The sequence below is a fragment of the Primulina tabacum genome, chromosome 2 (genome assembly GCF_025594145.1).
Source record: "Primulina tabacum isolate GXHZ01 chromosome 2, ASM2559414v2, whole genome shotgun sequence".
NCBI lineage: Eukaryota > Viridiplantae > Streptophyta > Magnoliopsida > Lamiales > Gesneriaceae > Primulina > Primulina tabacum.
Window position 1 is genome coordinate 1625285 of NC_134551.1, and position 117664 is coordinate 1742948.

The following is a 117664-nucleotide window of genomic DNA, read 5'->3' on the forward strand; positions in this document are numbered from 1 at the left end:
TCAAGCTACTATGAATTACAAATTAACAAAAGTAAAAAACTTTTTTCGACCTTCCATTAAGAAGCCTGTAATAAACAAGAAGAAAACATGAATTGGAATGTGAAAAGTGCACCAACTTCTAACAAAGAGGTCAAATTAAGTACCCACAACATTACAAAAATAAGAATTTCTAGTTACCAAACAAGTCACTTACATGGGATCCATCGATTCAATTAATGGATCCCAATAGCAGTAAGTACATACAAGAAATGACAATAATAACCCAACAAAAATTTAAATTTAATTACTCTGATTAGTTCATAATATATAGCTATGCCAAAAATAGAGTTTTTTTTAGAATGTATAAAACTGTGTTTTAAAAAGTTATTCGATATGCGACCGAGGATCGGAGATCGGAGACCATATTAGGGAAAATATTTTTATTAAATAATTATTTTTAATTGTTTAATGTGTGGTGTATTTTAAATGAGATTTTCAAAAATGAAGTGTTTTTATACGCTTCGTATTTTAAACCAATAATCGATTATTAATAAAAATAGGGACTTTTTTGATAACTCGGATAATATTTTCACAAAACTTTCTAAACAAAATATTTTAAATATTAACTAATGGGCTTATTGGACCTATTATACTAGGTTAATGGGCCTAAGATACCATGTATTTTATATCACATAATCAAGGCTTCCAAGTCTTTTATTTCCTTCAACCTCACGCCTCATCGCCTAGAAAACTAAGATTCTCACATCAGCACACACCACACGAAAATTTTGAGAGGAATTCACTCAAGTTTGAAGAAAAATTCAGCAAGCTTGCACAAAGGGGCTGCCATGGTAGGGTTACTTGAAGGGATGTTTTACAACCCGTTAAAGGTCCATAGATGCATAAATAAGGGCTGCACATATAAGGTTGATGGCTTGAACGAAAATTTGGTAATTGGTGAGTTAGGGTTCGGCTAGGGTGCGGTTTGCTTCCTAAGTGCTTGCGACTGCTAGCTACGGTTAGGGCACATCCATGGATCTTAAGAGGGCTGAGCCATGGTCCTAGATAGGTTGCACGATAGTTGGTTCAAGGGAGAAGGGCAAGTCGCGCACGCGTCTTGTCACGGCTTGAGGGTTGCGGCTTCTAGGATGGTTAGGTTCTATCCATTAGGATCCCTAAGGGTCGTTCGTGGCCCCAATGGGGTTGGTTAGGGTCTAGACGGGTTGGCTAAGGGCTAGGGTCGAAGGTTGCATGGCAATATAAACTAGGGTTTTCGAAAAAAAAAAGGATAATATTCAGTATGTGTCTTAGGCTGGTTCGAGGGTCTTAATTAGCTTGATTTGGATTGTATATGGCATAGTTAGGAGTTAATGAGCTTTAATTCAAGTTTGCTTAAGTTTCGAGTCAATACGAGTCAAAATCAGGATGTACACCTAAGTTTAAATACGATTTGGGAAATTAGTCGATGAGTTTAAGTTTACGTCTAAGAAATATTTATGGGTATATTTTAAGGTGTTATGTTAAGTTTAAAATGATTTGTATCATCCCTGAATGCTGTAATAAATGTTAAAATGTTTGTTTTAAATGTTTATGAAATTTTATGATGAAACATTAATCCTAAAAGACATGTTGCATGCTTGATTTAAAAGAAAAATATTTTATATGTGCATGAATTTTTATAATGATGGAAATATGAAAAGTTGAAGGAGGTGAATTGATTGTGACTAATACGATGATACGATGATATTTAAGGCCAATGCTCTGTTGATGGGTGAGAGTGTCGCTGATGTCCCCGCCGCTCGGTACTTTGGTAATACGTAGATAGATCTATCGACCTACAGCTAATACAAAAGTCACAATTGAAGTGTGAATTCAATAAAAGAGAACTGTATACATATATGATGAAAAAGAAAAGGTATATGAGGAAAAAAGACAAAGTATATGATGAAAAGAAAATATAAGTTTATGCATATTGGTGAAAAATTATTTTATTAAATTTATTTTCAATGTTGCTTGTGAATATATATGTATTAATTGCTATCATGATTAAGGTTTGTTGAGTCAATAGACTCGCTGGGTGCGATCGATGCATGTGAGCATGATATCGATGAATGACTTGATGGTTAAACTATGTGGACTGAAAGTGCACACAAACACGAGGAACGTTGCTAGTTTTCCACAAAATTAAGTTTATGATTTATGATTACTCAAAGATTTTATAACGTATATGCTTTTGAGAGATTTTTGAGATTATGTTAGAGTTAAGTTTATTTTTTAAATAATTTTAGCTTAGGATTGGTTGACGTTTACGATTTTATGTTTTAAATACGTTTTTTTGGATTTTCAAATAATATGATTGATTGGTTTATTTTAAATGGTGCAAAAGGATTTTTAAAAATATAGCTATGCATGGTTATTTTCGGCCGAGAGTAGCATAGAAGGAAAAGAAAAAAAATAGTACATTTTAAATAAAAACGAGTAATGAACGTTTCATTACCCTTAAGTTAGACATTATTTGAAAAAAAAAACAAACGAAATAATTCCAAGATTTTGCTCTCTATTCCTTTCATGAACGGATTTTATTATTTAGAAGGAAAAATTGACGTTTGATTTATCGTATTATCGACTTGTTTAAGTACTTGATTGATTTAAACATTATTTTCAGGAAATGGTATAATTTAAAGGTGAAAGAGTTATTTATATTTAACTTTGTTCGGCAGTATTGCATCGAGTATTTGCTTAGTCAATTTGATGCCAACGGTTATTCTTCCAATTTATTTGTTTATTTATATATTTATTTTCATTTGTTTGCTTATTTGTTTGGTATTTCATTGTTTGTATTCAATTTGATTGCAACCTTTTGATCTCACCTTGAAAGTGACACAAATCAAAAAAATTTAATCTATAAATTAATTAATTATCATAATAATGAGAAATTAATTAAAATTCAATTTCAGCTCATTTATATTTCTTTCCTCTCATTTTTTTTATATATTAATAAAAATATCAAAATCCGTCTTGTGCTTTGATCTAAATTGGATTTTAGTTCTTTAATTTGTCAAAATTCGATCTTAAAATAGTAATTTGGTTCTTTTGCACTGATACTCATATTTTTCATCGCAACATTGATTTGTCATTAGATATCACTAACATAACTCTTAAATAAGGATAGACATTGTTGATATATTCATTATCATGTCAGCACTCCAATAAAAAAAAATGTCTAGATAAAAAAAATTACCAAGTTATTTGGACCAAGGCTTGTTTTTTATTAATTGGAGGGTCCGCATAACACGAAAAAATGTTGTTTCCTTGTATAATAATTTGTACCAGTTATCCACGTAATTGACAGTGATTACTGATTAATATATAGAAAACTAAAATTTAAATGTTAAAATCATTAATAGAGCAAACTACAAAGACTTGGGTATTCTAATTAATCACCGGCCTTTTTGTAACATGGGTCTTGCATGTTACGTAATAATACAAAAATATTAAATTAAAATATTTAAAAATTTATTGATTAATGGTTTTTTTTTTTTCAATCTTAGAGTGTTTATTGGATTCAAATACTTCGGGCTAACTAAATTCGTAGGAAAAAACTTGTGTGACACGGTCTCACAGGTCGCATTTTGTGAGACGGATCTCTTATTTGGTTTATCCATGAAAAATATTATTTTTTATGCTAAGAGTATTACTTTTTATTGTAAATATCGATAGGGTTGACCCGTCTCACTGAAAAAATATTTGTGAGACCGTCTTAAAAGAGAGCTACTCAAATTCGTAATGTAAAATTCTGAACATAATTAATACTCTTTGATTTTGCAAGTGTTAAGTTTCATATTTATAAATTATCATGAGAATAAAATTTTGTGGGATGAAATTGTAAGATTAATTTCTTATGTTGTACTTGAATGTGAGGATTTCGAATTTTAAAAAAAGATTTGATAGAATGATATCAAATTACTTCATTTGTAGGAATTTGAAGTCTATTACGTTAATTAACATAATATTGAAAACAAATGAATTCGAATCTATAAATTTAAGAGTGTAAAAAAAAAAAAATGGGATGGATAGTCATCCAAATGCACCATTGGCAAACACTTTCCGTTGCATGAGTCAATCATTTACGAATTTAGGAACTCATTTTAAATTATATTTTCATTATTATTTCGTTTGAATGATAAACATAAATGAGATATTTAAAAAAAATAATATAGTTGGGAGTTTCTTCACTAAAACAAAATTAATATAACTTGAGTCATTTAGGGCAAATAATTGTCAACTTTTTTAAATAATAGATTTTTGTAAAGGATATATTTTTACTTATTTTTGTAAACCGTAGGGTTATTTTCAAAGAAATTTAAATAAGCAGACTTAATTTTGTTGTGTAGATGCTGACTTAAGTATAAAACCAGTAGATATAAATAAGCAGAAAACCAGAAGCACTTGTACCGCGCTAAAACCAGTAGCAGCACTTATCAAGTACTGCTTAATCTACTTAACAAGTGACTTCTTAGCTAAAACCAGAACTAGAAGGAATACATAACTCGAAATTAACACTAGCAGAATTTTGTGTATCTCAAATTTTTAAATATTACCGTTGATCTATTAACGTGATACTAGCATTTATTGCTTCATTAAATGCTATTAAATGCTGTACGGGAACATTTAAGACGGCTTACCATTTTTGGTATGAACTGAGACTGATTGCTTTAATGTATTCTGTAGGGTTCATTTTCAGCAATAAAACTGAACCACTGAAAAGTCAAAAGAGCCGTTCAGATTTTAGAACGTTGGATGAAGCCTATAGATGAAGACGAAGGACTTTTCAAGAAAAGAAGTGAACGAATCTCAATCAGAAAAATATCATTCGAGCATCGCTAGAACTTTCAGCTATCTCAAAAGCTCAACACTGAAAGAGCAGCACACGCTTCATTGCATACATTTGATCGGTTGAGATCATATTGTGCTAGTTATTTTCATTATCTCTTCTTAAGCTACTCACTTCATTATCTCATTAATAGAAGAATCTGTAACTGGAAAAGAGTTCTTTCCAGAACTTAAAGATCATTCAAGTAGTTGAGTTGTAAAACTAAGAGTTTCAGTAGGCGAAGGGTAAGTCCTGTTGAAGTGGGTGTGTACAACTGCTCTACTGTATTCACCAAAGTCTTTTAATGATACCTTTTGGAAAAAGAAGAAGGGGAGACGTAGAAGATTCATCTTCGAACTTCCAGAAACAAACAATGTGTCATCTACTGTTTTTCTGTTTCATTATTTTTCACCCACTAACCAACAGATCGTTTCCGCACATTATCTTGTGATCTGCTGGTCTTTAAACTTGAACAAAAATCTGCTAGTATCTTTAACAGGATTCTAGCATATCATTCTCGAAAATCGATTAAGTTTGCCGTTGAGTTTATTCAACCCCCCTTCTAAACTCAACCCGATCCTCAACAAGTGGAACAAGACTCTTGAGATATATCTAGATGAACGGGCATTCATCATGAATATTCAGCTGCCAGGACGCCCCAACAAAATGGGGTAGCTGAGAGGAAAAATAGAACACTTAAAGAAGCTGCTAGAACAATGCTAGCAGATGCAGACATCTCTCAGCGCTTCTGGGCAGAAGCTATTAATACTGCTTGCTACACACAAAACAGAACAATGATCAACAAGAGGAATAATCAGACTCCTTACGAAATATGGACAGGGAGTAAACCGAATGTATCTTATTTTTACGTTTTTGGTTGTAGATGCTTTGTGCATAATAATGGTAAAAATCATTTAGCTGCATTCGATTAAAAATCTGACGCGTGATTATTTCTTGGATATTCAGCAGTTAGTAAGGCATTTAGAATTTTCAATAATAAAACACTCAATGTTGAAGAATCTATTGATGTTGTCTTTGATGAAGACAGCAGTGCTCACGAGATTACTAACATATCTAATCTCAGTAACAGGTTAGACAGGGTTCATCTGGAACTAGATAGTGAAGATGATGCAGAAGCAAGCATCAATGATGTTCAAAATCCAGAACCAGACACTCATATTCCAGAACCAGCAGCTGACATTCCAGAATCAGCAGCTGATATTCCAAAACAATCTACTGCTTTATATAAAGATAATCTAAATCCTTTTGTCTGGAGAAAATCTCATCCTCCATCTTTAGTGATTGGAAATCCAGCAGCTCCGCTAAGGACCAGAAGACAGATGATGAATGAATACATGCATGCTGCTTTTATTTCTCAACATGAACCAAAGAAGATTGAAGAAGCTCTTCAGGATCCCAATTGGATAGAAGCTATGCAAGAAGAGCTGAATCAATTTGAGAGGAATAAAGTTTGGTTTCTAGTACCTAGACCATCTCACCAAGCTGTCATTGGAACCCAGTGGGTATTCATAAACAAACTAAATGAAATTTCAAACTGTATCAGATGGATGTGAAGAGTGCGTTCCTCAATGGTCTACTACAAGAGGAAGTCTATGTTGAACAGCCTCCAAGTTTTTCTGATCACCTATTACCGAATCATGTTTTTAAATTACACAAAGCATTGTATGGTCTGAAACAAGCACCTAGGGCTTGGTACGACACACTTTGACAATTCCTTATTAACCATGATTTCACCGTTGGTACCGTGGACAAGACTTTGTTTACCCTAGTAAAAAATAAACACATATTATTAGTTCAAGTTATGTTGATGATATTATATTTGGGTCAACTAACCCCAAATTATGTGCAAAGTTTGCTAAGTTAATGCAGGAACAGTTCGAGATGAGCATGATGGGAGAATTAACATTTTTCTTAGGACTTCAAATCAAACAACTTGATACTGGAATCTTCATCAATCAAGCTAAGTATACAAAGGAACTTCTGAAAAAGTTTGGGATGGAAGCATGCTCTGCTGCTTCCACTCCTATGAGCTCGTCTACCAAACTTGATAAAGATGAAGGGGGAACTTCAGTAGAGGCAACTCAGTATCGTGGTCTTATTGGCTCATTGTTATATCTTACTGCCAGTAGACCCAATATTATGTTTGTTGTTTGCATATGTACTAGATTTCAATCTAATCCTAAACAATCACATTTCATTGCTGGTAAAAGAATTTTAAAATATCTGAAAGGTACTCAAAATGTAGGCCTCTGGTATCCCAAGGACTCATCGTTTAATCTTATTGGATACTCAGATGCTGATTATGCAGGATGTAAACTGGATAGGAAAAGCACAAGTGGTTTTTGTCAATTTCTTGGTGACAGGTTGATCTCCTGGTTTAGCAAAAAGCAGACTTCTATATCCACGTCTACTGCAGAAGCAGAGTATCTTGCTGCTGGAAGCTGTTGTTCTCAAATGCTTTGGATACAACAACAACTTAAAGACTATGGAGTTCAAGCCTCTGAATCACCTATACTTTGTGACAATACCAGTACAATTGATATATCGCATAATCCAGTACTCCATTCCAGAACGAAGCACATTGATATCAGACATCATTTCATTAGAGATCATGTACAAAAGAAGGATATTCGTCTGGAATACATTCCTACTGATCAGCAAGCATCAGACATATTTACCAAACCACTTCCTGAGAATAAGTTTTCGTATTTTCATAATGTTCTCGGATTAATTGATTTATCATAACTACTGTTTATTATCTTCTGTTTTCACGTGTCTTCTGTTTCTTTATTCTAATCCAGTAGAAATATTCAGAAATAAGAACAGCACAAGTGGTATGGAAAAACGAAAGCTTTTATTCATATAATCAGATGCATTACATTACAAGGGGTACAATTGAAAATATCAGCAGAATGATTACACAGATTATCCTACTAAGCTTTTAAGTATCATCTATCCACCAGCACTCTCTTATTGCATTAGAATGCTTATGGAAGGGAATGATGTTGCAGCCTAATCCTAATAAGAGCAAACAATCTTTTTGATTGTTCAAATTACAACTCCAGGAGTTTGATCCAAGGATCATTATATAAAGAACGATATCTTCAAACATCTTCTTAGAAAACGCAGCAAGTTGTCTTCTGAACATTCTTGCTTCGGCTTCTGGATCAGACTTTGCTTCTTCATTCACATTAGTTTTCATTTGATCTTATGTACGATTAACTTTGTTTAACTTGTGCAGGTATTTATAGTGGTATTCAAGGGAGATAAAGATCCTTGCGACTGTTCATTATCAACGGTTCAGATTGAAAGTTTGCCAAGAGTCGTTTGGTGTTTAATATCCTTTATTACTGCATTAATTGAGGGGGAACATTGTTATGGAATTTATATTAGAAACTAATTTGTCTTTTAGATAAAACAGTGTATCTACCAGAAGTTGTCGAAGTGCTGCATTTGTTTCAGCACTTTACCTTCTTCCAGTAGATATTATCATAAAACGACAAATCAGCTTATGTTCTTTCCGCAACCGCCTCGGACAGCCCGCCAATTTTTTTGTTACTAAATCTTTTTAAAATTTGAAATGAGTAGAGTAACTGACATTCCTATTTTCTCTCTCTACCAACCATAAACTTATCGACACGTGTCCCTATGTTTACTGACGGCTGTACATTTCATTCTTTTTAACCGTTCATTTTTCTCTTTCATTGCACTTTACGAATTCAGATCATTACTTTGCATCTACTGCTTTCTTGCATCTACTGTTAATCTACCTCAAATCTTTTTCAACTCAGAAATGGCCGCAACTTATACTTTGAATGCTTATCAGGTGAACTTTGCATCTGTTCTCACTATTAAGGATGAGAACCTCGTTAAGATGTTCAAATCCTTGGAAAAATCTGGACTTCGCAAATTCTTGGAATCGCCTGCTATTATCTACAAGTCCGCTCTTCTGGATTTCTACGCCGAAGCAGAAGTTGTCGAGGGAAAGATTAATTACACACAGGGAGATGCATCAATCTCCATTGATGCTGCATTTCTCGGTTCCACCTTCTTTCTACCGATTTCTGGACCTTATGAGCTTTCGGATATCACAAAGGAAGAGATGTCTACTGCTTTGACAAACTTTTCAGCCACTGGAGAAGAGCTTTCACCTTCCTGCTTCAAGAAGCTATTGAAAATTGAGTACCAGGTACTCGCTGATATCGTGGCAAAAGCCTTGTTGGTCAAGGCTGGAACTTTCGACAAACTGACCAAAGAGAAGGTTCAAGTGATGGTGGCCATCACTTCAGAAAAAAAAATGGATTGGGGTCGCTTTCTGTTTCGAATTATGAAAGATATGATTCTAAGGAAAGGTACTGGATTTGCTGTGCAAATCAGTAAAATGTTGAAAGATGCTGGTTTTCCCAGAAAAACAGAAGAGGATGGCTCTTCGGTCACCATGACTGATGCTGATAGTGTGCTTGGGCCAAAGCCAACAGTTGGTGAGTTTGTGGCTATAAAGAAGGAAATTGGGGAATCTCAGGCTGAGGGGCATAAGAAAATCAAAAGAAAAAGAGTTGTGGTTGTGTCTGATTCTGACAAAACGGAATCAGAAGAATCAGCAGCACCCACTCAACAAGCTTCACTACCTCCCACCCCATCCAAGAAGAAGCCTCGCACCACCATCTGCATCAAGAAAACAGCAGCTCTTGCTGAATTAGAGACTGTTCCTCTTCGACAAGTTTTTCCACAAGCAGTCCCATCCACCAAAGCAAAAGCCATTGAATCAGGACCTTCAACTGCTCAACTTTTCAGACCAACTTCTAGTGTGGTCATTAGAGAATCTGCTACTGGTTCTTCTGCTTTCAAACCAGTAGTCCCTGCTACTTCTGGAAAAGGGAAAGGCAAGATTACCGAGTTGTCTCAGTCACCGGTGGCCACATCAACCATTCAAACAGCAATCGATCTTCATCTGGAAGAAATTGATAATTCAACCAGAAAGGACATGAAATTTTTTGATGATTGGCTCAAGGTAAGAGTCTACCATCCAATCATCTTTTTGAACACTCCCGGTGTTTTTGCTCAAACTGTGGAAAATAAGAAAAAGGTTTTTGTTGCTGCCAAGACAAAAAATATGATAGAAGCCATCAATCGCCGAAACTACATTCTGGATCAAGTCAAACAGCAGAATATGGACACTGTTCTGAAAAGTTGAAGTCGAATTTTGACTCTACTGGTCCTACTGCATTTCATGATCAGAATGTCATTCAACTTTTGTCGGAGCAGCCGACAATTTTGTCTGAGCAAATTGTTACCAAGGAGAAGGCTTTTTCTCAGCCTTCAAAATTTAGTGTCAATACCGTCCCCGCAATTTTGAAGACTCGGTCAGTTGAGGAACCGGCCAAAGCTTCTTCTGAAGTCAATGTCTCTAGTACTCATGCACCTCAAGTAGCTCCTACTCAATCATCCTCACTTATTTCTGTTCATGATCTGGCATCGGTTGATTAAGTGATCGAATCGATTGTGCAGACTCAAGCAGCACAGGATGACTCACTGCCAGTTATTACTATTTCTGCTGATCCTCCTCCAGTCCAATCCATTCCAGAATCTGCTACTGTCACTGCTACTACTTCTTCATCTCTTCAAGAGCTTAAACATTTTTCAGAAGCTCATCAAGCTGAAATGGCAACTATGTTGCCTACTTCACCTTCTGCTGTTGAGCCGAGAGCTATTACTAAACCTGCTGCTGATTTGCAAAAACCAGAAACAAGGCCAACAGATCCAACTACTGCTTCAGAAGGTCCCTCTGCCGAACCAGAACCAGCATTTATCACTCAAGCAGAAGTTGCACCGTCTACTGCTCTTATTATTTCTTCTCAGCATTCTCCTGAGCGCATTGCTAGAATGGAAGATATCAAGCAACGTGCTCTTGTTGAATCTCCTTCACCTTCTGAGACCTCTGCTCTTGAACATGCCATGAAAACTCTTCAAAGAGGACTTCATAATCTATCTGAGATTGTCAAACAGCTCTCTTATGAACACAGTGAGCATAGCGGTCACGTCAAATCTAGTCAAGAACGTATATCAAAAGAAGTCGCAAAAACCAGTGACTCTTTGACGAGATTTTCTATCGAATTCAGTTTGTTCAAGAAGAATATTTTCCACAATCAAGGTCTCATTTTGATTGGTCAAAGTGATCTCATCAAGACCGTTTCTGATAATCACTCCTCAATTTCAGCAGTTTCTACCAAAGTCGAAGCCTTGGATTCGAAGCTGGAACTCCTTAATACCAAGATTGAATCTCAATTTCAATCTCTTACAAATATGTCAGACAGAGTTTCGAGCCAAGCACCATACTTGGAAATGCTGACTGCAGGAATCCAAACCCTCACAGGCCGAGTTGATGATATAATCACTCAATTTAAGGATAGTGATGCCAAAAAGGGGGAAGACAATAGATTTGGAGATAGAACTGGAGCAAGTAGCAGCAGACCTCATTCTTCTGGAAGGGATCAAGATCCAGATGAAGCTATTTTCAGAGATATTGGAACAAATTAGTTTTATTTTCTTGTCTTGATTTTCTGGATACTAATTGCTTTTATCTACTTCTCAATCTGTTCTACTAACGTTTTAAGGAACATCTAGGTTTTGGCATCACCACAAAGGGGGAAATTGTTAGACTTAATTTTGTTGTGGAGATGCTAGTACAAAACCAGTAGATGCTGGCTTAAGTATAAAACCAGTAGATATAAATAAGCAGAAAACCAGAAGCACTTGTACCGCGCTAAAACCAGTAGCAGCACTTATCAAGTACTGCTTAATCTACTTAACAAGTGACTTCTTAGCTAAAACCAGAACTAGAAGGAATACATAACTCGAAATTAACACTAGCAGAATTTTGTGTATCTCAAATCTTTAAATATTACAGTTGATCTATTAACGTGATACTAGCATTTATTGCTTCATTAAATGCCATTAAATGCTGTACGGGAACATTTAAGACGGCTTACCATTTTTGGTATGAACTGAGACTGATTGCTTTAATGTATTCTGCAGGGTCCATTTCCAGCAATAAAACTGAACCACTGAAAAGTCAAAAGAGTCGTTCAGATTTTAGAACTTTGGATGAAGCCTATATATGGAGACGAATGACTTTTCAAGAAAAGAAGTGAACGAATCTCAATCAGAAAAATATCATTCGAGCATCGCTAGAACTTTCAGCTATCTCAAAAGCTCAACACTGAAAGAGCAGCACACGCTTCATTGCATACATCTGATCACTTGAGATCATATTGTGCTAGCTATTTTCATTATCTCTTATTAAGCTACTCACTTCATTATCTCATTAATAGAAGAATCTGTAACTGGAAAAGAGTTCTTTCCAGAACTTAAGATCATTCAAGTAGTTGAGTTGTAAAACTAAGAGTTTCAGTAGGCGAAGGGTAAGTCATGTTGAAGTGGGTGTGTACAACTGTTGTACTGTATTCACCAAAGTCTTTTAGTGATACCTTCTGGAAACAGAAGAAGGGGAGACGTAGAGGATTCATATTCGAACTTTCAGAAACAAACCCTGTGTCATCTACTGTTTTTTTGTTTCATTATTTTTCACTCACTAACCAACAGATCGTTTCCGCACATTATCTTGTGATCTGCTGGTCTTTAAACTTGAACAAAAATCTGCTAGTATCTTTAACAGAATTCTAGCACATCATTCTCGAAAATCGATTAAGTTTGCCGTTGAGTTTATTCAACCCCCCTTCTAAACTCAACCCGATCCTCAACATAACATGTGCTTGATATGCATAACTTGTAAGGGTAAATGATATGATGCATGCATCGGTGACATTCGATATGTGCTTGATGTGCATAATTCTTACGAAAAAATGTTATTTTGCACCGGATGATGATCTCCACCCAATATATCTACTACCACATAACTGAGGCACAGCTACACAAAACTTGGGGCCGCCGCCACAAGATTTGTTGATTGAAGTATATGTGTGATATACAACAGCTACAGCAAGGGTAACAGAAAAAGGTTGCATTCGTTGAACGTCGTGCCTTTCTTGTAGAGAAGACCCGTGATTACCGATTAGGCCATATCCAACAATCAACTCTATTTCAGCACAGGTTTTACATCAAAATTGCGCAATTTATGTGCCAAAACGTGTTGAGACGCTTCTTACTCGATTGAATTATCATAATACAACAAAAGTACAAGTATCAAGGTAGACAACAGTTTCTCCTCATCTAGAGCATGCAAAATAGCACCATTATACTTGAAACTATTGGTGCTTACAATGAAGAAAACAGTGTTGAATGATTCCTTGTTTAAATCTTGTACGATTTTCTTCGAATAGGTCATATTCTGCAATAACAGGATTCAAACACAAGTGACACAGCAACTCTAGAAGCTATCATAAAAACTGAACTTGGTTACTTGCATTTGCCGTTCCGTTGGTGCCTGACAAAAATTGGATTCTCGACTAGATCTTTAGCAGAAGGTCGTCGTGTTGGATCAGGGTCCATCATGACCTGGACAAATCAGGAAATGACAAAATATTAGTGGTTTATTGGCATGGATGGGTAAATTAATGCCCCAACATAACTAATTTGCTCGTACCTGAGATCAGTTCTACTCAGTTCAAGATTAAGATAACGTAAAGCAATAGAATAAACACAAAACTAATTCAAAACATTAGAGCTCCCAAAAGAAAATTTCATCCAATAACATATAAATGTTCAGCAACTTTTCAATATGGCAACGGTCACAGAGAAAAAAAAAGGAAGAAAAAGCAAAAAAATGATAGTAACATCAGTTCAAGCATTTCCATCATCATCATGCAGGAAGTTAAAGCACCTTGAGTAGATTCTGAAATTGCATGGAATGTCCAGGAAGAAGAGGCAATTTTCCTTCTCTAAGATTTTGAAACTGAGGCCCTGATTCAAGCAAAGCTGACCCTCTGACGAGCTCATAGATTGAAACTCCTAAGGAAAAGATATCAACTTTGTCCAGATGATCGTAATCCTCATTCAGGATTTCTTGGGGCATATAGCGTGCATCACCTTCTTCAACTGGTAGGCTTCTATCGAGAAGAGTAGCACAGCCAAAATCACCAAGTTTACAAACTCCGTTTTTAACATATATGTTATCTGGCTTTACATCTAAATGAGCAATTCCTCTCTCATGTATGTGCATCAATGCCTTGGCAATCTGTTAAAAAACAAGTAATTTTGAATTCAGAAGTATCCTGAGAACAGATGTAATAATGCAACTCAAATGAAATAGGATGACCGTGACTTCTTTACAGCTTTTCTTATAGAAACTCTAAGGATATCATTTAAGCAACAAAGCATCATTTAGAAACTCTAAGCATGTCATCTGAGTCAGTACCAATCATCTCAAGATCAAACAACCCAGCAAACAAGTAACATAATTACTTCTTTTTCTCAACATCAACCAGACATAATTCACAACCAACATCTACTTTGCAAATGATGTCGAATCATCTTAAACTTAATGGGTAAATACTATATAATTAAGACTTGGATAAAATATAACTAAGATATTATGCAATAATAACTACTTTGCAAAGTATCAACCAAACACAATTCACAACCAACGTCTACCTTGCAAAGGATGCCGAAATCTTAAACTTAATGGGTCAATACTATATAATTAAGACCTAGATAAAATATAAATAATATTTTATGCAATAAGTTAATGATTAAATATAGTTTGGAATGACTGACACTCTAAATCATTCACCTGATGCATTGCTTCTAAAACTTCACCCTCAGTGTATAATTTAGATGGCTTAATCATTGAAAGGCTGTGTTCACATAGCTCCAGTTGGATATAAAGTCGCTCATTTTCAAACCAAGAAGAATAGTATCCTACTATGTTTTCATGAAACCCTGAGAAAATAAACAGAAAAATGATAGTCTTGAGAATATCAACCTTGAAGTGACAAAATAATAAAGAATGTATTTGTATGCAACAAACCTAAGGCGGCCAAAGATTGAACCTCCATTAAAGCCTTGCGCCTGATAAAATGAATCATAATCAGCAACAAAAGAAAGTATTGTCACAAACAGCTGGGAAACAATAAAATACCTCTCCGTGTCCTGATGCAACTGCCTCATGCTCTGTTTCATAGCATACATGCAGCCATCAATTCTCTTCAAGACTTTGAAAACATGGTTGAAATTTCCATTACCAATTTTCTGGAAAAGAGACAAACAGCTATGAAATTAGACCTGCACATCAAAATATAGCAAAGCTGTCTTTTTTTTTCTTTTTTGAAGGACAGCAAAGCTGTCTTGATTCTCCAAGATACCTCAATTTCATGGAAATCTGTCATGTAACGGGAAAGCCCATCACCGCCAATTCCAGCAGGGTAAAAACCTGCAGACACCAAACGGGCATGGTAATGAGGATATAATGCTGAGGAACATATTAATGAAGATACATAGATGAGGTGAAAGGACTAACATAACCAATATTTAGAATCAAATGATCATTTTCCACAAAAAAAAAAAACAATCTAAGCATTTTTTGAGTAAAGCAAACCTGCACATTTAGATCTTTGATTGGCAAAGGGATCAGAATTTGATTCTGATCCATCCTTTAGGTATGGGTTTCTTAGACACGGAGGAGGCATGACCCTGCACCTTAATGCTACAGCAGACTTAGAAACAAAGCCGTGATTCTTTTGCAATTTAACTGGTATTTCTGTATTTATCTCATCTGTTTCTTCACTGTGGTCAATATGATCTTCCCACTCTTGATGGATAGCAACTGTTGATATAGGGGATGACGTGGATTTAACATCTGGATGACAAACAAAAATAGAATCAGACAAGTGGAGAAGCAAAGTTACTGAAATGTGAGAATCACCCAGCGAAATGGACAAAGTAGAAAAGATTTTAGCATCTGAGTGAAAAAATAAGCATACTTACCATATGAAAATGGGTTATTGTTAGGCAAACAATTGCCATGTATAAATGTGACAAAAATTGTGCAAGGTACAGACTTTAATTTACACGTGACTATTTATAGGTTTAAGGACCAGGAACTACTAAAATTTAACTAGGCAATGCTCCAGGACAAATATGTGACAATTGCATGGAAAACACAATTATAGCTGTTGGATTTGTTCAATACAAGAGTCCATTTAACAAGTAATTTCTGAAACCAGTACAACATATCTATCTTGTTTTCAACTGCTAAGACATCTCTTGATGTTTGGTTTTCCGTTTTCCACAATGTGAACAAACAGAGTGCTTGTCGCTTGCTCTAGTCACCAGGATACTGTCCACATTCAATGACAAAGCTAACATTCCAATTATCTAGTAACTCTTTCTGGAGTTTAATTGCAGCAGAGTGACATATAATACTAATAGTTGAGGAAGCTGCTGACACATAAAGTTGAGCTTTATGGAAAAAATCATGGAAGAATGAACTAACTTGAAGATACATTAGCTTTGTGCTTATTTTATGATGATAGCAAAACAGACAGTGTCGTTAATATGAAGCATAAAAGGCTCAAGGACCTCTTGGAGAGCTATAATTTTCAGCAAGCCATAATCGTGGATCATGATGCAGGATATGCCGCTTTTCATACCTAGTTTTTGCCTTTTGCGTTTCAAGGTTTTAATTTTCTCCGGTGACTTGGGACATGGGATGTTTTCCTGCGAAAAAATTTCAAGTAACTCAGCCTCAAAACTTTCGTGAAAACACAAACATTAACTCAAACAGCTCCTACTAACATTCTTCGCAATTACCTTATTCCAGTCTAAATTGTTTGGCATTGCAGGCATTTCGGGAGTGATATAGTCGGGTGTACTGCAATAAATAAAATAAATAAATAATCGACAACCCTCGTATGACTGATTCTAACATCGGAAAAATGTTTTATCCTTTTCGTTGCAATATTCGTGCTTTGTAAGACTTTGCATACGCATTACAAAGCCTGAAATTTAAAAAGTAGGTAAACGACAGAAATCACAAATCAAGAAAACGCAGCTAAAACCGTGGTCCAAAACAAGTGTATACTTAGTTACCAGAAGAAATCTTGACTGAGGATGAATCCTTTTTCATCCGCGCATTCTTCAAAATCCATCAGCAAAGCCTCAGCCGATGGATTCGATTCCGCATCTAGAAGCTTCTGGAATCGCGAAGAATTGTCCGATTCAACAGGTAAACCGAGTGAACATCGCTCCATAGGCACCGTCAGATGTTCCGTCAGTGACCCTTTCACGATCACGCCAGAGTGCTTTATCTGTCTCTTGAATTCGCTATTGGTATTTCCCCTCAGGGTTTTTCTCTTCATTAATCGAAATCCCCAATTTTTTCCCTCTGGCTTTGTTACCAAGCTCAGAAGCTAGTGGGGTTTTCTGGGAAATCGAGCACGTGTTTAAAAATTTATTAGAATTCAATTTTTGGCGCGGATTATTGGGGGATAGATTAAAAAAATTAGACGGTGGGCCGAGATTGGGCTTAAGCCCATACCATGTTATTCTGGCCTGTCCAATCTTGGCTATCTTGGCCCATGCCTAAATTAAATTTGTTCACTGTTCACTGTTTGCTTGTCATATTTCATTACATCTCTGTCGTAGATGTACTGAGTTCGAAAATGGTAACTGAGAAAATTAGGTTCAAATTATATATCCTAAGAATATAATGATTAGAGAACAATGATTAGGTACCGGGATGTTCGAACTTTATTCAAATTTACGACGGTTAGTGACTTGATGATAATATATGATATTGGTATAATATGAGATATTTTATGAAATAAGGATGATCGATACTCATGATCAATGTGTTAAGTAAATGCTACGATATTTTACAATGTTGTAATTTTTTAAATTTTGTGATAGTTGCAATCCTTGTAATCAACGAGAATCGAACTCGTGACCTTAGTTCTGATATTAATTATAAGATCGAATGATTGTCGCTTTACGAAGAGCTATAGCTGATGGTAATGATGTAACTCAAACGTTTAAACTATATAGCAGCTCAAGCATTATAGTTCGACCAATCTTTACACCTAAACACAAAAACATGCATGTGGCGCCAAATTACAAATTAATTAAACCAGTAAAAGATGTTACATAAATATTAAATTTGATGTTATGAAATATTGGTTTCGTCTACATGAATTGGTTAGTGGAGAATGACAATAATAATCAGTATAAATAGTTTGTTTGGTTTAACGCAGATATATTTACTCAAGTTACGTGGGCTCGTCTTTGGTCCTTACATTTGTTCTGTTTGCGTTGAATTGTTTATTTGATCGAATAATTTCCCAACCAAGAATCATCTAATCGATTGATTTTATGTTTGAATTGTAATATAAATTTACCAAATCCTCTCATCCAAACGAACGGTTATTTATCTATTAATTCCATCGGTGCAGAATCTAGATATATTAATGAGAAAATTACAATATAACTCGATCGTATAATTAAATTGATTTATATTCGAATAAAGGAAATATCATAATTGTAAAAATTAATAAAAATGTCTTACTATAATTTGAAATGATATAATGTAACCGTAAAAATTTTATTGAAGGGTTATACTACAATTTGAAATGATAAAATGACTGGAAAAAAAAAAAAAAAACTAAAGACATTAAACTTGTCTCTAATATCCAGATTTTAATAAGAGTACGTGCATGCATGCATGCGTACACACATACGTATATAGTTTAAAAGTTCCTACTTTTAATTTCATAGCATCACTAGGGTGGACATTCAATACGGTTATTTAAGACCCGGCTAATTCATCGGATCGATTTGTTTTTTATTTTTATTTTTAAAAAAGTTCAGTTAATATTTGTCCCCGAAATTATATATATCGAGCTGATTTTACCCTCAGTTATTTATAAATGAAAAAAAAAACCCTCAATCATTTTTATTTTTCTCGTCTATTTTTCGCTTTGTATTGAATCAAATACTTATTATTTTACTAAAAATTATAATAACTCGTCATTTTATATAACCACTTGTTCTATTTATAAAAACGATATAAATTATATATATAATTATCGTATATCGGTGGTGTTTTTACTAAAACTTCCCAATTTTCTTGTCTAATGATGCTTGTTGTCTTCATTATCGTAGAGATCTCTCACAATTTAGAGTCATTTCGAGTGTAGAACTTTAAGTTTAGGGTCCATCCATATTTAAAATAAAACGAATATTTTTGAAATAAACAAATAATATTTTCTTATTAATCTGATCAAATTAATGTTTAAAATAAAAACTGATTTACATAAAAAATAAATTATTTTCATTAATTTGGTCGAATTGAAGATTTATCACATGAAATTTATCGCAAGAGACTTATTGTGCAATTTAGTGGACATGGGAATAAATATCGGTGGGTGAATTAACTCAGAGTGCTTGGAGCTTGTGGATTGTTGGATGCTAGGGTTGGGGGACCTGTGGGTGATGATTAATGAGAAGAAATAATTGAGGATGGTTGAAATTTTTTTAAAAAAAAAAAGCAAAAAAAAAAAAATTTGGATTAAATTAAGAAAAGTGGGAGAAGAAAGAAAAAGTAGAAATGGATGAAAAATAAAAAGAAACAAAATCTCTAACACAAAATCACTCGATTCATTAGGATGATTTAGTAATAAATGTATTTGAAATCTTTAACTTTTATTTTTAGTTATTGTTAATTAATTGAGTATATCTCTTGTGAGACGGTCTCACGAATCTTTATCTGTGAGACGAGTCAATCTACCGATATTCACAATAAAAAGTAATACTCTTAGCATAAAAAGTAATATTTTTCATGGATGACCCAAAAAATGATATGTCTCACAAAATATGACCAGTGAGACCGTCTCACACAAGTTTTTATCTAATTCATGATATTAGATTTAAAATATTTACATTTTAATTCCAATTATCAAATCATTTCTTAAATCAAATGTTAATAGCAAAATTGGTCCTGTATAACCTAACTTTGTTTTAATCTAATTATTCAAATTAGATTTTTGCATAATTTGCTTTTTTTATTTCTTCAAAGAAAATATTTAAGGTGTGACCATAAATATAGCTAAATAGTTGTTGGATGTTGGGAAAAAATTGACTAAACCCACCCTATATGTTATTATTTCAAATCAAAAATTTTCTTGCAATCCGACTCAACTTACCATTAGATTGAGTGAGATTAGGAGTTGTGAAATATTTCCAGTCGAATCCAAACCGCACATTTTATGTATATATATCATTAATTCAAATCAATATTTTTTTTTCCAATCCGATTGAAGGTTTGGTCGACCTTCGCAGCAAGGGCACTGCTCTGAACTAGTCAATGAATGACACATTACAAATATTTTTTTGTTAGTTAGGTTGGTTAAAACTTTAAAAAAAAATTGACACATGTCAAAATGTAAATGGGATCAGAGACAATGTCCACAAAAATAGTATGGAATAAACCCCGATTGAACTCATTATCAGATTGTTTGAGATTACGGATTGTGAAATATTTTCAGTGGAATCCAAACTGCATATTTTATGTATACATTATTAAATTCAAATCAATATTTTTCTTCTAATCCAACTCAACTCATCGTTAGATTATGTGAGATTACGAGTTGCCAAATATTTTCAATCGAATCCAAACTGCATATTTTATGGTGCTTAAATTTATCAAATTAGCTTTCACTTTTCAGTCTCGAAATCAGCGGTGTAAACACAATCAACGTGCGTACGTGACACTCGCAATTGATCAAAATAAATGCCTCACACATCACCACATCTCAAACCAAACCAACCTAAACCGCTGATAATTTTCTCAAAGCTTTGTCTCAGTTACGAACATAGCAATGGCGATCAAGCTCTACGGACACCATCTTTCTCCAGCCGCACAAAGAGTCCGAGTCTGCCTGGAAGAGAAAGAGCTCGAGTACGAATTTGAGTTTGTGGATTTATCTTCAGGCCAGCAGAAGAAGGAGCCTTTCATATCACTCAATGTAGGGAGTTAGTGCTCAATTCTTCTGTTTGATTTCATTTTTTGTTTGTGGATTCCGAGTTTCTTGACGAGTTTTTGTGGGTTCTTCTTGATTCAGCCATTTGGGGTTGTGCCAGTCCTTCAAGATGGAGATCTGACTCTATTTGGTATGTTTCCCTTCTTTATACCTTAAAGCTTTCTCGTTTTGAATCTAGTATTTTCTTTTAATCTTGGATTTATCGTGGAAATTGTTTTATCGTATCTCTGTGTTTCGATTCACTCGTGTTTAAAAAAGGTGGAAGATAACAATTTCTGTCTCCGACTCTTGTTTAAAATGGATTTTAGTTATCTAATTGGTTAAAATATTAAATATGCAATACCGATCTTAGCTTCTTTTCTGCCTCCAGCCCAGTCCTTTTTCATCGAAGTGACATCATATCTAAGCTAATATCCAATTCCATGTTAATGGTCCGGCAAAAAAACCAAGGACAAAGTGTAATACATGATTTTGACTAATTAGACATCAAAATCCAAATATGAAATAACGTGATCAATTTTACTATTTTCGGGGGAAAAAGTTTGTTTAATTTGTGTTTAGGAGCAATGGGCTTCAGGTCATAATCCATTCTTAGTTTCTGTTTTGATCCTTTTTTTTCCCTTTTGAACATGAAATATATTAGAATCGAGGGCAGTGACTCATTACATAGCGCACAACTATGCTGATAAGGGAACTCCGCTTGTACCCAAAGATCCCAAGAAAATGGCTATGGTCTCAGTATGGGTCGAAGTTGAATCCCAGTCATTCGACGCCGCCGCATCAAAAATATCATTTGAACTCGTGGTAAAACCCATGCTAGGCATGACTATTGACGAAAGTGTTGTGGTAGCTAACGAAGGAAAGCTAGCCTCTATTCTGGATATTTACGAGTCACGTTTGGCTGCATCAAAATACATTGGAGGAGATGCTTATAGCTTGGCAGATCTGCACCATCTCCCAATTATCAACAACTTGTTCCGCACCAAGATTAAGGCCCTGTTCGAGGCGAGGCCGCATGTGAGTGCTTGGTGTGCAGATATCTTGGGCCGGGCAGCGTGGCAGAAGGTCGTAGCAACAATGAAGCAATGATCGACGATCTTCGGTGTGGTGACGAGCTGGCTGTGTTTATGTTCGTCCCCTTGTTTTCTAATGTTTTCCGTCTTTTAACGTTTGTTAATGGACGAATAAATAAGATAAGTTAGGCTTGTTTAATGTTGTGTTCTCTTCGTTTGCTTTTCTGAATAAAGAGTGGTTTCTGCTGTTGGAATATTTGTTCTTGTTTGACCATTTGGCAGATTTGGTGTGTACATTTTCCTCTGCATCAACATTTCTTTATCGAGATTAATGATGGATTTTCCAAATGAACAGACTGATCTTCGGCAAAGAGTTGTTTTAAAATTCGACAATCGTTTTCTCACAGGAGAAAATTATCATTATTGATAAACAAAATCTCATGACATCGTAAATAAAAAAAATCTGAGCCAGTTTATTTATCAAATAGCAACTTTTGGTTACGGAGATAGTGCTTTCTTTCTGTGTTTTTTTTTTTTTAATTTTTAGAGAAGATGGTGCTTTGTTTTATTATTATTATTATTTAAAAAGGTAGAGGGCCTAATACTTGGCATGTAAAGGGAGAAAACCAAGTATTTTCATGATCCTCTTCGCATTTTATAACGAGATGGAAATGGTTCAAGTTACATTAACACGTCTTCATAATTTTATCTTCTCAATTCTTTTTTTCCCATTAACTTCTCACTTTCTCACTATGCTACGTCCCATCTACCCATCTCACATTTCCTTTTCAATAAAAAAATTTATATATAGTTATTTAGATTAAATATATAGTTATTCATTTCAATATATACACACCATACGTTGAGGCTCATATTACAAAAATAATATGTACATTCATTTCACCCCCGGATATAGACATATTCAATAGGGAAAGTTAACGTTGTTCTTCTTAGAGCCATGTTTAAGGACGAGATTAAGTTTTTATGTTGATGTCAGCGTTGATAATTTCATCTCATATTTTTACAGGCAGTGAAACGAAGTTACAAAGATGATATTGAAATATAAATTTTTTATTTCATTTAGTTAACTCTTTATTTTAAAATAGAATAATTAAAACAAAACTTAAAAGTACACATAATTAAAGAAAATACAATTACATATAATTAATTAAAATTTAGAACATAATTTAAAATTACACAAAATACACATATTTAAAAATTATTCATTATTTAAAAGGGGACGAATTCCACTATACATATCTATGTAAACCAAATATGTTCGATAAGTCATATTGAAACTTGTGGTAATTAAAAAAATACACATAATTTAAAAAAAAAAACTACATGTAATTATAATTAGGATATTTGTTATAATTTTTCTGATTTATTATTATTTTTCGGATTTTTAAATATATTTTTAATAATAGTGGACCAGGAAGCACACGCTTCACCGCTCGTCTTCTTTGTTTCCAGGCACCCCTAATTATTAACACGTCAGATAATTATTTACTCTGTAAAGTATTAATTGTATGCACACGGGTTTTTGTTAAATAAATTATATAAAATTTTATTTTATCAAAATGTTAAAAAACCAAAAACATTAAAAATTTGTCATGAAGCGGGATTTTTGTGGAGGCGGATATATAAAGTATTTTCAAGTATAAAAATATTTGACGAAAGTGTTTCAATAAAACAATTAAAAATGGTGCAAGTCATGGCCTAAAATCGTTCAATGGTGCAAGATTTCTTCACTTTTAAGGAGTTGGAAGACAAACACCATACCATTAATTTATGGATAATCTCCTTTAAACGATACTAATCTTTTCTCTTTCTCAAACTTTAAAGTAAAATCATACACTTTATGCAAGACTAGCTTATTCTTCGATAACCTGCATTAAAATCAGAAAAATAGTTATATTAGAAAAGAAATTCCTCCCACCCATTGTATAAAAAAAAGTCCAAAGAAAGACTAAAGAAGAATATTGTGTGGGTGGCGATCTCTGTCAACTAAAAGTAGTCACTGTACAAATTTTGATTATTTTTTCTTTATCAAAAAGTAAAAAAGATAGCTCAGTGATATATTATTATCCCAGACTGGAAGTCATTGTAAATGCAGTAGTACTGCCAGTGACTAAAGTAAGAAAATAACTTCTTTTTTAAAAAAAAATTCATTTGAAGTGCGAGAACACCAAAATATGAAAATTCTGATGACATGTAATACCCATACAGAATGGCCTGTTGCTTGAGATGGGGCAAATCAGTCTTTTTTGTTGTTTGCTGCTGCTTTATATATATCTTCCTATGAGGTGGTGAGTATCAGCGAGTACTTTAAATTTATCACTAGCAAAACATTACACAAGAGACTTAGAGAGCCCTTAACTTGTTTTCTTCTTCCACTCAAGTACTCTCCTTTAAACACGCAAGAGAATGGAGAAGTCGTCTGCTGGTGGCGATGAAAAGTCCTCCGAAAACCTGATCAAGTACAAGGTAGTCGTTGGATGCTTATGTACAAATGTTTGTATCTGTATAATTCATTGTGCTTATTTTCAATTATTTATACTTAATAATTATATGCAGACATGGGGTTTAAGAGTGTCTATCCACTGTGAAGGCTGCAAGAAGAAAGTAAAGAAAGTCCTTCAAAATATTGAAGGTTAATGTGTGACGCAATATTGTGTTTCTTTATATATGTGTGGTTGATTTCAAATGCTTTAATTTATGTTTAGATTTAGCTATATTAAGTTTTTTGATTATTTCCTTCTTTTCATCAGGTGTGTATAAGATTGAGATTGACTGCAAGCAACAAAGAGTTTTAGTAACAGGGAATGTGGATTCTGAAGCATTGATCAAGAAACTTGTCAAGTCGGGGAAACATGCCGAGATTTGGCCGGGAGCCCCCGATAAAGAAGGGAAGAAGACCGGAAAGTCGAAGAAAAGTAAGAGCAAATTAAAGGACTCAAAAGATTGCAAAGATGGTGAAAGTGGCAATGATCAGAAAAAACCAGCCAAGAAAGATGAAATTAGTTATAATAAAGATAATGAAGAGGACGATGACGCCTCTGCCGATGATTGTGCACTAGTGGCATCGGCAATCGAGGAAAATGGCGGCCGCAGACTGAAGGAGTCAGTTTCGGCTGGTGGCGGAGGAACAAAGAAGACAAAGAAAGGGAAAAAGGGGAAAAACAGACCAACAAACGGAGGGGATGACAATGGTGGCGGTGTTGCAGCCGCACCTGCCCCTCCGCCTACAGTAATTCCCGAGGCGGCCATTGCCCGAATGAATCCGAGCCCTTCATGTCAGCAAATCTTCTCATTTCCACAATATCACTATGCTGCTCCAGAATATGGAATGAATTACAGTACTGCACCGCCTGGTGTCACTACGTACAATTCATATTATGCCATGCCTTTCCCCATGCAGTCTTATGTGTACTCGAACCCGTGCTACTATGTGTCGCCTCCACCGGCCTAGTCCAATGTTTGATGTTAATATTAATGGTCAAGATGATCATTACAATGACTATGGCGACGAGGAATTTGCATGCTCAATAATGTGACTCAATCTTGTGGGAATCGAAATCCCAATATGTGCCATGCATTATGATGTTAGTATGTAATTTAACGTAAAGTTAGAGTGTCTGAACTACTTTAATTGTGTAATAGAATAGAAAGATAAAGAAGATCCTTGCGAGTAACTGTATTTTATTCAATAACATGCATTACTTGATATCAGGTTAATGTAAATATTTGCTGCTTGTCATGTTCTTAATCCGGTTGGACCCCCCATTTTAATTAGGCTTTGCCATCAATATAATATACGTGTATAATTAGGTAAGTATATGAACAAGCTGCAAACCTAACACATAAAAAACAAAGTGATGTGGTGCAAAAGTCTCTTTGTATACCCTCTCTTTTTTCTTTTTCTTTCTCTATCCATGTGTGTAAAAGAAAGTTTTGTTAATGAAAGTGAATCACCTGACAAACCATATGATGAAAGAATGGGTGGTTTTCCTTTTAGAAAAGAGAAGTATTTTACTTGTTTGGTAAAATACTTCATTTTTTTGGTAAAATACTTCATTTTAATGGCTTTAGTGACGTTAATGGTAAAAGAATGTGGTGGTAGACATATACTTTATGTTGAATTAAAGTTTGTGTGGCCAATTTAAAGTAAATAAATTTGGTGCAATTCTTGAATGGGTATTTGCTTACATGTAAGTGTTGTTATTGTTGACATATGGAGGATCTTTCTTTGATAAGGTAGGAGGTTGCATTTCTTATTATGGTGATGCTAACTTATTATAACCCAACTTTTGTCGCTTTTTTGTAGAGATTCAACACATTGCTAATGGCCACTATGATTTTCAACATTTTTATTTCGAAAAATTCGATTATATTGCACAGAATCAATACAATCAGAAACACATTGGAATCGAATTCGATAATAATCATCTGCATCATCCGGAAAGTCTTTTACTCGAATTAAGTTTGGGTTGTTTGTATGAATCTATGCTGTTAAATCTTAGGAGTCAATGGAGTTGGTTGTGTTATTTTTCTTTTGAGAGCAAATTATTCTCTACACAATAGGCAAGATAAGGAAAAAGATAAATATAAAGGAGGAAAAAAGACAATCGGATGGGCTCTCTTTGGGAAAAAAATAATTCCTCACCATTCCTTTATATTATATTATGAAACTCCAATTTGTCCTTCCATTCTTTTCGGATACTTTTAACAAAGTTACCCTCTTGCTTTTCTTTCTTTCTTTTTTTTAAATATCGGGAAAGGTGACAATTATTTGATACATATGAAATGAGAAATGGAGCTTGAAAAAATTTCACAAAGTTCAAGTTATTTACTTTGTGAATGATAAATCAAACTCAAATTCGAGCTGAAATCATTTTATATTCTTGAAAGAGATACACAGTGAAAATATATATATATATATATATAAAAATCTTTTGGATTGCAGGACAATACATGCATCATGGTTAAAATTAACTGGTTCTCAACTAACAGGCTGCATAACAAGAGGTTCATAAAAGATTCAACTTATGAAATTTGTCATGGATGGTATATCGGTATGAAAAGACGGATAAGATGGTTATGTTGTAACGAGATTTGTTGTTTTCGAATATTTAATTAGGAAGCTACATATATATTCTTTTGTCAATTGCATAATTTTCATATATAGGGTGGTGATTTCCACTCAAATTCATTGTTCTCCTAAAATGCTCTTTTCTGAGGCATCTATTAAGAACACTTTTGTCCACAATCTATGCGACTCTCAAAGAGAATTAACCACAATATCTTAACACTACACTTGATAAATCTGTGGACACAGCAAAAATTCCAGTGCATAAAAGGAAACATTTATTAAATTATAAGTCATTTAATTAAGAATTTAAGATGTATATATGATTGTATAGAAAATATTTAATATACCTGAGTTTCATGTTATAACTGAGATTTACCTTCATAATTAATATTCTATATTTGCCTTTTGTTGATAGTTGAATTTTAAATGGCATTATATATAATGCCATTTAAAATTATTCCACCAATCCATTCTCTCACAAATTGCAAAGAATATGCCTAAACTTGGCCAACAACTCTCTCCATATTCACCACTCCACTAACTGAGCAATGCTCCTTTTTGTTTATCATACTGCTATAAATTTGCCTCTAAGGCTACGTTATTTGAAGCTACAATCGATACATTTTACTTGTACCAAAGAAGTCTCGAACATGAAGTCTCCATGGAACTCCTGGGTTCATTCGCAGCAAAAACCGGAGCACGAAATGGGTAAAAAAAAGTCATTGCAAAAATGCGAGAACGTCTCAGATGTATATGGTACTAACTATATTGAAAAAAGAAGAAAAATATATCATGTAGAAGATCCCATGAGAATTATAATGTTCTTGAGTTCTTTGAACCACACTTGAAATTCTTGTATCTACTTAATTATCTTTTTTAGTTACCAAAGATTTACAAGAACTTATTTTAGTTATAAAATCAGCTCCTTCAATATTAGGAGGGCTTAACCAAGCACCACGATGGTAACATGTTCATAATAAAAGAGTTTTGGTCTCAGCCACCACTTCTGTCCCATTGTGTTTCACATAATTATTTCAACAATATCCAGAGGCGTCTGTCTTATTATAATAGATGCGAGAAAAATACAATTTATTTATAAACTCACAAAATGAGTTTTGGAATTTTTTCCTAATATATATTTGATTCCGATCCTTTTGTATTTGATATGACATAAAGCAACGTGTGAAAACCCACACCCCCATGAGATTGTAACTGCCAAATAATAATGATTAATGAGTGATAATGAAAGTTTATGGCTGATTATGATTATTTATTGGGTGATAATTATAAAGATTTATGGATGATTATGGTTGTTTATGAGATCAATTAACTCCCGAATTAACCCTATAAATACCCTCCAACATATCACATTATATAACATTTTCAGCTGTAGTATCTCAACGCCGGGACATACTGTGACATCGATCCAAGAACCACCGGACATCGCGTACCGGCATTCTGGATCGTCGATCGCGGAACCAAGTTTTCCGGTGCGGATGTGGCGGCAGAAATCTCGCCAGTGGTGTTCGAGGAAGGAAGGCGGCAAGCAGGCGGGTCGAGGCGAGGTGAGGGGGCAAGCAGGCGGGCGAGGCTGCGGGCGAGGCAGACAGTCAAGATTTTTAAGTTATAGTCAATAATTTTAAAAACATAGTCAACAATTTTAAAAACTTAGTCAACAATTTTAAAAACCTAGTCAAAGTCAACTAATTTTAAATATTAAAACCCTAATACACCTCACTTTCTTTATTTTATTTTTGGTTTTCACTCTCAACTCTTAACTCTCAACTACCACACACAATCCGCTCGCCGCCGATCGCCGCCCGCCGCGGGTGTTTTAGATTATTTGGAAGATTAGTTATATTTAGTCTGTTACTTGTTCTAATGATGGATAATTGATCGAAACTTTGAAATTTAAACTTAGTTTTTCGATGAAAATAATTATATTACTTTGTTAGCATAATAGCATTAATATGATGATAAATCTTTATGATTATATTGCATGATTATCTATAAATAAATTACTTAAAAAAATTCAATCTCCTAGACATCGCCTGGGCGGCCGAGGCGGTAGGCGGTCACCGACCGCCCCGCCACCGCCTCCCGCCATTTACAACCTTGTCTTCATGAAAACAATCACAATTGATTTCAAGATTACAATTTGAGAGGTAAGGACTATATTTATACTTATCATTTCGACCACGTTTTCGAGATGATACGCCCCTTTTCCAGATCGATATGCTACACAAACGCCATACAATCAGGCGACTCATCATCTTCGTCGCCGTAAGATTTATCGATACCGAGAAGGATGTCGAAAATAACGTATATAAAAAAAAAAAAGACCTGGAGATATGATAGATAGATGCAGTTCTTCGCATATGAAAGGAGAGAGAGCGTCTCTCATGGGGAGATGATTTAGCCCACTTTGAGAAATTTAAGCTTTTAAGCATTGCGTTGGGCACATAAAACCCTCGAGGTCTCAAATTATTGCGAGTTTAAGCATATTTAGTTTTTATTAAAAAGTATTTTAACGTACGATTAATATAAATTTGGAGGGCATTTGGCATGAATTACAAATTTTCACATTTCCATTTATGACATACTTTTGAAAAGCTGCCAGAAAAATATATTTCAAATTGAGAATAGATAAGAGTGAAGCTAAGCACCACCCAATATTCTTGAAGATGTCAAAAGGTGATTTTATTCTATAACCCGGATTATATTATAAAACGCATCTTTTTCCATGGTAGGTAAATGAAGGATTGGTGGATTGAGGGATCCAACTTCTCGACAGCAATGAGGATATGACATTGTTCAAATGTAAAAGGTTTCCATTTAAAGAAAAATAATCCTTTATTTAACAAATAAAAACCAATATAAGGAAGAAATTTAGGCCAAACTTATCGATGAAGTACAAATTGTAATTAATACCAAAATTTTCAAACAAGTGTAATATTCACTCAATGACGGTAATCGGACTATTAGGAACAGTTGGCTCTACATGTGATACTTGTTGTCCCGCAGGGTAAAAATTCAAGATTTAAAATAAGTTTATAATGAGCTATAATAGACTTCTGTAGCAACTTGAGTTAATCAATTTCGTAAAGCGGTGACGAATACGAAATAATTGCTATAAGGACTTATTGTGCAGTCACACACAGGTGCGAGTCCCGAGCTCAGGGCGTGACACTACCCCAGCCAAGAAGGATTATGAGGCAAAAGAAAAATTAAAATGAAGCAACTGTCTAATCCCCTACTTTTTTTCTTTTTCTTTTTTTTTTTTTTGGGTTTCTTAAATTATACTTTTTAATTATTAATAAAATAAATGAAAATTTATTTTTGAAAATATTGTTAATTTATACACATAGTAATGCATCGTAATTTTTTTATTTTAAAATAAAATTAGACAATAAATAGATTTTGATTTGTGAGACTTTCATCTGCGATTTTCATCGTTTTCTCCTCGATATTTATATGCTTCATACGACACATATTACAAAATTGGATTCTTTTTCGGTAGATACATTTTTTTTATTTAAATAATTGAGAACAAATAAATTAATAAAAGAAATAATGCCCATAAAACATTATTATTATTATTAACAACAATAATAAAAAACAACTACATCAACGCATGACCAATCAAATTATTTATCAAAAACCAAACCAATTAAAATTGATTATTTCAGTCAGTATCCGAAATAACTGAATGGTCAAAAATATTAAAAATTTAAAATTTTCATTTAAAAAAATATTATATTGAAATGAATTTATATATATTAAATTCTATTTGAAAAGGTCAACTTTTATGCTGAAAAATTATCGCAAACAAATTGAACAAACGAACAAGTTTTTTTATATAAAAAAATAAGAGTATGTCTCTTGTGAGACTGTATCACGAATCTTTATCTGTGAGATGGTCAACTCTACTAATATTCACAATAAAAGTAATACTTTTAGTATAAAAAGTAATACTTTTAATGGATGACCCAAATAAGATATATGTCTCACAAAATACGACCCGTGAAACCGTCTCACACAGGTTTTTGCCAAAAAGTAATGGTGGTGGTCGACTCTAATTTCGCTAAAATTATTTTATTTATTACTGTTAGTTTTCTTAATATCATTATTTTAATATCTCTAAAAATAAAATTAAAAATATGTTTATTAATATTATCATTCTTAGTCTATTTCTTATTAATACGATATTGATTTATTTACTATTTGTTAATTAATATTGGATTTTATAAAAATTAAAGTTTCATATATTTTATTACTGATTAAATTATAATTTTAAAAAATTGAAGGGGTTCGAGGTCTCTTGTCTCTAGGAATGTAAACGAGTCGTGTCGAGCTTAACCCAAACTCATTTAAGACATATACATGTTCGAGCTCGATTTGAGCTTTTATCATAAGCTCGAGTTCGGATAGTTTAAAAATTACAAAGCTCGAAAATAGTTCGATATCAGTTCATTAATAGCTTGTTTATCATTTTTAACAAGTCTGGTTCGAGCTCGACTCGTTAAACAGACTCGTTTTTTAGCAAGTCAAATAAGCTCATTTTCGAAATCTTTGAGTATTTTTAGCTAAAATGTCAACTGATATATGAAAATTTGAAATTAGAATTTCTCATTCTATAACATTCACATGTCATCTCTTTCACTAAAACGTCAATGTGTAACAAATAAACAATGCATGTTGCTAAATTCACGGCCAATAAACTAGCCCAACAAATTTGTCGAGTTCGAGTTCGAGTTCGAGCTGCAAGCTTACGATCCAAATATTATTAAGCTCAAACTCGATTCGATAAATTTTTGAACTCGAACTCAACTCGATAAACTTAACGAACGATGTTAATTGAATAATTTGTTCATCGAATCAAACTACGAACAACTCACAAGTAAGTTAGTTCGTTGTCATTTTAATTACTCTCGTCATTCGGTCATTTGACTTCACTAGAGAAGATCCCCATTTAACTAGGTTTTTTCGTTATTTAATTTAAAACACGCAATTATTACATTAAAAATTTTAAATGATGAAGGGCAATATGGTGAATCACGACAATATTAGGGGCAGTTTTTAACGCCCAAACGACTTAAAATGAGCTTCCATAGCCCGTTTCCCAAATTAATATACATTCGTCAATAATTAGAAGAAAAATCCATGGCGCGATCTCCACTTATCCCCCTCCTTCTCTCCGCCGTGCTGGTGGCGGCGCTGATTCTCCGATCCGCGGAAGCCGGCAGCGACTTCAGCTGGATACCGATTTCCAAGCATGAAATCTGCCGAGGATCTATAGCTGAGTGCATGGCCGAAGGTGGAGAGTTCGAAATTGATTCCGAAGTCAACCGGCGCATATTAGCGACCACGAAGTACATTAGCTACGCCGCGCTTCAGGCAAACTCTGTACCATGCTCAAGGAGAGGCGCGTCGTACTACAACTGCCGCCCAGGTGCCCAAGCCAATCCGTATACTCGGTCGTGCACCGCCGCCACACGGTGCAGGAGTTGAACAATTTCCGGTTTTTATCCTTTTACGTACCATATATACAATACACCTGTATGTATGAATCTGGTAACAGTATGATCGTGGGAATAATTGTGATTTTTCGCATTTGAAAGATCTGATATACGTACACTTGTCTCTCATGTGAATGTGATGTGTTAATCGTTAGTTCCATTAATAGATTTGCTTGACAGAGTACATTCAACCAGAAAATCCAAAATTGTGTATTATTGTTGCTATTAGTAAGTTTTTTGTTTCGGCCTTTTATCATTTTTTTTTACAAATCCATTGGACGATCGACAAATTTGCTGCGAAAGTACAAAATTTCAGGAGGCAGTTTGTTTGTATATTTTATCCATTTTTTTTTGTGAATTGTGTTGATTTTCCTGAAGTGTCGAATCAAGTTGTCAACGAATATACTGGCAAAATTCATGTCAATTTTTTTTCCCAGAATCTGATCAAAGTAGTGGTAAGGTTACCATCTCCTTTATGCTCTATATCTCTTGGCAATTGGGATCTTAGAGTATACCGATCAAAAAATAAAATAAAATTTGGAGCTTGGATTAAGGCTAAAAACCAGGATATGCTTCGGTAGCTTTCATTTGGAAAAGATGCATGATGGACGTGAAGGTATATTCAGAATTCGGTATGGATCCCTCTGTTGTTGCAACTGCGTCGAGGGTTTATCTACAACTCCTGGTTCAGTCTCTACTTTTAGATATGATCAGAATCTTTTATTATTTCGGAGTCGATAATCGAAAGAACGATCATAGGGAGATCTTCTTTGGAAGACCTAAAATTTGGAGGGAGGGAAGATAGATGAAGGAACCAGGCTTTTGACTTTTAGTCCTAGGACTTTGATGAAGCCAAATGTGGATTAGATAGGCTGAAAATGATGGGGAGAGTGAGACAGACCACATTTCATGTTTGGTAGGAAGTAAAAAGGGGTGGATGTTAAGAGCTTGAATACTCTGGATTGATAAATGCTACTTGAATTTTCATATTTGTTCCTCTATCACGGATGTTATCTTTAAAGAGATAAATGGAAGTTGTGAGGACTTACGTTTCCCTCTTCCCAGTAGATGCAATAGCAAACAGCTAATAATCAAAATACAGGGCGTGTGATAAATGAGTCGAAGTTAGCCTAAAATTACAACATACATATGTCGATCAAAGAAACCCTTTCGTGGCGCGTATCTTAAAATTCCTACGGGGCGAGCATACCTCATACAAACATTCTTCCATGTTTTGAAAATTGGATTCACACGGATGAACGGGAGTCAAGAATTTTAGTACAATAATACAACATTTTAGCTAAAATCTCATTTTTTTCCCCCTTAAATTAAACATCGAGAAAAGTTCCAAAACAAAACCAGAAATACAATTTCTTTTGCATAAAAACGAAATTGAAATAACTTGAACTTGTAGTTTTCAGCTAGCCTTGTTTTCAAGATCTGCTAATCTATGTTTTGCATTAGCCATGCAAGGGTGTTCAGGTGATGCCTTCCAGAGGCCTCCTAATATAGTCAGATGGGCACAGAGCAGCAACAACGATGAGTAAACATTAGACGGGTAGATGTTCCAACAGAACTCCACTGCCATGAACAATATTAAACTGCAGAAAAAGAGCATTTTCCTGAGTCAGTATCAAAACACCATAAAAATAAGGAACAAGTTTAATGGCCAAGTTATCAACCGTAACCATGTGGGAAATGTCGTTCGCCACAATAAATATGGTAAGCTGTAGAAATACCTGCATTAAGAGAGAGCGCATGAATCACAATAGTTGGATCTAAAATTATGCAGCTTTACATTAAAAAAAAAATATGCCACTTTTGAAGCAAATACTAACAATACACAACATCCATGCATGAAATTACGGAATCACATGAAAATAATCAAAATTCTAAAAACGTGAAGCGTGACGAAACTCTACGTACAAGTTTCATGTTTAAGCAGGTTTAGTATGAGATTAGGCATGAAAAAACATTTTTAGTTTTTATTATAATTAATTATATTAAGAAAATAATAGATTAAATAACACATAAATATACAAATTTTAAGAATAAATGCATAAATTTTCAAGTTATTAAAAACATTAGCCTCAAAATCACAAATTGACATCATGAAATGCCAACACTGAAAGGAAAAAGAACCGGAGAACTTACCAAGAGTAAAACTGATAATGAAGAGACCGTGAACATACAATCCCAATGAAATTTCCAACGAACATAGTTGTTACAATATCTGGAGGACCAGTAAAATTGCAGATACATACTAAGGTATAAAATTGAACTCTAAAAGAAGGGAATGAAATATTTAACTGACTTAGCTATTGCTTACGTTCAGTTTTAAGAGCCATGACAGTTGAACAATTATTGAATTGCTGGAGTGAAAAAGAACTCAAATAAGCAGTTCTAAGCTTCAGTTGAACAAGTCTAGAATGAATGAGAGAAGACAAACCTCCTTCATGCCTGCACCAAATGAGAACAGCAAAGAAAAGAAACACAATTTAAAAGAACGGTTGAAATACATACTGACACCAAGTTGAGTATAACAGACTGGTCAGGTTTATTCTTCCATCATAATCTTGGTAAATATCAGTATAATCAGTCTCTTGGAAGTTTTCAGTTGATACCCCTGTGGACTATGGACTTCATGAACTTCTTTACTAGGCCGTTCTAGTGATGCAGGAAACGATAGTGATGATGATAGCTCTATTAACCATGATCAAAGTAGCAAGTACAATTGATTCTAAATCTATAAAACTCCAAGTAATAAACCGTGGGCATAAGTACGTACCTACACCATCTATACTGTGCAAACACTGCAAGCAAAATGAGATGAGCAGCCAGTAGAAACAGCGCAAATCCTCTGCTAACAAAAATAGGTTCTGGAACAAACTTAAAATTAACAGACCTGTAAATTACAGATAAATATAGTCATATGTCTTTCATAATTTCAAGATAGATTGAAGAGAATCATATAAACTTATGGTCTTTAGTCAATCATCTGTAAAAAGCTCGGGCAAGGTCGTTGATAGACGTATGCAGTATTTTTTCAGATCCCATGAGGCTATTTTCATATACAACATCATTGGAAAGTAAAACCACAATGATACACATCAGCAGTTTGTTTCATACTCTGTCCTCTCTTCTCCTTGTTTGACTAGGGGGAGGAAGACGGCAACTGTGGGAAACTACATCTCTGTTTAATGCTGGTCCATTCTACATGTACACCATGACTCAAAACGATACTATAAACGTTACTAGAGTCCTTTGATCTGTATAGTTTAAACTTTAAACAAATGACTTTGAATAATTTAACCATGAATGGAAAATTTTACAATAAATTACACATCTGAAGCTGGATAACTTAAAATAATCAGATATCACATATGTAAGATTGTCAAGATAGAAATTTATGAGGTCAATTGAAGTACCAAAAATGGATGAAGATGCGACCAAGATTAAAGGCTTTTGAGATGTATGCAACTGGATATGACAAAATGAAAGGTAGTCCTAAGAGAATCTGCAGATCATCCACCAGGGGTGGTAGAAGTAGATAAAAATTTAATCAGATCATCACTGTCAAGTAGCCCTTCGTTCAATTAATATTGACTTGCAATAAATAAAGTTGAAGGGGCAAAAATAAATAATTTAATAACTTCAAAAGGATGAATCAAGAATATAATATCCCACAAATATAGTACAACCAAAAAATATTTTAAGCTGACTAAAAGCCTTCAAGTTAGTTAGTAAACAATTAACAGTTACTGAACTAAAGAATTAAGTAACAAGCACCTGCACTAGTGCCGCACCGGATAAAGCAGATACCACCCCAAATATATCCATAGCCTGCAGTTCACGGTTTTCCAGGCAAGGGTTAAGAGTTTCTTTAGATGTAAACTCTCATACTAGAACTTCGTAAGAAATGTAAAATCAAAAGCTAAGCACCTTCAGCAAGAGTACTAATAAGGGAGGAGCATAAAGGAGCACATTCATTTTCACTGAGACAGCTCCACTGTGCTAACAAAAGGAATGCTTGCAACAGTTTTAGTTAAGCAATATCACCATGATAACTTAAGCTCAAAAAAATATGACCATGCAACTGACAATACTGGCAAAAAAATTAATTAAATATGTTACCTGAAAATAATTAAACCAAGATGCCACTTTTGGCAAATAAATGAAACCAGTGCAGTATGGAGAAGTGTTGTGGCAAAACAGTCATTGAACAATCGAAGTACAAATATGGAGTGTACTCTCTTAGACAGAGAAATCAAGCAAAGAGCCCACCAAGGAAGCTGCAAGCAATTATCTGAAATCAAGACCTGATACATTGCTTAAATTTAGCAAATCAGGATTAAGATAGCAGCACCCTTAACCGTGGAGTCAGGGACAAAGTACACTACTACTTTAGACTACGGATAGCTTTAGTTCAGCATTCTTGAAATTTTGAAGATAGAAATCATAAGTCCTCCAACCCCCACCAGTAATGATAGTAAAATCTATTCATGGATTCCACGCAGGGAAGGACCTAAGATTAATCTACTCTAAATCAGACACATTTTTTCCAATTCCCATTCTCCCTTAAAAATTGGTCACTAGTAATGAACCGAAAATTCTAAATAGCGTAACTTCATAAATTTGTGCAATGCCTAGCATGAGATTCTCTTTTAAATTCCCTTTGCTTTTAGATTTTTCACTTCAACCAAACAAAGATAAAAAAAATAAATAGTTTATTTTATGATAAAAGTAGTAAACAGACGAATGTAGTAAGTAAAATATCAGAAATCTAGGAGAAATTTACTGTACCACGTTGGTCTTCAAATAAATGAATAAGACCAGTCCAAGATTCACAACATACAGAAAGCCAAATAATATCTGCAATCACAAGATTGTATGAGATTCCAAACTAAAGTGCGACAACTGAAATAAATAAACGGGTGGCAGTGTGGCATTAATCACCTAGTCAGACGAGTGGAATTTCTCATTCAACATAAAGACAACAAACTAAAAGCTCTTGCATACCACTTCAGTACACTCCGGATTCACGCAAATTTTTACTGAGCGTATGCACTGACTCATCAAATGACACTCAGGAGAAACAATCGTTTGGATTTCTAAATACAATTCAACAGTTACTCATATTAAACCGAAAATGGCTGATTTAAAAACTGACAATTTTATCAACAGATATAAAACAAGAAAAAAATATACCTGCGCTGGATAGACTTCCCCTCCTGTAAGAAAACTAATTGCGGAATATACATAAAGAAATCCAGCAGGATACACCAGGGGTCCAGTATCCCCTTCCAGCTTGCCGTAATCTCTTTCTCCTCCAAGAAATCCACTGACCTATCAGCATTAATTTGCAAAAAATCTAAAATTTGTAAAGCTTTTCTTTTGCTTCCAAAATTATAAGTCCTAAAATAATATAAAAGTAAACTTTTTTTAAAAAAAATAAATGAAATATCAAAGATTAGTTAACCTGGGACATGTACGCGTCCCAATCAATCTTTGTGTCTGAAACCCATATAGCATAAAAATGTCAAAAACTGAAAAATATAATGTAAGTAAGTCAGAAAAGTGCCCGAATTGTAGTTACATGGAACATAGGTGATTATGAGAAAAACGAGGATTGCATCGGTGATTAATAAGACCAAGGCGAACGGTATTTCAGGGTTTTTTAAGAGATTTTGGATGAAGGACTCTGGCCGTATCGCTGGCCTTCTCACGGCGGCGGTCGATCGGATTGCTGTGGCTTGTCTAGGCATCAGAGTTAGGAGCAAAATGCCGGAAAGTATTTGCAACCAGTTGCTCTTTTAAACAGAAGCAACCGTGTGACGTAAAACGCAGCGTTTTATTGCCCAAATCAGAGTCACTTTCGGAAATGGGAATGACACACACATTCTTAAAACTAGCACCCCACGTAACTATTTTATAATTCGATTTATATTTAAATAATTATTAAAATATAATTATAAAAAATTATGAGAAACTACACTGTAATTTTGATATATAGATTAAAAAATAAAAATATAAAAATATGAGTATCAAAATATAATTATAAAAAATAGCGAGGGACTACACTGTAATTTTGATATATAAATTAAAAATAAATCGAAAAATAAAAGAATAAAAAAAAATTTCAGTGAGAATTGAACATATGATTTAAACCACAAAAAACAATGATTCTATCCACTGAACTACATATAACTTTTAATATTTTATTAATATAAATAATTATTAAAACAGACCATGACATCAATCTTAGTTACTCAAAGATTCTCAAACTTAATAAAATAGTATAGATTCCTCAAGAATCATGGCATAAAAAGTCCAGCAATGTTTATTTTATTCTCAAATAAAAACTTTCCCTTTCCAATTTAATTCATTCTAAAGTAGCTAATAGAGAGTTTTCGGTATTCGTTTTGGTTTAAAATGGATATAAGTTGAAAAAAAACCCACCAAAGATTTTGGACTAACGTACGTAAGCTTAGACTTACTACAGTACACAAACGATTAAAATATATCGTCTAATATGGGTGCGACAAAGTTAAAGGTAATTTTCTTGAACCTCAAAAATATTATACTCAAGCGTGAAAAATTATGTCTTATAGAAAGAAAACCTTTTTGAAGAATGTGTAGCATCAAACATACTCGGACTACATTCAATGTGCAAATATAACATTTAAACTTCAAGCGCCTTTCAATTCAAAATGATCACGAAATCCCAAAAAAATACAGCAAAAAAAAAAAAAGATGAATGCACTTTACAACCCAATATATTATGTTCCACTTCGAGATTGAGCACTCTATCAGAAACATGGAGGGCCTCCATTTCTGATTCTTGTGTCCATTTATCCAGCGACGGCTTAGCTTATATCTATCCGGTTCGACAGAGTCTCCTCAGGGTTACCGATGTCCTCCTCTTCTGCTCAATCTCCTGCCCCTCCCACTGTTGAAATCCAGGCTTGCGATTTATTTGATGCTTCCATAAATAACGTGCCTCTCCCCACATCAAGACTAGAGATCCTGGTACCAAAAGTACAGGAATCCTTGACAAAGATGCGCACCCTTCATTCATCTCTTCAATATGACAGGTTTCACATTCAACTCGAGTAAAATGCATCACGCATGATGACTCCAAGGATATAATCGCAATCCCATCCTCAAACCGCATAAGGTCAATATGTGCACAAATTCCCTACAGGCCAATAAGTCAACGTACTTTGAAACAAAAAATAAAGCAACATCATCTTCAGGAACTGAGAATTTTTAGGTTAAAAGATGGCATTCTACTGCAATGGCTCGACTATAGCATGCAAGAGGCAAGACACACCTCACCTGGTTGGTATATGTTCACTATAAGTTGATTAAAAAGTGGTTCCCGCCATAACATATCCAGTGGGAAGGGACATATTTTTTCATTCTCGTCAACAGAAATTGAATCCGAATATTCAGGAACACAACCACTAAATCGAACATTCTCGCGGATGTTATATGAAAGTTCAATGGCCCAACAGGGGAGATCTCCAAACCTCATCGCCTGCAGGAAAAGAGATGTAAGTAGATTAAACGTTTTAAAGCACATCATTCTCAGTATAACCAGATGTAGTTTGATGAATAAAAGCCTTCAAAAACACAAGAAATAAAAAAGAAAAGATTCAAATACTACAGAACCAAGAACGATTAATAGATGGAACATCAAATATTTCCACATTTGAACAGCACGCACCTTGTATCATGAACGGGGCAATGAAATCTAAACATATTTGGATGCATCAGGATATTAGTATATGGGATAGTCTTTACAGAGCAAATATAACAAATTCCAAGATCACATAAGACATCTTTGCCTGGGAGAAAAATTGCAACCAGCTAGGGGAAAAAGATAACTTGCTAGCGGTTTTTAACTTAAACACATGCCTAGTGCATAACAAGTAATACTATCATTAAATGCAGTTCTACAAGATAAGAGAGCATCACTCCTGACATATCATCAGTCCTGGTAGCTTACAGTTAGGGTAAATTGTAAATGGACCCCTGTATTAATGTAAAAATGGTCAAACCCCTGTAAAAAATCAATTATCTGGATTCTCTGTTTTTCTAAATTGATAGCTCAAACCTCTTGTTGACATTTTTTGTGGTATATGCTTCTCATAGACACATCACACAAGCATGAATAATCCCAAAATGCCCTCTTGAACGCGTGGTAAAAAACATTATGATATTATATTTTGAATTGGATATTGCTATGAAAAATTAAACGCCTTTATACTTTTATTACATTCAGAAGTTCCTCTTCATTTTTGAAAACTCCAACTCCGACATAATTTCATGCATATGTTAATCAGAAGCACTTGTCCCACAACAATTCAGATCACAAAAGCAAAATCGTAAACACGGAAAAGGGTAAATGTTGAGAAGTAAACAAATCCAGCACCTGATTGTGGGAAGCTTCAGCGAAATATCCTTCTGCAGCCACACAAAAATCCAAGCATTTATAGTTCGCACCACAAAATCTAATCAGCATTTCAATACGCAGGAAACTAATAATCGAAGCACCTTTTTCAAGAGCAGATAACAGAGAAGACTGCTGATCGGGAGATAAAAAGCCTCTGCAAATCCAGAGGCCGTTGATTCCGGTTATCGGCTCCCAACAACAGCTTTCCCCGAAGATCGACTGAGTTTTCGCGATTTCATCGATCGGATCGCCGAACTGAAGTCGTTCTCGTCTTTCATACGATGAATCGGAGTCAACGTCCGACGACGAATCGCCGAAGGCTTCCCTGAGAATCTCTTTCAGCTCCTCGTCCATTTCTTCATCATCGGCTTACATCATTTTACTTGTCGGATTATATTATTTGCTTAACTTATTCAATACGATCGTTTCGATACATTATCGATTCTAATTTAATGATTTTATACTATAACAAAATTATTAATTATATTATTTCTTTAAATTTATCGCTTATCATATACGATATCCAATCCATTCAAATTTTAATAAATCAAAACAACTCTTATATGATAAAAATTAAATGCTCCATCTTTATTTAGTTTAACTAAAAAATAACATACATAGAGACGTATTTTAATGAATCCATAATTTACCTTTAACAGATATATCTTAATAACATGTTTTTTATTTTTATTTTTATTTTGAATTTTTAAATGATCGATGGAATAAAATTTTATTATAAAATAAATATTTTAAACTTTTTAATTTTAATATAATCAAGAATCGTTTCACGTAAAAATAATAATATGCATGTATGTCGCATTCGAAATGACGTTAGTAATAAATAATTCGACTTTCATTTTAAGCGTCACTTGACATATAAGATCAGACAATAAAAATATAGTATAATAATAATTTATGTTCGCTAACGGTCCCTTGGGATTGTGGACAAACACCCTAAATAATTTCTCAAACTTTATAAGAAAATTACACAGCTATGAATAACGGTACATTCAACTATGAGAAGAAACTACGCAACTATAAATTATGGTACATTCTAAGAGGTAAACAAATGAAAACCAGCTGCTAGTAAGGACTATGCCGGCTTTTTCTTCTGTTGGTCGGTGATTTTGCCACCAAAGTATTTGATATCCACGAACAATTTTTATCTGTCGACTCATCAGACAACCAGCAACATAGCCGGCCATCTTCACCACCTGTCCAACCAAAAATACCGCTGTTTTTTGAAGTTCGACCAGGAATGCTAGACATGGGCAATACGCTCCTTACAATCCCTGTATGGCCACCTTGAAAAACAGCTTCTGCAGCTTCAATCCCCTGTGTTGTGCCATAATTTACAGGAAAATATCCGAAAGTGCCATTATCCGTGCCTCCAATCACCCAAAGGCGATCAACCTCAGCCGAGTAGTGACAATCAACAAAATAATCAACCTATAGCACAAGTGTTCATAAGAAACTCAATTTTCCTTGAAATACGCGTGTATTGCAAGTGAGATGCAAAACACAAGTGTAATATATGTTGATATAACTCTAATACTTGTTCATAATTAAAATCCCCATACATGATCATTAGTCCAGCTATTAGAGGCCAGCGTACGAGCATCCTCAAAGTTGGCTTCAGTTCGAGTGTCATTCAAATCCCAAACACTAAAAGAAGCAATTTAGAATGTAAGCATTAAATTCCTGTTCAAATTCACAGGGTGCAGGAAGCTAATAAATTCACATACGCAATTCTTTGACATACCTTAAGGTCTCAATATGTGTTAAACACCACAATTTCTGATCTGCCTCACCAAGAAATCCCACTTTTCCGATTGAAGTCCCGACATTAAACACCTTTATGTTACGGGAAAAATGGAGAAGAGAATCAAAGGGAAATTTCAACAAGCTTTTCAAACTTGTTAAAGATAACAAGTGAGAAAGTGAATTGAGATGCAACGAAATAATTTATTCATCAAAAAGAAAACAGGTTATAAACCTGAATAATAGAAGGAAAAACAAGTTTTATTTTGAAATAAATCAGAACCAAGTGAAATAGAAAAGGAAATAAACAGTAATAATGCCTGCACACAATGTTATTTAGCTATAAAAATATTCATGAAACAGACCATAACTTGTCAAATTCTGGGAATGGTGACAAATATGACTATTTTGAAACAATTTTCTCTTTAAATTCTGAAAATGCTCATCATTATAAATTATTTAGTACAAAATATTTGGAATCACGCCAGAAACTTGATGGTGGTGTACATATATCAGCCAACGGTAAGAACCCAAGGAAAAGATGTTTCACTTACCGACACCAAGTGATCATCGTCGTTTATGTTTCCACTGGTATCAAAAAGGCACATCAAGCCATCAACTGAAGCAGAAACAAGTTTGCTTTGATTACCGGGAACAAAGTGAACCTGTGAACAATTTGCATAATCAAGCATTCAACATATTCACCAACTCTATCTGTCTGTACGCTGACATTCACTTCCAAAACAAATGATGCTGTCAGCTACAAATGCAGCAAGTAAAAATAAATTGATTTTGGACATTTAAGATCCATCCAACAACTGTCCAAGGCAAGAGCACCAGCCTTCTTCCTTTGTTGATCTCTTACTTCTGCACTTTTTTTATTATCAGAAGGAAAAAAGGCATCTCCACAGACCTGAGTAACATCATCCATGTGAGATTCTTCCAGGCATGCAGTCCGCTTCATGGTTCTCCAATCCCAGAAAATTATCTGTATGTTTCCAAATCATGAGCAGCGAAGAGCATGGATTGATGAATCAATTGAAATAATAACGTATCTGAATTCCCAAACTCGACATAAAAAAAGCCATTTAGACCTTCTCAATCTAATGAAGTAATTAGTGCATATATATGAATTGATATTTTCTCAATCTTATGAAGTACCTAGTACATGCATCTAAAATTGGAGTGGCAGTGTCATCGTGCACTAACAACATTCACATCAATGTGTCAAAATAATAAAACCGATCCCAATTTTCTCAAGGGTAATAACCTTTTGGAACTGTCAGAAAATGATAATACCTGAGATTTACACCCTGCAGCAAGAAGATTAGCGCCTGATCCACCAAACGAGAAGCAGAAAATCTCATCTGATGGACCTGCACTTATACAAGTAACCTATAGGGCAAAGCCAAAATCAGAGTAAGTTTGGATCCTCCGAATAGAAAATAAAAATAGAACATATATTCAAATTATCAGACCTTGTGTTCGATTTCATAAATTTGGACAAAGAGGCAACAATATGTTAAAGAGTGTTTAGAACCTGCTGTATCAACTATATCCAATTTCAAGATTTTTTCAATCGTCGGAATCAGTATTTCAAATTTTCACACGCCAAATCAGTAAAAATAAACAAAGGAATCACAAATATAAGGAATGCAAACGAACAAGTGGAAAAAATAGAACCTGCTGGCAAGACCTGGAATCCCAAGCTCTGATGGTGCTGTCACTAGAACAAGAGTACAACACATGCGGAGACGATGGCCCAACGAATGAAATTTGATTGATAGTCGCGGAATGTCCTTCACATTGGCCAAGGTACTGCCCGGTCGCAGGTGAGTACAACTTCACCTCATTGGTTGAAAGTGATACCGCCATTGACGTCCAATCGTCCCTAAAACAATCAAATCACGACAGTTCCTCGGTATCAGATAAAGACTATGCAATTCGAGGAAAAAGAAGAAGAAATTGAGAGTGAAAACATACTTGGCAGCAATTTGGAATACGTAATCATCGCCGAAGTTAGTTTGAATCGAGTTCTTGAGCCCGTGCCGTTTGAAAAGTATTGATTGAGTAGCAGATGTTTCTTCTTCTACTTCCATCACATCCTCAATTTCCATTGACATTGCTCCTGTGGCCTGTTTGTTTGAGCGTGAATATGAATACTAGGGTTTTGGACCTTGTTATGGGATCAAGCTTAGTTTTTTTAAAACAAAAAAAAAAATTAACAAAAACCAAGCTTACTATTTTTAATGCTTAGTTTTTTATTAAAAAAAATTATAAAAAAAACCAAGCTTAGTATTTTTAATTAGAGTATAACCAAACTCCAATTTAGCTCTACTAACTAGAAAAAATCAGGTAAATTAAGTTTTGTGTAATTAGTTCGGTCATACATCTGTCCAATGCAAGTTTTTTTTTAAAATTTCATTTTCTATAGACTCCCACTCCCTCTCGGCACAATTGTCCATCATGCGCGCCAAATGTATATCCCACACGATACATTATCATTTTGGGGTATAAACGCCGAGAGGGAAAGTTTATCATTCCTTGATTTCAAAATACAAGCTACAAAAGCATGTTTTACAACATAACACTCTAAAGCTCAACGACCCAACAACAAAGGCCGGGGTCCTCTAAACTAAATATTTAGATAATTACAAACTCTGCAACGATTCAACTTTAGCCTTCGCAGCTACTCCCTCTCCCACGACTTTATCATCAGCTTTGTCTTCGGGTTTATCTACCTCTGCATTAGACATAAGATGCACATAGGAACGAGACAAATCAATAGCTAAAGCACAACCAGAAGACTGAAACCATATGAAAGATCTCATAGTACATAGTATTGACACACTACAAGTGAATATGCTGGTCAACAAGATGGAAGATCGCAAAGTATAAATAAAGTGAACCAGCCCGACAAAGTGACACATTTTAATCACCAGAAGCTTAGGTAAAAGGGTTGATAAAAATTACATTCGATGCGCATTCCCCGATACTTCGTAAAATATCTCTCACTATGAGACATTCATGGAGTAAGGGAAGGAGAACAAAACATGAAAAAATGTAGGTTTCACCTTTTTGGCCAAAGAAGAAAAAGAAAAATTTGTGAAGAAAGTAATATATAGTAGACATCCACAATCAGAACAAAACTGCTACCATCACTACCAATAAAACCTATATTAGTAGCAGAAAAGAAGCTTGTGAAAAAAGTCCCATTTCTTGATTCACTGCCCCTTGGTCGTATTAGATGTAGATTGCAATTATTAAAATTCCAATAATGTGCAAAACTTAATCACGTAATTCCATCCACCGAAACAAGAAAATATCAACACAACGAAAGTCTGAATGTTAATCAGTAAAGTAAATCAGACATAAAATTGTAATGTTTTCACAAATTCAATGCTTGTGACCGCAACCGATACTACCTTCATCCAGTTCATCGTCACTATCATCAAATTCATCACTTCCTCCCATGCCACCCATGTCACCAAATTTCTGTAAAATTTGTAAAAAACAAAACCATTAAAATAATAACAATAACAAAGAAAAACCAAGTATAATGCCAGGTAACAGATGCAGAAACTCACAGAGAAATCCATGCCACCCAAATCCAAACCAGCAGGCCGCCCTGATCAATTGTAAAGAGATTCAAAATCTCTTACCACTGGAGAAACTTGACAAAATTTGTACAAAGCATAAAACAAAACATAAAACAAACCAGTATCATCATCTTCGTCCACCCATTTATCCCAATCTACTTTCACATAATGAGGAGCCTTTGCATCTCCACGTAACAGTTTACTCCACCATTTTTTCTCTGATTTCTCCAAAACACAGAATATATTTCTCACGCCAACATTTATCTTGCTCTCCTGATAAATAAAACTTGTGAGTTGTAGAAGAATGGAAAAGCAGGTAGAAAAACTTAAGATGAAATATGCATATAAAAATTAGAGAAAGCGGCAGATGAGCCCTTGATTTAAAAAGACAAAAGATCAGCCTTCATAACAAAATATACATCAATATGTTCCTCCCAATGGTTAATAAACAAACTGATTAATCTAACTAGTTGGGTCACATAACAATTTTTTACGCATATTTTTCTACAATCCATGATGACGTTCTCGGAAAAATAACTGATAATTTTATTCACACCAATCCCAATAACAGCGGGCTGATAAATACAGATCCACAAACATATGTTTTAAACACAAAAATTAACAAGGGGTCATTTTTTATCATCAAGAAAGGGAGTGTGTTTTCCAACCCAGTAAAATAAACAGGCAGGACAAGTACATCAGAGAAGCAGCAATGGGTTACAGACCTCAAATTCTAGAATGTGCATTAATTTGAAAAAATATTTAAATAATGGGTAAAAAAGTTCATCATCTAGAAACTTCTAGACATCAAAGCACAATTGAAATATTGTGACAGCGCAACTCACCTCAACATTAACTTTATCGTGAAGATCTAATTTGAGTTCGTAAAGATTGTCTGACCCGGCAGTGGCTGAAAAAGTGAATACTCCTTCTGGATCAAGGTTGACCTTAGAATTCTTGGCATCCGGAAGCACCACTGTCAGATAAACCTTATCGTTTCTTTCGGCCCATTTAACCTCGGGGTGTCGACTACAGAATAGAAATTCTCTTAGCCAACGGCTAAATGGCATAAACTACATTAATGCAACTCTAATGGATAACAATTAATGTAAGTTATAGAAATCATAGATTTTCACAAGTATACAATCAAGTACAGTTAAGTTGATGGGAAATACCCAATAGAAATGACACTTTCCCGAATCTTTTGATATGTTTCAAACAGAGTTAGCATGCACATGTTGGTTCTTAGATGGTTTCAGAGTAGCTTTGCAGAAAATTAAATTAATGTTTGCAACCTCGGAAAAAAGATTCTTCGGTACTCATTAGTGAAACTTCCGTGTGTTTCTTAATCAAAATTTTGCGTTAGCTTTACTTAATTTATTCAAAAACTCAAAACCGATCCATGGTGATTTTGATTATTCGAAAGTTATTATCGTAATTTGATAAATAAATGAAAATCTATTCGGATGCTCTGAAATCTCTATGGATACTCCAATACCAGAGAGGTGTGTTATCCAATTACTGATATTTTATTAAAAAATAATAATAATATTAATTATGTACATCGCTCTAACTTACAAAATTTCAGTTTCTTACCTTTATTTTCAAGCACTTTCCACTTATGATTTTTTCCACTTCATCGCAATATATAAATATAATCACTTTTAAAAAGCATAATCTTTTGCAAATACTCCTTAACACGCTTAAGTTGATTACGAAATATCTATAGATTCCAAAACATAAAAACTAAAATACAACTATCAACATGATATTTCAACCTAATTTACAAGTAGGTAGCAATCAAGTCAACAACTTGAAGCAAAAATACTAGACAAGCAGAAAACAAACAACCTACAAGCACTTTCGATCAAAAAAACGAAGATTAACAAGATGAAATCAAAGTCGTAATATTGGTTTCTCTGTCATTGAAGAAAAAATTACCTCATTTTTTCTAGAACGCTAGAAGAGTCCAGTGTTGAAAACCCTAGAAGCTGCGGTTTATGGCTGGAAGTTATACTGACAGTTACAGAGCACAAATTAAACGGATCGGTTTTAATTTTAACACTATCTGAAGAACCGCTTTTTACTTTGAAATAGTAAAATCGCATTTCTTGATTACTCACATTGATAAGCCCAGGCCGCTTTGATCTACACTGGGCTTGAAATTTTTGATGGGCCAATTGTTTGTTTCAAAAGCCCGTGAATACTTATCATTATTGCCTCATTAAAAAATAAAAAGTTTAATATATTTTTCAATAATTTTATCAATTAGTAGTTCCATGAAAAGTTATATATATTACCTGTTGCGTGCTTATATAATTTGTTTTTTAACAAAAATAAAAAATAGTAAAATGAAAAAATATAACATTTTCTTAAACAAATAGCCATCAAAACGTAATACATACATAAAGTTTTTGTTTTATAAAAGTGAATGACATTTTCGTAAATAAAAAACATCAAATACCACAAAGTGAGTGTTATTTTGATAAATAAGAAAATATTTAATGGCTTAAAAAAGAGGAGGTCATATAAAATGACTAATTTGCCTAATAATTTTGATTTTGTTAAGAATTAACTTAAGATATAATTGTAATTTCATTACAAATTTCGCCAACTAATTAGAAAACATTTAATTAAATGACATCTACTATAATAATATATTAAGAAGTAATATATATATATATATATATATATATATATATATATATATATGTATATATATATATATGAGTACATTGCACATTGATTTTGGTTATTTATATATTAAAATTTCGATATTAATATGTTGACTTTAAATTGTTTGCAATGTAATCATTTTATGTGACATCAATTTATCGTGGCGGCCGTCAATTTTATTCTTAGTTCTTTTTTAGCACAAATATTTTAGAAAATAATAAATTTAAAATTTCTTCATTTTTCACTATCATAGCAATAAGCATAAAAGAACATTTATTTCATATTTTATATATATTTATAACACAACATTTGAATATTTATTTTATGGTAAAAACTTGTATGAGACGGGTCTCACGGATCGTATTTTTTGAGACAGATATCTTATTTGGGTCATCCATGAAAAAGTATTACTTTTTATTGTTAATATCGTTAGGGTGACCCGTTTCACAGATAAAAATTCGTGAGACCATCTCACAAGACACCTACTCTTATTTTATTTATGTGGAGAATGTGTAGGAACCCATTCCTGATAATAATATTAGACATCATTTGAAGTAATAATATTAGGACAAAAATTTGTGTGAGACGGTTTCACGGATCGTATTTTGTAAGACGGATCTCTTATTTAGATCATCCATATAAAATGTTACTTTTTATGCTAAGAATATTACTTTTTTGTGAATATCGGTAGAGTTGATCCGTCTCATAGATAAAGATTCGTGAGACCGGCTCACAAGAGACCTACTCAAATATTAGACATAATTTGAAATAAATAAAAAAGATAATAATCTAATATAATAGAAAAAATTTTAAAAAATTCATTAATATATAATTTGATTTGATTGATTAAATTTGAGATATAATGTTAAATTATTACTTTATATTTTAAATATTTAATAAAATCTTAAAAATATTATTTATTAATATAATTTTTATAATTTAAACTCAATAATTTAATTGATATAAAAAATAATTAATAATTTAATTTATATAAAATAAATAATTGATAGATATATAAATAATATAATTAAATATACATAAAATTGAATAAGACAAACTGTCAATTAATAACGTGTAACTTACGTACACAATTATTTCAAGTATAATCATTATCAATTATGTAGTTAGTGACGAGCAAAAGTCAAAACAGTACAGAAATCTAGCAAAATCCAGGAGATGACACCTGAAAACAGGCGGCATAATTTATAATTAACTATTTGCTATTTTAATTTTGAATGAACGAGTTTTACTATTAACAATATTACAATATATCAAATTTTAAATTAATATTTTATTTATTTATATATTAATTACATAAATTATATTTTAAACGATAATATTATTGAATGAATGAAATTCATCTTGATTAACATGAAATACTATAAAAACTTATAAGATGTTGATTTGAAGTTTTTGATCTTATTCATCTAAAAAATAAATAATAATACATGTGAATTTATTTGAAATACATGAATTTTGAAATCCTATCGATCCAAATAAAACTTAGGTTGCGTTTTGGTGGATGGATTTGAACCTAAGGATTTCAAATTTAGAATTTGACAAATCTACTTGACAATAAATTCCAAATGAAAAATAATTGTATTTTGAGTCATTATCGTGAATTTAAAAATTCATGACATGAAGTGAGTTGAAACTTTCTCTTCAGATACTTAACCAAATCCAAATTTTTTAGTTCAAACGCAATCTTAAAGATTGAGATTTGATGAAGTATTTTTGAGATATTTAAAATGTCTTTACGTTGATATTGATTTGAAATCTACCACGATAATTCAAAAAATAAATATCTAAAAAATCAAAATTATTACAAATTAAATTCATCTAAAACAAACAAATGAATCTGTTTTTATGAATTTGAAATGCTTCGTAAACAGAATTTGAATCGAATTCAATTTGAATTGGAGGACTTGATATGAAAATGATTGTTCTCCTTCACACCTTAAACAAGTGTTCAGAGTACGGACAAACAAGCTTTACTTATGTGTACGGAAGTAATCCAGATAAAATTGAGACTTACTTTTTCTATTTAGATATTATTTATTTTGTAATTAAAGTCATTTCAAATACAACTGTCATTTAATATATATCGTTTCTGATTATTTTATAAGTAGGTCTTTTGTGAGACGGTCTCACGAATTTTATCTGTGATACAGGTCAATTCTACCGATATTCACAATAAAAAATAATAATTTTTCATGGATGACCCAAATAAAAAATCCGTCTCACAAAATATGACCCGTGAGACCGTCTCACACAAGTTTTTGTCTTATTTTATTTAAATCCATTCGTCCATAGCTGAGAATTTCCGAACAATTGGAAGTCGTTTTTCGACTAAGAGGCCGAAAAACTGAGTTGAGTTATTTGAAATAATAGATCTCAAACACATGATTTCAAATCCAAATTATTTGTTTTTAGATGGAATTTATATCGAGCAAATTTTAAACCTATCAATTTACCAAGATGGTTATCGTTGACTAAATACCTCGATCCAAATACAGTATGTTCGGACAAATTAAATTCTGGTGAATTTTAAATCATAACTCCCATTAAATTTAAGTACGCCCGTTATCAATATAGGTTGATTTAATATACACCCAGATTAAATATTACTTAGACCCAACATCTAAATTCAATAGGGTACGTGGGAAATGAAAGATTTCGACCTAAAAGATTTGTTGTGGAAAATGAAAGATTTCCCGCCTGCATGCATGTCCACGAATTATGACTCATTTGGAAATTTGTCTGACCAGCTATTAAATATAATAATCTTTTGAACCATAGTCGTTAATTTGATCATAAATTTTTTTAATGAGATTGTATCTTAGATCAATTTTGATAGACGTATATTTAATCTGATCTAATTCATTAAAAATATTATTTTTTATATCAAAATATCAATCTCTTTGACATTATCTCATAAGATAAATATAACCAACTTTATTTAATGCACCATGTCTCGCACATGGAAAAGAGGAGTACATGGCATGTGGTAATTAATATAGGACGACACGAGTCCAAAACATGATTTGTGTAGATTGATCTAGTTTTTCACGTTTCTGAATAAAATATATTCGTGATTGATAAATCAACTGCTGACAAAATTTGCAAAAAATATGTTATACCTCGTGCATTGTTCCATTAGAATTAGATTCAAATCAGATGTGAAATCCTTGATCCATCCTCACTCAAGGTGGAAAGTTCATCACGGACCAATATATTCTCCTATAAATATAAGTTTTGGATGTCTAATTCGATTCATTCACTATATTATTTTTCGGCAGATCCTTAGCTGCTCTCCCCTTATATCCCTAGTATCTGACTTGAGCGTCGGAGATGTTACACCGGGACACTCTCACGGCCCCCTTCTAACGGTCTTCATCGTGATTTCAGGCACATGGCAAATTCGAAGACTGCGTATGGACTAGTGTCACTTGCTGGACTGGTGATACCTCGTAGATGGACCCACTAGGGTTAGACCCAAACCATATTTGGGATCCCTGGTCCTATCCCCAGCCAAGGTGGAAGGCTCATCACCGGCCCAAATATTCTCCTATAAATATCAGGTTTTGATATCTAATTCGATTCATTCACTGTATTATTTTTCAACAGCATCATTAGCTGCTATCTCCTTATATCCTCAGTCTCTCACTTGAGCGTCGGAGGGGCTACGCCGGGACGCCCTCCCAGTCCCTTTCTAACGGTCTTTATTGTGATTTCAGGTTCAGAAAAAATTTGAAGCGTGCGTGTGGACTAATGTCACTTGCTAGAATTGAATCCTAAATTTTCAGTGAGTATCATGTATGTTTAAAAAAGATGAATTAATTTAACTTTTATTTGGAATAAGTAATTTGAAATCATTGTAATTTGAAAATCCATGATTTTAAATTTATTTTAATTGTTATATAATTTAAATAGAAGAAATTCGAATTCATTTATACTAATTTACATGATAATTGTAGTAATCATAATTTATTTAAAATGGCTCCAATATTTTTGTTAACTCTGACACTTGACAAAACTCTATCATTAGAGTTAGCTTTAAGATGAGGATTATATATCTAAGCCAATATATACAACTCTAAAAACTTAATTCAAGCTATAGAAAACACACACAAAAAGCTAGTTTTATAGGGATGATTGTCAAAGTCCATATATAAAACTCGAAATAAATTATACGATTGATGCGAGATATCTACTCAAAATAACTTATACAATCGATGCGAGATATCTAGCACACATCTTCACTTCTGACACACCCCTCACACCCATGAATGAACAACTGGAGCGTGTAGTTTACAAGACACTAAAGGATGACTTAAAAGAGCAGTCAAACACATAATGATAGGAACGAGCTCTGATGTTATGTTGAGATTGAGATTTGACCGAATTTCACATCAAAACCAATATTCGAGAGGAGATTTGTCCAAATCTTTTATACAGTTCTCAATAACTTAATTCAATGGACGTGTGATATCTAATAATTTATTTAAACAATGAAAGTATAGTTAAATATATGGATTTCAAATTCTTACATTCAAATATAATTCTTATATATAGAAAAATAAATGGGAAAAATCAAAAGTAATTATCATTTGAAAACAAAATGAAAAGTTGGTAAAAATTCTAAGGTGAAGAAAATTAAGAGAGAGTGAACAGACAACATTTGGTAAGCGTAAGACATAATTATCTCGTCTTTCTTTAACATCGAATGTGATCGAGCCACAAGAACTCTCGGGGCCATCCCAATATTTGTTTTGTTTTTGTTTTCCTGCCAACAAATCATCCATTTAGACCACACATTGAAAAATCTATTTTCGAGCAGTAATCTGTTTTTTTTTTTATGCTTTTGATTCTTTATTTAGTTATTATATCTAAGCTTCAACGCACCAACTTCTTATTGTTTTTTTTTTCACGTTAATCACTTCATAAAAAAATTTAAAGAATGAGCAATGAGATAAAAAAATAGAAATATATAGATATTTATTGGCTTTAATACTATAAATTGGATTAAGAGTGTAATCCGGATCTTTTGGCACAGAAGAATAAGATGGACTCGTGTAAAGTACATAAAAAAATGAATTATTTTATTTCAACAGGAGTGCGACAGAAAGACTTATAAATAATAAAGTATATAAACAATTATGTCACCACATCAAAAGATGTTTAAATTAAAATGACTATTTTTAATATATATTTTATAATTAACGTGTCGGGATGTATAAAATATGACTTTTGTTCATTTATATTTATAATATATTTTATGAATTGGGGTCACTGAATTGATTAGTCATTGTTTTTTGTAGGGTCGAGGAGTCACCAGCCTAGAATGCACGCACTGCTATTATTCACGAGCCGTTCAAAATATACGATCAAAAGGGCCATACGACCAATTCTCAAGCTAAAACGGGTAAAATGCTTTGACGTCATCAATGACGAACTTTTTTATGTTCATTTATTTTTTTATTAATTTTGCATAGAATATTTTGTTTGTTTCGAAATGAGTCGACGATGTGTAATTACGAGTCAACATCAAACTTGTGTTGCAGTCATATACGTCCACATACACTCGCGATGGAACGGAACCAAAAAATAGAAGTTGGGAGGACAGATTTTTTTTAGGGAAACAAGGTATATATTAAGGAAAAAAAAATGAAAAAATATAATTATTTTAAATCCCTGATCAATAAATTAAAAAAATCGAGGAGGAAGGTCGCACCCATCCACCCCTATTGGCTCCATCACTGCACTCAACTAGTCAAGTGCGTGTACCCGTGCTCCTTTTAAAGGGAAAGCCTTAGGTTTGGGATTCTTGAACCTCATCTCCATGTAAAAAAAATGTTTATATGTGTTAGCAAAATGAGTTTTGTATTCATTTAAAATCGATAAATAATTCGAACAAGCTATTTAACGAATGTAATTATTTCTCGATTACCAATTAAAATGAATGAGAAATTAATGAAGTTCAAATTTTATCGAGTGAAAAGATAAATCGTAATATTATTTTTATATATATATATATATCCGAAGGGCCACGTTATTTCTATTTCGACCAAATCTTTTGAAATTCAATTTATGAAGTGATGCCTCACTTTACGAAGATTTTTCATCTTCTATAATTAGGATTTTATTTATTTGCATTCAATGCACCATTTTGGCATTTTCTCTTATTTTCATTTTGCCTCGAAATTTATAGTTTTACATGATTTTTAAGCATTAACGTTTAAAATTCAAATCTTCAATCTATAAAATCTTGAGTTTGGATTTTGTAAGGTTATGCACTTAATTCGAACTTTGTAATTAAATTCGAGAGTTATCTTTCATTTTTAAGTTTTTAAAGCATTTGCGCTTAAATCCAAGTTTTGCAAGATTTAAACCACTAGAATTGGATTTTTAAGTTTAACGCTTAAAATTCGAAATTAGAAAATTTGTAAACATCTTGATAGCGTTCTAAACATTTTCAAGTTCGTGCGACTTTAAAATTTGTAGTGCTACTATTTTGAAGTCGTAGTCGTCGTATATTGGGAAACAAATTGTCAACAACCGTGAGCACCAGGACGGGACAATACCGTTTTAAAGAAAAATAGTCAAAATCTTACACCGGCTATTTTCTTATAGTCGTTTGGTTGACACATTTCTGTCCCGAAATTTCTCAACAATTTTCTAAAGATATATTGGATCCTAATTATTTTGCCATTTCGGCTTCAAAATCGAAATAGTACCCAGGAATATAAAATTTTCTTGTAATATTTTTTAAAAAACCTAAACCGAAAATAAATCGTAACTGTATGGAATCACAATCGAAAATATAGACTAATTTTAAAATTTAATAAGCTTGCATGATTCATAAAACACGTTTGTAAGATTATGAAACCGGAGGAACACATGTAATATAATGACCCGCGAGCCTGTTATGTAAGCAGAAGATTTCGTCTCAAAAAATGATGGCAATGTGGCTTTGTTGTACATTAACATGATTTTGATGTGAAACCAGAAAAACAAGAGATTAAATATAATCATATTTATGTTCGATTTAAAAAATCTAGTGACAAAAATTTTATTTCAAGAAATATTACATTTAATTTCCACACGATTTTAATAAATTATTAATCTTATAATCAGAATGGTGATATATAGTTAATAAGAGTTTTGTAGAAGAAATAGTTATCTTAACAAACTTTTATTACTTTATCGCACCCTTAATGTCATTGAGTATGTTTCTTGTGAGACGATCTCACGAATCTTTATCTGTGAGACGAGTCAACCAACCAATATTCACAATAAAAAGTAATATTTTTAGCATAAAATATAATATTTTTTCTTGAATAACCCAAATAAAAGATTTGTATAATAAAATAGACATGTTAAACCGTCTCACACAAGTTTTTATCAATGTCATTTCTATATCTCAAGACCATGTTTACTACTTTTAATTAACATTCTTACAGCTTTTTTTTTTTTGGGTATAAATATTTAATTATTACATTATATTTGAACACAATAAATAAAAGATTTAAATTCAAAACAACTCACAGAATATAAAAATAATCATACAACAAAAATAATGGCAAACATCTGCTTCTTATGTATTAATATTGATTATCCTCGAATAAGTCGAAAAGCTAGATTTAGACCTAAGAAAACATGGATATCACACTATTTGACCATTTCTTTTCAAAACTGAAACTCTTTTGTTGTATATTTTTTGTAACGATACAATCGTACAATATATATAGTATCACGCTTCGATTGTTGTCACAACAGAGCAACAATTTTCCTAATTGCAATTTTTTTGAATTGAACACATGACATCATCTCTGATACAAGTTGGTATGTTAAAACGCTTTGTCATTATGTCAAAATTTATAACTAGTGTTGACGATGCAATTCGAATATTTTAAACATTAAAAACTCTAATACATGCTTTGATTGCTCTCTCTGCAGAGCGAGCCAGTTATTACACCTACAATTATTAATTTTTTAAAACATAAATATTCATCTACGATTAATTAAATATTTATTCGTGAATATTATGCATTTTTATTAGTTTGCACAAACGTTTTATTAATGTAGTTTTTATCATCTTAACTTGTAAGATACCATTTGTTTTACAGGATGAGATAAAGGAATAATGTATAATCCAAATGATGAAAAATGGAAGGTACGTATATTTATTTGAGTAGTTATTTTGTGAGATTGTCTCACGAATTTTTTTCTGTGAGACGAGTCAATTCTACCAATATTCACAATAAAAAGTAATACTCTTAGCATAAAAAATAATAATTTTTCATGAATGACCCAATAAAAAATCTATCTCACAAAATACGATCCGTTAGACCGTCTCCCACGAATTTTTGTCAATTTTTTTAATGTTTGTGTTATAAAATATATATCATATTTAATAAGATTTTAATACGCATGATTAATTTTATATTCTGTAATACAATTACCAAAACATCCCTGCCTTGAAAAATATCTCCACCCACCACTTCACCCACGATGAAAGCCAATGTCCCATCACAGTCCAACTATCACAAGAAAAGGAAAAAGGTAGCACTTATTAATGTCCATCACAGTCATTTCAATAATCGCGGACTCTTTTCTAATATCAATCATGAAACATATTTGTTACTCTATGGGTCCAGTACCTCATACTTATCTTTAATTCAATCCATATATTTTTTTATAAATATTAAATTTGGATGTATAATTGATTCATTCATTATATAATTTTTCAACGACATCCTTAACTGTTCTTCTTATTTCCTCAGTTTCTGATTTGTGCGTCGGAAGGGCTACGTTAGGACACCCTCTCGGCCCCCTTCTTACGGTCTCTTCGTGATTTCAGGTTCAGGACAAATTTGAAACCTGTGTCTGGACTAGCATCAGTTACTAGAATCGAAATCTAAATTTTCAGTGAGTATCAATATTTTTATTAATTTGTAAGTTTTTATCCAAACTAAATAATCTACTAAATCGATTCTTATTTATTTATTTCTCAGTAAAATAAAAAATATTCTTGGATTTAGTACAAACAAGAAACAATTATACCTGTCAATACTTGAAGTACATCTCATTAATTTTTATAACGATCATATTGTAATTTATTTGAATAAATATCAAACTAATTATATAAATACATAATATGTCCGTCATTCCATCATTTACGAATGTGCAATCGAACCGAACCGAAAACATCGAAATTTTAGTCATTAAAATCGATTAAATCGAATCGATAAATATCTTTAAACATTTTTTTTCACTCCTAATCTAATTTTATTAAATTTAAACACTAAATAAAATAAAAAAATAATAGGTTGTGAAATAATTATAATGATTTATAACAATAAAATTAGACTTTTGTCTAAAACCCGATATTTTTTTTAGATTCGTTTAAAATCAAATTAAAATTAAAAATTGTAAAATACCCAATCTAATAATAATTATATATAAAAAAATACCGATTTAGTTAGTTTAACAGATTTTTTTACATTCAAAATAAAAACCTAACTCATACGACCTATATGTTTTTTTTAAAGATTCGATTTTAATTGATTTAGTCGGATTTATCGGTTTAACCGAGAATGCGGTAATTGAAGATTTAATTAAATTTTTTGAGGGAAATTACACCTGTCAGAATATAGTTGCCCATGACGCACGAAAAATCATTACAATATGAGTACCTAGTATTCAATCTGTCCACGTATAGAAGATTAAGAAAGAAGAAAGGAGGACCGTCTACACACTGCCAGAATGCGCATTTAATGCTATAAATCCACGTGACAGACTCGTATACTCGCCCCGCTGGTGAACACCATAATATAATATCATTTAAAATTTTGTAATCTTCTCCTTCGTTTCAAGCAATCCAAACGTATTCATATGGTTCAACCCATCGATTCATATTCACATATTTTTTGCCATTAAAAACCACAGAAAAGAAATATATACGTGTTCGTCTTTTTTTTTTGTATGGTCTTTTTTTATAATATATTTCTCGACGTTTCGTTGAATCGTCATCATCTCCGGGTCGCGGGCGTTTACTGGTCCAAGATTTTGATTCTTCCACCAAAAGTCCTTTTTTTCTTTTTGTCCTCCACGTCTCTCTATTTTTCCACACGGAAATGGTGCAGATTTGTGTTTATTAGTCCTTTCTAATTATTATTCCCCCTTCATTCTTGATTCTGCGCTGGAGACCAAGCGCCGATGCTTTTACCAGGTAATAGCTGTTTATCACACGTATCGCTGGAACCCATTGAGTAATTTGACTTGCACTTTCACTTTTTACTTGCTTCCCATGTTTTTTTTCCTTCTTCTCCGCTTCAAAAATTAATAATTTTAGTCCTGGTGATCACCTATTCATAGCATCAATTTTGTAACTTTCCATGTTTGTTTATTCGGTTCCATTTTAATGGGATTTGAACTGTTCAACGATGGTTTTGACGCTTTTATGCTATGGCCGAAAATGCATTAGTTCTCTTTTGTGGAAAAAGTTCGATTTAGCCTTTTCTTATCACTATTTCGTCTCATGATTAATGTTTTGTCGATGGTTTTTTTTTTTTTTTTTGGGCTGTAAAGACTAAAGAGGGATTCCTAAAAGTCTGGTTCCTGTTTTTCCTTTTGACTTGTAATGCGATTTAAAAATTGTGGAATTGTTTATGTTAATATAAGAAGCTAATCTTATTCATACAATATGTTGATTGTATCATCATCATTATTATTATATTAAAGAGAGTTTGTTAACTTTCTCTGATTGTATAATAATTTATCTTGCATAAAAGAAAAATATAAACAAAGGAGAGCAAAGAAAGAAAAATTCAGCTTAAACCCAGTGGAAGGAATATTGTACCCGAACTGAACTCATACGTACTCAAATCTATATTTAATTCTATGATATCTAGGATAATAATTGTCTTATTATATTACATGATCATCGTTATTTATTAGGCAGGGACACGTCTAGGCGGTCTGCCCACAATTCAAGGGGTGCTCATTAAATGCTTTGTCTGCTTTGCAGGTCGGCAAGAGATGAAAGTTGGAGTTAATACTACAAACTAAAACAAGTAGTCCCAAAAGTTCGTGGTTTGGGATTTCATTTGTGGGCAATATGGCATCATCTTCTTGGATCACCTCCCTTTCTTGCTCCGGAACTGCGATGCCATCATCAAATAGCAGCTTTTTTTCTCAGTTCGTTCAGTGGCTAAGATTTATCTTCCTCTCACCATGTCCTCAGAGAGCCCTTTTATCTTCTGTGGACATTATTTTCTTGGTTATTTTGGTTGGATTTTCAGTTCATAAGCTGTGTTCAAGATTTACTTCCAATGGGAATTCGGAGTCTGAATCAAATAAGCCTCTAATTGGTAACAAGAGGGTTCATGTCAAAACTGATTCTTGGTTCAAGATTTGCCTCGTAGCTACTCTACTTATTGCAGCTTGTTCAATTGTTATATGCATTTTTGCTTTTACGAGTAGTGCCCCGAGAGCATGGAAAACTCTAGATGGTTTATTTTGGTTGATTCAAGCGATCATTCATGGAGTCATTGCTGTTCTGATTGTTCATGAGAAGAGATTTAAAGCTGTTATTCATCCGGTCACGCTACGAATATACTGGATTTTGGAGTCTGTTATCTTTGCTCTTTTCTTTGCTTCTGGGCTTTTGCGTATGATTTCTTATAATGAAGCTGGTTCTGATTTGAGAGTTGATGACATTGGTTCAATAGTTGTGTTCCTTTTGTCTGTTGTTCTTCTTGGTGTCGCAGTTAAAGGGTCCACCGGGGTCACGGTAGTAGAGGACTCCGATCCAGTTATGGACGGAGATGAGAGATTGTATGAAGACAAATCAAATGTTACTAGATTTGCTTCGGCTTCTATTGTTTCTAAAGCCTTTTGGCTTTGGTTGAATCCCCTTCTAAAGAAAGGTTACGAATCACCTCTCAAGGTTGAGGACATACCTTCCCTTTCGCCGGAAGACAGAGCGGAACGAATGTCGGAGCTTTTTGCGGGAAATTGGCCTAAGCCCGAGGATAATTCGAAGCACCCTGTTGTGAGAACACTGATTCGATGCTTTTGGAAACAATTCCTTTTCACTGCTTTTCTGGCAGTTGTTAGGCTTTGTGTCATGTATGTTGGGCCAGTACTCATCCAGCAGTTTGTTAGTTTCACAGCGGGGGAGAGGAGTTCTCTTCTTGAAGGATATTACCTTGTGGCTATCCTACTGGTTGCGAAGTTCTTGGAAGTTTTGAGTTCTCACCAATTTAACTTCAATACCCAGAAACTCGGCATGCTTATTCGATCCACACTTATTACTTCTTTATACAAGAAGGGATTAAGGCTATCCTGTTCGGCAAGACAAGAACATGGGGTTGGTCAAATTGTAAACTACATGGCCGTTGATGCCCAACAACTCTCGGATATGATGCTGCAGCTTCACTTCTTGTGGTTAATGCCATTACAGATCATTGTGGCTTTAGTTATACTTTATCGATACTTAGGTCCTGCCACGTTTGCTGCGCTCTTTGGACTGGCATTGGTCATGTTGTTTGTTTTATTTCGTACTAAGAAGAACAACGGCTACCAGTTTAATATAATGAAGAATCGTGATTCGAGAATGAAAGCAACGAATGAGATGCTTAACTATATGCGTGTGATCAAATTCCAAGCATGGGAAGAGCACTTTAACAAGAGAATCCAATCCATTCGTGAAGCAGAATACGGTTGGCTATCTAAATTCATGTATTCTATAGCGGCAAATATCATTGTCATGTGGAGTGTACCACCTTTTATTGCGGCAATTACATTTGGGGTTGCAATTCTTTTCGGGGTTCCACTATCTGTTAGCACTGTTTTTACTACAACTTCGCTTTTGAAGATGTTGCAGGAGCCAATTAGGACTTTTCCGCAATCTTTGATTTCACTTTCACAGGCTGTTATCTCTCTTGAAAGGCTGGATAGGTTCATGATTAGTAAGGAGTTGGTAGAAAAATCGGTGGAGAGGGTCGAAAATTGTGATGGAGATGTGGCAGTGGAAGTGGAAAATGGGGCGTTTAGCTGGGACGATGAAGGTGGAGAAGAAGTGGTGAAAAATTTAAATTTAGAGATAAAGAAGGGGGAGCTTGCAGCAATTGTTGGAACCGTGGGATCCGGAAAGTCTTCTCTCTTGGCAGTGATTCTTGGTGAGATGAATAAATTGTCAGGAAAGGTACAATCTATTTTTCAGTTTACCGCGTTCTTTGTGTTAGATTAGTCCATTTATCATCTAGTCAATTACCTAGTACCCACTAAGATTGATTACTGATGTTGATGTTGCAGGATTAGAAACAAAGTCATAACTTTCCATGAAGAGTATGAATTCTTGTTATATTATGATTTTTGATTATTTTATTTTGATTCAACGATATAAGCTGCAATTTTATAATTCCACTTCCATGCCCGAACTTTTGCTGCCATTATTACTTCCAAATCAAGGCGGTCATTACACACATATCCCAGACATTTAAATTAGCTGTGGCGCTTTTTTCTCTTTCAGCACAAGTAGTTACGAGATTGCTACTGGTCCACCCTCTTCTCATTTAAATCCAGATGAATGGTTCCTAGCTTTGCTTGTTATTCCATAATTTTGAAGATTCAACTCAACCCGATTTTCAATTGGTGCAATCATTTAAATATAAAATTGCTTGCACGTGAATAACACGACTCACTGTTTTAAACATAATGCTTTTTTCCCCATGAATAACAGATCAGAGTATGTGGCACTACTGCCTATGTTTCCCAAACATCATGGATTCAGAATGGGACAATACAAGAAAATATACTATTTGGTTTGCCTATGAACAAGAAGAGATACCAGGAAGCTATCAGGGTTTGCTGCTTGGAAAAAGACTTAGAAATGATGGAGTTTGGAGATGAAACTGAAATCGGGGAACGAGGGATCAATCTAAGTGGTGGCCAGAAGCAGCGAATCCAACTTGCAAGAGCGGTTTATCAAGATTGTGATATCTATCTACTTGACGATATATTTAGTGCTGTTGATGCTCACACAGGAACCGAAATTTTCAAGGTTAAAAAAATCCGTTTCTTTGCGATGACACGTGACACTTCTAATAGCTCGATAAATTTTTTACAGGAATGTGTCAGAGGAGCTCTTAGAGACAAGACCATCATACTTGTTACCCACCAAGTAGACTTCCTCCATAACGTTGATCAGATCCTAGTAAGTAAAAACGTCCATTTTGAAAACCCATAAATATATTTAGAATTTTCGACTGGCATTTTATTAAAATCTTACACTTGACTATGGTTCTTAAAACCAGGTTATGAGAGAAGGGTCGATTGTTCAATCTGGAAAGTATGATAAGCTACTAGAATCGGACATGGATTTTAAAGTTTTAGTAACGGCACATGAAGCTTCTATGGAACTTGTTGATGTGGAAACAAATGAAGATAACAAAACTTCCCCAAAGCTATCTACTCAGAGATCTTCTAGACACGGAGAAGTAAATGGTGGAAATCACACTGAAGAACGATCCACGCAAAATCTTGGAAGTTCTAAACTTATCAAAGATGAAGAAAGGGAAACAGGACGAGTTGGTTTACATGTGTACAAGCTATATTGCACTGAATATTTTGGATGGTTTGGTGTTGTTATTGTGTTGTTTTTATCTCTGGTATGGCAAGGTTCATTGATGGCATCTGACTATTGGCTGGCCTATGAAACTTCGGAAAAACATGCAGCGTCATTCAACCCTTCTGTGTTCATTGAAGTTTACATTATGATTGCTGCCTTGGCGTTTTTATTGATTATTGTGAGAAGTATTCTAGTCACAGTTATGGGATTAAAAACCTCTCAGATTTTCTTCAAGCAGATCCTTCACAGTATTCTGCATGCTCCTATGGCGTTCTTTGATACTACACCTTCTGGAAGAGTGCTGACTCGGGTACAGATTACCAAATTTATTGAGTAAACGAATGCTGTTTAATTAAATGAAGAATAATTTAGCGAAGATGCATTATAACTTACCTTTTCTACTTGGGCAGGCATCAACTGATCAGACGAACGTTGATATATTGATTCCTTTCTTTATGAGTATGACTGTCGCGATGTACTTTACTCTTCTTAGTATCATCATCATCACGTGCCAGTATGCTTGGCCAACTATAATCCTTTTGATTCCACTTGCTTGGCTAAATATCTGGTATCGGGTAAAGCCCTTTTTCTGACAGTTGAACTTTTGCCAAATACATACTTTCATCATTGAAATGACTGCAAAATTAAAATTTTATTTTGCTTTCAGGGGTATTTTCTTTCTACATCCCGGGAATTGACTCGATTAGATTCCATTACTAAGGCACCTGTGATTCATCATTTCTCAGAGAGCATTACAGGGGTTATGACGATTCGCTGTTTCAGAAGGCAGGAAAGATTTTGCCAGGAGAATGTGAATCGTGTCAATGCAAATATACGTATGGATTTTCACAATAATGGATCCAACGAGTGGTTGGGATTTCGTTTAGAACTAATGGGAAGCTTCATCCTATGTGTGTCTACAATGTTTCTGATTGTTTTACCTAGCACTATCATCAAGCCAGGTTCGTTGCAGTAGAAATTCAAGAAAAGTTTTTGATGTTCCAAATTTTATCTCTTTGGGATTTAACTTGCTTAAAATTTCAGAGAATGTTGGCTTATCTCTCTCATACGGTCTGTCCCTGAACTCCGTACTATACTGGGCTGTGTACGCCAGTTGCTATTTGGAAAATAGGATGGTCTCAGTGGAAAGGATTAAACAATTCACTGTCATACCAGCGGAGGCAGAATGGAAGAACATGAGCTTTCTTCCTCCGATCAGTTGGCCAACAAATGGCAATGTTGATCTCAAAGACTTGCAGGTAAATGCGTGAGCTGATTTTCGTTGATTCTGTGTTTTAGTTTCAAACACATGATTTCATTATTGATACTCCAATGCGTGGATGTGTTGGAATCGTTGATAAAATAGGTGAGATACCGGCCAGATACACCCTTAGTTCTGAAAGGAATAACTCTAAGCATATTTGGGGGTGAGAAGATAGGTGTTGTTGGTCGTACAGGAGGCGGGAAATCAACTCTGATCCAGGTTTTATTTCGATTGGTGGAACCATCGGGAGGACAAATAATCATTGATGGCATTGACATTTCGGCATTGGGGCTTCATGATCTCAGGTCCCGATTTGGAATCATTCCTCAAGAACCTGTTCTTTTTGAAGGAACTGTGAGAAGCAATATTGATCCCACTGGAATATACTCAGACGATGATATATGGAAGGTACTAGTCAAGCCATTTTGCTGGCGCTATCATTCTTTTGACGCTAAAAATGCTGATATTAGAAACTTGTGTCGAGGAGCAACCATTACTTCATCATCCCATGTGGTTACCTAACGCTTGAAACATGGCTCTTGATTTGCAATATAGTTACATATGTTTGTATTATCTGTTTATTATCGGCTAAAGGTTTATTATTCATGGGTTTTGGTACCGCGACACATGCTCATTTCTACAATTTTGTTATTGAGTGGCCAATAGGAGACAAGTTGGTAGCTGTCTTAGCATTGTTTCTAATCTCCCAACTGTTGTTTACGCAGAGTCTTGATCGTTGCCAACTTAAAGATGTGGTGTCTGCAAAACCAGGAAAACTTGATTCAGCTGGTATATGTGAATTTTTTTTCTTATTACACAGTGAAATTTACAACTGATATAGTGAATATATATTGGTTTCTTTGACCCTTTCCCTCGACTTTTCTAGTGGTGGACAGCGGCGACAACTGGAGCGTCGGGCAGAGGCAACTTCTGTGCTTAGGACGAGTGATGCTAAAAAGAAGCAGACTTCTGTTCATGGACGAAGCAACCGCATCAGTGGATTCACATACCGATGGGGTGATACAGAAAATCATTCGGGAGGACTTTGCAGCATGCACTATCATAAGCATCGCCCACAGAATACCCACAGTAATGGATTGTGACAGAGTTTTGGTCATTGATGCAGGTTCATATAATTGATCTCTTGTTAGATTTTAAGCTGTCTTTCGATTTTTGTAATGTTTGACCGATGTTTCCTTTTTCTTGTTTGATAGGTAGGGCGAAGGAGTTTGATTCACCATCTCATTTACTGGAGAGACAATCTTTGTTTGGAGCATTGGTTCAGGAGTATGCTAACCGTTCTTCGGAACTTTGAGCAAAACTTTCCATTTTTCATTCTCTCTCAAATAAATCGAGTTGCCTTTCTTAATTGTTCTGTTTTGTAATTTAATGAATAAACCATTAGTATTGTAGGTGAAGCCTTTTTTTGTTTGTTTTAAACTTTTGATCGGAGATTTTCTTCCTGGTTTCATCTCATCCATATACAATACTTTTGTTTTATTCACCAATTATAGTTGATTATTTAGCTTTTAAATAATAAATGAATTATAGAACCATGCAAAACTAATTTTATATAAAGTGAGTAGAAATTAATATGGTATTAAGCACTTAAATTTTATAAGATGATAAAAAATTCGATGAAGATACACATGAATTATGAAAGAATGTATCTTATTTAAAGGTGATTTTCTACGTCTGATTTTTTTTCATAATTATTTTTTCTTGATCATAGCGTGCCTTATTTTGCATGCCAATTTTGCCGACAAGTTGGAGATTGATTGTGAATTCTTCGTCTAATATTTGTTTTTGTCAAGCGACTAGGGAATCAAACTGTTTATGTTTTTACAAGATCAATTAGTTATTTATCTGGTTTTGAATGACTTCGTATGATGAAATCTTTTACTTAAAAAAAGTGGCACGTCAAAATTATTTCTCGAAATAAAAAAGCAAGAATAAGGTAGAAGGGTATGTAGTAATTTTCTATATCTATTTCAAATTCAGCAAAAACCTGTGTGAGACGGTCTCATGGACCGTATTTTGTGAGACAGATATCTTATTTGGGTTATCCATGAAAAAATATTAATTTTTATGCTAAGAGTATTATTTTTTATTGTGAATATGATTCGTGAGACCGTCTCACAAAAGATCTAATCGTAGTAATTTTCTATATCTATTTCAAAATTTCCTGATTTTAACCTCACTTGTTTTCTCCATAGTTTTTAATCATTAAAACATTCAAATAGTATTTAAAGCTTAATACAAGAAAATGACTTAGAATTAGAGTTTAATCTTTTTAAATTAAAAATAAAAATTAAATTTTATAAAATAATGGATTATGAACAATTGGACACCGAGATCTGATAAAAAATAACATCAAAATTATAAGACCAAATTTACTATTTTACCTAATACTGACATAACTAAATTTTCAGTAACGTAATGGTAATATAAATTAGGGTTTCCTATGAATCGGCTTGCCGTGCTTTTTATAAACCCTAATTCAGGAGAGAGAAGGAAGCAACAGCAGTGATGGGGGGTTCGAGGAGGAAGTACAAGAGATCGAAGGCGAAGGTGAGAGTGGCGTTGCCGAGGAAGAATCCTCACATATTCAAGCCGGCGTTCAATCTCCCCCCAAAGTTAAAATCTCTACTGGATCCCCTTTCCAAATGGGATGACAAGGGAAGCGTCATCGAGAATTATAAGTCATTCGGTGTTGTTTCGAACCCTAATTTCCTCGGCGTGCGGTCTCGTACAGCTCACATCGTGGAAAGCGACTCTCTCCAGATGCCTCCCCCCGGCAACAACGTTGTATCGGAGTTCGAGGCGATTGATTCCGGCAGTGACGTCGAAGAAGATGGTTGGTCACTATTTAATTTTTTGCCTTTTATATTATATTGTTTGCTTTTCATTAGTTTTGACTCTTATTCTCGATCGTTCAGGTATATTGTGTGTATATGTAACCAATAATTTATGGACATGGTGATTGACAAAAAAGTTGTTTCTTTTTTATGCTGAAGATTACCAATGTAATACTTTTTCTTGATCATGAGACATCTGGTTAGAATTTTAGGTGCTTTTCGATATCCTTATCCTGGTGAAGTATAATTTCGTCAGTTTCAGGCAATTCTGATGGTCGAGTGATAATGACCGGAAGGCAATAATCATGATCACCAGCTGTTTGAAGTAGCTCGAAGCAACTATTTTTGCCACTATGAATGGTCCATACTACGTTTTTTATTTGGTTACCTCTAGCTAAGTAAACAGAAGATATGTTTAAATTTAGTGATACTTGTAAGAAGTGCAGATAGAACGTTGCATGAGTTCAGTGCTGTTCACTTTCCGTGTTATCACCTAGTTTCTCTTATTTTGGTTCCATGACATCGTTTTATGAAATATTCAATGATCGTTCTCCAGAGTTAGTTGAACTCTTATTTCTTGAAGTTATCTAATATAAATATTTAATATGGGTGCACAATGGGTCGCCCAACTTAAGTATTCCAGTTTACCTTCATATCTTCCCTGAACAATTAGATGCATACCCTTTTAATCGCACTTGTGAAACCAAGATATATTCATTCCATGTCTGTCTTTGGTAATGTTCCAACAAAAAAGATATTCTGTATTCACTTCTAAGTTTATTCGACACAAAGCACATCAAGCTTAATATGTTATTTATCCATTGATTAATGTGTTGGATTTATCATCCTTGTTTTCTTTTCAACTACATGAGAAAGGATTCCACTGTTAAAAGTGTTGCTTCTATTAGTTGTTTGTGTGCGTTTTCCTTTGTGCTTCTTGTATCAGAGATTTGCTACCATTTTATTTATTAGTAGCATGATTACTTGAATCACTGTAGATTTAAAGTCTGCACTCGGTAAAACGCGCACTGACGGCAAATCTGGGTCCCTTCAACCACTTACAGCCATCCAAAGGCTTCATGTTGGTCGATTGGTGGAGAAATACGGTGATGACTATCAGGTTTGGAAGATGAGTCAAGTTTTCTTGGTAATTTACAATTTGATGGGTTTATTTAGTTTTCCTGAAAGATTTCTCGTTCTGCAGAGCATGTTCATGGATATTAAATTAAACAAAATGCAGCATTCGGTAGCGACACTGGAGAAACTCTGCAAACGGTACCATATCTTCAAAGATAAAAATCCGTTGATAGTGGGATCTTGAAAATGAGACAGCCTAATCATAGGGGCATGCATTAAACTTTGGTCACACCCTCTCCCCAGTTATGTTTCGCAAGGATGCATTTCTTCTGTCATATGTTATATTTGATATAACTTGTATGCTCGAGAATATACAGCTGATGTCAGGTAATGAAAAATGATTTTGTTCTCAGTTTATATCTCTGGTTCCATGCAACAGCTCATGTGTTCAAAATTGATGGCAGCACTTGTTTGCCTCAGGAAATTAATCTTTACTCACACGCCAAAGATTTGTAGGACATGAGAAATTCGTGACAAGATAACAAAATTTACAAAAAGAACATTTTACAGGACCTTTATAGGATCAATAAACAACCAGAAAAACCCATAAAAGTATTCAAAGAAACGAAGAAGAATACGATGGCGTGTAAAAATTCTGCTCCCACGCCCATGAATAAGAACTACCATATATTTTATAATGTATAAAAATTAAATTTATTTATTACTATCTTATTCATAAATTGCTAAAACAAGAACAATACACGATTTAATTATAAATGATTATCATTTTATTAATAAGTGTAAAGCGCAATATTACACAACATAAAATGAAATAACATACAAAGAAAGTAACTAATTTTTTAAGCAAATTTATTTGCTTAATACATTAATATATTAGATCACATAAATATGCTAAAATATTTATCAATAGATTGTACATGAATTATAATAAAATATACTGACGATATTTCTTCTGACGTGAAATTTGAATAAACGAGTCGAGGATAAGTTGTGTGTAGTTGTTAGTTGGAGATTGACCAAATGCTTGCGAATTTGATTGATAACAGATAATCAATGTCCATTATTAAAACATATTCTTCGATATTTTACAAATATCATATTTTTTGTCAAGTCTTTGTTTGCAACAACTAAAAAACGTGACATCAAAACTAAGATACAAGATAGTTGCTAGTGACTTCTCGGCAGGGTCAAAGATAATCTATAATTATTTGTTTGAAGGGAATTTTACTTCAAACATAAATTACCAAACTATATAAGATGAACTATAACATAGAAATCCCAAATTATTTTCCAAATCATAATAACCCGATAAAGATTAGTGAGCAGATCGTGAGCTTAGAAAACCGGATAGCTTATCCCCTGGTAGAGTAATATCTTGGGGCCAGACGCTATTTCCCTTCAAGAAATTAGTGTACCAACGACCAGAAAGCTTCTCATATCTTTTCAAATCTGGGTCGTTCAAATCTACATAATACATCCCGAAGCTTGAACCGAATCCGCCCAATAACTCGAGACAATCTAAAAATGTCCACACAAAGTAACCCTTTGTGTTTGATCCATTCCTTGAAGCATAACAACACAATTCAAGAAATAAGAGAGGAGAAAATATATTTCAACATAGTCTCAATGTGTATGATTGAATAATCCAATATTTCAAGAACCTCAGTCGGAGTATGTGTGGGCTTACCTCATGGCATCGAGCATACTCCCAATGTAAGCATGCAAATATTCGGCCCTTGGTAAGTCCTCCAATGTTCCATTACGTATAGTGCTCTGACCTGTAAAAAAGTTCAAACCAAGCTGTTGAAAAATTGAAGAAAATGATACAATCAAGCAACTACATGTATCCTTTAGATAGATCGAAGTTAGAATGAAATATAAATCTCCAAATTCGACAACCCACAAGTAGATGATTTGTTGGAGATGGACTCTATTTAGATAAAGAAAATGGACTCTATTTAGATCAAGAAAATGGTCCTAGACTTGAACGAACCAACACGAAGTGTATTTCTCTAGGCACAGATGTGTTGAGAGAGAGAGAGAGAGAGAGAGAGAGAGAGAGAACCATTTTCATGGATATAAACAGGGGGATTGCCATAAACTTGTTTAAGATACTCCAGCAGTCCATAGAGACCCCAAGGAATTACAGGGAACTGTGAAACAAAAAGTTCCGATCCATATAGTAAGTTAAGTACAACTACAAAAAATCAGACCAATATCCAAGAGATTGCATTTCAAATTTCACCTGATCAGGTGGAGCATCACCCCTTTCATCTACAGACGCTCAAAAGAAAATAAACAAGAGTCAATATTTTTAAGCAGAAACATGAAGTATCTCTGCATAGTCAATTATATAACTGAACAAATAACAAAGCAAGTAGCATATACTTGCAGAATAAAGCTATTGAATTAATCTTTCTAGAGGACAAAATCATATCGTTGGATAAGCTGCGAGCAAATTTATAATATGATATTCCATGAGTCAGTTAGCCAAATAACCACGGATTCAGGTATGGTAAAGACCTGATTCTTCTTTAAATTGCTAAAGAAAAAAAAAAAGAAACTTGAGGAAATCTTGGAAGTCATACACATCAGCTGTACAGCCATGTCAGCAATTAGATCCCTTTGATCCATTTGTAGGGAGCTGGGATTGTCCTTGACGAAAATAGTTGTGTAGTGATTCACTCCAATGAAGTCAATGGAATCCTTTAGCTGCCTCGACTCAGCCTCTGTGAAGACTGGAATTCTTGTCCCTGCATTGTTTTTAATTATCTCTGGGTAGTCTCCAAAAATCAAAGGATTAATTAACCTGCAGCAGTTATTCTCAAGATTATGCATGAAAATTTTCTTGACCATCAATTGATTATGTGACCTTTGGAACATAAAGATGAAAACGAGCGAGTAGTATATTTATTCCATTCAAGTAAATTCAGCTTACCAACCGATAAAAAAATCATTAGCTCTTCCAGTTGCAATTATATCTTCTTTTGTATTGGTGTAAGGAACCATCCAGATAATATAGATGTTAAATCCAATGTAACCTTTTTGAGTGACCTGCATTGAAACATGCTTTAATATCTTTCATATTGCATATCTTAATCAAATTATTCTCTCACATAAAATTATTCAATAAGAACCACAAAATTGTACCTTGTATTTTTTCTTATACAGTTTGGCAGTAGCTGAATGAGCCAGCAAGATATTATGCCCAACAATATATGGTTCAGTGGAGGAGTTACCCCTCGAACAAGCATTTGCGAATGGCCTCGAACAATGTTCTGAGGGAGAGATTCCCTGATCATAACCACCCAATGCAAATATATTGGCTTCATTAACAGTGGTCCAATGCAAAACCCTGTCACCAAATTCCCTGAAACACACATCAGCATATGTTGTGAAGTCCTTCCTGCAGTCAAGATAGAGGATCAGTTGCTATCGTTGTCAAGTTTCAATTATATTTCGAGTCGATATGTAGTGCTAGTTCATTGATAAATCTACAAAACGTACACTATCTTTCTACTAACCCATCCCCCGTACTCGTCTTCGAGTGCCTGTGGCAGATCAACATGATGCAAAGTAACATGTGGTTGGATTCCTGCATGAATATGAACAAATATTTTGAAGTTACAAATACATTCTTTGGTAAGAAAAAAGCAGTCCACCATGAAATTATGAAGGAGAAACAATTGTCACCATGTCTTGTTAGTTCATTAATGAAGTTATTGTAGAACTGCAATCCCAGAGGATTTACAGGGCCTCTTCCATCTGCAAGAAAAGCAAGCATACGTAGGCATAATTAATTAAAAAATTGCAGGCTTTTCATTTTTTACCTGTATATTACAATGCAACATGGAAGTAAACGTGCTAGGAATCAGTCTTGCCCATGAAATGGAGAATCTAAATGCGGCCAAACCCATTTCAGACATCAATTTTATATCTTCCTGCAAAAAAATAAGCAACCTTCTAGCATATCATTCATGTTTGTTTGATAATGATATTTGTTAAAAATAAAAATAAAGGACATGTGCATAAAGTCCGTTGGTCTCTAAATTGTTGTTTGAAATGAATTTGAGTTCAAGGAATCTCACGCATTCAAAAGTTTGTGTAAAAGAACAGAAGTTCTTCATGCTGATCAGTTCCTAAACGAAAGCGGACTAGAGAAAATATCAAAGAGTGCAACTCTCTGCTTCCCTCGGATAATAAAGAATACTACATAAACCAAGACAATAAATAAATAATGGCACACAGCTCCCTCAGCTATATTTAGATTTAGCCCTATTAAAATTCCTAAATCCATTGAAAATACCTCAAGGTAAAAGAAAATCATGAAGTTTAAATCTCCTGATACAGCTGAGGTAAAATACCTTGTACATATGATATCCATCACATGTGATATCTCCATTGGCTCCACTTGAACGATCTGAAATTTTGACAGATAATACTAAGTACCTCCAGCTATCATATCAAAAAAACACAGAAATGGAACCAGGAATTTAACCGAGTCAAGTCACAGGGACTACACCTAGGGGTAGAGCCCTTGGTGACCAGAAAAGCTCGAGGTCGATGCTTATTTTCTTGGGAGTATATGTTTTCTATACAAATGTAGAATAAAGTATAATTTGGTCCCTTAAATTTGAATATTTTTAGATTTTTAGTTTCGACTCTCTAAAATCGATTTCGTGCCTTCGGACGCAGACAGCTAATCAACCATTTGTCGATACAAAAGCGAGATGGTCTCATTTCAAGAAATAAATATGGAAGTAACAAAAATAGAAGGTGAACGAAGATAATAAAGACAGACCAGAATGTGAAAAGGTGTCCCAAATGCTAGGAGCTCTTCCATCCTCAAACGCTGCCCCCTCGTACTTGTTTTTGTGAAGTTTCAAACAAGTGTTAGTGGTGGTTTACTACAAATGTATAATAAACTAACATGACATCAAATCAATTAAAATTATCTCTGCCACAGTTGTAAGATCAAATAAAGAATAAAGTTTCATACTGATTGAGACGATTCTTTTTTTTTAAAAAAAAATACAGGAAGAAACGAGAGAGAAATGAGGAAACAAGCTGAAACCGACTTGATAAGCTGATGAACCAGAGCCAAAAACGAAGTCCTCCGGGAAATCAGCTCTACTATATTGATCAGCGGCGAGAACCACCGGTACTGCAAGCGCCGCTGCAAGCACTAAAAACAACCGATCATAGCATAATCCAATCATAGCTGGAAAAAAACTCGCCGGATACTACTCTGTGGAATTTGAGTAAAATATTCACATATAAAACAATTAGCTGACGGCTTGCATGACATTGTCACATTCAAGGTGTAGCCGGCAAATATATATTTATATTGTGCACCAATAATATAATATATATATATATATATATATATATTATATAATCAAATAGTATATGCTTTTTATTATTCTACAGCTACCGAAAAAGTAAATTCACATAATTCTAATTTTTTGAAAAGATTATGTAAGACAAGGTTCCTTTTTTAATTTAAATTAAATAATAACAATATTTGAAAATATTTTAAACATCTTACTAAATATTTGAATTTAAAAGCACATTTGTGGTCAAAACGTAAACTTATTTTAAATATTTCTTTAAACAGCGCTTTCAATCACAATAGTTTATTAAATTACCCTTTTAACTCATAAATTATAAATCATGTTTATAAACATATGACAAGTGATATTTACATTTTTGACTTAATTTTCTCATGACTCGATTTTAAATGTAATCATACTTTTAAATATCAAATTATTTTCCCACAATTCATTCAAAAAATATACAATCTATATTATATATTTTGAAGACATCTCTATTTATAAATTTTTTCTCATAAAATATGACATTATAATATTGTTTAAAAAATTATTCTTGTACTCAATCTCTGCCGGGTTAAAAAAATGAGTAGATCTCTAACGAATCTTTATATGTGAGACGGGTCAACCTTATCGATATTCATAATAAAAAATAATACTCTTAGCATAAAAAGTAATACTTTTCATGGTTAACCCAAATAAGAGATCCTGTCTCACAAAATACGACCCTTGAGACCGTCTCACACAAGTTTTTGTCTAAAAAAAATACTCCGACCCGCTCCCAACCCGAACTGCATTATAAAAATTATATGCTTCATGAGATGACGCTTGTAGCCTAGTTGGTCTCACTTTTTGTCTAAGGACCGAATACGGCAAAAACTTGTGTGAGACGGTCTCACAGGGTCGTATTTTGTGACACGATCTCTTATTTGGGTCATCCATGAAAAAGTATTACTTTTTATGCCAAGAGTATTACTTTTTATTGTGAATATCGGTATTGTTGACCGTCTCACAGATAAATATTCGTGAGATCGTCTCATAAGAGACCACTCACCAAATACACCTCCTTTTGTACTAAAATAAAATAAATTATTTACCACAGAATATATTGCTTTTCAAATTTTACCTGATCTGGCAATGGCAAAGGGCTTTTCTCTACAGCCACTGAAAGAAAATGAAGAGTGAGATAGTTTTAGCAAACGTAAAATATCTCTCCGCGCAGACAAGTACATGTATGAACAAAGTACAGTGCCTCAACTAGTTGTCTGTTCAAGAGCAAGATTATATAGCCATTTAAATTTGAGCTCTGTTCAAGAAAATCTAAGTACATTCAAGGGAATCACGGAAGCTATACTTTGCAAGTCAATTGCCATATCTGCGATCAAATCCCTGTCGTCTGTTTGAAGGGAACCGGGATTGTCCTTGACAAAAGCAGTTGTGTAGTGGTTCACTCCAATGAAGTCAATGGTATCCTTTATTCGCTTCGACTCAGCTTTTGTGAAGGCTGGAATTTCTTGTCCCGGCATTCTTTCTTACTATCTCAGGATATTCACCAAATATTAGGGGATCCAGTAAGCTGCATGATGTGCCAGTATGATCGATCGTGTGCAAATTATCTTGCACACCAAAGCGATAATGAGAAACCAGTACTCGAAGGTATGTAATGAAAAGAAATAAAAACTAAATGTTGCTATGTATGAAAGAGGACATCTTACCAACCCATATAAAAATCATTAGCTCTTTGAGTTGCAATTACATCCTTTTTGGAATTTGTGCGAGGAACCATCCAAAGATTATATATGTTAAATCCAATGTAACCTCTTTGTGTGGTCTGCATTGAAAAATGTCACATTGGGACAACATGAACTTAGAAACTCAAGAATACTTGAGCGTCTTTTTCGTTGTGTGTCGTCATTAATTACCAAATGCTAGAAGTAACCATAAACTTGCATTTCTCAGATGGGAAAACAGTAAAATTAGTCCTTTAAGTTGGCTTCATTGCAATTTTGGTTATAACCTTTTAGTCATTTCTTTTCACCAGAGTACTACTGATGTAGTACTAGACATGTTAACAATATTTGGAGAAAAAAATATGCAAGGTTCAATGTCAAGTTAACGCCACAAAACACCTTGTGCAAAAAGTAACTAAAATTGCAGAACAAAGAACTAAAATCACATAACATGCAATAACAGGTGTGCAAAGTTTTTAATTTGACTATCTAAAGGGCAAAATCACAATCAGATCAACTTACATGATGAAAATTATAATTTTCCCTATCCCCGTCGTATGTGACTTGATAAAAAGAATCTAAACTCGAGGATGCAACATCATAAACATATAATTTCATCAACCAAACTAAATCAGAAAACACAAAATAAATACCTTGTATTTTTTTCTTATACAATCTCGCAACAGCTGAATGAGCCAGAATGAATATAGGTGTCCAAAATGGCTGGAGTCCTTCCATCATCAAACGCTGCCCCTTCATATTAGTTTTGGATAAAGTTTAATTCAAACAAGTGTTACTGAAAAGAGGAGAAAGAAAAATCATTATAAGCAACAAGAATGCACGCAAAAAACTTGCTTGATAAGCTGAAGTCCCGGAACCAAAAACGAAGTCTGCCGGAAAATCATCTCTAATGTACTTGTCAGCAGCCGCCGCGACCAAGAATAGCAACGAATTCAATCCCAACCCGGTCATAACTTGTAATGACATTGTTCTTGGGTGTACTGCATGCTTTGGTATATATATATATAACCACAAAAGACAATGCGAATCCAACGGGACCCTCCAAATCATTTTGAAGAAAATCCGAATAGAAATAATTAATGAAGGACGAACGTGGTGCATGTTTTTCCAATTAATTACGTTGATATTTCATCATATACTAATGAAATATACACATCATGGATTTAACTTTATGCTTTTTGAATTAATAATTTGGCATTAGGATCAGGCTTTTGGTTTTAAATAAATATTTGATGAAGATCGTAATCTTCCCAAATACCTCGTTACACGCGTGACACGTATATAATTATTGTATTTTTAAAAAACTTTTTTTTTTGTAAAATTTAAATTTGAAAATTTTAATAGTATAAATAGAATAAAATAAATATATCAGATAATATTTGAGATTAATTGATGATGTCAAAATTACAATCATAAATTATCCAACTAAAAGATGAACCATATCATATAAATCCCATTACAGAGAGTATCATGATGCTAGAAAAGTACTAGATAGCTTGTCCCGTGGAGTAATTTCTTGTGGCCCGGTGCTCTTCCCCTTCAAGAAATTTGTATACCAACGACCAGAAAGCTTCTCGTATCTTTTCAGATCCTTGTCATTCAAATCTACATAATACATCCCGAAGCCGGAATCAAATCCGTTTAGCAACTCCAGACAATCAAAGAGTGTCCACACGAAATAACCCTTTGTGTTTGATCCATTCCTTGACACATAACGACACAATTTAAGAAAAGATGAACAAATCATATACGTGAATGTCAAGGGTAGACGAGTGCTTTGGATGCGTTTATGACGCTTTTTAAGCTACATGTATGAGGAAGTGAGGCCGAGATAATACTTTCCGACTATATTAAGTGATTAGGAATCACAAAAAATTTATTTCAACTAGACCATGCTAAATATAGTCAAAATAAATATAATTGAATTCTATGATCCTAATATTTCAAGAAACCTCCGTTCGTAACATGTGCGGGATTACCTCACAGCATCAAGCACACTCCCAATGTAAGCATGCAAATATTCAGCCCTTGATGAGTCTTCCAAAGTTCCATTGCGTCGTGTTGCCTGACCTGTAAAAAGGTTTGGACCAAGCTACTCAAAGTTAAGAAAATTATACGACCAAGTAACAATATGTACATATCCTTTAGAGTGATTGAAGATGCTGATGCAGTGAAATACAAAACTCCAAATTTAACAACCTAACAGTAGATAGTGTATTAGAGATGAACTACGATCAGCTCAAGAAAATGGTCCTAGATTTAAATGAACCCCCATTTGCTGATGCACGAGGTGTAATTTTTATAGTACAGGAATGTGTGAGAGAGCGTTTGAGATAGAAAAAGAACCATTTTCTTGGACATAAACAGGAGGATTGCCATAAACTTGTTTAAGATACTCCAGAAGTTCATATAGACCCCAAGGCATTACCGGAAACTGTGCCAAAACAAAAGGTTCCAATCTGTATTGTAAAGTTAAGCACAAAAGATCAGACTGATATCAAAAAAATTGTCTTTCGAATTTCACCTGATCAGGTGGAGTATCACCCTTTTCATCTACAGACATTCAACAGAAAATGAAGAAGAGTCAGTATTTTTGGTAAAAACATGAAGTATCTCTGCATGATTGAGTATATAACTGAACAAAAAACTTCTGATTAATCTTTCTGGAGGACAAAATCACGTAGTTGAATAAGTTGTGATAAGACATAAAAAAATGACATCATATTTTTTAGCAAGACAGAGTTCATATGAAGTGGAGACTTGATCCTCCTTTAAAATAGTAAAGAGCAAAAGAAGAAGACACTTGAGGAAAAATTGGAAGTCATACATATTAGTTGTACTGCCATGTCAGCAAGTAAATCCCTGTTATCCATTGGTAGGTAGCTGGGATTGTCCTTGACAAAATTAGTCGTGTAGTGATTCACTCCAATGAAGTCAATGGAATCCTTTACCTGCTTCGATTCATTCTCTGTGAAGGCTGGAATTCTTGTCCCAGCATTTTTTTTTACTATCTCAGGGTAGTCTCCAAAAACCAAAGGATTAATTAACCTGAAGCAGTTTTTCTTAAGATATTGAAATTTTCTAGAACATCAAATGATTAACCCTAGATCATATAGATGAAAATGAGGGACAAGTATATCTACTCCATAAAGTAAGCTCATCTTACCAACCGATAAAATAATCAGTAGCTCTTTCTGTTGCAATTACATCTTCTTTTGCACTCGTGTAAGGAACCATCCACATATTATAGATGCTAAATCCAATGTAACCTTTTTGAGTAACCTACATTGAAACATGCTTTAATATCTGTTATTCTACAATTCTTAATCAAATTATTCTATCAAGCATAATTCATGAATAAGAACCATCGTACCATGTATTTTTTCTTATAAAGTATTGCAGTGGCTGAATGAGCCAGTAAGATACTATGCCCCACAATATATGGTTCAGTAGAGGAGTTACCCCCTGAACAATTATTTGAGAATGGCATTGAACAACGTCCAGGGGGAATTATTCCTATATCATAACCACCCAACGCAAATACATTGGCTTCATTAACAGTGGTCCAGTGCAAAACCCTGTCACCAAATTCCCTGAAACACACATCAGCATATGCTGTGAAGTCCTTCCTGCAGTCAATACAGATGGTCAGTTGCCTCCTTTGCAAGCTCCAATTAAAGTTTGCGTTGATCATGTTAAAAGAATTGAACATGTAAAACCATTATATGATGCATTGGTGCATTAATAAATATACAAAGCGTACACAATCTTTCTACTAATCCATCCCCCATACTCATCTTCAAGTACTTGTGGCAGGTCATGGTGATGCAAAGTAACATGTGGTTGGATTCCTGCATGAACACGAACATCAATTTTGAAGTTGTAAGTGCCTTTTTTGTATGGAAAAATAGAATCTCCCGCGAAATTATGAATTGTCACCATGTCTTATTAGTTCATCAATGAAGTTATTATAGAATTGCAATCCCATTGGATTTACAGGTCCTCTTCCATCTGCAAGAATGAAAGCATATGTGCGCAAAAGTAATTAAAAAATTTGCAGGCTCGTCATTTTTATCCTCATATCACAATACAACTTGGAAGTAGAACATACCAGGAATCAGTCCTTGGCCATGAAATAGAGAATCTAAAAGCCTCCAAACCCATTTCAGACATCAATTTTATATCTTCCTGCACCATGGTACGTGCTTGTTTGATTCATAAAATTTGGTAAAAAAAAATACTGAACGAAATTGATACCCAAAAATGGGCTCATCAGATGGTCAGGCCAACTTGAATCTATACCTAGACCTTGGACCCCAGACCCATTTCTGACAAAAGGAGGGCAGCCCAAGAAGAAGAGGAGAAAGGGGGATGATCGTTAGGGGAGAGTACAGGGGTTTTGTTACTCAGACGAGGAGCTATTTTTGGGAATGCTATTAGGGGTAGGAATAATGTGACCGAGCAAGGGGTGGGGAGATAACCAGCAGGTGGGGGAGCAGCACATGAATTATGGAGGAACAAAGTCGCCATGAAGGAACACGAGCAAGTGGGTAAGCTCGTAGGTGTCAGCCCGTCCCGAGAAGGAGAGCTTGTGATGGTGGGTCACAACAGTTGAGGGTTTGGCTAGGCGAACCCCAGAACGAGGGGCCCCACACATAACACATGTGGTCTTCACGTCTTCTCCTAAATATCAGATTTGAAAACCTCATTGATTCATTCACTATATTGATTTTCAGCGGCGTCCTTAGCTGCTCTCTTATCTATCCTCAGTTTCTGACTTGAACGTCGGAGGACTACGTCTAGATATCTTCCCGGCCCCCTTTTAGTGGCTTTTTTTCGTGATTTTATGCTCAGATCAGGACCAAGGTCCGAATTCGAACAAGTGACATCTATCGGAATCGAACACTATATTTTTTGTAAGTATCAGAAATGTTTGTAAAATCCGTCACTCTCCCAATTGTTGTTTGAAAAGAATGAGTGCTAGGAATTTTATGCAATAAAAAATTAGTATACGAGGAGAAAAGTTCATCGCACTATCACTTCCAAAATAATAGGAAACTAAGGAGAAAAGTAAACGTCAAATAGTGGAACGCATTCTCTGCTTCTTTCTGAAAACGAAGCATACTATTCAGATGCAAACCAAGACCATAAATAAATAATGACACATCCCTTCCTCAGCTATACTCAGATTCATCCTTATTAAAATTCTTTGAATCCCTTCAAAGTTCTTCTTACTCCCCGATTCTATGTCCCAAATTGATGACATTTTGTATCTCAAGGTTAACGAAATCATGAAGCTCAAATCTCCTGCTACAGCCGAGGAAATACCTTGTACTTGTGATATCCATCACATGTAACGTCTCCACTGGCCCCATGTGAACGATCTGAAATATTGACCAACAATAAATACTATGCAACTCATCAACCATTTCAAGAAGAAAAAAAAAAGAACAGAAGTAAAATCAATTTCAACTACTAAAAAATATAAAATGAAGGAAGATGATAAAAGACAGACCAGAATGTGAAAAGGTGTCCCAAATGCTAGGCGTTCTTCCATCCTCAAACGCTGCCCCCTCGTACTTTTTTTGGATAGATATATCACGTTGAAGAAGACAAAAGGTGCAGCATTTGTTTCATTCAAAGTTTCAAAACAAGTGTTAGCAGTGGCGAATGAAATTGAAAAATAAGGGGCAAAAAACAAAATAAATACGCTAACAGGAAAGAAAAAAACATTAAAAAAACTAAACCGACTTGATAAGCTGAAGATCCAGAGCCAAAAACGAAGTCCACCGGGAAGTCAGCTCTACTATATTGATCAGCGGCGAGAACCGCCACCACTGCAAACGCCGCCGCGAGTACTAAAAACACCGAGCAGAGCATAATCCAATCATAACTAGACAAAAACTCGCCGGATTATACTCTCTCTGCACTGATGTATTTATTTTGGTAAAGTTCGTCCACCATGGCTTATCTACACAAGTGGCAGCCGCTAAAAGAATGGATTTCAAATATATTTTTAATCCACAAAAATAAATATATAATAAAAAAATTATAATTTTTAATAATATCTTCTCAAATGCAACCTTATATTTAAATTTGTGTTTTTTTAATAGCATATTTTAACATTAAGTGTTACTCTTAAAAAAAATCGAGCGTTTCTGATAAAAAAATAATTTACTGAAAAATTAGAGGATTAGTTTTAAAACCATAATATTGGATAGAATAATATCCTTTTACATACATAAAATTCAAATACTATATTTTTTTAATTATTCTAAATAAAATTTGCCCAGTTATAAAGTTTTTTAAGAAGTATTTTTAAATATTTTTACTATAAAAGTGTACTTGTTTATATTTAATTAGTCTGCAACAAATTAGGTGCATGCATGGCACCTACAATACTTATATACACACACAGCTCCTTGATTGATTTGAGATACAATCACCTCCCGACCATGGCCAAGAACTATATATATAAAGAAAATCATGATTTCAGAAGAACAGATGGGTTTTTATCCTTTGATTTAGTGAAATCATGTGACCCGATGCTCTTGCCCTTCAAGAAATTAGAATACCAGTGGGCAGAAGAAAGCTTAGGATATCTCTTCAAATCCTTGTCATCCAAATCTAAGTAGTACATTCCGTAGCTCGATTCAAAGCCGTCCAGTAATTCAAAACAATCTAAGAATGTCCACGAAAAATATCCCTTCGTGTTTGATCCATTCCTTCCAACACAAGGATCATGATAGTCAAAATATAAATTTAAATGAAACAAAGAATTTTCAAATAAAATTCCATGCAACTTAATGCCTTCCTATTTCACTAGTTAATAGCCCTAGTGAGCTTACCTCACAGCATCAAGCACAGCTCCAACATAAGCTTGCAAATATTCAACCCTTGCAGTGTCTTCCAAAGTTCCATTGCGTCGTGCCCTTTGACCTGTAAAACAGTTCAAACAAAACTTTTCTAAGCTTCAATATAGCACTCAGTTGCGGAGCCAGGAATTCGATTCTACCCGGACTAGAATTTTAAACCCTAAAATCCTTTAATATTTTAAATTGATATATCCGGGCTAATATCAAATTTATCCAAAATTATAGAAAAATTTACATATAAATTTTTTTAAAATTTTTTGGACCAGCCCGGGTGAAAAGTACTGTGGCTCCGGACCTGATAGTACTCTTTTCATATATACTACAAAAACAGACACATGTATATTATATGTACACACCAGCATAACCATTTCTTTTAATTAGACTTTTCACGACTTCCTAACATACGTGAGTGTTTAATGGTGCTTGTTAAGAGGGAAAGTCAGAAAGAGAACCATTTTCATGGATATAAATAGGAATATTGCCATAAACTTGTTTTAGATACTCCAGCAATGCATGAAGAGCCCAAGGCTGCACAGGATTCTGAGACAAACAAAAAAACTCCAAAAGTATATAAGTTGTTTACGAAAGAATAGAGTCACACACGACATTGCTGTTCAAATTTCACCTGATCTGGCAGTGGCAACGGAGGGCTTTTCCCTACAGCCACTGAAAAGAAATGAAGACAAGATTGTTTTGACAAATGTAAAATATCTCTATGCACAGACAAGAACATGAGTACAGTGCCTCAACTAGTTCCGACTGCAGCGGAAAAGATGTTTCCTAAAGCTTTTTTATAAAGAACAGAACATCAACATGACAAGAACTCATACAAACCGATAAGCCCTGATAACGCATCTAATGAAATGACATGATTGAATAAGAAAGAGAAATAGATACGAGTTCGTATCAAGAAAATGTGAGTAAGCTCAAGGGAATCATGGATGCTATACTTTTCAACTCAATTGCCATGTCAACTAGTAAATCTCAGTTGTCGGTTTGAAGGGAACTGGAATTGTCCTTGACAAAAACAGTTGTGTAGTGGTTCACTTGAATAAAGTCGGTGGTACCCTTTATTTGCTTCGACTCAGCCTTTGTGAAGGCTGGAATTCTTGTCCCGGCATTCTTTTTTACTATTTCAGGATAGTCATCAAAAATCAGGGGATCGAGTAACCTGCATGATTTAGCAGTAAGATCATGGGTAAATATTCTTGAATGCCAAATGGATAATTACAGGCCACTGGAATGTGTAGAATGAAAAGAAACAAATACTAATTTTTGCTACAAACGAAAGAGGACATCTTACCAACCCATAAAAAAATCATTAGCTCTTTGAGTTGCAATCACATCCTCTTTTGAATTGGTGTAGGGAACCATCCAAAGCTTATAGATGTTAAATCCAACAAAACCTTTTTGAATGGCCCGCATAGAAAAATGTCACATAGAGATAAGAGGCAAGATGAACTCAAAAACTCAAGAATGCTAAAAGTAACTACAAACATGAATTTCCCAGTAACACATGTTAAATGATGAAGGATGTTATAAACTTGCAGGACAACCATCAAAACAATATCATGAACAAAAATTGATCAGAAAAGATGGATAAATACCTTGTATTTTTTCTTATACAATCTCGAAACAGCTGAATGAGCTAGCACGATATTATGCCCAACAATATATGGCTCCGTAGTGGAATTACCCTTTGGACAAACATTTGGGAACGGCGGTGAACACCGTCCCGGGGGACTGATTCCTTGGTCATAACCTCCTAGTGCGAATACACTGGTTTCATTAACAGTGGTCCAGTACAGAACTCTATCACCAAATTCCCGGAAACATACATCAGCATACGTGGTGAAGTCCCTCCTGCAGTTGCATGCAGAGAGTTGCTATGAGTAAAACCATTATATGTTGCGTTGGCATGTCAATTATATATTTAGAGATACACTATCTTCCTACTAAGTCATCCCTCATACTCATCTTCAAGTGCTTGTGGCAGATCAATATGATGCAAAGTAACATGTGGTTGGATTCCTACATGATCATAAACGTAGAACTTTTGAATCGCAATTAAAACATAAAAATCAGCTTTAAATATTTGAAGGAAAATCAGTTTTCACCATGGCTTATTAGTTCATTGATGAAATTATTGTAGAATTGCAACTCCAGAGGATTTACCGGTCCTCTTCCATCTATAGGAAAACAAACATCATATATGTAAAAAAATAAAAAAAACTGCAGGTTTTTCATGTCTATCACGGTGCAAGAACGCATACTGGAAATGAGTCTTGACCATGATCTGGAGAATCTAAAGGCCTCCAAACCCATGTCAGACATCAGTTTCACATCTTCCTGCAACATAATAGTAACATTCTAGCATCAAAATGCATATATATTTCATAGTTGTGTAATTATTCTCTTTCCAAAGAAAGCCAATGTATATGGTTTCATAAAACGCATGTGTCCGCCACATTTCTCTTTTCACGTGTTCCAAACTTTGTAGAAATGAAACATAGTGACGCTGATCACCTCCTAGATAATCGAGGAACTTAGAAACCGAGAAAACCATTGAATTGAGCAGTATATAATTGAAAATTTGATAATGTACACTACGAAATCCCACGATCTCAAGTTCCAAAAGAGATATTTCTTTCATGATTGAATGCTCCATCTAGGTCGAAATTAGTAAGAATATTGCACTTCTTCAGTTCATAGTAAATCTCCAGATAAACGAGGGTATGTACCTAAAGGAAAATAACATGATGAACGGGGAGCTAATCTCAAACCAGCAAGGATTGAGTAAACGGACCTTGTATTTGTGGTATCCATCGCATCATGTTATGTCTCAATTGGCTTCATTATAACGATCTGAAATTTTGAATAAGAATACAAGGACCTCCAGTATCACCAAGGCAATGAGCCTTATAGTACGTTCTCCACCAAAACATTAATGCACCGTCGCTAAAGGAGGCGTATGAGATAATATATTCATTTGGCGAAATTTGCATTTTTTAATGTTTCACATAATAAAAGAGCTCTTTTTTTTTTCGATTTGAAGGGACAGAGTAAATTGAACAAACGAAAACATAAACACGCAAAGAAGACCTCGTAACCCATTATGACCTTTCAACTATCTTTAAAACATATTAATGGAGGAAGAAAGTAGAGTACAAACCAGAATGAGCAAAGGTATCCAAATGGTTGGAGTTCTTCCATCATCAAACGCAGCCCCCTGGTACTTTTTTGGATACAGATCAAAGATGTGTTAAGGGTGGGGAAAATGCATGTTAAGGAGTACTAACTTGATAAGCTGCTGTTCCCGAACCAAAAACGAAGTCCGCCGGAAAATCATCTCTACTGTACTTGTCAGCACCGAGAACCAATGAATGCACCACTGCAAACAAGAAAAGCAGCGAACTAAATCTCAATCCGATCATAACTTGCATCAACTCGCGGGATTTCGCCATAACTAGACAATTTTAAAAAAAAAAAAAGTCTTTTAAAGTAACCAGAAAAGACGATGAGAATTCCCCACACTCGGGGGAAAAAACAAATTGAAATTATTGTTGCTTTGATTGGGGTCGCTAAACATATTATTTTGGCAGATTATTTTGTAACTAGTTTTAGTGATTCTAATCAGGTCTCGTGATTCTAAAATTTTAAAAATTAAAATCGTTTTGCACACTTAATTTCATACTCAAAACCTCCAAAACTCATGACTATTACTGTGGGAACCCGAGCTCCAACTCAATTCTTTTTGAGATTAATTGGATCTTTGTTAGAAAACGTGGGTCAAAATTTTGCTTTTAACATTAAATCAAGTGTATATAAATCAAGCACAAGATCTTTCTCTATTTTATTTCAACAAACATAATTACATGTCTTGTTTCAGTACATTCATACAACTAGTGTTCAATACAAACTACAGATCATATGTAAAATCACTAGTAATCTTCTACGCCCGAAATCACCACGCTATCTCGATCTCTCATCTCGTCAAGTTCTTCTGGACCCTGATCCTGTCCCCCCTGTTGTTATGCACACATACAGACACAACAATAGCCGGAAACTCCGGTGAGAACAAATCCCAGTATAAAACATGTATACATGCATATACACAATATAAATCATGAAGCATACTATCATGAATAAAATCAATAACCACATGTCTCATAGTCTATGAAACATAAACAATATAAGACAAGTAACTTAAATCAATTCATACATTGGACTCGACTCGTATCTAACTCTAGGGATCCCGGTGTGAATAAGACATCACAGTCTGCCACCTACCCTCCCAATCGCGGTGACGGTACGTCTTATTCCTAGACTTCGGTCTTGTCTGTATCGGATGTCTACAATCGGAGTACATCTGCTCCTATGCGTCGATACCACCGAACATCTAGAAATTTGGCAATTCTGCCAATGACTCTCCTATCTTAAATGCTTGACTATAAATCTATAAACAAAGCACAAATATATCAAAATATAAACAATCTAGTATGTGATTTTGGGAAACTCAAATCAAATCTAATTTGAGTTGTATCTTCCCGAATCAACATGAATTATACCTTTTTGTCGTACAATCTTTGTCGAGATCGAAGTCTATATCTGTCGAAGCTTGTCTATATCAATCTGAAATGGCAATGTTGAGATGTCCAATATCAATCCACAACTCAATTCAACACATGTATGAATCAATATTCAATCTCGACACATTTCGACGGCATAACGGTGTAATCTCGCGATACCGGTCAACTCAATTAGTGTATATATGATATCAACACGCCACAATTCTCAACAACCATCAACCACATCAAATCATCAAATCATGCATTAATAAGTTCTGCTTACCAATTCACATCTCGGGCATTACATTTCTCCCCCTCTTAGATATGAGTTCGTCCTCGAACTCGCAGGCAATCAATCAAAACAAGTAAAAGAAGCAATAAAATCAAAAGTTGAATAAATACTCACATCATGTAAATAACTTGGGATATCTTTGTCTCATCTCTGATTCTGTCTCCCAAGTCGCTTCTTCAGTGCCATGACGACTCCACTGGACTTTCATTAGCGGAATAGTCTTCGTTCTAAGTTGTTTAACTTTCCAATCAAGAATCTGAGTTGGTTGTTCAATATAACTCAGTGTATCGTCAAGCTCGGCCTCGTCAGGCTGAATGACATGAGAAGCATCAGGCATGTATCTACACAGCATCGATACATGAAAAACGTCATGTATCCCATATAAAGAAGGAGAAAGAGCAAGTCGATATGCTCGATCGCCAATCTTCTCAAGAATCTCTTACGGACCGATGTATCTAGGAGACAACTTCCTGCGTTTGCTAAATCTGACAACGCCTCTGAAAGGAGAAATCTTCAAAAATACTATGTCTCCCTGTTCAAATACTAACGGTCTACGTCTAACATTTGCATACTTCGCCTATCTATCTTGTGATGTCTTCATTCTTTTCTGAATTATCTTCACCTTCTCAGTCATTTCACGAATCATATCAGGTCCAAGTTCTGGTACCTCAGATATATCATCCCAATACAGAGGAGATCTGCACTTCTTTCCGTATAAGGCCTCAAACGGTGCCATCTCAATGCTCGTCTGATAGCTGTTGTTGTACGAGAATTCACAAAGAGGTAGTGAATCTTGCCAACTAGTGCCAAAGTCTAGCACTACAGCTCTCAACATATCCTCTAAGGTCTGGATAGTCCGCTCTGACTGTCCGTCTGTCTGAGGATGATATGCAGTGCTCAGGTGCAATGTCGTACCTAAAGCCTGCTGCAAACTGTGCCAGAAATGTGAAGTGAATCGAGGATCACGATCTGATACGATCGACTTTGGCACACCATGCAATCTGACTACCTCTCTGACATATATCTCCGCCATCTGATCATATCGGTACGTCATTCTGTACGGAATAAAGCATGCTGATTTGGTCAATCTGTCAATAACAACCCAAATCGCATCACAACCCTGGGATGATCGTGGTAACTTCGTAACGAAATCCATGGAAATGTAATCCCATTTCCATTCAGGAATAGATAAACTCTGAAGTAAACCTCTGGGTTTCTTTCTCTCGGCTTTCACCTGTTGGCAATTCAAACACTTCGATACAAACTCTGCAATGTCTGATTTCATCTTTTTCCACCAAAATTGTGCTTTCAGATCATTGTACATCTTTCTGCCACCAGGATGAATACTGAACCGACTACAGTGCGCTTCTGACAATATCTGTTGTTTCAAATCTGAAACATCTGGCACTACAAGACGGTTATTCACATACAAAACATGATCATGTACCTGATACTCTGAATTATGCCCTGATCTGACCATCTCAACTGACTTCTGAATATTCTGATCAGTTCTTTGTGCTTCTTTAATTCTCAAAATCAAATCTGGCTCAACTTGAATCGTAGCAAGTCATAGTGGTATACTATCTGTATCTAATGCTAATTCAGACAAACAGAAATCTTCAATCATATTCGAAACACCTATCGTCGACAAGGATATGGAACATACCTTTCGACTCAAGGCGTCCGCGGCTGCATTTGACTTTCCTGGATAGTATTTGATCTCGCAATCAAAGTCCTTTAATAAATCAAGCCATCTACGCTGTCTCACGTTCAACTCTGACTGTGAAAACAGATATTTCAGGCTTTTATGATCAGAGTAGATTTCAAACTTCTCGCCATATCTTCAGTGCAAATACAATGGTCGTCAATTCAAGATCATGAATTGGGTAACGAATCTTGTGTGGTTTCAACTGTCTCGAGGCATATGCGATCACATGTCCTCGCTGCATAAGAACACATCCTAATCCTCTGTGATATGCATCGCAATATACAATAAAATCCACAGTACCTGAAGGTATCGTCAATACTGGAGCAATGGTCAATCGTCTCTTCAACTCCAAGAAGCTAGACTCACAGGCTTCAGACCACACAAATGGCGTATTCTTCTGAGTCAGCTGAGTAATCGGCTTTGCAATACTGGAGAAATCTCTGATAAATCGACGATAATAGCCTGCTAGACCCATGAAACTGCGTATCTCTGGCACTGATGTCGGTCTAGGCCAACTGATCACCGCATCAACCTTGCTAGGATCAACAGATATAGCTTCTCCAGATATGATATGTCCCAAAAAGACAACATGTCTCAGCCAAAACTCACATTTTGACAGTTTAGCATATAATTTCTCATTTCTCAGCGTCTGCAACACAATTCTTAAATGCTCGGCATGATCAGTCTCACTTCTCGAGTAAACCAAAATATCATCAATAAAAACAATAACAAACTCATCTAGATACCTCTGAAAGACACGGTTCATCAGTCCCATAAACACCGCTGGAGCATTCTTTAAACCAAAAGGCATGACAATAAATTCATAATGTCCATACCTGGTTCGGAACGATGTCTTCGGTATATCAACATCTCGGACTCTCAGCTGGTGATATCCAGACCTCAAATCAATCTTGGAATAGACGGAGGATCTCTGCAACTGATCAAATAAATCGTCGATACGAGGCAATGGATATTTGTTCTTTACCGTTGCCTTGTTCAGCTGTCCGGTAATCAATACATAATCTCATCGAACCGTCTTTCTTTCGCACAAATAGCACTGGAGCGCCCCAAGGGGAAACACTCGTCCTGATATACCTTTTGGCTAGAAGATCTTCTAGTTGTGTTTTCAGTTCTTTCAACTTAATCGGCGCCATTCTGTACGGAGCTCGAGATATAGGGACAGTACCTGGTAGGAGATCAATACTGAAATCTACCTCTCGGGCTGGAGGTAACCCTGGAATCTCGTCTGGGAATACATCAGCAAACTCGCAAACTACTGGCAGATCTGCCAATGCTGGGCTCGATTTCAGTAGATCTACTGAATATACAAGGAACCCCTCTGCTTCTTTTTGCAATAATCTAGTCATCGTCAAAACAGATACTAAGGGAATCCGAGATCTGGAACCCTTACCGTAGAATTTCCACTCATCAGCCATCTCTGGTCTGAATCTGACAATCTTCTGGAAACAATCTACAGTGGCTCTGTACTTGGTTAACATATTGATACCGACAATACAGTCAAAAACAGCTAACCCAAGCACAATACAATCTAAATCAATCTCGTGACCCTCAAACTGTAGTATACAATGTCTAACTGAAGTCACAGATATAAGATCACTTCCCAACGGAGAAGAAATAGACACTACATCAGATAATGACTCGACATGACAATGAATGCAACAATGCAAAGCGCTCAGATATAAAAGTATGAGATGCACCCGTATCTATCAATACATATGCAGGATAACCGCAAAGGAAACAGTTACCTGTGATCACATCGTCTGGTGCATCTTGGGCCTGCTCTTCTGTCAGTGCAAATACTCGAGCCTGCTTGTCTGGGAGGTTGGCTCACTGTCTGGCTACCTCTGGCTCTGGGCTGGGTCTGTGTAAGAATGGGCTGAAAGGAATGAACAGATGAAGCTGGCCTCTCAGGCTGAGTTACTGAACCAGATGCTCCTACACTCTGAGCTTGCTGTACCCCTTTCTGTGGACAGACTCTGGCGAAGTGTCCCTGCTGTCTGCAGATATTGTAGCGACCCATCACACCCTGACACTGCTCGGTGGCATGTCAGGCCTCTACAAGAACTGCAATATACACTTGTATACTCTGTACTCTGGCCAGGACCTCTCTGTCGTGACCCACTGGAGCTCGGCGAACTGCTCCCTGATCTTTTAAACTGTTTTCCCTTCGCTTTCAATTGGTCTTTCCTTCCGCTGCTGCTACCGCCACTCTCAAATCTGGGAGGGGGTTGAACTGAAGGTTGTGGCGGTCTCGGCGTCGGAGCGACATAAAGAGTACTTCGTTGCCTAAACAATCCAGCTTCTGCTCCCTTGGCTCGATTCAAGGCCTCTGCAAAGGTATTGGGTCTACCTGTATTCAACAAAGTAAAAATTTCCGGATTCAGGCCATTGATAAACTGATCCGCAACGGCCTCGTCATTTCCTGCGACATGAGGAGCAAATCGGAGCAATGCAGAGAACTTAGCAACATATTCTTCGATATTCAGTTGTCCCTGTCTCAGATTAGCAAATTCAGCACCTTTGTCTTTTCAGTAGGACACAGGAAAGAATCGCTGATAGAACTCGGCTTTAAAAACTTTCCAGGTAATTTCTGTGTCACGATGCTCCAATGCTCTCTTCGTGGTAAGCCACCAATTCTTTGCAACTTCTTGCAGTTGATGCCCAATAAGTTTAACTCGTCGCTCGTCGGTGTAGTCAAGAGATTCAAATAACATCTTTATGTCATCGAGCCAACTTTCACACTCAACTGAATTTTCTGTGCCCTTCAGTGTTGGTGGTCGAAACGACTGAAACCTCTTTAGCAAAGTCTCCATCGGTGTAGCGGTTACATCCATCGAATCATTGGATGTACTGCCCTGTTCTGGTGCCCGACCTGCTGCTGGTTGCGGTACTCGTCGAGGAAGCATATCTGATTATCAAACGGATTAGTACACAATCTATACAATCTGTCTCAGCCCTCCTCTGATCATATACCTATGATCCAGAATCGGTTCTGATTCAGTCTTTACAAATACATGCTGTAATCAACTCCGATAACAATACGACATGTAATAGGGAAAGCAATAAATCATGCTGGCAAAATAAAAGCAAGGAAGGAAATTCAATCTACCCCCCGCTCATTCTATTCTATTTCAGTCTACAGAACCTACTGCTCTGATACCACCTGTTGTGGGGACCCGGGCTCTAACTCAATTCTTTTTGAGATTAATTGGATCTTTGCTAGAAAATGTGGGTCAAAATTTTGCTTTTAACATTAAATCAAGTGTATATAAATCAAGCCCAAGATCTTTCTCTATTTTATTTCAACAAACATAATTACATGTCTTGTTTCAGTACATTCATACAACTAGTGTTCAATACAAACTACAGATCATATGTAAAATCACTAGTAATCTTCTACGCCCGAAATCACCACGCTATCTCGATCTCTCATCTCGTCAAGTTCTTCTGGACCCTGATCATGTCCCCCCTGTTGTTATGCACACATACAGACACAACAACAGCTGGAAACTCCGGTGAGAACAAATCCCAGTATAAAACATGTATACATGCATATACACAATATAAATCATGAAGCATACTATCATGAATAAAATCAATAACCACATGTCTCATAGTCTATGAAACATAAACAATATAAGACAAGTAACTTAAATCAATTCATACCTTGGACTCGACTCGTATCTAACTCTAGGGATCCCGGTATGAATAAGACGTCACAGTCTGCCACCTACCCTCCCAATCGCGGTGACGGTACGTCTTATTCCTAGACTTCGGTCCTGTCTGTATCGGATGTCTACAATCGGAGTACATCTGCTCCTATGCGTCGATACCACCGAACATCTAGAAATTTGGCAATTCTGCCAATGACTCTCCTATCTTAAATGCTTGACTATAAATCTATAAACAAAGCACAAACATATCAAAATATAAACAATCTAGTATGTGATTTTGGGAAACTCAAATCAAATCTAATTCGAGTTGTATCTTCCCGAATCAACATGAATTATACCTTTTTGTCGTACAATCTTTGTCGAGATCGAAGTCTATATCTGTCGAAGCTTGTCTATATCAATCTGAAATGGCAATGTTGAGATGTCCAATATCAATCCACAACTCAATTCAACACATGTATGAATCAATATTCAATCTCGACACATTTCGACGGTATAACGGTGTAATCTCGCGATACCGGTCAACTCAATTAGTGTATATATGATATCAACACGCCACAATTCTCAACAACCATCAACCACAACTCATAATCTGCATAATCTCATACATATATATGCTGGAAAATCAAAATAATCGCATATCCTATCCGTTTTTCGATCCGGTTGCGAATATACGTTACTTATAATCTCAAGAACATCTAATAGTAATCATATCTGATTTCTCCCAACATCTTAACTTCAAAACATGTTGAAATATAAAAATACTTACATCCTTTTGTAGCTAGTAACAAGAGGAGTACGGAACCGAAGTCGGATCGAAATTTGGGTGGTTAGATCTTGTACAAGCTAATTTCTAAGCTAGGATGTAACTTGAGAAATTCTAGAGCTTTTCTGGTTTTCTCTCGTCCATATCAAGCTGAAGAATGAAGATTAGCACATGATATATGCATGGCTATGACAAGTGTCTAATTCTTCATTCTGCACGTCCTACCGCGGGTGCGCTACACATTGCACCGTGGGTGCGCTAGGCGTATTGATCCAAACTCAAATTTCAAAAGCAGGCGGCCGCGGGTGCGCTGGCTCTTGCCCCGCGGGTGCGGTCTTATCTCTGTACATTTACCGCAGGTGTGGTGGCTTTTATACCGCGGGTGCAGTCAAGCTACTGTCAACTTTCAATATTTGATGATAAACGACCGCGGGTGCACTGTCTTTTAGACCGCAGGTGCACTGTCTCTGCTAGCCCCAACAATATATTTTGCAACTAAAATCGAATCGCAACGTCGCTTCCTCGCCCTTCGATAAATACATCAAATCATGCATTAATAAGTTCTGCTTACCAATTCATATCTCGGGCATTACAATTACGTTTTGTCGAGTTTCATGTCTTTTAAAACTAATAGTAAATATGATATTATGTGTTTTATTTTTAACTATCATATTTAATCAAGTAGTTCTAATCAAAATACATGATAATAATGATTTGGAGTTAATACCCATGCACAGAGTCCTAACAATGGTGATCCCGAGGCTACAATTTTTCGGATTATTCTATGTTATACTTAGAATATTTCTGTCTCCTATGATGTGATCGAATGTTAGTATATATATCAACTTTCATAAAAATATTAGATACTCACATGATGTAATGATATCAAAATAGCGTTATAATTTATTTATTTATTGCACGAAAATGGATAACAGCAAAAATATGCTTCCTTGATTTATTAGAAACAATCACTTCCAAAAAGAGAGGACGGACAAAAGATAAAAAATTCCATGAAGAAAATCATGATTTTAGAAAAACAGAAGGTTGGCCCCTAATAATATCATATGAAACCCGACGCTCTTCCCCTTTAAGAAACTAGAATACCAATGCGCAGAAAGCTTAGGATATCTCTTCAGATCTTTGTCGTCCAAATCCACGTAGCACAGTCCCAAGCTCGTTTCGAATCCGTCCAGTAACTCGAGACAATCTAAGAATGATCCTGCAAAATATACTTTTGTGTTTGATCCATTCCTTGGAAGATAAAGGATCGAGGGAGTCAAGAAATAAGTAATGCTGAAAATTTTGACAAAAAAAGAAGGAATTTTCTAAACAGATTCCATTGAACTTAATGAATTCGTATTCCACTATTATAAGAGCCTAGTGAGCATACCTCGCAGCCCCAATGTAAGCCTGGAAATACTCAACCCTTCCGGTGTCTTCCAGACTTCCATTGCGGCGCGTCCCCCGACCTGCAAATATATAGTTCAACCAAAACTATTTTTACGCATCATTCCATTTCCATAAAATGAAGTGAAATATCACACTCGTTCTTCAATAGTACCTTTTTTTTATTGAACTTTTCAAATTTTCATAAAATACATTCTAATCCAATAAAATATATGTTTTAAAATTTTAAATTATGTTCCGTATACATTTATTTAATTGTTCTAATAATAAATATTTTCTACATGAAACCTTGTTCTCGGGATAATAACTTCGGAGGCTAAAAAGGATCTCTCGATGTGTATTGTGTTTTTGTGTTAAATATGTGATCACAATACTCTTATGAGATTATCTCACGAGTCGATTTTGTGAGACAGATATGCAACTCGACCTAGCATATGAAAATATACCTCCGTTACAGATATTATTATGATTATAATGTGATGTAATGACTTAGCAATTATTTTGGTTTTTACATTTCATTATAAAAATTGTAATGTGCATAGATGTTGCCACATATATTAATAATGATGTCATTATTTTATGGAAGTAGGAACTAGTTAATTCATTGTTTTATTTCAAGGTGTTATGTTATTTTATGACAAAAACTTGTGTGAGACGATCTCACGAATCGTATTTTGTGATACAGATATCTTATTTGGGTCATCCATAAAAAAATATTAATTTTTATTCTAAAAATAATAAATTTTATTATGAATATTAGTCAATCTTCATTCCCTCGTATTTTCTCTCATCCTGCTTCCATGCCGTCAAGTTCGTTTTAATTTTGAGGTTTTTTAAAAAAATCTCAGCGATAAAATTTATTTATTTGACCAAAATTCAATAAATACAAATTTTATTTATTTATGGAAATAGGAACTAGTTAATTCATTGTTTTATTTCAAGGTGTTAGTTATTTTATGGCAAAAACTTGTGTGAGAGGGTCACACTCATTATTCAATAGCACCTTCACCAAGAAAGGAGGCGGATGGCAATTCAATAGTTTTTTTTTTTTTACTGAAATTTGAATTCGATCTTTTTCTATGTTACATATAGAACATAAGTTTTTTTTCCCCCAATTTGAATGAACACAATGCAGGGCACAAACAAACACATGCAATGAGGAAAAAAATTTAAAAAAAAAACACATAAAAAAACAACTCAACATACACCCATTTTTGAATATAAAAGTAAATTCGTGTCATATCTTCGGGGAAAAAAGAAGAAAAGGAAAAAAAAAACAAATATTATGACCTTTCAACTATTAAAAAATACTGGTGTAAGAAGAAAGTAAACTACAAACCGAAGGAGCAAAGGTGTCCCAAACGGTTGGAGTTCTTGAGTATATATGAAAGTCAACATTGAGAATAATATATTGATGTTTATAGTCCATATATATGATAGTATAAATTTCATCAGGGGGTAATTTTATTCGGATTTATGGATAATACTATTCGGATATCACGTACATCATTGGAATATTGGAAATATATTTAAGAAACTCAGTATTGAATTATTAATTAGATTATACGTACGATACATAAAGTGAACTAAAGATTTAATGCTCACATATCAGAGATCTAAAATTTGGAAATAGTTGGATATTTGGACTCTGAATAAAGTCGCATAGTTTTATCGCCGGTAACGATCATTCTAAGATTGCAATCCGTCAATAAATTATGTATACAATATTTTAAAGATTGAGATGGTGATAATGGCAAACAATGTCATGGTACATTAAAATTTCACAGAGAAAATAATAATTTCATCCAATGGTTAACTAATTAATAAAAAAATCATATGAGACGTTAAAATAAATTTTGTGACATTCTAACTCGATCTATGAAAACACATTATTTTTAATCCTAAAAATATTATTTTTTATTCTAGATATGAAACGAGTCGATCATCTCATGAATATAAATTCACGAGATCGTCTAACAAAATATGTTCTCATAAAAAAATATATCTTAATCTAATAGTTTGGTTTCTCTTGTACTTTTAGTTTTTTTGTTCACAAGTATTTAGATATATCAACAATATTTAGCGTTATATCATCACATCAACAATATCCAGCTACATGTCAATACCAACGAAAAAATACTAAAAATGTACAAGAAGTCAAGCTATTACACCAATACATATATTTGGCTAATTACAAAAAAATTATAAAAGTGTTTCAAAATTTTTTATATTAATTGATTTAATTATTATAGAAAATAACTATAAGAAAAAAAATAGACACACACACAACATGGGCTTTTTACTCTTATATATCAACGTGGAAGTTTGACCGATTATTTTTTTCTTCTTGTGGATCGACTAGGGTTATTCTTTATTGTGTTTGACTTGTATCGAAGAACAGCGGAGTCAATAATGGAGAAAAATTAAAGGTCGAATTTAGATGGATAGATTTGAAATATATGAATTTTGATTATATTTGTATTGATAACAATGAAATAATAGATCAAATATTGAGTCCATAACCTATTTATTTATTTAAGACAAAAAACTTGTGTGAAACGATCTCACATGTCGTATTTTATGGGAGAAATATCTTATTTGGGTCATTTATGAAAAAATATTACTTTTTATGCTAAGAGTATCACTTTTTATTGTGAATATCGGTAGTATTAACCCGTCTCACAGATAAAGATTCACGAGACCGTCTCACAAGAGACCTACTCTTTATTTAAACATTAGTTACACAAAATTTGAATGAATTTCAATTGATTTAATCATTTGGTGAACTTGAAATTCATCATAATTAACATAAAACACTATATAAAATATGGAAAAATGATTTTGAAGTTTACGATCTTGTTTTTTTAAAACTACAAACAAACATTTGAATAAATTTGAAATTTATCGATTCAAACACAAACTTAGCTAGAGAAAATTTATATTTTACATAATAACCTTAGCATGACACTCAAAATGCCAAATACTGGTAATATATACATGCGCTTATGCAGATAGCCAAAACGAATTGAGAATTCTTCGTCTCCGTTTGAAAGTTGGAAAAGTACAAACACAACTATTAGTCGCCACGGATTTGCATGAAACCAAGATTATAGGAAAACAGAAGAGTTATCCCCTAGCTTAGTGATATTGCGCGGTAAGGTGCTCTTCCCATTCAAGAAATTAGAATACCAACGAGCAGAAAGCTTCGGATATCTTTTCAAGTCTTTGTCATCCAAATCTACATAGCACATCCCAAAGCTTGAGTCGAAGCCATCCAATAACTCTAGACAATCTAACAAGGACCATGCAAAGTATCCCTTTGTGTTTGATCCGTTCCTTCAAGCATAAAGATGGGATTCAAGGGGAAAATTTAGAAGAAAAGGCCCAAGGATAAGGATATGCTAATGTTTGTTCCATGTAATGTAATGTTTTCAAGTGCTCGGTTAGACTTTGTTTGGTCTCACCTCAGAGCATCAAGCGTTGCCCCAATGTAACCATGCAAATAGTCAACCCGTGTTGTGTCATTCAAAGTTTGATTGCGTTTTGTCTTCTGACCTGCGAAATAGTTCAAACATAAATTTTTTATGAATGAATTTGTAGACACATAAATCCTCAATTCACAGGAGAATTTGTAGACATCGATGATAAGCCAAAAAAAGGCAAGTACACCTTCAATATAGCATAAAATGGCGCCAACATTCTGCATTGAGATCAGATTTTCAGATAATACTGCATTGGTGAATATATTCGAAATAAAATAGTTACTGAGCCAAAAGTGTAATCTCCTGTTGTCTCGTTATCAAGGTCTCAAGTGTTGCACATGTATAGAAAATGGAAGTGAAGATGTTTAATATATACAAGCTCATTTGCTTATGATGATACAAACGAACACGCATGTGTGCGTGTGAGGGAGAGAGAGAGAACCATTTTCGTGGACGTATACAGGGGGGTTGCCATAAACTTGTTTTAGATACTCCAGCAGCCCATAAAGACCCCAAGGACGCACAGCATACTGAGATAAAAAAATTTAAAAATTAAAAAACTCCATGATAGCAAGTTATTTAATAGAGATATATCCACGATATTGCTCTTCAAACTTCACCTCTTCTGGCAGCGGCAGAGGGGGTTTTTTCTCTACAACCACTGAAAAATGAAACTAAAGAGTAAGTGCGTTGCTAACATAAAATATCAGTTCACATAGACAGGTACATGTATGAACAAAGTAATTAAAGTGCCTGAAATGGCAATTCCAAAGTCCAATCTTCCTAAAGAAAGAACATTGGAAAAGCTATGACGCGGATGAATCTAATGAAACAGCGTGAATTGTGCAAGGAATCCAGATAATCTTGAGATCAATTTCGAGAAAAATCAAGTAAAGACAAGTTAATCGCAGAAGTTATACATACTTTTTAACTCAATTGCCATGTCAGCAATTAAATCCCTGTTAGCTGTTTGAAGGGCAGCCGGATAGTCCTTGACAAGAATGGTTGTGTAGTGGTTCACTCCTATAAAGTCGATGGCACCCTTTATTTGCTCCAACTCATCCTTCGTGAAAAGTGGAATTCTTGTCCCAGCATTCTTTTTTACTATTTCAGGATAATCTCCAAAAAACAGGGGATCAAGTAACCTGGAGGATGTATCAGTAAGATCCGGGATAGAATTTTCTTGAATTCCAAATGAAAATTAGAGATCCCTGGGACACATAGAATGAAAAAAAAAAAAAAAAATTCAATTTTGTCAGGTATAAGAACAGGCTATCTTACCAACCCGTATAAAAATCATTAGCTCTTTGAGTTGCAATTACATCCTCTTTTGAATTGCTGTAAGGAACCATCCATATGTTATAGATGTTAAATCCAATATAACCTTTCTGTGTGGCCTGCATCGAAAAATGTCCGCCTTGAGACAACGTGATTACACAAACTCGAGCACGTTTTAGCTTCTCTTACGCTACATTTCTTTTATTAATTACCAGATTTTAGAAGCAAACCATAAACTCCCATTTCCACTCACACGCCATTTGATAAACATGAACATGAACATGAACTTTAGGACTCGAGAATATAAGCTAATAGTTTCACCGACCAAAAATGATCAGTAAAATTCAGAAATTGTACCTTGTACTTTTCCTTATAGAGTTTCACAACAGCTGAATGAGCCAGCAAGATATTATGCCCCACAAGATATGGTTCAGTAGTGGAATTACCCTTCGAACAAAGATTTGAGAACGGGATTGAACACCGTCCTGGGGGCATAAGCCCTTGGTCATAACCGCCAATCGCAAATATATTGGCTTCATTGACAGTGGTCCAGTACAAAACCCTGTCACCAAATTCCCTGAAACATACATCAGCATAGGCGGTGAAGTCCTTCCTGTGGATACAAACAGAGAGTTAGCAGACAAAGAAAACATAATATGTTGCACTCACGTGTCAATGAATTCATACATACACTATCTTTCTGCTGATCCATCCATCATACTCGTCTTCAAGCACTTGTGGGAGATCAGCATGATGCAAAACAACATGTGGTTGGATTCCTGCGTGAGTACAAATGTGCAAATTTGTGAACATGCAAGTGAAATAGAAAAAGTTGCTGACTAAATTTTGAAGGAAATCCAGTAATCACCATGGCTTATTAGTTCATTGATGAAGTTATTATAGAATTGCAATCCCAGAGGATTTACTGGTCCTCTTCCATCTACAGGAAAGCGAAAATCATATAAGTAAAACAAATAAAAAACTGCAGGTTTCTCATCTCTTATCATGGCGCAAGTAAACATACTGGGAATGAGTCTTGACCATGATATGGAGATTCTAAAAGCTTCCAAACCCATGTCAGACATCAATTTTATATCTTCCTGCAACAGTTGAGTAGCCTTCATGCATATTTTACATTTTTGAATAATTATAATCATCGTGCAGAAAATCAAAGTATATGCTTTTATAAGATCCATGCGTCTCCCAAATTCCTATTTCCATTTATCCATAAAGTTTGCAGAAATGAAGAAATAGTGATGCTGATCACCTCCAGAGAATAGGGAAGAATTTAGAGAACAAAAATAACATTGAACATAGGAACACATTTTCTGATAATCTGTATTGTGTAGTCTGTAGAGGCAAAGCACAACCATGATGAGCTTCTAGGATAATTTCCCTTACAGTTAAAAACTTATCGAATTTAAGAACGTTGAAACGTATCTGTTCGCTCAAATTTTCAAATCCAATGTGCTTTTTGCGCCTCAGGCATAAAGAAAATCATGATATGAGGAAAAATGTTATTCTTAAATCCTTCCATGGCTGAGAGTAAACACCTTGTACTTGTGATATCCGTCACATGTTACGTCACCATTGGCTCCATCAAAGCGATCTGAAATTTTGAGTAAGAATAGAAGTATATCCATTATCAAATTACGTTAGACATTGTGGCAACTTCTCAACTCATCACCCATCTCTTTGTTCAAAAATAAAGTTATTTATGGTATTTCAAGTATTTAAAAGATACTAGTAGATGATGAAAGTGGAGTTCAAACCAGAATGAGAAAAGGTGTCCCAAACGCCTGGGGTCCTTCCATCCTCAAATGCTGCACCCTCGTACTATTTTTCATAATGTTTCAAATGATTATCCGGAGTTGAATATGTCAAAACGCAACACTAAAAACTCATAGAATCCATTTCACAAGTTAACAGCAGATAATATGCTATACGGTCAGGGGCAGAGCCAAAGGCTCCTATACCCGAGCTTTAGCTCGGGTGACCCAATTTTTTTAAAAAAATTATATGTAAATTTTATATAATTTTGGAATAATATAATATTAGTCCGGATATATCAATTTAATATATTAAAAAATTAAAGAGTTTAAAATTTTAATCCGGGCGGAACCTTATTCTAGCTCCGCCACGTTATGGATATCTTATATCGTTATCCTAGTATCATTGAATGATTCGGCTCCCTCATATTTTCATTGGAATCCCCATGTGTTTTGATTCCAGAACCTAGTTCTATCAATGTCATTGAGGAGAAACACTGCGGAAAATAGCACAGACGAAAGTGCAAGTTAAATTTCCATTTATGAGCTACCCATTTATCATCTTGACGCCCTCAAATTTCGGATATATATCCAGGATAACTCTGCCAAGATTCTTAATAAGCCCGGAAACAACAGTAGTGAAAGGGAGAGAAATCAACTAACTTGGTAAGCTGCAGTTCCAGAACCGAAAACGAAGTCCGCCGGAAAATCAGCTCTATTGTACTGATCAGCACCGAGGACCCCGACTGCAGCGGCAAATGCCACTGCAAACAGCAAACACAACGTATTAAAGCTCAATCCGCACATAACTCGTGAAGAACAGACGGGTCTCGCTCCAACTACACAGCCGTTGGCGTATGGCATAGCAGTTGTGTACATAAATACTTCACAATCACTGTTTCAATCAAAACATTATCAAGAATTTAAAATACATGAGAACCCAGCCGTCCCAATAAAAATGAGAGGAAATGGCCGCGAGTAAACCAACGTGGAAGATCGACTTTCTATAAAATATTGAAATCGTCGCTTTCGGGGAAGGAAGAGAGTGGAGGTGAGGGGGTATATTGGTCATAGATTTTTAATGATTTTCATGGATTAAAAAATTTAGAGATATTTAAATTACACTTTTATATAGTTTATAAAGTTTAGTGGTATTCAATATAATTTTTTGTAGAATTTTAAAAAGTCATGTGGTATTCAAACTTGATTTTTAAAAACTCTACAAAAGTCTATAGGTATTCAAAATGTCAATATTGACTTTTAATGACTCTATGGAATTCTATTAAGTATAAGAATTATAGCATAAGGTATAACGATAAAATGTCAACAAAAGTCTTTGATTCAACCTAAAGATTTGGATGTACATTTAATTGAGAAATCTCTCAAATTCAATACAAACTTTTGTGGGATGTATTCAATTCAGAGTTTTGATGACTTTTAATGACTTTTTCAAATGATAGACTTTTAATTGAGAAATCTCCCAAATTCGGTATTGTTACCGTACCGTATCGAAATATTCGGTATACTTAAAATTCGGTATTGTTACCGTACCGTATCGAAATATTCGGTATACTTAAAATTCGGTAAATTCAATATTTTTTTGTTATGTTAATCTCGGTATACCGAAAATTCGGTATTTTTTCTCACTCCTAACAGGGCTTGTATTGACATGTGCTATATTATACAAATTTCTTTGAAAGAAGTGTCAATTTGATGAATTTCAAATTGAACTAGATAATGAAGCTCAATTGTCTTCGTCAGCACAAGTTTATGAAGGTGACGACTTTGATCAGTTATTTAATACTCAAAAACAACAACGAGCAAATGCTAATGCATGGAGGGATATCATAGCAAATGGAATGTAGAACGATATTGATCAAATTGTCAGTAATGATTAGATTTTTTTTATAAAAGACTACTCATTATTTTGAGTGTTCTTTTAATAAAATTTTATTATGAGCTTATAAAAATATTATTAATTAATATGTTAAATTGACATAAAGAATTGAAATTTTGATTTTAATAAATTGAATAGTTCATTTGTCGTTTTCACAAATTAAATTGATTTAACTTTTACGTAAGTAAAATTCATTTAAATTCATAAATAAAAAAAATAATTTAAAATTGAAGAGGTTATCTATGTCCAATAATTATTTTAAAAAAATTAATAAAAATAAATCACAATTATAAACTACAAAATTCACATAATTCTATGAAAAAGTTTACAAAAGTCTACAAAAATCTTGAAAAAAAGTCTATAAGAGTATATGAAATTTGTTTTACAATTCTATGAGATTCCATAAAAGTCAATAAAAATCTATCAACTCCACAAAAGTTCATCATTCAAAAAAAATCATTAAAAATCTTTGAAACTATAGAATGAATACACCCCATCAGTTATTTTGCTTTACAATAACGTAATCAAAATTTATCCAAATGGACCTATAACTAATGGCTTTTTTTTTTGTTTTTTGTTTTAAATCTTGGTTTATCGTACTGTTTACTTGACATTAAATAATTGTAATGTGACATTTAAAATTGTTAATATGACCAAAAAAATATTAGGTTGTAACAAAATATTAACGTATCGTGCCAACGCTAATTTTAAATAAAGTAAAGAAAACAACAACTTGCAGTTTTAAACACAATTTTTCGTAACAATTAGGTGAGGAAAGTTCTAGAGATTCTAGAGATCTTAAAAGGGTCCATGGTTTTTCATTATAATCATGCGTGTAAACGAATTAAATTGGATCGAATATTAGTAAACATTTAAAGTTTCAATTCGACTTCGAGTTCGAGCTAGATTCGAAGCTCGAAATTTTTAAATTTTTTTGTTCGATTTCGGCTCGAAATGAAGTTTGAGTTCGGCTTGAAATGTTTGAAACATATTCACGAGCTATTCGAAATATTGATCGGATATTTAAATTCGTGAATTAAGGTTCGAAAGCTCGAAACATCCTAAATGGTAGATATATATATATATAACAAAAATTAATTTCTTGTGATTTCAATCAACTCTTCTTCACAGGATCGATTGTTCTACGTATTTAACACGAATTGATTAATTACAACACACAGAGATTAGAGATTACCTTTGAAGCATGTTTACGATCTTTCTCTGTACTAGATCTACGCTCCAAACCTCCAAGCCTTCTCTGGCGTTCTCTCAAACTCTTAACGTAGGATTGTGTGTGGTCACAAGTTACAATATCACATATATATATATATATATATATATATATATATAATATTTGTGATATCTTGTAACAAAAAGATAATAACAATATCTTTTAAAATATAAATTTAAATGGACAGAATATATTATACCATATCTAGAAGATTTGATATCTCAATCTTCTATGAAATATAATAGTCCAGATAAATTTATCCCACATATACCATAAATTATAACTCATATAATTTATCCGAGTTTATATTAGAGCCACCAAAGGGACCTGGTCGGATTCAATTAAATTAAGCTCCAATAAATTAATTTGATCCAATCAACTCATGATTAATCAAAATAATTTATTAATCTTATTCTACTCCACTAAAAGAATAAGATTGCACTATCAAATTAATTGATATTACTGAAGCACAAAATCAATAATTATATCCTCTGATTTATCGACCCAACATAAGACTCACGAACGATTGACAAACTATCGAATAAAATAATTTTAGCTCGAGTTCGATTCGAAAAAAGTTGAGTTCGGCTCGAGTTTTACAAGTTTGAATACTAATAAAATATTTATCGAGCCGACTCGAATAACTCGCGAACCGACTTGATTCGTTTATAGCTCTAGTTATCATCCCCAACAATTCTCATTAAATCAGAATTTAATCAGGTATTCTTGATAATCCTAGGATATACTTCCAACCCAAGTCTAACAGAACCACGAATCTAAATTCATTGTGTTGCATGTACATATTGTTCCAAAATTTTAATGCCTTTGATTTTAAATTTTAAGGCGTGTATAGATTTTTCCATCGTGCTATATTGTCTCATGTAATAATTATAATTTTAAATTAAATGACCCATAAATTTCTGAATAATTCATGTGTTATTTCAAAAATAAATATCTAAGAGGCATGACCTACGCTACCACAAAATGGATCATGTAGCTTGATTTGATTTAGCAGTGGGAGTAGACTATTCCAAAGACTAGCTTCAAGTTCTACTGCAGTATGGTTAAAGAAATTGCTTATTCCAGAGACTATACCCGATGCTCTCGGATGGAAAGTGCCCATTTATAGGAAGATATGGTTGTTGGCTGCAGATTATTGGTGGCGGCGTGCCAAAGAATTGAGTGGTGAGGTTGAACTTTGAATCAATAATGCTGCAGCCGCTGCTGCAGAATTGAAGCCTGGATCAGAAGATTATATACTGGACCTACCCCTGAGAGAATCTCTAGAAGTTTACCGGATCAGTTGTTATTTCGCGGTTTTCTAGCTTCTTCTTGATCTTGATGACATTTTCGTGTATTGTTTCGAATCGGTTTCTATGCTCACATGGAGCCATCTTTTTTGCTTTCTCAGACTAGTTGCAATGACGCATGAAACTCATCCGTGTGTGCTTGAAAGGAGATAAATTAATTGCCTGGCAAGATTCATGGGAAGTCACCAACTTTACCTATTCACATGACCATTTGTGACCCGAAATCTCTTTAGTCTTTACTTTTCTTGCTAGCCTTCATTTATTGCGTTCATCACCTTCTTGCTTTAGTTTGTAATCAAATCGTTGGAAACCGTTTTCTTTGCCTTCCCAACTCATCGGGAAAAAATTTCTTTAAAACGCTAGCCAATTCGTAAAGCTCTTCGATTACATTAAAATTAATTGACAGTACATATTGCGATAGAATCCTCCTCCCTTTCCATAGCCATGACGACTTAGCTAGGCTCCATCTTTGATCTGGTAGTATTACAATTTTTTCTAAACCTTTCGATTTCATTTCTTCTTTTTTACTAATGATGTTGGCACGTTTAAAAATACCCTTTTCGCTGTCGAAGCAACTAGCATGTGTACTCATGCTTTCATGCTGTTTGGCATCCCAAGAAGGAATTGGGAATAACTACACTGAAGATGCGTGTAGCGTAGCACCGTATCGTGATCTTTGCATCCATTCTCTTGCATCCTTTTCGAATAAAGCAAAACAGGACCCTGGTAAATGGGCTCGTGCAGGCGTTTCCGTGACCATTGGAGAAGCCAAGAAAGTTGCCGGGTCCTTGGCAAAATTGAAGAGAAATGGAAGTGGACGTGTGGCAAGAGGAAGAAACAGGATGGCTGTTTCAGACTGCGTTGAATGCTTCCAAGACGCGCTGGATAATCTTCACGAATCGCTCGACGTGCTGAGAAACCTTAGTATTGTGCAGTTCGGTTCTCAGATGGAGGATGTGACTACTTGGGTCAGTGCTGCTCTTACTGATGAAGATACTTGTTTGGACGGATTCGACCAAGCAAAAGGAAAACACCTTGTTTCTGTGCTACTCTGCGTATCGAAAGTAAGTTACATGACTAGTAATGCTCTGGCCCTTGTTAACAAACTGGCAACCACGGGTCCCGGATACTTAACCGATGATTTGAATCACAGGAGGAGGAGGAGGTAGCATGTACATACATATATATAGATAGATAGATACACATGTGCGTGTGTAAGTATTATATAATTTGCGTGGTGTGATGTTTGGTTAAATAAATATTGTATCAAGCTAGTGTTATTTCGGGACTTGTTACAAAATCTTTCTGCCCAAAATGGATTTCTCTAGTGCTTTTGCCACATCAAAATCTTGGTTGATGGTATAATCCAACAAACTCATTTCTCACTACATAATTTCGTATGAAATTATTGCAATAGCAGGATTCAATGCATAAAACGTGATTTATGAAGCATTTGAAGATCTATGGTTTTCAAACATTATCAGCTTGTGCTGGTGGGTTGTTTCTTTCGGATTTGGAACCAAAGATTATTACAATACCTAGGCATAGTTTGATACACGTGATAGAATAAACATGTGATATATAATATAAGGATAAGCTAATGATAAATAAGATGCATGATATTATATTTAACATTTGGTATGATTTTAATAAGAGTGATTAAATTTATATATTAGATTCTAATGACAAAATTAACATTATCATAATAAATTTTATAATTTCAAAGTTGATGCTTGAGTTTATATTTCTTATATGTTCATGCACCGACAGTGCTTGCATGATTTATTTATTTTTACCTTATTTTATATATTATATAATATGATAATTGAGCCCTTGATTTTCGAACAGGCATGAATACAGCATCGATAGGATAACTTCCATCTTGAAAGTTATGTGTGAGTCAATTCAAATATCAATTTTTAAGGTTAATCGAGTGATACTAATAATTTTATTGAGAATTATAAAAATCTTTTATATAATTATCTCGAGTTCATATATATAATTATCATATTATATATATAATAAAAATAAATAAAATTATATATTTGATTTTAATTTCTACCTACTAGCAGAGATTTATAAAAATCATTTATATAATTATCATCTAGTGATACTAATTTAGAACTTGATCATATAAAGGGTTTGTGATTTTTATACATTGAGGGCAATTAAGTCATTTGTGGTGTTTTTTATCATTAAATTAAAATTATCACATCTCATAAAATGATATTTTATCCTTGTATAAAATTATTATTACTGTACGCCAATTACCGATGTTAAGGAGTTGGAAATTATAACAATTAGCGGTATTTTTAAAAAAACCAAGTGTAAGAGATTCAAAGGTATCGCGACGTGCGAATACAGTGCATCCATGTGGGTCCCGTTTCACATATTTACGAACGAGCTGCACCGTCTATTTGCCGAATCTAACGATGGTTAGGACTCGTCCTTTTTAAAAAATTATATTTTAAAAGGGAATATATTATTTTCAAATAATGATGATAAATTATTATTTTTATTATACAGGTTTGTTAAACGTGTTGTTGGTGAGCTTTTAGACAAAAAAATGAGCTTCCAAATTACTCAAAGTTGCCCACCAAAATTTCGATTCAAGTCACTGAACAGAAACTGTGGTAGTTGGACGATTTTGCCCCTCAGAGAAGAAATGTACTTTGTATTAAATACCATGTACGTTTAAAATATATTTTCATATGTCGTAAATATTTGTTTCAAAGATACATATTGTAACTTTTTTTATTCTTATTTTAATTTGATCGAATAATCTTATATTTTAATTTTTATTATTAAAATTATATTTTTGTTTTTTAATCATTTTTTTTGTTTTTTAAGGAACGTGGATTTCATGAAATATCGAAAGCAGAGACGACATTAAGGGGTGACACTGAGAGCTATCGTTGATTGAATTCAATGAATCATCTCAAATTATATATATAATATATGAGTGATATCTTATTGTGAATATAAATATAGACACGACTGATGAACATCATAAAAGATTTATATACGAGTCTAACTTAACATTTCAATTTTTTGTTCAATCTTAGTTATTCAATAATTTTTAAAATTGGTTACTATTTATTATTTATTCACTTTAAATTAATATATATATTCAGACGATATATTGGAAGTTAGTTAATATTGTTGTCTTTTGCCACAAAATTGGTTGGTTTCTTGCTAAATGTATTATGTATCTCGACGTATTTTTTTTATTTTTATTTTTTTGTATTTATTTAGCTAACCCAAGTACAAATTCCTGATTTTTCCCGTGAATGAAAATAATTTTGTGAAAAATATTTTTACCGTTTGGTTTGGTATATTACTTATCTATATTTTTATCCACATTTTTATCCAATCTAATATCATGTTTGATACAGCATATTATTTATACATCTACTAATAATTTATCTTATATCAATCAAATCATTAATCATTTATCTCACATGAATCAAATCATTGATTTGAAATTACTATATTACCCTTAATTAATTGATTAATATTTTGAAAAGGACAAAACGGTAATATCACATTATCTCAAATTCAATCAAATTAATCAATCAAATCAAACATTATATTAACTATCATTTTTTATATATTTTATTATTAAAAAAAATTACTTATCTCTATATTATTTGTCTCGTACCATGAACCAAACGATACCTATATAGTGGACTAAGATAACAGTATTCTCAGTTGGTGTTCATGGGTTTATTATTTTCGTGTTTATTTTAAGATATCAGTTATTTAAAATTATTTGAGAGAAACACAGTTTGTATAGAAGGTCATAATAAATCTTAAGTTTGCGGCCTCCACTTGATTGGAACATGATTGTTAAACAAATTTTTATTGTTGTTGAGTTTCTTTGATTTATTGTTCTTTTATTTGTCTTTTTATTGCAATACTTGTTTTATTAATATAATATTAATATATAATCAACCATTAAATCATAAGGTGGAAGGGCTCATGCGACTGATGGAAGGCGAGCATGTTGGACCCTTCAATCTTGGTAACCCTGGTAAATTCACCATGCTTGAACTTGCCAAGGTACGATATTTTCGACTAACCTTTCTGACACACCAATAACACTGAACGAATTTATACATACATAACACATGTAAGATCAGATTTATCTGTTGGATGCAGGTGGTTCAAGATACCATTGATTCGAGTGCGAAGATAGAATTCAGGCCAAACACAGAAGACGATCCTCACAAGAGGAAACCCGACATTACCAAGGCAAAAGAGCAGCTTGGATGGGAGCCTAAAGTACTGTCGTTGCACGAGGGATTACCCATGATGGTCTCGGACTTCAGGTAGCGTATATTTGGGGACCACAGAGAAAATGGAGGAAAAATCTTCAGAGACAACAAAGAAGACGGAGGAAGAATCTCCGACGAACACAAAAAAAATTATGTTTCCTAATGAATCTTATGTCAAATTTACATATAGCATTTCATCTCCTTACAGGGTAAAAGATAGAGTTACTGTTCAAACTTTGCCATTGTTTTGATTATTCATGATCCGCAAACGATGTTTCATAGAGTAAGCATGGGGAATGAACCCACCATTCTTGCTCTTTAGGTAATTCATAGAGGTTCTTCTATGGTATCGTCTTCATTTCTCCTTAGCCATTATCTTTTTTTATGAGAAAATCTTGAAAAATAAATAAGGAACCAAAACAAATTCAAACACTAATCGGAAACACACAGTTTTTAAACACTCTTTTTTAAAGATATTTTTTGAACACATCTCAATAAAACATAATCTGCAATGTCTTCCAGTAACATGCAACATTATCAAAATAAACGAGGAACCAAATACTGGTATAGAGCATAGTACTACATAAAAAATTTAGGTCAGTCATGACAAACTCACAAAATACTTACCGATAGAGAGAGCCAAATGGTACTCAAAAATATTGGTCACAGGTGCGGTATGTTGAGATATAAATATAAAAGTAAAGAATAAAATTAGATATCGAGATTTTATTGCAAAACTCTTAAAAATTATTCCATTAAAGATATATGGCAAGATAAAAATAATTTCATTATAATATTTTATGTTGTACAACTGTGTTTCCAAATAGAACACTCTCTTAATATCATATATATTATAGAACAACACACTCAAATGTGTTTCTGCCACCAACCACCATAAAATATGTCGATGCTTCGAAATCGAAGTTGCTGACAGTGATTCCTGCAGTTCACAACTGACCAAATGTATATAAAACAAATTTCTTGACAAGTGAGCATTGAGCCAAAAACCAACATTCAGCCTTAAAATTTTAGTTTGGATTAATAAAACACATTTTATAAACTTTTTTTCCGTTTTTAGGATATGAAAACTTTTTAGAATGGATTTTTGTAATTTTCAATACTTTGAAGAATTAGTTTACGTTAGTATAGGCCAATTGGGCCACAATCTTGGGCCATTGAAATCGGGCCTACTACTGTCGAAGAGGCGTGATTAGATTTAGGGTTGCCTAGTTCCAAACCAGATTAAAACCCTCGCCTGATTCTTTTGTGCATATCGTCGGCCTCCGAATAGGTAGTAAGTAGTTCATCTGTCTATACGGTTTGCAGTAGTCTCATCTTCACAGAATCTACGCTATAAATCTTGTAGGGAAGATAACGCGAAGATGAGTAGACGTGCGGCTGCTGTGGGGGCGAAGGCCGGGAAGAAGAAGGGCACGAGCTATGTGATCGACTGCTCGAAGCCCGTGGAGGATAAAATTATGGAGATTGCTTCACTCGAGAAGTTTCTCCAAGAGAGGATCAAGGTCGGGGGCAAGACCGGGGCTCTCGGTGATTCTGTTACGGTTACCCGTGAGAAGAGCAAGATCGCCGTCACAGCCGACAGTACCTTCTCTAAGAGGTAATTTCATTTGTAGTTGTGATTTTCTTGGTATGCACCTTCTTAGGATAGGATAAGTGAACTCATGGAATGAATTGATCAAACCAGGATGTAGTTGTTTGCTTGTGGATTGCATCTGAAGTAGAAGATAATCGATAATCTGGAGCAGTGTATATTTATATGAATGCGATAGCTTCTCGTTTAACTATCTTGAGAAGCTCGATGAAGGTTCCTTGTGAAACGCCAACTGGAAGTGTCTGAAACAGTAATTGAACAGAAAATCTAAGCTAAATTATTCTGCATTTGGCATAGACTATTGATGTTTATTCGCTTATGAATGATGATTTTGGGATGTGGGAATTTGCAGTTCTGATTTGTCCTTTAGGTTATGTTTGGATCTTGCTTCATATTGGGTTATTGCTACTTGCTCGGCAGGTATCTCAAGTATTTGACAAGGAAGTACTTGAAGAAGCACGCACAATGTTCGAGATTGGCTTCGGGTGATAGCTTCCAACAAAGAAAGGAATGTTTACGAATTGCGCTACTTCAACATTGCGGAACAAGAGGAGGATGAAAAAGATTAAAGATAAGTTGGTTCCGTTTATTGGATTGGTCAAACTACTTTTTGAATCAAATTTATCAACTTTTGGCTCAATTTATGAATTTGCAATTTTGGTGACTTGTTTTATGAGATCGATACACTATCAAATTCGTCATGTGTTTTTTATCTGATATACTTTCAGCGTTTTACTTTATTTTCAAGATGGCTCTTGTAGCTGCTTATGATGATTGTTTTCTTGTGACACAAGTTATAGTATGAAGTTAATTCAAACCAAGTTTTGCACATTTTGTGGTGAATACTGATCTTACCTTACCCGGTTTTGATAGGGATAGTGGAGCCACCGGAAATGTTTGTGCTATAAGTTGTTTGCTGCACTGCATATCCTGAATATTTGGGCACCAATGAATGCATGATTCGATGGGGATTATGGCGAGATCTGATTTATTACGATCATTATTCTAAGTTTTGGCCAGATGCACCGCGAATTTCCCGGTGCTGGAGTCTAGTTCGTACCCAGTATCGCCTTTCGGCAGCAGGCCTACGGGGAAGTCGAACAATTCGAGAACTTCATAGACTGTTGTCAACGTATTTCCGCTGGGTGTAGCGGCAGTAATTGCCGGAGAGACAGGCACAAAGGAGGCCAATTATTAGGAGTATGGACATGGCTTTTACGAAAGATGGTGGCTTAGATAATTTCGACAACGTGTTAAATTTCGAGAAGAAGATAGAATTTTTTTTTGAGGATTTATTTATAGTGCTGATTTTGTTTAATACAGAAATTCAACTCACAGCAAATCTAGCAACGTACGCTGAATTCTTTGACTTTACTCACATGCTCATTATTTAAATTTTAAATATTTAATAATCAATATTAATTAATAGTCTGGGCGCAGCTATTGATTTGTTTAGACAAATGTGCATCATGATAAATTTCTAATCCAAAATATTTACTTTTTTGACGTTCAAATAATTGGTTCAAATAATTTTTCTAACCCAAATAATTCCATACAAGCTCAAATTTATGGATATATGATCATGTCCTCAAATTTGGGTGATTTTGATCGTATTTTTCAGTTCGTTACTACTATTACCAATGTTTCACAAAAAAGTTAACGTGAAAAATGTGTTAGAAATTATGAAATAATTTTTGCTTGGTGAGTTAGAGTACCACACCTCACATTACATCTTGGTTTACATTTTGTAATTAAATTACAGAATATCTTTAAATTATTTTCAATTACACCTAAAAATTAAGGGTATTTTTTTAGTTTAAATGCCAAATGTAAGTCAAGGTGTAATGGTAGGTGTACATGTACATCTAACATTACCTTGGCTTAGTATGGGGATCCAGACTATCTTAGTCAAATAGAGGATCTGAAATTGACCTAAATAGATCAAATAAATTTTAAAATTTTTAATCCAACACAGCCTAATCATTTGTGATTTGTTCATATAATTTTATTTCAGAAAAAATTAAAATTGGTTTCCTATCACGAGTTACTATCGGGCCTTACTCAAGATGGGCCTCAAAACATTTTAATTCCCGTTAGTTGTCCAGAGTGCGTCCTCAGTCGTCGTATATAATTTGACAAAACCCTAATCAGATTTATCTTCCTTGCTCAGCCATGGTATGTTTTCTGCTTCGAAGTTCTAAATCTTTTTTACGGGAAATTCGTTTTCACTGACCAATCAATTTTGATATCCAGGGTATCGATTTGGTCGCCGGAGGTAAGTGCAAGAAGACCAAGCGCACGGCTCCTAAGTCCAATGATATATACCTTAATCTCCTCGTCAAGGTTTCAGCTTTTCTGTTTCCTGATTTATTTTTTATCGAATCACTTGGAGACATTAGAATCTGGAGATTGTAGTATGATTTTATTTGGTTGCGTGTGATGGCGCGGCAGTTGTATCGGTTTCTGGTAAGGAGGACCGGGAGCAGCTTCGACGCGGTGGTGCTGAAGCGGCTGTTCATGAGTAAGGTCAACAAGGCCCCGCTCTCTCTATCCCGTCTGACAGCTCACATGAAGGGCAAGGTAGGTTTTTTTTGTAACGTTTTTTGTGTGTGGAACCAGTATTGCTTTTTTAGATGCTAATATGTGATTTTCTTATCGTGTTGATGATGGCTATAATTGAGAATTTAGTGTCGCCATTGTTAAAACTTTAGCGTGGGATTGTTCGCAGATGAATGGGTTTTTTAGTGAATGCGGATAGCACTGCGGAATTTTAAGGTTTATTTTTAGCATGGGTCAAGCACCTTTCATGAAAAATCAGAACTTTGAACGTGATATAGTTGCTAGAAATAAGTTTGGTTGGATCTTTTAGGGATTTATAACAGAGCTGATCAAATGAATTGCACATCGCATCATCAAATGGCTTCTTCGTTAACATGTTGCATATTTTAGTTATGTTTCTTATTTTAAATTTATTTTAGCACCAGAAATTATAGGTTAACCCCTGTTATGATATCACGATGAATTACAGGAGGACAAGATTGCAGTTCTTGTGGGGACAGTTACTGATGATCCTCGGATACATGAAATCCCAGCTGTAAAGGTGACTGCCCTGAGGTTTACGGAGACTGCGAGGGCTAGGATCGAGAAGGCGGGAGGAGAATGTTTGACTTTTGATCAACTTGCTCTTAGAGCCCCTCTTGGCCAGAATACGGTGAGAATTTTTAACTTTGCCAACTCCCGTTCTTTATGTGGTTATGTAATTGAGTTGTTGACATTTGACAGTCCTACGTGTACTGCTATAGCCTATAGATGATAGTGTGTTGTATAATGGTTGATCTTAACTTGCCATATCATTGGATCGAAACTAAAACCTTTTGCTAGTATGACTCTTTAGTGATTTTTGAGCTTTTGTGATCAGGTACTCCTGAGGGGCCCTACTAAGGCTCGAGAAGCAGTCAAACACTTTGGTCCAGCTCCTGGTGTACCACACAGCCACACCAAACCTTATGTTCGAGCCAAGGGAAGGAAGTTTGAGCGGGCAAGAGGAAGAAGAAATAGTAAGGGATTTAGAGTTTAAACTGATTGAATGTTTTCATATTTGTCGGCTATCAAGTGGGACTTTATAATAGCCCTGGTGCATTTTCCTAAGCTTGTTGATACAGCTTTTGGATGCACCTGTTCTAATTTTTTTGGTACTGTTTTATTTGCATCACCGTCGGAAATTTGATGAGAACTTGTTTTTGTTACAGTTTTGAGATGATTATAACTTTTATGCTCAATGATTGTGAGCTGCTTATATCACTGATTCTGATCCTATCAAATTCCTTGTTGGCTGCGGCATTAGTAAATGTGTTCGTCATATTTTAATATTGTCAGGACGCATTTCTTTTCCTTTTCTCCAATCCACCCTAAAACCCCTATCGTCCGCAAAAGAAAATGGGAAATTTTTTGTTGGCACCATTAGGCCTTGAACATGTATTTCTGAACTCGTTCAAAAATAATTTACAAGTAAAAACTTTCGTTTTTTTTAAGAAAAGCTTATATCAAAACAGAGTATAATGAGGGGAAAAGGTACACGGATGTGCGGATTTGAATATATTCTACGGTAACCTTTTATACGAGGAGAGACTTGAACCTGAGGTCATTGGAGAAGCTATGATTTTGGACTGCGAATCACGGGAAAAATTTCAAAAACCTCTCTTTTTCTGTCCCAAGGAAAAGGATACGATCCTGGCTCAAATAAACCAGGTGGACCATCCAACGTTGTGGTGATATTTGGGCCCCAATCAATCTGATAATCATGCCAACGTTCGGTGAAATTCACTCTCGGTATAACACACAATCTATAGTATTTGTAGTAAAAGTACAGCGTGCAATGATGAAAAAAGTTGACGGGCGTGCCTACATTAAAATAAATCTGCAGACGTAAGCAGGGAGTCGAGGAGCAATTATAAAAGGACATTGAGTCTGTAATCCAACTCAGTAGGTGGTCCTTCTTCATGGGGCTTATTGGCAGTAATATGGACTTCCAAACTCTTCTCCATGGAACTGGATAGCAAAACTAGAGGAACGCTACAAGGTTGGATGACGAGTAATAATAGCTGGCGATGAAAATTCTTAAATAGTTCACGAAATTACATTGACAAAATGGGTTGTTGTAAAAAATTGTTTATATTCAACCATTAATCGCATCCTTATCACTCAATCCGAGCACACAGTTCCCTAGGCAATCCACTCTCCAACATCAAGCATAGAGACGAAGGATCAGAAAAAAAAAAACCAATCATTCACATAATTCAGCAGACATCAGTTCTCAATCATCACTGCCATTTGGCCATGGTATATGTTACCCTCGGGATAGTCCGGGTTGTGCCCGAGTCATGGACGATTCTTGTGTCCGGGGCATGGACCCTCGTGATAGCCCGGGTTGTGCCCGAGTCATGGACGATTCTTGTGCCCGGGGCATGGACGACCCAGGATACTGGATGGATAGCCAGAATCAGGACAAGTCGGCAGGAAAGGTTCATCAGGAACCGGGCGGGTGAATGCCCGGGACATCTCCTCCCCAGGCCACCGGACTCCCGAGCTCTCGTTCAAGCTCCCGGGAACTTTCTACCCGGGCCACCTCGATAAGAGCACCGCACTCGAGTATACTAGCAGAATAGGATGTGGGCGACTGTCCCATCTCTGACACCAGGTCGATGGGTTGACAAAATCAGATGGGCTGGATGTGACCAGTATGAGATTTGACATGTCAGAATATAGGGTGTGCTCAGCCGTCCTACTATAATCAGTAGGTAGCACGGAGAACGAGGTCATCATTACTTCTCCTACTATAAATATCAGGTTCTCTCTTTACATTTATATTCATTCATTCACACCAATATCACAACCATCACTTGGTTACATTGGTTCTTGACTTGAATCATTCACTGACTTAAGCAACGGAGTGACCACGCCGGACATCCCTCCGACGCCCATTCACGTTGTTACCTTCTTGAGTGCAAGAAATCCTCTCTGCCCGGGAAAGAAGCTTCTGGTTCAGATATCTACATTGCTTTTATTTCCTTCATCATTT

General features: G+C 34.5%; 14 protein-coding genes and 2 pseudogenes across 21 annotated transcripts; 7 read left to right on the top strand and 9 right to left on the bottom strand.

The window, feature by feature from the left end:
* Positions 1 to 12954: 12954 nt before the first annotated feature.
* Positions 12955 to 17246, bottom strand: LOC142537234 (wee1-like protein kinase). 2 transcript variants are annotated; one of them, XM_075642784.1, is made up of 10 exons: positions 16919 to 17246; positions 16640 to 16700; positions 16480 to 16546; positions 15426 to 15686; positions 15193 to 15260; positions 14970 to 15079; positions 14859 to 14899; positions 14622 to 14770; positions 13713 to 14066; positions 12955 to 13387 (listed from the first exon to the last, which is right to left on the bottom strand). In XM_075642784.1, the coding sequence occupies exons 1-10, from the start codon at positions 17185 to 17187 to the stop codon at positions 13289 to 13291; spliced, it is 1479 nt and encodes a 492-aa protein (XP_075498899.1). In that variant the 5' UTR covers positions 17188 to 17246; the 3' UTR covers positions 12955 to 13288. The 2 variants fall into 2 exon arrangements, with proteins under 2 accessions (XP_075498899.1, XP_075498900.1); XM_075642785.1 differs by lacking the exon at positions 12955 to 13387 and adding an exon at positions 13466 to 13537 and having other exon boundaries at positions 13667 to 14066.
* A 3340-nt stretch (positions 17247 to 20586) lies between these two features.
* Positions 20587 to 22131, top strand: LOC142523672 (glutathione S-transferase-like). Its single transcript, XM_075627398.1, has 3 exons — positions 20587 to 20847; positions 20944 to 20992; positions 21506 to 22131. Exons 1-3 carry the CDS (start codon positions 20701 to 20703, stop codon positions 21949 to 21951), a joined length of 642 nt encoding a protein of 213 aa, XP_075483513.1. The 5' UTR covers positions 20587 to 20700; the 3' UTR covers positions 21952 to 22131.
* Positions 22132 to 24170: 2039 nt separating this feature from the next.
* On the top strand, positions 24171 to 25626 carry LOC142537235 (uncharacterized). Of its 2 annotated transcripts, none has more exons than XM_075642786.1 (3): positions 24171 to 24365; positions 24453 to 24528; positions 24647 to 25626. In XM_075642786.1, exons 1-3 carry the CDS (start codon positions 24303 to 24305, stop codon positions 25345 to 25347), a joined length of 840 nt encoding a protein of 279 aa, XP_075498901.1. In that variant the 5' UTR covers positions 24171 to 24302; the 3' UTR covers positions 25348 to 25626. The 2 variants fall into 2 exon arrangements, with proteins under 2 accessions (XP_075498901.1, XP_075498902.1); XM_075642787.1 differs by having other exon boundaries at positions 24174 to 24362; positions 24647 to 25625.
* An 8205-nt stretch (positions 25627 to 33831) lies between these two features.
* Positions 33832 to 38388, bottom strand: LOC142523680 (dol-P-Man:Man(5)GlcNAc(2)-PP-Dol alpha-1,3-mannosyltransferase). The gene is made up of 13 exons (XM_075627409.1): positions 38083 to 38388; positions 37966 to 38000; positions 37695 to 37832; positions 37290 to 37358; positions 36621 to 36778; positions 36429 to 36495; positions 36276 to 36329; positions 35915 to 36003; positions 35275 to 35391; positions 34816 to 34946; positions 34641 to 34719; positions 34169 to 34225; positions 33832 to 34087 (listed from the first exon to the last, which is right to left on the bottom strand). The coding sequence occupies exons 1-13, from the start codon at positions 38249 to 38251 to the stop codon at positions 33904 to 33906; spliced, it is 1347 nt and encodes a 448-aa protein (XP_075483524.1). The 5' UTR covers positions 38252 to 38388; the 3' UTR covers positions 33832 to 33903.
* A 701-nt stretch (positions 38389 to 39089) lies between these two features.
* LOC142523690 (uncharacterized) lies at positions 39090 to 41367 on the bottom strand. The gene is made up of 4 exons (XM_075627421.1): positions 41046 to 41367; positions 40924 to 40955; positions 39820 to 40026; positions 39090 to 39684 (listed from the first exon to the last, which is right to left on the bottom strand). Exons 1-4 carry the CDS (start codon positions 41296 to 41298, stop codon positions 39364 to 39366), a joined length of 813 nt encoding a protein of 270 aa, XP_075483536.1. The 5' UTR covers positions 41299 to 41367; the 3' UTR covers positions 39090 to 39363.
* A 454-nt stretch (positions 41368 to 41821) lies between these two features.
* LOC142523696 (WD repeat-containing protein GTS1) lies at positions 41822 to 44918 on the bottom strand. Its single transcript, XM_075627431.1, has 8 exons — positions 44689 to 44918; positions 44389 to 44596; positions 44005 to 44100; positions 43619 to 43693; positions 43260 to 43370; positions 42707 to 42798; positions 42525 to 42609; positions 41822 to 42393 (listed from the first exon to the last, which is right to left on the bottom strand). The coding sequence occupies exons 1-8, from the start codon at positions 44826 to 44828 to the stop codon at positions 42028 to 42030; spliced, it is 1173 nt and encodes a 390-aa protein (XP_075483546.1). The 5' UTR covers positions 44829 to 44918; the 3' UTR covers positions 41822 to 42027.
* Positions 44919 to 45233: 315 nt separating this feature from the next.
* On the bottom strand, positions 45234 to 48361 carry LOC142523703 (uncharacterized protein OsI_027940-like). Its single transcript, XM_075627438.1, has 6 exons — positions 48246 to 48361; positions 47150 to 47333; positions 46424 to 46577; positions 46293 to 46333; positions 46131 to 46200; positions 45234 to 45448 (listed from the first exon to the last, which is right to left on the bottom strand). The coding sequence occupies exons 1-6, from the start codon at positions 48248 to 48250 to the stop codon at positions 45357 to 45359; spliced, it is 546 nt and encodes a 181-aa protein (XP_075483553.1). The 5' UTR covers positions 48251 to 48361; the 3' UTR covers positions 45234 to 45356.
* Positions 48362 to 58914: 10553 nt separating this feature from the next.
* On the top strand, positions 58915 to 66386 carry LOC142523711 (ABC transporter C family member 4). 2 transcript variants are annotated; one of them, XM_075627444.1, is made up of 12 exons: positions 58915 to 59214; positions 60013 to 62193; positions 62731 to 63051; positions 63118 to 63204; positions 63305 to 63928; positions 64029 to 64193; positions 64286 to 64580; positions 64663 to 64877; positions 64985 to 65290; positions 65608 to 65671; positions 65769 to 66008; positions 66097 to 66386. In XM_075627444.1, exons 2-12 carry the CDS (start codon positions 60103 to 60105, stop codon positions 66195 to 66197), a joined length of 4509 nt encoding a protein of 1502 aa, XP_075483559.1. In that variant the 5' UTR covers positions 58915 to 59214; positions 60013 to 60102; the 3' UTR covers positions 66198 to 66386. The 2 variants fall into 2 exon arrangements, with proteins under 2 accessions (XP_075483559.1, XP_075483563.1); XM_075627448.1 differs by lacking the exon at positions 58915 to 59214 and adding an exon at positions 59837 to 59861.
* Positions 66387 to 67330: 944 nt separating this feature from the next.
* LOC142523757 (nucleolar protein 16) lies at positions 67331 to 69234 on the top strand. The gene is made up of 3 exons (XM_075627492.1): positions 67331 to 67739; positions 68739 to 68860; positions 68945 to 69234. The coding sequence occupies exons 1-3, from the start codon at positions 67412 to 67414 to the stop codon at positions 69059 to 69061; spliced, it is 567 nt and encodes a 188-aa protein (XP_075483607.1). The 5' UTR covers positions 67331 to 67411; the 3' UTR covers positions 69062 to 69234.
* An 838-nt stretch (positions 69235 to 70072) lies between these two features.
* LOC142523728 (beta-glucosidase 10-like) lies at positions 70073 to 81934 on the bottom strand. 4 transcript variants are annotated; one of them, XM_075627469.1, is made up of 13 exons: positions 81671 to 81934; positions 81435 to 81498; positions 81248 to 81303; positions 72704 to 72779; positions 72532 to 72603; positions 72346 to 72433; positions 71989 to 72244; positions 71777 to 71892; positions 71427 to 71647; positions 71084 to 71112; positions 70904 to 70991; positions 70526 to 70616; positions 70073 to 70400 (listed from the first exon to the last, which is right to left on the bottom strand). In XM_075627469.1, the coding sequence occupies exons 1-13, from the start codon at positions 81797 to 81799 to the stop codon at positions 70154 to 70156; spliced, it is 1533 nt and encodes a 510-aa protein (XP_075483584.1). In that variant the 5' UTR covers positions 81800 to 81934; the 3' UTR covers positions 70073 to 70153. The 4 variants fall into 4 exon arrangements, with proteins under 4 accessions (XP_075483584.1, XP_075483580.1, XP_075483588.1 ...); XM_075627465.1 differs by lacking the exons at positions 81248 to 81303; positions 81435 to 81498; positions 81671 to 81934 and adding exons at positions 73203 to 73258; positions 73640 to 73703; positions 73917 to 74156; XM_075627473.1 differs by lacking the exons at positions 81248 to 81303; positions 81435 to 81498; positions 81671 to 81934 and adding exons at positions 73203 to 73258; positions 73640 to 73745; positions 73917 to 74054.
* On the bottom strand, positions 77275 to 86313 carry LOC142523748 (beta-glucosidase 10-like; annotated as a pseudogene).
* LOC142523761 (beta-glucosidase 10-like) lies at positions 82214 to 84142 on the bottom strand. Its single transcript, XM_075627496.1, has 6 exons — positions 84098 to 84142; positions 83745 to 83965; positions 83420 to 83460; positions 83247 to 83334; positions 82768 to 82858; positions 82214 to 82644 (listed from the first exon to the last, which is right to left on the bottom strand). The coding sequence occupies exons 2-6, from the start codon at positions 83761 to 83763 to the stop codon at positions 82404 to 82406; spliced, it is 480 nt and encodes a 159-aa protein (XP_075483611.1). The 5' UTR covers positions 83764 to 83965; positions 84098 to 84142; the 3' UTR covers positions 82214 to 82403.
* Positions 86314 to 98138: 11825 nt separating the features above from the next.
* On the bottom strand, positions 98139 to 102750 carry LOC142523720 (beta-glucosidase 10-like). Of its 2 annotated transcripts, none has more exons than XM_075627458.1 (13): positions 102423 to 102750; positions 101763 to 101826; positions 101544 to 101599; positions 101015 to 101090; positions 100859 to 100930; positions 100682 to 100769; positions 100348 to 100603; positions 99994 to 100109; positions 99637 to 99857; positions 99337 to 99373; positions 99155 to 99246; positions 98695 to 98785; positions 98139 to 98566 (listed from the first exon to the last, which is right to left on the bottom strand). In XM_075627458.1, exons 1-13 carry the CDS (start codon positions 102636 to 102638, stop codon positions 98338 to 98340), a joined length of 1614 nt encoding a protein of 537 aa, XP_075483573.1. In that variant the 5' UTR covers positions 102639 to 102750; the 3' UTR covers positions 98139 to 98337. The 2 variants fall into 2 exon arrangements, with proteins under 2 accessions (XP_075483573.1, XP_075483569.1); XM_075627454.1 differs by having other exon boundaries at positions 99155 to 99242; positions 99333 to 99373; positions 102423 to 102749.
* A 3779-nt stretch (positions 102751 to 106529) lies between these two features.
* On the top strand, positions 106530 to 107529 carry LOC142523754 (pectinesterase inhibitor 6-like). Its single transcript, XM_075627487.1, has one exon. The coding sequence runs from the start codon at positions 106728 to 106730 to the stop codon at positions 107364 to 107366; it is 639 nt and encodes a 212-aa protein (XP_075483602.1). The 5' UTR covers positions 106530 to 106727; the 3' UTR covers positions 107367 to 107529.
* Positions 107530 to 111663: 4134 nt separating this feature from the next.
* On the top strand, positions 111664 to 113512 carry LOC142523775 (large ribosomal subunit protein eL22z-like; annotated as a pseudogene).
* Positions 113513 to 114270: 758 nt separating this feature from the next.
* LOC142523769 (large ribosomal subunit protein eL18y-like) lies at positions 114271 to 115887 on the top strand. Its single transcript, XM_075627503.1, has 4 exons — positions 114271 to 114429; positions 114538 to 114666; positions 115115 to 115297; positions 115505 to 115887. Exons 2-4 carry the CDS (start codon positions 114604 to 114606, stop codon positions 115661 to 115663), a joined length of 405 nt encoding a protein of 134 aa, XP_075483618.1. The 5' UTR covers positions 114271 to 114429; positions 114538 to 114603; the 3' UTR covers positions 115664 to 115887.
* Positions 115888 to 117664: the final 1777 nt, after the last annotated feature.

Bases quoted from the DNA above. Each gene is read 5' to 3' on its own strand.
- LOC142537234 (XM_075642784.1), bottom strand. From the start codon at position 17,187: ATGAAGAGAAAAACCCTGAGGGGAAATACCAATAGCGAATTCAAGAGA. The intron at 16,701-16,918 runs GTAACTAAGTAT...TATTTATTGCAG, and splicing joins CTCAGTCAAGATTTCTTCTG to TACACCCGACTATATCACTC. The intron at 13,388-13,712 runs GTGCTTTAACTT...TGATTTGTCCAG, and splicing joins AATTTCAGAATCTACTCAAG to GTCATGATGGACCCTGATCC.
- LOC142523672 (XM_075627398.1), top strand. From the start codon at position 20,701: ATGGCGATCAAGCTCTACGGACACCATCTTTCTCCAGCCGCACAAAGA. The intron at 20,848-20,943 runs GTAGGGAGTTAG...TTCTTGATTCAG, and splicing joins AGCCTTTCATATCACTCAAT to CCATTTGGGGTTGTGCCAGT. The intron at 20,993-21,505 runs GTATGTTTCCCT...GAAATATATTAG, and splicing joins TGGAGATCTGACTCTATTTG to AATCGAGGGCAGTGACTCAT.
- LOC142537235 (XM_075642786.1), top strand. From the start codon at position 24,303: ATGGAGAAGTCGTCTGCTGGTGGCGATGAAAAGTCCTCCGAAAACCTG. The intron at 24,366-24,452 runs GTCGTTGGATGC...AATTATATGCAG, and splicing joins ACCTGATCAAGTACAAGGTA to ACATGGGGTTTAAGAGTGTC. The intron at 24,529-24,646 runs GTTAATGTGTGA...TCTTTTCATCAG, and splicing joins AGTCCTTCAAAATATTGAAG to GTGTGTATAAGATTGAGATT.
- LOC142523680 (XM_075627409.1), bottom strand. From the start codon at position 38,251: ATGCCTAGACAAGCCACAGCAATCCGATCGACCGCCGCCGTGAGAAGG. The intron at 37,833-37,965 runs GTTAACTAATCT...TAATGCTGATAG, and splicing joins GGGACGCGTACATGTCCCAG to GTCAGTGGATTTCTTGGAGG. The intron at 36,330-36,428 runs GTGCTTAGCTTT...CGTGAACTGCAG, and splicing joins TATTAGTACTCTTGCTGAAG to GCTATGGATATATTTGGGGT.
- LOC142523690 (XM_075627421.1), bottom strand. From the start codon at position 41,298: ATGGACGAGGAGCTGAAAGAGATTCTCAGGGAAGCCTTCGGCGATTCG. The intron at 40,027-40,923 runs GTGCTGGATTTG...CTTTTCCTGCAG, and splicing joins CTGAAGCTTCCCACAATCAG to GCGATGAGGTTTGGAGATCT. The intron at 39,685-39,819 runs GTGTGTCTTGCC...ATTGGCCTGTAG, and splicing joins ACATATACCAACCAGGTGAG to GGAATTTGTGCACATATTGA.
- LOC142523696 (XM_075627431.1), bottom strand. From the start codon at position 44,828: ATGTCAATGGAAATTGAGGATGTGATGGAAGTAGAAGAAGAAACATCT. The intron at 44,597-44,688 runs GTATGTTTTCAC...TGATTGTTTTAG, and splicing joins GTATTCCAAATTGCTGCCAA to GGACGATTGGACGTCAATGG. The intron at 42,799-43,259 runs GTAAGTGAAACA...CGTAACATAAAG, and splicing joins ACGATGATCACTTGGTGTCG to GTGTTTAATGTCGGGACTTC.
- LOC142523703 (XM_075627438.1), bottom strand. The intron at 46,334-46,423 runs GTTTGTTTTATG...ACAATTGATCAG, and splicing joins GGACGAAGATGATGATACTG to GGCGGCCTGCTGGTTTGGAT. The intron at 45,449-46,130 runs GTAGTATCGGTT...TGTCTAATGCAG, and splicing joins TGACGATGAACTGGATGAAG to AGGTAGATAAACCCGAAGAC.
- LOC142523711 (XM_075627444.1), top strand. From the start codon at position 60,103: ATGGCATCATCTTCTTGGATCACCTCCCTTTCTTGCTCCGGAACTGCG. The intron at 64,194-64,285 runs GTAAAGCCCTTT...TTTTGCTTTCAG, and splicing joins GGCTAAATATCTGGTATCGG to GGGTATTTTCTTTCTACATC. The intron at 65,672-65,768 runs GTATATGTGAAT...CGACTTTTCTAG, and splicing joins AGGAAAACTTGATTCAGCTG to TGGTGGACAGCGGCGACAAC.
- LOC142523757 (XM_075627492.1), top strand. From the start codon at position 67,412: ATGGGGGGTTCGAGGAGGAAGTACAAGAGATCGAAGGCGAAGGTGAGA. The intron at 67,740-68,738 runs GTTGGTCACTAT...GAATCACTGTAG, and splicing joins CAGTGACGTCGAAGAAGATG to ATTTAAAGTCTGCACTCGGT. The intron at 68,861-68,944 runs GTTTGGAAGATG...CTCGTTCTGCAG, and splicing joins AATACGGTGATGACTATCAG to AGCATGTTCATGGATATTAA.
- LOC142523728 (XM_075627465.1), bottom strand. From the start codon at position 74,057: ATGATTGGATTATGCTATGATCGGTTGTTTTTAGTGCTTGCAGCGGCG. The intron at 72,434-72,531 runs GTGACAATTGTT...ATATTCATGCAG, and splicing joins TAATGAACTAACAAGACATG to GAATCCAACCACATGTTACT. The intron at 72,245-72,345 runs GTACGTTTTGTA...TCTTGACTGCAG, and splicing joins TGGGTTAGTAGAAAGATAGT to GAAGGACTTCACAACATATG.
- LOC142523761 (XM_075627496.1), bottom strand. The intron at 83,335-83,419 runs GTGAAATTTGAA...TGTTTGTCTCAG, and splicing joins CGTTGCCACTGCCAGATCAG to AATCCTGTGCAGCCTTGGGC. The intron at 82,645-82,767 runs GTAAGCTCACTA...TTGTGTTGGAAG, and splicing joins GCTGTGCTTGATGCTGTGAG to GAATGGATCAAACACGAAGG.
- LOC142523720 (XM_075627458.1), bottom strand. From the start codon at position 102,638: ATGTACACAACTGCTATGCCATACGCCAACGGCTGTGTAGTTGGAGCG. The intron at 101,600-101,762 runs GTTTGAACTCCA...TCAAAATTTCAG, and splicing joins GGACACCTTTTCTCATTCTG to ATCGCTTTGATGGAGCCAAT. The intron at 100,931-101,014 runs GTATGTTTACTT...GCTTTCCTGTAG, and splicing joins ATGGTCAAGACTCATTCCCA to ATGGAAGAGGACCAGTAAAT.
- LOC142523754 (XM_075627487.1), top strand. From the start codon at position 106,728: ATGATGTTGGCACGTTTAAAAATACCCTTTTCGCTGTCGAAGCAACTA.
- LOC142523769 (XM_075627503.1), top strand. From the start codon at position 114,604: ATGAGTAAGGTCAACAAGGCCCCGCTCTCTCTATCCCGTCTGACAGCT. The intron at 114,667-115,114 runs GTAGGTTTTTTT...GATGAATTACAG, and splicing joins CAGCTCACATGAAGGGCAAG to GAGGACAAGATTGCAGTTCT. The intron at 115,298-115,504 runs GTGAGAATTTTT...TTTTGTGATCAG, and splicing joins CCCCTCTTGGCCAGAATACG to GTACTCCTGAGGGGCCCTAC.